This window comes from Hevea brasiliensis, chromosome 16 (genome assembly GCF_030052815.1).
Source record: "Hevea brasiliensis isolate MT/VB/25A 57/8 chromosome 16, ASM3005281v1, whole genome shotgun sequence".
NCBI classification, from domain to species: Eukaryota; Viridiplantae; Streptophyta; class Magnoliopsida; order Malpighiales; family Euphorbiaceae; genus Hevea; species Hevea brasiliensis.
Window position 1 is genome coordinate 44833126 of NC_079508.1, and position 144179 is coordinate 44977304.

General features: G+C 37.0%; 2 protein-coding genes, 1 long non-coding RNA gene, 3 other non-coding genes and 3 pseudogenes across 8 annotated transcripts; 6 read left to right on the forward strand and 3 right to left on the reverse strand.

Moving 5' to 3' along the window:
• Nucleotides 1–2981: 2981 nt before the first annotated feature.
• LOC131175036 (small nucleolar RNA R71) lies at nt 2982–3088 on the reverse strand. Its single transcript, XR_009145195.1, has one exon. It is a non-coding gene; the product is annotated as a small nucleolar RNA R71 (small nucleolar RNA).
• Nucleotides 3089–21877: 18789 nt separating this feature from the next.
• Nucleotides 21878–45093, forward strand: LOC131168988 (probable terpene synthase 8; annotated as a pseudogene).
• Nucleotides 45094–70266: 25173 nt separating this feature from the next.
• On the forward strand, nt 70267–73046 carry LOC131174447 (uncharacterized). Of its 2 annotated transcripts, none has more exons than XR_009144746.1 (2): nt 70267–70489; nt 72822–73046. It is a non-coding gene; the product is annotated as an uncharacterized LOC131174447 (long non-coding RNA). The 2 variants fall into 2 exon arrangements; XR_009144745.1 differs by lacking the exon at nt 72822–73046 and adding an exon at nt 70686–70782.
• A 1415-nt stretch (nt 73047–74461) lies between these two features.
• On the forward strand, nt 74462–77427 carry LOC110640909 (probable terpene synthase 8). Of its 2 annotated transcripts, none has more exons than XM_058137788.1 (7): nt 74462–74642; nt 74872–75145; nt 75240–75591; nt 75669–75887; nt 75987–76125; nt 76372–76617; nt 76744–77427. In XM_058137788.1, exons 1-7 carry the CDS (start codon nt 74538–74540, stop codon nt 77035–77037), a joined length of 1629 nt encoding a protein of 542 aa, XP_057993771.1. In that variant the 5' UTR covers nt 74462–74537; the 3' UTR covers nt 77038–77427. The 2 variants fall into 2 exon arrangements, with proteins under 2 accessions (XP_057993771.1, XP_021648144.2); XM_021792452.2 differs by having other exon boundaries at nt 74463–74642; nt 75219–75591.
• Nucleotides 77428–86384: 8957 nt separating this feature from the next.
• Nucleotides 86385–120502, forward strand: LOC110640910 (probable terpene synthase 6; annotated as a pseudogene).
• LOC131175170 (small nucleolar RNA R71) lies at nt 102817–102924 on the reverse strand. The gene has a single exon (XR_009145332.1). It is a non-coding gene; the product is annotated as a small nucleolar RNA R71 (small nucleolar RNA).
• Nucleotides 120503–130080: 9578 nt separating the features above from the next.
• On the forward strand, nt 130081–132497 carry LOC131174628 (probable terpene synthase 6; annotated as a pseudogene).
• A 2249-nt stretch (nt 132498–134746) lies between these two features.
• Nucleotides 134747–134853, reverse strand: LOC131175055 (small nucleolar RNA R71). Its single transcript, XR_009145215.1, has one exon. It is a non-coding gene; the product is annotated as a small nucleolar RNA R71 (small nucleolar RNA).
• A 5784-nt stretch (nt 134854–140637) lies between these two features.
• On the forward strand, nt 140638–141246 carry LOC131174629 (vegetative cell wall protein gp1-like). The gene has a single exon (XM_058138384.1). The coding sequence runs from the start codon at nt 140638–140640 to the stop codon at nt 141244–141246; it is 609 nt and encodes a 202-aa protein (XP_057994367.1).
• The last annotated feature ends 2933 nt before the right edge of the window (nt 141247–144179 follow it).

Genomic DNA, 144179 nt, shown 5'->3' on the forward strand with positions numbered 1-144179 from the left:
AAACCCAATCTCAAAACCGCTTCGGGGTTAATAAAAGAATGGGATGCACTAAGATCAATCAAAACATGTACATCAAAACATCCAATGCAATGGTTACCTGACACCTGTCATGATAAAGATCTGTGCCGGTGCTGTTGAACCCTTTCCATGAGAGCCTGCCATAGAGGAAGAAGAACCTCATCCCCCAACCTATCCCCTTCTTGATGAGGGACCCACCGAAGTCTGTCTCACTACCGATTGAGCCATACTACTTGACTCAGTCTGCTGCTAAGAAGCCACCCTTTCCATGTTAGGACACTCCCTAGACATGTACCCCTCCTGACCACATCTGTAATATTAGGAAGTTCCAAACCTACATAATGTAGTGTAAATCAATAAATCAAAATAAAATCAATTTATTTATTTTTTAATTCAATTCAATTCATATTGTCATATTCAATTCATATTTTCATTCTTTTAATATTACTTTATATTTTTAGAGATTATTTATGTATGAAGTCTCTTGGGCAATGAGTAGATAGCCTTGCCGCTTGGGTGGGGGCTTATAATGTGGGTTTAAGAGAGTATTTGACTTAATTTATGAAGATTAATTTATAAATACTTAATGCTTATATGCTAATTCAAGTTTACAAGCATTTAAAATTTTAAACAGTTATGTGTTTGGTTGAATTACTTATAAGTGATTGATAAACAGTTGATGTATTTGGTATAGCTTATAAGCATATTTATTATTAAAATAACTAAAAAGTATATTAAATGAGATTAGAAATAAAATTTTAAAAATTAAATAAAAATAATATTGTAATGGCCCGGCCCATTAGTGATATTGTCCGCTCTGGGCCGAAGCCCTCACGGTTTTAAAATGCGTCACTAGGGGTTACGAACCACCAACTTATAAACCCAGCATCTCTCCTGTGTTTTGCCGATGTGGGATTTGCCTAGGGTGTTACAATCCACCCCCCCTATAGGACTCAGTGTCCTCGCTGAGGTTTGCCCCACCATCGTTCAAGGTTGCACGCGGAGCAGCTCTGATACCACAAATATAATGGCCTGGCCCACTAGTGATATTGTCCGCTCTGGGCCGAAGCCCTCACGATTTTAAAACGCGTCACTAGGGGTTACGAACCACCAACTTATAAACCCAGCATCTCTCCCGTGTTTTGCCGATGTGGGATTTGCCTAGGGTGTTTCAAATATACTAAAATACTTGGTCAAATATAAGTATCAAAATGGGAAGTTAGTCCTCGCTAACTTTTTTTTTTTCTTTTAGCTTGTAAGCTTAGCTTGTTAAAAAATATTATAAGTAAACAGATAAATTTATTTTTAGAGCTTGTAAGCTGGTTTCACTAACTTATAAGTTAAGACAAACAAACTGTAAAACGAAAAAATCAATGTTCTAAATTTTAGTTAAATATTATGTTTTTAAATTTAATTGATAAAAAAAATTAACAGCATATTAAAGAAAAATAATAAATTTATGAAACTTTCTTTTTATTAACACCAATCTTATAGAATAGATATGATAAAAAAATAAAAAATAAATTTATTATTTAATTTAGTGTTTTTAGATTTTTCGATAATACTAGTTAAGCATTATTCATGTATTGTGAGCTGAATTGATATGATTTACAGAGCTTCCTCTTTTCGATGCTTGTGACGAGTTCTACCTCTAAAAATTATAAGAAGTTTAAAGGGCTTATATAATGGTGAATGGCCAGTTAACTAATTGGTTAGTTCTAACCTTTTAATAATGATTACCTGATTAGTCCAAGCCTAAGTCTTACCCTTTACAAACTCTTATCTCAACCCACTTATTCGCCTCCACTTGTTCAATAATTCAGTTCAGTGATATGGTATCAAAACAGGTCTAGCCTTATTCAAATCAAATGTCAAGGTTTCTTTATAAGGATGGGCGACCAACTAATTAGCTAGTTCTAACCTTTTAGCAATGGCTGTTACAAGTCCAAGAAAAGCTCATCTCATACTTCATGGATTCTTGTCTTGACCCACTCATTCGCCTCCGCTTGTTCAATTCATTTCAATGATATGGTATCAGAATAGGTATTGTTCAATTCAATTCAAGTGTCAAGGTTCACTTACAAGGGTGAATGGCCAACTAATAGCTAGTTCTAATATTTTAGCAATGCTTAGTCTAAGTCCAAGTGAGCTCATCTCAGTATCTCACACTTCACAAATTCTTATCTCGACCCACTCATTCGCCTCCGCTTGTTTAATCCAGTTCAATGATAACTTGCAATTACTCATACAATAGAAGTGAAAATTACTATCAGATTCTTTTTCACACAATGAGATTATAGATCCATGCATTTGCACCTTTAGTAAACTTTCAAATTCATTCAAATTATCTCAAAGAAACTGATAATACTATATACATTCCATCCTTACCTTCTGGACAACTCATGGTCACTTCATAAATTTGTTTCTTGTCAATTATGTGCTGCATTAAATCCACAATCCTAGGGATACATAGGAAAAACAATAAGTTTGCTTGAATTGGTTGTTGGGAATGAAGGGCCATTTTGTTTCAGTGGAAGTCATGTTAATTATTGGAATTAATAGTTTGTTGCTAGCTTATTGTTGCCGTTGATTATATTTCCTTAAATGATGTGCCTTCTTAATTGTGTTACCACAAGTCTAGTAATATTACAAAGGCCTAGTGTTGAGTATATCAAATGTACTATGTGCCACGATTCTCCCTCTAGGAAGTATGAGTGAAGCAATTCCTACCAAAATTGAATGTAATATTAATTTATTAAGTGTTTTAAACTTGAACAAGCATGGAGAATTGCCTGATGATGCAAAGGCCAAGTAGTTACATTCTTTGTCAAAGATTATTTCCTTTTTCTTTGAAGGACTGAGCTAGAGAGTAGTTACATTCTTTTCCACCGGGTTCTATCACAACATGGGATGAACTTTCTCAAGCATTTTTAGCTCAATATTTTCCACCAAGCAAGATAGCTAAGCTAAGAAATGAGCTGGCTTCTTTTAAACCTAGAGATGATGAGAGCTTATATGAAGCATGGGAGAGGTACAAGGATTTGCAAAGAAGATGTCCACATCATGGGATTCCTAAGTGGATGCTTGTTCAACACTTTTACAATGGAGTTTCACCAGGTATTAGAAGTACAATTGATGCATCTTCTGGAGGTGATCTTATGGAGAAATCTGAAGATGAAGCTTTTTCTGCTCTTGATAAAATTGCTTATAACAATTACCAGTGGAGTTGTGAGAGGAATGATATCAAGAAACTAGCTGGTATGTTTGAGCTTGATGCCATGAATATGATTAATGCTAAGTTTGATGCTTTGACAAGGAAAATGGATAAGCTAACCATGAAAGTAGATTCTTCAGTTGGAGGTTCTAGTAATTCAGTAGAAGTTGGAGCTGTAAATGTCAATTGTGCAGCTGATTTTTCAGCACTTAGTCAAGATTTTTCAAGTGAGCAAGTGGATTATGTGGGGAACTACAATCAAAGACCAAGCGGTAACCCATTTTCTGCAACTTATGATCCAGCATGGAGAAACCACCCAAATTTCTCTTGGGGAGGTAGACAAGGACAATACCAAAATTTTTAGCAACCTTCTGGGTATCAACAACATTAGAATTTTCAGCACAATAGAGGTCCTCTTCCTAGAATTCCTAAACCTCAAAATGCACCTGCTCCACCACAACCACAATAACCTCTACCACAGCAAGCACAACCAGACAAGATAGCTAGATTGGAAGCTATGATTAAGACTCTACTTGTGAGCCATCAAAGTCAACAAGATATGATTTCTCAATTAGCATCTAAAGTAGATCAAATAGCAACACACAATAAGATGTTAGAGAATCAAATAGCTCAATAAGCTAGCTCTTCAAACAACAAAGCATTTAGGAAGCTCCCTAGCCAACTAGAAAATTCAAGGGAGCATTGCAAGGCTATTAAATTAAGAAGTAGAAAAATATTGGAGAGTGGAGATAAAAAGATTGAAGAGAAAATTGAAGAAGAGAAAAACAGAGAAGGAGATGAAAAAATTGAAGTTGAAGTTAGAATTGAAGCTATGAAAGAGAGTTCAGTGGAAGAAAAAGGAAGTAAAGAGAGAGAAAGAGTAAAGAGGAAGAACCTAAATATGTAGCACCTAAAGCCTACATGCCATCTTTACCATTCCCACAAAGGTTCCAGAAATTAAAGTTGGATAAACAATTTGGGAAGTTTTTAGAGGTATTAAAGTCTTTGCATGTGACTATTCCTTTCACTGATGCCTTAGCACAAATGCCTTCATATGCTAAATTTTTGAAGGATATTTTTTCTAGCAAGAAGAAGTTGGAAGAATTTGAGACCGTAGCTCTCACAGAAGAAAGCAGTGCTATTTTGTAAAATACGCTTCCACCCAAACTGAAAGATCCTAGTAGTTTTTCCATACCATGTCACATTGGGGATATCAATATAGATAAGGCTTTATGTGATCTTCGAGTTAGTGTTAGTCTAATGCCATTGTCTATCTATGAGAAAATGAAGATTGGAGAAATAAAGCCTACCACCATTTCACTACAGTTAGCAGATAGGTCTATTAAATTTCCAATTGGGGTGATTGAGAATGTTCCTCTAAAAGTTGGAAAATTTTTCATACCGGTAGATTTTGTAGTATTGGAGATGGAGGAGGATGTACACATTCCTATTATTCTTGGTAGACCTTTCCTTGCTACTGCTGCGGCTATGATTGATGTAAAAAATGGAAGGCTTACTTTAGAAGTTGGGGAAGAAAAAGTTGAATTTAATTTGTTTCAAGCAATGAAAAAGAAAGATGATTCAAATTCATGCTTGAGAATTGATGTGATAGATGAAGTGGTCAAAGAAGTGCTTAAAAAGCAACATCCTAAAGATCCCTTAGAAGCTTGTTTGGTTTACAACATCAAAAAGGGGGATGAGATTGAAGAAGCTGCAGAATATGGTAAAATCTTGGAAGGAAATCCACCTTTGTCTATGGCTAGTATTGAGAAGATTGGAGATTTGAAGCAAGATACAACTTCATAATCAATGCTTGAAAAAGTGAAGCACCGAAGGTAGAGTTGAAGCCTCTTCCAACAAATCTCAGGTATGCTTTTCTTGGTCAAAATTCTACATATCCTGTGATTGTTAGTGCTAAACTGAATGATTGTGAAGTTGAAAAATTATTAAGAGTTCTTCGAAATCATAGAAGGATAATTGGTTATTGTAACACCCTAGGCAAATCCCACATCGACAAAACACGGGAGAGATGCTGGGTTTATAAGTTGGTGGTTCGTAACCCTTAGTGACAAATAGTGAGAGCTTCGGCCCAGAGCGGACAATATCACTAGTTGGCCATCCTTCTGTGTGCATGCATAGAATTTTATTGGAAAATAATCATAAAGCCTCCAGAGAGTCACAGAGGAGATTGAATCCAAATGTGAAAGAGGTTATGAAAAAGGAAATCTTGAAATTGCTTGATGCAGGTATCATTTACCCTGTTTCTGATAGCAATTGGGTAAGTCCAGTTCATGTCGTACCCAAAAAGGGAGGCATCACAGTAGTGAAAAATGAAAATGATGAACTAATACCTACTAGGACTGTAACTGGATGGAGAATGTGTATAGACTATGGAAAGTTGAATAATGCAATTAGAAAGGACCATTTTCCATTACCATTTATAGATCATATGCTTAAGAGATTAGCTCATCATTCTTATTTTTACTATTTGGATGACTATTCAGGGTTCTTTCAGATCCCTATTCACCCAAATGATCAGGATAAAACTACATTCACATGTCCCTATGGTACCTTTGCATATCGAAGGATGCCATTTGGATTATGTAATGCCCCAGCTACATTTCAAAGATGTATGATGTCCATATTTTCTGACATGATTGAGGATATTATGGAAGTGTTCATGGATGATTTTTCTGTGTATGGTAAATCTTTTGATAAATGCTTATATAACTTGTCTAAAGTTTTGCAGAGATGTGAAGAGTTTAATTTAGTTTTGAATTGGGAAAAGTACCATTTTATAGTACAAGAAGGAATTGTTTTGGGACATCTTGTGTCAAACAAGGGTATTGAGGTGGACAAAATAAAGGTAGAAATTATTAAGAAAATGCCACCCTCGACATCTGTGAAAGGAGTGAGGAGTTTACTGGGGCATGCTGGATTTTACAATAGATTCATCAAGGATTTTTCTACCCCTTCTTTTCTTTCTACCCCTTCACATAATAATCATATCATAAAATCAAATGGGAGCTTAGCTCCCTCATCCAATCCAATCATACATGCCTCTAATAAATTTATAGATCCAAAACGATATTATATTACGGACCCAAATCAAATAAAATACTTCTAATACATGCGAAGTTCTAGGATTTAATAAAATTATACAAAACACAATAGATATTAATAGATGACCTGTTATCGCAAGATATTTTGCGGTCGCCTGGACGAACACTCACCGAAGTGGGAAAGAGTGAGGAGTCACCACTTTAATTTTGATGGAAATTAAAGAAAACCATTTGTGAAAATAAATTAAAATGAAACCACTTTGAAAACAAAGATTCTAGGTTCGGGGTTCGTATATGGGCGGGGAAGGTGTTAGGCACCCCGCCTCGTCCCTCTATGAGGGCAAACAGATTTGACATTATGCCCTTTATAAATTAAAATCGGTAGTTAGGGGGGTTAGAATGAAGATGTTAATCCCTTTGATAAAAGAGAATATTTAATTTTTCACTGGTTCGGGTTACCTAGATACATAAATAAATGAGATGACCCTTAGTGAGTTGGTATTGCATATCAGTTTTTGTTTAGGGGGTTACTTTGCGTATTGTACTATTTTTGTAACGGCCCAGCCCACTAGTGATATTGTCCGCTCTGGGCCGAAGCCCTCACGGTTTTAAAACGCGTCAATAAGGGTTACGAACCACCAACTTATAAACCCAGCATCTCTCCCATGTTTTGCCGATGTGGGATTTGCCTAGGGTGTTACAATCCACCCCCCTTATGGGACTCAGCGTCCTTGCTGAGGTTTGCCCCACCATCGCTCAAGGTTGCATGCGGAGCGGCTCTGATACCACAAATGTAACGGCCCGGCCCACTAGTGATATTGTCTGCTCTGAGCTGAAGCCCTCACGGTTTTAAAACGCGTCACTAGGTGTTACGAACCACCAACTTATAAACCCAGCATCTCTCCCGTGTTTTGTCGATGTGGGATTTGCCTAGGGTGTTACAATTCACCCCCCTTATGGGACTCAGAATCCTCGCTGAGGTTTGCCCCACCATCGTTCAAGGTTGCACACGGAGCAGCTCTGATACCACAAATGTAATGGCCCGGCCCACTAGTGATATTGTCCGCTCTGGGCCGAAGCCCTCACGGTTTTAAAACACGTCAATAGGGGTTACGAACCACTAACTTATAAACCCAGCATCTCTCCCGTGTTTTGCCGATGTGGGATTTGCCTACGGTGTTACAATTTTAGTTTGGATTTGAGAAAATTCGGGTAAAGGCTTTTCCCGATCTCTGGGATAATTTATTTAAAGTTTGAATGAAGGATCTTGGATAAGAACTCTCCTCCGATCTCCACATATTTATTAAAATTTTGGTTGAGAATCGGATAAGAACTCTCCTCTGATCTCTTTTTAATATTCCTTAAAATTTTGATTGAGAATCGGATAAGAACTCTCCTCCGATCTCTTTTGATATTTATTAAAATTTTGGTTGAGAATCGGATAAGAACTCTCCTCCGATCTTTTTTAATATTTATTAAAAATTTTGATTGAAGATAGGATAAGAACTCTCCTCTGATTTCTTTAAATAATTATTAAAAATTTTGATTGAAGATCGGATAAGAACTCTCCTCCGATCTCTTTAAATGTTTATTAAAAATTTTGATTGAGAATCGGATAAGAACTCTCGTCCGATCTCTTTAAATGTTTATTAAAAATTTTGATTGAAAATCGGATAAGAACTCTCCTCCGATCTCTTTTAATATTTATTAAAAATTTTGATTGAAGATTGGATAAGAACTCTCCTCCGATTTCTTTAAATAATTATTAAAAATTTTGATTGAAGATCGGATAAGAACTCTCCTCCGATCTCTTTAAATGTTTATTAAAAATTTTGATTGAGAATCGGATAAGAACTCTCCTCCGATCTCTTTTAATATTTATTAAAAATTTTGATTGAAGATCGGATAAGAACTCTACTCCGATCTCTTTAAATAATTTGTTAGAATTTTTGATTGAGAATTAGATAAGAACTCTCCTCCGATCTCTTGAGATTTAATTGCGATCGTATATCGTAAAGACCTTAGACTAAAGGTTCTGGCATTCGCAGATGCTGAGAACCCGAATAAGGCTTCTCTTATCCCGTTGGTACCTTATAACTAGGTAGGGGATGCGGACTGAATTTTTACTGATCTCCTATGTGATCGCCTTACCAATACCTTTTGATAGGCAACATTCGATCTCTTCCGCTTACTAGTCTGGGATCCGATCTTATCTCGGTTCCCCACTATACCAGGCTATCTCCAGAACGTGTTTAGTGGTTCGACTTCATAATTTTTCTCCGATTTATTATCCAAACTTTAATTATTTTAAGGAAACTCTCATGTTAAGATAGAGCTACCAACGTTTTATCAAACTACCTACACGCTATCCATAACCAGAACGCCTATATTAGGAGATAATAAAGACTAAGAACAAATAAATAACATGAACTGATGTATCAAAAGATAAACTCAAGAGAATAAACACCTACGTAGGGGCCTTTTAACATAAGATAAACTTGACGAAAATTACGAGCATGAAAATAAAGAAAATAAAACAAGCACTGGATAGGGCAATAGTTCGGACACTCACCTGTAGGCAGTTTAACCTATTGAACTAACTATGGAGTCACGAATGTTGTAGAGTTGCGTGCTAATAGTCTGGGGACTAATGCTTGCTTTGAAATGAAGAATACAAAGTTAGAGTGTAGTCGAGCCGGAATGACAATAACCAGGTTTGAATGAGATTGAGCTTGGAAAATAAAAGTGGATATAAAAGTGATGATAACGAAACTGAAACTAAGAGGGGGGGGGGGGGGGGGTATCGCAAAGTAATGAACAAACTGAAAATAAAGAGTTCCAGTGTCCAATACTCCTTCAGAGAAAATACTTTAGAAAACTGGCTTCTGAAGTTCTTTTCTATGTTAAAAGATTAAAAATAACAGAGTAGCAAAACTGAATCCATTTTCAGAGCCTTTCCACTATAATCACCACCCTTTTTTCTTTCGTCCCCTTCAACAGTTTTCATGCAGGTATTTATAGGGACCAGGTGCTCCTAATGAAGGGTCAGGATTTTTCTTTGAGGGAGATGGAAGGTTTGGATTTTAAAGGACATGATCTGATGCTTGGGAATTAAAGAGAATCAAAATGAATGGCTGAGATCCTTTTCAGAATATTTATCCTTTCTCTTTTCTAATCTGACGGCTCAAAATTTTCTTGGCAAGAGCGATCCGAGGGTTGGGAATAAAAAGCGCCGGTCTTGTCGTCTTCTTCTTTGATCTAAGGGCTCCAGACTTGTCCTTACAAGTAAGATCAACGGTGGAGATCGAGATGTACAGGACTGCCATGACACGTTCTGGCACCTATCAGTAATATGGGCGATTCTACAAAGGAGGCGTGCGGTGGAGATTTGATCTTGTCTGCAATGCTTTAACTACCTCGGCTCTAATTATGATGACAGTTATTGGAAGTTGTCTTATTCTCTCCTTACTTTTCAATCTCCCATTCCTTCCGACCTTCCTAATACGATCTTTTTCCGATCTCTCATGTCGGGCCCTCTCTCCCAATCTCTCCCATTCCTGAGTTTTCTCCTTTATCCAGGCCGGTTCAGTCAAAGCATTTATTCCTTCGGTTTCCTAAGCGTCCGCTTCGTTTTCTGCTAGCAATAAATGCTCAGACCTTCTCTATATATACCTTTAATGGGAAATCCTTCCGCATTTCATTTTCTCCTCTTTCTTTCTCACTTTTCCTGTTCTAGCCGTTCCGGCCACAATCCGGCCATGGTAGCTGTTTTTGATCTTTTTCCGACTGTTCCCTTTGTTTATCGACTGAAATTTATGACCCCGGTGATCAGAAAATCACGATGGCCACCTCTGATGACAGAGAGAGAATCGGACTAATTTACTGATCCAGATCGAGAATGTCGATCGTGTTGATCTCGAGTCGGCCGACCGATCTAATCGGCGAACCGATTTCGGGCGAGAAAACTGCTAATTTCCCTCTTATCATTGGTGACTGCCCTTCAAAGTTTACTTGGCTCCTCACCACATCGGGTGTCCCGACCGCGGCTCGATTTCGAGGGATAACATTGACGACGACCTCTCTTATCTTCATGAGAGTCATCTTCATGAGAGTCATAGTCACCCCATCTAAGCTGTACATCTATCCGATGTTGATGGCTGGTTTCCTAATCAAACACATCTTTTGATTCAGCCATGAGACTAGGCTTTGACATAGGTCTTTACTAAGTAGGATGTATCGCTGATCTCTAGAGATCGCCCAAATGATGTAATCTGACCTTTAATGTAATTCGATCTCCAGAGATCACCCAAATGATGTGATATGACCTTTAATGTAATCCGATCTCTTGAGATCACCCAAATGATGTAATCCAACCTTTTGGAAATGAATTCTTATTTTGACAATTATCATTTTATTATTATTGCATTGGTTATTTTCCGATCTCTGATGTGTTTATCCGATCCGATTCCTAACTGAATAGCCCTTAGCCGATCTGTAATTTCTAAACATCTACTTTAATATATCGGTCTTTAACCAGCCGATCTTTCCTTATTTAATTATGGAGTTTTCGGAATATTTGTGAGACGTGTCAGAAAAAGCTGGCGAATCTCGTTAACCGATGAGCCGCTTGGGGCACTGTGAGCATTAAATGCTCAGACTGGTATAAATAGGGGATGAGTCAGCCAGTTGCTCTCTTATGTCATTTTCAGCATATCGCGAGCGATTCCAAAATTCTCTCGTGTCTTCAAGTTCTTCCGACACCGATCACACTACGGTAAGGGTTTTGATCTTTCTTTTAGTTAAATTTTTTCTTTTTTTTGAAAATGAGCTGCGCCGAAGGTCAGAGAGCGGCGAGCCCCCCTTCCGTTCACATCTCGTGGTCGTCAAATGAAGTTGAGCTGGTCGGGCCAAGTGAGCGATCTGATCCTCCCATGACCTCCGTTTCAGCTCGTGGTCAAGCGGGACCCTCAAGATGGACGCATCCCTCAGGGAGAGAAAACCTTCTCGTGGATGAACTGCTATCAATCCTTTAAGAAATCGATCTGCAAACGTTTAGCCAAGAATATAACCTTCAGCCCGATTCATACGAACTTATCAGGTGTCATGGCGACCTCCGAGCCAATCACTTCTTTGAAGAAAATGATATGATTATGGTATACGAAGAGCAATTAAAAGCCGGGTTGCGGTTTCCCCTTGATGACTTCTTCAAGGAAGTTCTGAAATTCCACCAAGTATGTATAGCCCAAGTACATCCGAACTCATGGCGGATCCTGGTAGCATTCAGAGGCCCATGCTGAGCTAAGGGACTCAGTCCTACAGCGAAGGTGTTCGCTGAGCTACATAGGCTAACTCGTAGAAAGGACGATGAGTACTGGTTCTTTCAAGCGAAACCGCATTGTGGGCTCTTTGCCGATCTGCCCTCCTCACTGAAAAATTGGAAGAATCGCTTCTTTATCCTGAGGAGCAAAATTTCGAATGGTTTTGAGGGTTTCCCACGTAGCTGGCTGCATTTGGGCCTCTCACTTCCGAAGCGCATCACCCTGAATAGGGAAGAGGGCATAATGGTGATGGAGCTGAAAGATCAGGCGGCCACTCAAAAGTTTTCCTGTTTAGATGCGGTGACAATCAAATTGCATCATTGGACAATGCAGTTGATTGCCGGCGAAGAATGCAGGCTTCAGCTCTCTAACCTCGGCCTCGATACTTTCTATATCTCTGATCTTTGGGCCTTAGCAAACTCACAGACTTTTTCTTTGTGCAGGCATGGCGAGCGGCGAGGCTTCCAAAGAGAGTCGAAAGCGGAAGAGAGAGGTCTCCAGAAAAGTGCGGGAGATGAAGCGCGCCGAGGCCTCTCAGACACCAAGGCACGATCCAGAGCAGATGCAGGGAAGCTGTCTCGACCCTCGGGACCACCGATCTCTGAAGTAGAAGTGATCCGGTCTCCTCCTCAACAAGAAGAACCGCCACCTCTAACGGTTGCTCCAAGTGCGGAAGGGGGTCCTTCCCAACCTCCTATAAGGACCCTTTCCCGCAGCGCTCAAGTCCTAATTCACTCCCTGGAGAAGAACAGAACTGTTCGAGATAATCCGGGTTTGGCTAAGGTTTTGGGGGCCTCCATCTGCCTTCAGGAGGATCGGAATAGGCTGACCCTGAACAGTCTTGACGATATCCTAACCCAGACTATGAGCTTGAGCGTGGAGAGTTTGGTGAACCAACATATTGTCTGGGAAAAGGCTTATCATTTAAAGCAGGAGATCCAAAAGGTGGGTCAGGAAGCGGCTTCCGCCTGAGCTCAACTTTCATTCGCCCGAGAATATATAGCTGAAATTGAGGGGCGGATGAAATTCTATGAGGATAAATTGGCCGAGCAGGCTCATGTTCTTGAAGAAGCTCGGGCGCTCCGAGCTGCTGATGTCTTTCGCCTCACTGCAGAACTTAGAGCAAAAGAAGAAGAGGCAGTGATGAGGGAGGCCGGTGCTTATGTGAAAGCCCACAAGGACCTTTTGGCCGAGCTCAAGAAGTGTTATCCTGAGGAGGACTTTTCCTGGATGGTGGACCTGGCTCCCCAAGACGAAGAGAATAGCGAGGAGGAGGCTGAGGGTGATAGAGAGGGTGAACAAAATGTAGAACAGGCTGGGGGTGATCCTCCAGCTGAATGACTTGTATTTTTTATTTTGAAATGAAATGAAGTTCTTTCTTTTGTTTAATGACTTGATGAGATCGGAAAGAATCTAAATTGTACAAGCGCCTGACTGTCTGAACCAATTAGAACATCAAACTTAAAAGTGATTATTAATCCAAGTATAAGAGGTTGGAAAAACATTGTAAGCATGAGATCGGCTGAGGACAAACACCGAACGAGACTTAAGATTATTAAAATTAGAAACCTGATTTGAACACTTAAGATCGGAAGCATCATTAAACCGGATTAAAACCTTAACTTTATTAAACGATTATCCTTAAAATTTTAAAAGGGAGATCGAAAATAAAACTGGATGGCACGAAGACCTAACGTTGGTTTGATTTCGTTTGACGAGAGATCGAAAATGTAATTAACTGGCCAAGAGACTTAATAATTGGTTCAAGAGATCGGTAGGGATTTGAGAGATACGGAAACTTGGTATTGGTTCGGTTTCTTTGGAGAGAGATCAGAAATGTGATCGTCTGGCAAGGAGACTTGGTGTCGGTTTGGATCCCTATGAAGAGAGATCGGAAACGAATGGAGACTTGGTGATGGGGATCGATTTCAAAGTTTATTGATTTCGGGAATCGACCAAAATATGGTGTTGACACTTATGAAGGAGAGAGACAGGTTAGAACTCAACAAAAAATCTCCTGTATCCTGAAAAAATAAGGTGAACAAGAGTGAACATTCGACTCAGGGAGTAAAATACTGATTTTAAGTACAATTTCTATAGCTATCTAAGGCTAATGCATCCTGAAGAGTGGAATGCAACACCTTCATAATTTTCATACAAATCACATCATAAACAACAAAAAGGTAATTTGGCGCACTCACACACCCATATAATATTCAAATAGTGCATATATGAGAGCTGATCCCCTATACAGCTTTCTTAATTCAACCTCTGCCAGCGAGTACATCTCAAGCCGAACTTTCGCTTAATAGACCAAATGCGGGGGCCAGTGAGATCATCTCGCGCCATGCCTACCCCAACTTATCCATAAAAGGATCGAGTCCTAGCGAGTCAAGCTTCAGCTTCATCTACCCGTTCTGTCCATATCCAATACGCCACACCACACACACACTAACACACGCACACTGCTCTAAATTATCATAAAACAACATCCATAGCATTTCATCAATTAAGAATGCAATATAAAATGTGCCTAGTATTTAACTATATAGATATATATTTGTAAGTGATGCATGGGCATGCCTGAACATATAATAATATTGAAATTATAATTAAAATTAATATTTTACTCACAGACGTAAATCGAGGTCATTGTGATGGCTGGGTATAGGAGGAAGGTTGTCCTAGCTCACCTGACAATTACATTAATATAAATGACTCAATGCAAGTTTAAAAGAACCAAAGACACCCTAAGTTGTACTGAAAATCTGGCAGAGTTCACCCTATACCTATGACCTCCCCAACCTACAAAATGGCTCAAAATACACTTCTATATCCACAAGTCACACAACCATATCTCGATCATATCACATGGCCCCTCATGGGGCCACCTAAACAGTCAACATCACAATTTTGGAAAATTATCATTTAGTCCTTACAACTAACCCTTTTTGAAAAAACTATCCAAATGAGCTCTAAAAATTCTAAAATTTTGCGCCGTGGTCCTTAGCAATATTAATACACTAATACAAAAGGAATTATAATTTTCTAACTACCCACGAATATTTTATGGATTTTTAATCTAAACTCAAAATAAAATAATGAAGGAAACTTAGGGTTCGGTCTTACTTACACCAATTCTAATACTAGAAACGTATCCAAGACGTCAGAAAATGATATGATAGCCTATAATTTTGACCTGGTTCTAAAGTAGCTTCGGTCGCTTGTCTGTTCAGTTGAAAAATGTAAACCTGATCGACAGTCACATTTCCACGAATTTAATGTACCTACGTGAAGCCCATAATATGGGGGTTAGTACATAATTTTTATGGAATTTATTAAGCTCATTTAATGCCCGAAAAAATACTGCGAAGTTCCATGAGACCCACTAGAAAACGGTGTCGAAAAAATTTCAAATTAGTGTCGTCGCGAAGCCCTTGACAAGTGGAGAATGCTAGTGGTCTCAGATTTTTGATAGAATTTATGGTTTGAAAGAGATCTAGCCCAGAAGTTAAAATGAGCTAAAACTTCTGAAGCTTGATTCGCACAAACTAGGAAATGATACCCATGAAGGGAGGAATATTTTGATACCAAGAACGCTAAAAACGATGATCGGAGGAAGAAGTTGTGGCTAGAAAACGAAAAGGAAGAAAAAAGAAAATGAAAAGGAGAGAGAGAGAGAGAGAGAGAGTGGGGGGGGGTGGCACGCAGACAGCTTTAAAGCTGTCTCTTTTTGTTTTCTTTTATTATTATTATTATTATTATTATTATTATTATTATTATTATTATTATTATTATTATTATTATTATTATTAAACTTTCAAAATATTTAACATTAAAATACCATAACCCACAATATAATATAATCTAACTATCTTTATCCATATATTTTTTATATTTTCATTTTTATTTTTTATTTTTTTATTTTCTTTTTTAATTATCTTCTTTTATTTCAAATTCAATTCAAATAAATCCCATAATATTAATAACATAATATTTTCTTTTTATTTTATTTATAATTTAAAATTTCAAGTTGTTACATCAAAGGTGAAGAGCTCATTCTTAGAGTTGGAGAGGATGATTAGTTTTCAACATTGGCAACGCTAAGAAGAAGCAACATCAAGATATAGACTCTTACCTGAGAATTCATATAGTTGACGAGTTAGTGAAAGATCACTTTAAAAAGAGTTCCGAAGGATCCCCTTGAAAATTGTCTTATCCATGAAGGAACTATTAATGATGAAAAACTAAAAGTGGCAACCTCTGCGCAACAATTGAAGAGTAATCCACATTTTCCAATGGCACTAGTTTTTCAAATAAAGCAAGTGTAGAAAAGCGTAGTTAAGCAACAATTTCTCAAAGAAAAAGATGCACCAAAGATTGTCAAGAAAGAAATGGTTGAACTTTTAGATAAATCGATAGGAATCTTCTAATGCAATGGAAAGAAAATGAAGTATAGATTCATTGAAGCACCTATTGGGAATAGAGACAATAAATTCTAATTTTAGCCACCATGAAACATGATAAGGGTCAAGCTAATGACCTTAACTTAGCGCTCTTGGGAGGCACCCCAAGTTCTTTTGTTTTGTTTTGGTTAATTTTACTTTATTTGTTTTGTTTTGTTTTGTTTTCAATCACCCTTAGATTCAATTTTTGACAATTATCTAATTTTACTTTGTACAAATGCTTATAAGATGGCAAATGCAAAAATGCAGATTGAGGAAGTATTCTATTCTTTTAATATTTGCTTATTAGGTTGCATAATTGATTTGACTCTAAATTTAATTTGTGCTTATTATGCAACACATTTTGTCAAATTAGCAAAAAGGAGAGCTGTTGTCAAGAACTTACATTCTACATCAGGATAACATTTAAAGGAGTTCATCTCTTGTTTTTTTATTATGATAAGTGGTTGAGGTGATACAGCAAATTCATTTCCTTAATATTGATTTTTCATGTGAGAGGGTGTGTTCGGATTGAAGAATTGAATGCTTGTTTAATTATGCAATTGAGAATTGAGTTGGTGTGTGAATTTTGATTTTGATGTGTTGGGCTTGAATTTAGCTTTTGGAGATGGATATTTCCTATTGCAAATTCTTATATGGAGATTTTTTTTTTTTTAGGTTTTGGAGTGTATATTTTCAATGAGAATATGCTGAAATTTTTTTTAGATGGTTCTTAATGTGTTAATGATATTTGCTTAATAAAAAAAAATGAAAATATGTAGAATTATACATATTTACTGTTCACAGAGTTATTTTGCAGAAATTGATATTGTTCATATGCATATTTGTTCAGAAATTATTGTTCACAACAGAATTTGGTGTTTTTACTTTCCACAAATAATGTATTTGTTCATGTTTAGTCTTAATTTTGGTGTTAATGAAGTTCATGCAACTGATATTTTTCATTTTAATTGAGTTTTAGGCACTGACAGCTTTTTTGGAATGCACTTTTTTTTTTAAGTTTGTGGCACGTTTTATGCCTTTTTGTTCATTCTACTAAAAACTGCACAGCTTGGTGCATAGCTTATGTAGTTTTATTACTGCAGAGCTAGTTTTGTAGAATTTACTGTTCACAGTGAACATTTCTGAAGAAATTCTGCAGAATTTGCTCTTTACAGCAACTCCTCACTGCCTATGCAACCTAACCTGTACAGCACCACTTTTTCTATGATATTCATTCTCTTTAATAGTATTGTTGAGGGATCTTTTTTTATTTCGATTACCTCAAAATTATCCATTCTCCATTCAAGGTAAAACCTTACAATTTTCTATTCTATTTATACAATGCATTTTTCAATTCTTGCAATTACAAGTAAGCCTTACTGCTCATTCTCTAGAATTATTTATTTTACCACTTACTTTTATTTCATAAATTTATTACACTTTTATGCACCAACTTCTTATATTCCATCCCACCTTGGTATTTATTTTGACATTGGGGATAATGTCTGCTTTGAGTTTGAGGGTGTATATAAGATTTTTTTCTTATTTTAGCTTAAAAAGTCTTTTTTAGGAATTTTAGTTTAAGTGCATTTCATTTCATACCATACATATATCATATATTCACAATGTAAATATTTTACATATACATACATACCATACATCATATAGTAAAGATATAGAAATTTACATATAGATTTCTTTTATTTAGTTAATGCATTGCTCATTTTTAGGAATCATGCATTCATGAAATAAAATTTTTGCCGGGTCCCTTGAGTAATGAGAGCTACTTAGTAGAGTGATTTAGCCTAACTCTAGTTGGGTTTGAGGATTGAAAGTTCCTAAGAGGTGCAAAGTTTTGAAATGTTTACCTTTGCCTATATCTTCTTAGTCAAAGAGCCACCCAACTAGTTATTTAGAGATTGAAGTGTTTAGAGAGAGCTATAGGATAAAAGGTAGTCAAGTGATGTCTCACCAATCTTAGAATAAGCTTTCTAAACCTTTCAAGGCAAAATACCAGCTTGTACTTGAAAGAGAAATGATTAGGTATCCTTTGATTAAAACCTTCTTATTTTAAACTTTTGACCCTCCTTTCATTTAAAATTAACCTTTGCAAACCCCTTTAAGCTTACATTACACCTAAATTTTCTTGAAAACCCTTATTGTTACCTAGCCAATGAACCAAACACTGCCACCCTTTTCATGAGAATAATTATGCATAATATTTGGTACACTATCCAAAAAAAAAAAAAAAAGAATAAGAGAAAAAAATTAAAAGGGAGAAAAGATGCCTATCTTATGTAAAAGTGCTTGTATATATGTGCATTTCATTATTATTATTCAAATTGAAGGAAATCCACCCAAAGTAATTAAAGAAAATGAGTTAGGGGTGGTATTTTTTGAGACAATCATTAAGAGAAAAAACAAGATACAAACTTAAAATATCAAAATAGTCCCTTTATTTTGTGCACTTTGTAAAATATGCTAACACTTGAAAATTCTCATTGTGTATTTTGTCCTCTTTAAAAAAAAAAAAGGTTAACAAAAAGGGAAAAAAAAAAGATGTGTACCTTATGTTTTCAATATTAAAAATATTCTCATGCTCTAAATCCTTTTTACCACTTTTCTTGTTAGCTTCATTTTGAACCCTATAGCCCTATTACATCCCTAAAAAGACCTTTGATCTCTTGATTGTACTTGCTACACTAGTGGATATAGGGATAGGAAGTTTGCTTATGGGATTGGGAATTTATTCATTCATTCTTCAAATTCCATCACTCTATTTAGAGGCACTTTAGCTATTGATTGTTCTAGAGTTCTTTTTGAGAATAACCTTCTCTTTTGATCAGTTGTTTTGGGATTTTTGGATGATTAATTGACTTGAGGCTAAGCGGTGAAAGCCTTAGTAAGCATTAGATACTTTGCATCTTGAAGGATTGGTTTATGGATTATTGGTATGGCTAGAGGTGAGTTAGATTACTCTAATAGGTGATTTTCATAACTCCATGGACAAGGCACCCAAAAATTGCATTATATTTTAAGGTTTACTTGAGGACAAGCAAATATTTGAGTTTGGAGGCATTTGATATATGCATTTTATATAGTCATTTAGATTTAATTTCATAGTCACTTTATTTGTTTGATAGTCATTTTTAGTTAATTTTATTATTTATTTAGTTAATTTTTCATAATTATCAATTTTTAGATTAATTTGTAATTTTATTTTTGTTTTATATATAAAATGGTGTTCTTGGGGAACTAAAAGGTAATTATGCAAGTAAGAAGTAAATTCTAAGTCCAAAAGTACCAAAAATAAAGCTTGAAAATTTAAGGTTTTAAAGTTTACCAAAATCTGCATAGCCTGTGCAGTTTGTGTACAGAAATTAGAAAGAATTTTGAGAATTGCCGAAACTTGCACAGAGTGCTACATAGCTTGTGCACCTTCAAAGGAGAAAGCCTGAACTTACTGAGACCTGCACAGGATGTCACACAGCCTATTCAACTTGCTTGTGCACCTTCACGGTAGACAATTTGAACTTGCCGAAACTTGCACAACCTATTGCACAGCCTATGCAACTTGCCTATGCACCTTCACAAAAAATTACAAGAACATGCTGAAACTTGCACAACCATGTAGCATCATGGAAAATGTGACACCCCTTACCCGTCTACAGTGTAGCTTGATGCAGATATATGAATGGGTAGATCCTGGATCCACCAATGCTTGTACAGAGATGTTATAGAGGGAAAACATACCCCTGATCACATCTGGGACATCTTGCTCCTCCTGAGCTCTCATGGCATAAGCCCTGGTAGATACTCTGGCCTCTGGCCTCTGGCCTCTTGGCTGTCTTAGATGTAGGTCTCTATAATGGATCAGCTGCCTCAAATTTACCAGACTTTTTACCCCTTTGAGGTGCAGGGGCAGGTCTATCTGCTTATGCTGGAGCAGCTGTAGCAGTTCTACATGGACAGTTTCTTAGCTGATGCAAACAGTTGAGGGAACTGTTGCCTCATCATCTCCTCACTTTAGTCTATATATTTTTCCAGACGTTCTAGCTGTCTGGACCGACACCGATCACCGGAACAGTGGAATGTACGAAATTGCTACAGTGAGGGTGTTACCAAAAATCTCTGGAGCTTGCCGAAATGCGCACAAGATGTTACACAGACAATGCACAATCTGTGCACTTCCTCATTAATTGGCTGAAGAAGCAAATATTCTTACATATGTAATGACTTTATTCCAGCCAATTTTTAGCCTATCTAGGGTTTTTGTTAAGGGGAATTTAAGTATCCTTACATCATTTTTTGCAAAAAGAAGAAGAAGAAGAAGAATAAGAAGAAATTTTTTGAGAAAGAATGAGACAAAAAGAGGAAGAACCCCATTTTTCTCGCACCAGTTGAGATTTTGGCTCTTCTTCACAGTTTTTTCATGCCAAACATCAAGTTTTTCAGTTTTAGTTTATTTTTTAAGTTTTATTCCTTCTTCTACACAAAATCTCTCGTACTAAACATAAATTGTGATTAGTTTTCTTTGATTTTGGAGTTAGGGATGCAATATTTGAGTTATTTTTTATGACTGAACTGGGTCAGTCCCAATTTAATAAAATTTATTGGGTTTAACCCATTTCTTATGTGCTTATTTACATGCTTAGTAGGGCTCTATTAAGTTATGTTCTTAATCTTTGGTCGAAGGACTGAAAGGAGAAGACTAAGTGATACATAATCAAGAAATTAGAATTAATTAGCTTAGATCTAGAAATAGACTAAGGATTAAGAGGGCTTAATAGATTGATTAAAGAAGCTTATGGGTCTTGGTTAATTTTAAACTTCATAAAAGTATGATTTAATTAACCAAGGCACTCTTTGACTCACTCGAAAGAGATTTTAAAGGATTTTAGAATTGGTCCCATTTAAATCCAAAAATTTCATAGATTAGGCTAGCTAAGAAAATCCCAAATTGACTTGAATATGAACTCTTAACTCCGAAATCGTCTTTTTACAATTGTTGCATTGAATTTTACTTTTTAGTGTTTAGTTTAATCTCATTTTATTAATTTTTATCATTAATATTCTCAATTTCTTTATTTAGCCAATTATTAAATTAGTCGTTGTTTGAATTGAGTTTTACATTTTTATACCCTAAACTTCAAATTCCCAAATTTCTTTTTTTTTTTTATTAAAATACAATTTTAACATTGTTCATTTTACATCAAAAATTCAACTGAAAAAACAACTCTTCGTGGGAACGATATCTTTTTTTACACTATTTGAATGATTCATGCACTTGCAGTAGTCAACATCACTGAAATTCCCCCCCAAACTCCCTAGCACTTCTAGACATCGTGTCAAATTCTTTTAGCCTAGAGACTTGGCCATCATAAAATACTAGAACTAACAAATAGACCTTTCCAAAGAGAAAATGCATAAGTTTTTCCATAGTATTCTGAAAGGAATGGATCTTAGATTCTGACTATTTTCAAGAGTTAAATAATTCACTTAGTTTGCTAATAGTGTAAAATCTCAAGGTACCATTTTGTCACAAAATGAACTATGGATCTTGAACTGAAAACAAGTGAAACCACATGATATTTTTTGTAATTTCCACTTTAAGCTTTTAACGTAATTATTTAATTCCCACAATTTCAATACATTTTCTCCTTGTGATTGTATTTTCATATTTACATATATAATCATTTATATATATATATATAAAATGTTTAAAAAATTAAAAGAAAAAAAAAACTAAAAACTGACAATAAAAATGTTTAAAAAATTAAAAGAAAAAAAAAAACTAAAAACTGACAATGACAGCTATGGGCGGACAAATGACTAAAAAATGTTGGCATTCTCTCTATAAATAGCGTTGCTTTTCTCCGTTTAGGGTAGGCACAAGCAAGTGATCAATTGTTTTAATTAGCAAGCAGGTGCTTTGCAGGAAAATGGCCACTCAAGCAAAAATTGAGCAAGACCATTTTCGTCCATCGGCAAACTTTCCCTCCAGCGTTTGGTGCTGCTCTTTTGCTTCCTTATCCTTCCAAGATTCGGCATATCTCTATCATATTTATAATTAATAGATAATATTTTTCTTCTTAATCATGATGTTAAATTGTCATTCAACTAATGTCCGTGCAGGAGTTTGAATCGCTTACTAAAGAGGTGGAAATATTTAAAGAAAAGGTGAAAGATATATAATGCAATCTACAGGAGGATTAATCGAAAACATTGAATTTATTGATATATTATGCTGCCTTGGAGTGTCATATTATTATGAGAATGAAATTGAAGAACAATGAAACCATATTTTCATTGCTCTTCCCACTTTCCTCCATGAAAATGACTATGACCTTCAAGTTGCGGGACTTCTATTTCGGATCTTAGGACAACATGGTCATAAAGTGACTTGTGGTGAGTGTCTGTATATAAATATTGTCAATATTAAGAAGATTAATATGTGATGTGGGTGATCATCCTGAATCAGATGTTTTTAACAAATTCAAAGACAATGATGGAGGGTTCAAGAAAGCCATCACCAATGATGTGAAAAGCCTCCTTGGCTTATACGAAGCTAGCTTTCTATGTGTGCATGGAGAAGATATTTTAGATGAAGCCCTTGCTTTTACAAAGCAATACCTGGAAACTCTAGCCGAAAGGTGCAAGCCCCCATCTTGCTGAACATATAAAGAATTCTCTGGTGTGGCCAATCCATCAAAGCATGGAAAGACTAAAGATTCACCAATATATATCCTTTTACGAAAAAGAGGAGTCTCGCAATGAAACCCTGCTGAAGTTTGCAAAGTTGGACTACAATCGAATTCAATTATTATATAGACAAGAGCTAGCCATTCTCTCAAGGTAAATTTTGTTTCACATGCACACACAGTGTATAGATTAATAAATTTAACATAAATTGAATTATGTTATATTGTCAGGTGGTCGAGAGACTTTAATGTTACGCACAAGCATCCTCATACAAGAGATAGAATTGTGGAGGCCTATGTATGGGCACTTGGAAGCATTTGCGAGCCTAAGTTTGGTGCTTCTCGGTTGATGATTGCTAAGTATCTGCAAGTGGAGACAGTGCTAGATGACACATACGACGCATATGGAACACTGGATGAGCTCTATTGTTTTACAGCTGCATTTGAAAGGTTATAGGAACTTGACATGGAATACATAACAAAATTTCAATCACCACTGTCGACACCATATTTTGGCCGATCCCCAGAATTAATAAACATTGAAACCGATCCCTAGCACTAAATTTTCCTTTGCCAGCCAACTACATTTTCGACCTCTCTTTGCCATATTACCGATCTCTCTTCACAGAGAATTGAATCAATGCTAAGCCCTCGTATCATCTAAAGTCTTGCCAAGTCGCTCACCGATCTCTCAAGCCAATTGTCAAATATCCTGACCAGTTAATTATATTCCCGATCTCTCTTGTCAGACGAGATTGAATTAACACTAGAGCCCTGCTGCCAGTATTCATGGTCGACCTCCCTTTTAAAAGTTTAGGAATAATAGAGTTAAGGTTTTGGTCCGGTTTAATGAGGATTTCGATCTTAAGTGTTCAAGTCAAATTTCCAATTTTAATCAAGTCCAGATTAATGTTGATTCCCTATCGATCTCATGCTCATTATGTTTTCCGATCTCTCGCACTTAGGTTAATAATCTTTTTCAGTTATTTCAATATACTCAGACAATCAAGTGTTTAGAAATTTTCCGATCACAACCATTCATTGAACAAAAGAGTCATTTCATTTCATTTCATTTCAGAAATTGTACAAGTTATTCGGCTGGGGGATCACCCCCAGCCTGATCTACATTTCACTCACCCTCTCCCTCCTCCTCACTATCCTCACCCTCGCCCCCGGGAGCCAGGTCAACCATCCAAGAGAAGTCCTCCTCAGGTAACGCTCGAGTTCGGCTAAGAGGTCCCGTGAGCATTCACATAAGCACACCGCTATTCCTGTCACCATTTCTTCGTCTTTTCGCCTTAAGCTCCTCGATAAGTTGCGACACGAGAAGCTTCGTTGGCGGCGTGCGGACTTCTCTAAGGGCTCGATCCTCTCGGCGAACATGAGACTGTTCGGCCAGCTTGTCTTCATAGAACTTCGCCCGCCCCTCAACTTGAGATATGTAATCCTGAGTGGATAGGAGTTGGGATCGAAGAGAAGCCACTTCCTGATTCTTCTTCTCGATCTCCTTACCCAGGCGATGAGCCTTTTCCCAAACTATGTGCTGGTTCACCAGACACTCCACATTCAGGCTCATGGATCGAGTCAGGATATCGTCAAGGTTGTCCAGAGACAGTCTGTCCCGATCCTCCCGAAGGCAGATGGAAGACCCCAAAACTTTGGCAAAATTGGGGTTCTCCCGAACGGTCCGGTTGTTCTCTAGGGAGGCAATCAGTACTTGGGCGCCACGAGAAGAGGGCCTTGTAGGAGGTCGAGAACGACCCCTTTCTGTGCTTGGAACAACTGAAGGAGGTGGAGGCGGCTCTTCCTGTTGAGGAGGAGATCGGACAGCTTCAGTGATCGGCGGCCCCGAAGGTCGGGACGGGCCTCCTTGCGTCTCCCCTGGTTCATGGCCGGGAGTTTGAAGTAGGGCCGAACGCTTCATCTCCTTTATTTTCCGGGAAATCTCTCTCTCCTTCTTCCACTTCCTGGAACCTTCACCGCCCGCCATACCTACACAAAAAAGAGGTCAGTGAGATCGATAAGGTCCAAAGATCTGAGAAATAAAAAATACCGATGCCAAGATAAGAGAGCTGAAGCTCGCGCTTTTCACCCGTGATCAACTCCATCGTCCAATGATGCAGCTCGGCAGTCACCGCATCTAAACAGGAGTACTTTTCAGTGGCAGCTTGATTCTTCAGCTCCAGCACTATTAGGCTTTCCTCTTTGTTCAGGGTAATACGCTTCAGAATCAAGGGCCCCTGGTGCCACCAGCTACGGGGGAAGTCCTCGAAGCAGGACGGATTTTTGCTCCTCAGAATGAAGAAGCGGTTCTTCCAATTCTTAAGGGAGGAGGGCAGATTGAAAGAAGACGACACCCTTGGATCAAGAGAGAAGACGACAAGACCAGCGTCTTTCACTCTTAGCCCTCAGATCGCTCCGGACAAGAGGATTTGAGACCGTCAGATTGAAAGAAGAAAAGGACGAATATTCTGAAGAATAATCTCAGCCGTTCATTTTGTTTCTCTTTAATTCTCAAGCATCCGATCATGTCCTTCAAAATCCAGACCCTCCATCTCCCTCAAAATAAATCCTGACCCTTCATGGGGAGCACCCGATTCCTATAAATACCTACCTGAAAACTGTTCAAAGGGAGGGGAAAAAAATATAGGCAAGAGGTAGTGACTATAGTGGAATAACTATGAAACTTAATTCAGTTTGTTACTCTACTATTTTGAGTTTTCGTAGAAAAAACTTTTGAAACTAGTTTTCTGAAGTGTTTTCTTGCAAAAGGGATTCTGCAATACTGAAACTTTTCATTTTCAGTTCATTCATTATCCTGTGGCACTCCCACTTTCTGTTTCTGTTATCCTCTATTTCCATTCATATTATCTAAGCTCTACTCCACTCAAGCTTGGTTATTTTGACCTGTTTACATTTTAACAAAGAATACTTCATTTCGAGGCAAACCACAGTCCTCCGGCTGCCAACCTGCAATCTTGCCACTTTCTGCGATTCTGTAGTTAGTTCAATAGACTCGACTCCCTACAGGTCAGTGTTAATATTGCCATTTTATTAAGTCTAGCTCTCGTTTCACGTATTTCCTTTGTTCTCTTTCTTATGCCTGTTGTTTTCTTTAAGTTTATGTCATGCTAAAAAAAAACAAAGAAAAGATATGTTCTAGTTTACTCCCGTGCTGGTTAACCCACACTTCCGTTAATCTTTATTATTTCTGAACGTAAGTCATCTAGTCCCGAGTTACGTAGAAACAGCTAGACAAAATGTAGGTAACTATGTTTAAAATGTCTTTGAAAAAAGAAGGTTTAAATAACACGTCAGGGAAATAGCAAAATTGAATCACTAGGCTGACGTAGAAGGCGATCCGGCATAATGCCATAAGGCGCAATGAAAATCAAAACTCAGGTAAGAAAAAGGGTACAGATAGGATACTGATAAAGTAACCTTAGGGGAGATCAGCAAAATCCCGCATGACGCCCCTTATTTAGTCACAAAACGCCAACGAGTTAAAAGAAGTCTTATTTCGACCTTTGGCACCTTTAAATACCGGAACTCTTAAACTTAGGCTTTTAAGATATACAGCTGCGATCAAATTTCGAACAGATCGGAGGAGAGTTCTTATCCAGTCTCAACTCAAAATTTTAATAAACATTAAATAGAAATTGGAGGAAAATTCTTATCCGGTTCTCAATCTAAAATTTAAAATAAATACTCCAATTTAATGAGTATCGGAGGAGAGTTCTTATCCGGTTCTCAAACTAAAAAGGAGGTCGGAGGAGAGTTCTTATCCGATCTCTGAGCTAAAATTTTAATGAATACTTAAAAGAGATCGGAGGAAAGTTCTTATCCGATCCTCAATCCTAAATTTTAAATACCCCAAAAGAGACCGGAGGAGGATTCTTATCCGATCTCCCCTCAGAATTTAAGAGAAATCGGAGGAGAGTTCTTATCCGATTCTCACACCTAATTTTAACCTACATGCAAAACAAACCCAAAACCAAAAATGATATGCGACGTCAATTCACTAAGGTTGTCTCATTTACTTATGTATCTGGGTGATCCGAATTTAGTGAAAAATTAAAATCTCCTTTTGACAAAAGGATTAACATGTCCATTTAAGCCCTCCTAACTAATATAAAGTTAAATCTACTTACCCTTATTAAGGGACGAGGTGGGGTGCCTAACACCTTCCCCACCCGTCTACGGACCCTGAACCTAGAATCTCTGTTTTGAAGTGGTTTTATTTCAATTTATCTTCACAAATGGTTTTCTTTAGTTTCCCTCAAAATTAAAGTGGCGACTCCTTACTCTTTCCCACTTCGGTGAGGGTTCGTTCAGGCGACCGCAAAATCCCTTGCGACAGCTTGGCGACTCCGCTGGGGAAATTGACTTAACCCCGGTCTAGAGGTCCAAAAGTAGATTTAATTTTTTCCGATCAAATTATAGTGGGCTCATTCGGCAATATTTTATACGTTAATTATTGTTATTCCGCTAACTGTTTTACTTGTTTTGCTTGTTTTATTCCCTACAGCGCTTATTGTTTGAAAAAAAAAGGAAAAAAAAAAGAAAAATCCCCCTATATTGGGAAGAGGTAAATGCGTCCCTTCACACACTGAATACTCACACGATGTCCTCACATACTTTGGCCCTATACCCGGGCTTTCTTACCCTTTTAGGAAAATAGGAGGGGGTCATGTAGCGGTACCCGTGGGTTTTACCCCGTTAGTATCCGTGAAGGCTTCTGCTCAAATTGAAACTCGTTCTATTCACTGTGATACCCGTGGAATTTTCCCGATAATATCATGGGGGTAGAATGGGGCTCTACTGTTTACAGTAGGGGCAATTTGGGAACCTGTGGCTTTTAGAAAATTAGACCTTGAGCTAAACTATCACAATAGCTGAAAACCGTAGTAAACTACCTTATAAGATAGAACTATCCAAATAGGTAGCGCTCATCCGATATCAGGAGTCTCCCTATTATAGGACAAAAAGGGGCATACTTACTCTTACCCTGTTCTGCTTTAATTTCCTTTTGTTCATTTTTGTGAGGGTAATCTTGAATTCTACTAAAACACCTACACATTTTCCTACTTTGATAAATGTGTACGTGTCATCCTGTCAACAGTATGATTCAAAATTACCCTAATTTATCTTGCTAACGAGTTTTCCCGCAGGCATTACCAAACCAAGAGTCTGTAAAAGGATAGGCATCATTTTTATCATGGCATCCTCGAGTCAGTCGGCAGAAAAGGTTCAGAATGCTAAACTTTGGTCCAAATCAGCTCATAGTCCAGTACCCTCGCAAAATGATGTTTCCAAGGCACACGCTAGCTTACTACCTTCATTAGATCTGAATAAAATAGAGGTCAGAATGAACGGTCTCGAGGGTCTGTCTAATGGATGGAGGTCGCTTCCCGATCAGGTCAAGGCACGATTTGAAAAGAAATACGGGAGAATTGCAACCTTAATGCGAGTCAAGGTCCAAATCCTGGCATTAAAGGCCATGCTGTCGGTTTGGAATCCAAAGTACGGGGTATTCTCTTTCAATGATATTGATACGGTTCCCACCATGGAAGAATATCAGGCATTATTAGGAATTCCTTACTCAACACAGAATCGGATCTACCTACACCTTGAGCATAGGCAGACCTGGAAACGATTAACACATTTGTTGGGTATTCCTTCGGAGGAAGCAAAGTCAAAAGAAACTGTCAAAGGGAACACGCATGGATGGTATTGGACCTACCTCAAGAAGTGGTTAGATCAATTCCTCCAAGAGAAACAGTGGGATCAAGCTTCAGTAGCACTCGCATTGGGAATCTACGGCTTGATTTTGTTCCCGGGACCATTAGGAATCATAACCTGCAGCACGGTGGAAGTATTCTAGGCGGTAGAAAGGCAGGAGGTCAATCTGATACCAGCAATTCTTGCGGAGACCTTATTAACCCTTACCTACTGCAGACAACAGGGTAAAGGGTCCATCAAGTGTTGTTCTCAATTGTTATACCTCTGGATTATCAGCCACATGTGTCCTGTGGAGACCAAAGGATTGACCTGGTACCTTGACCAGCCTCCCATCGAGAAGATGACCGGTTAATGTCGGTCCAGAAGAATGAACAGCAGTAGCGGGAACGGATTTTGAGTTTCAATAGCCATGACTACTGTTGGAGGAAGCTGTGGACGTCAGGCCAACCCATTTTGATCGGTACGGGAGGTAATCAATCGGTATCCTTAATCGGAGTAACCGGGTACACAAGTTACACTCCGGCGTTGGTAATGAGGCAGTTTGGCTCGACACAGACCAGAATCGACAGTAAAGAATACCACCAAGGTCATTTCTACCACGAGCTCAAAGAAGAGGAAGGGTTGAAAATGGCTCGTAGATCCTGGGAAAACATCTCTCTGATGGAAAGGTCGCCTAAAGGTCCAAGTGCCACACGCGATTATCTTGAATGGAGGGCTAACAGGGACCGAGAACACTCAACTGTAGAATTCGAAGACAGTGACCTGCGCCGAGATGTCCTATTAGAAGAAGCGGATAACCGTCTGGATGACTCATTACAAAAGGCAAATACCGAAACTCACAACTGCAAGAGCAAATAAAGCAGTTGGAGGACCAATAGCAGAAACTTAAAAGAAAAGTGAGAAGACTCAAGGAAGAGGCAAGGGCCGAAAGGATGGGGTTTGAAGAGCAAGAGATACAGTGGGAAAAGGAAAAAAACTCTCTCCACGCTGTAATGAAAGAGGTAGAAGCACAGAATAGTGAGCTTCAGGAAAAGATGAAATACCAAGAGGTACTCGTTGAAGAGTATAAACAGGAAAACAAAAAGAAGAAGCTCGAATTAAAAGAACAGGCGCTACTCATCAACGATATCTTGAAAGAGTGTGCCAAGGAAAGGAAGAAGAAAGAAAAACAAGCTACTCTCTATCAAGGACTGAAAGAGAATGTGGACCAGCTGGAAAGAACAATAGCACAGGGAAAGCAAGAACTCTTACTTGAATCCGAGTATGCTCTAAAAGCATTCAACCCTGCCAAACAAGAAGAAAGGTTATATGAGTATCTCAGAAAATGTCATCTCATTATAAAGAACCTCCGTGAGCCTAGGCCAATGTAAAGAATACGGTGTACAAATTATTCAGTTAATGAAATGATTTTTGGATCATTGTTTAGCAAATTTGTGAATGAATAATATGACTCCCGTAGGAACTCCCTCGCTAGGGTTATATGAAAAATTGAATGCGCTATATGGACAGGTATCATAAATACGCATTCAATCCGATCATTCACAGTCAGACTATTGAACGATGCCATGATAAAAGTGATGCAGTTATCCTTCAACAGATTTCATTTCTGGCTCTCAAATGCCATCGTATCCTTCGTCCACATCAGGACCCTATTTAATTTTGATCAAAATTCACTAAAAATTTCTTTTTTTGCCTCCCTACAGAAAAACAACATTGCTTCGAACAAGGCAAGTCTGACCAAGCACGCGATTCAACCCCAGCGAGTGTACTTAACAAGATCTCGAACAAGAAAACTAATGGAAGACCAGGAACAAGTACAGAACCTACAGGGGCAAGTGTCTAAACTAAAAGACCAGGTTTCAGAACTTATGAAACTGATGAGGGAGATGTCCCAAAATAAGCCAGCTTCAGACCTTAACCTACCATTACCTCCCCCACCTCCTACAACCGTTGATTCTCACTACGCTTCAACCTCTTTCACTTTCCAGCCATCAATCCAGGATCCGATGGTCACTGTCAATCCGGTTCCACTAAATAATGAACCTCCTTTCTCTTATTACCCTACCATCCCGAATGTCGAACCATCCCTTTCGGTCCCGAACCCTCCAATTCATTCTACCCCTCATTTCCCAGTCGGGGGAGTACCTCACACAATAGGAGGAGAAAGTAAGATGAGAGAAAATGAGAAGCTGTCCGCTCTGGAAGAGAGATTGAGAGCTATAGAGGGCTTGAATATGTATGGCTTAGTTGACGTGGCATCACTAAGATTAGTACCGGATGTGGTGGTGCCGCCCAAATTCAAGGTCCCCGATTTTGACAAGTATACTGGGAATTCGGACCCTCGAATTCATTTGGCCACCTATATTGCCAAGATGTCCTCTATGACGATGATGACAGATCGTTAATCCACTTCTTTCACGAGCCTCTGGAGCAGCCACGAGGTGGTGCGTTCGATTAGACAGAGGCATCAAGCTCTGGAAGGATTTAGCCTAGGCCTTTTTAAAGCAGTACAAATTTAACTGCGATGTGGCCCCACAAGGAGGATCTTCAAAATCAGTGCGAGAAAGACCGGAAAGCTTCAAGGAGTATGCCCAGAGATGGAGAGAAAAGGCGGCAGAAGTACATCCCCCGGTGACCGATAATGAGCTATGCTCTCTATTTATCGAGACTTTGAAGGCTCCCTACTTCAACTTGATGATTGGGAACACTTCCAACAGCTTTTCTGACATCATATAGGCCGGCGAAAGAATTGAGGCCAATCTGAGAATGGGACGGTTGCAGGAGTTGGCTGAGAACCCTGCGAAAAAGACTACCAGCTTTGGCAAGAAGAAGGATGGTGATGTGCATTCCGTCACCCGTCAAAATAATTATTCCCCATTCCCTCAAAACAATTATCGGCCATATCCTCCCCCTCATGGCCAAACAGTCGCCAACATCCCACCTCCTTTCCCTAATTATCCACACCCACGCCCACAATACCCTTCACCTACAAATTACCAACCAAGACCACCTCCTCCTCCTGCTCAACCAAGACCACCACAAAACAACCCAAGACCCCCAAGAAACCCTGATCCACCTCTTCCCCTCCCACTCAGTGAAATATACCGATACCTCGTCGGTATAAACCAAATCGTACCAGTTCCCCTAGACCCGATCCAGCCGCCATACCCTAGGTGGTATGATGCCACTGCCCGTTGTGAGTACCATGGAGGGGCACAAGGGCATTCAACTGATAACTGTGGTGCACTCAGGGGGAGAGTGCACGCTTTAATTCGAAACGGGTGGCTGAAAATCGAGGAAAATGGTTCCCTCCCCAATGTTACCTCAAACCCACTGCCTAACCATAATGCTGGAAGTGGTGTAAATATGATAGAGTCTGATAGACAAGGATCAACACCGGAAGTAGACAAGCTGGTTCCTTACTTTAAAAAATTTTTGCTGTGGCAATGAGGGAAGGCTACCTTTGCCCTCAGGTAACGGGAGTAGAAGAATGTACGGGGTGTCCTTATCATGGAGGGGCAACCGATCATGAGCTGCGGGATTGTGAGGGATTCAAACAAGAGGTCCTGAACTTGTTGTCTCTCAAGGTTCTGAGATGCCAGACAAGGTCGAAGATGGAGGAGGGAGTGAACACCACTAGATACAGCCAGAATGCTTCTACCTCCAAACCCAGAATCACCTTTTCACCCCCAGTAGCCTCGCCGCCAGTAACGGTTATCTGAGCCCCATCTCAGCTCCCTATTACCAACACCCATGCCATACCTTGGAACTACAATTTCCAAGTCTTCACCCAAGGAGCGTTAAGCAGTACACCGGCTCCTAGCCTTGCTTCACCCCCGGCACCTCCTAAGCTATGTTTCACTCCTCATGAACACTTTCAGATGACTTATGCCGGACCTACCACCAGTGCTACTCCCCAGAATAATCCTCAACCTGTCACTACCACAAAATCCTCCTCGCATGAGCAAGAAGTCGAGTTCATAACTCGAAGTGGGAGGTGTTACGTGAACGAAGAAAAAGAAAAAAGAAAAGGGAAAGTAAAGATGGGAGAGTCATCAAAGAATGCAGAAGATGGGGTTGAGAAGGCAGGGGAAGTAGAGCCTGCTGAGCATAAAGAAGAGGAAGAACTGCTGCTCCAAATAATGAAACAGAGTGAGTATGATGTAGTGGAGCAGTTGAGGAAGACACCTGCCCGAATTTCACTGTTATCACTGATCCTGAGCTCGGAAGTCCACCGACAAGCCTTGCCGAGAATCCTGGATCAAGCCTTTGTAAACCCCGATATCACACCGGGGCAGTTTGAGAAGATAGTATAACAAATCCAGGCATCCAACTTTGTAGCCTTTTCTGAAGAGGAGGTAGACCCTGCAGGCTTAGGGCACAATAAAGCTCTGCATATAACTGTGAAATGTAAGGGTTGTATAGTGGCCAAGGTCCTCATCGATAACGGATCAGCCCTCAATGTACTGCCTAGCGCTACCTTAGCCAGGCTGCCGGTCGACCAATCGTATATACGTCAGAGTGCTATGGTGGTAAGAGCCTTTGACGGTACCAGGAGAGAGGTGCTGGGAGACATTGACTTGCCAATCCAAGTCGGTGCATGTACTTTCAACGTCACGTTTCAGGTGATGAACATTGAGCCGGCCTACACTATGTTGTTGGGGAGGCCGTGGATCCATTCTGCGAATGCTGTTCCTTCAACTTTGCACCAGAAAATAAAATACATTAAGGACGGCAAAATCGTTACTGTAAGGGGTGAAGAAGCCATATTGGTCACCAAGCCGCAATCACTTCCTTATGTGGAAGCGGCCGAGGAGTCGTTGGAGAGTTCTTTCCAGGCCCTTGAGTTACAAGATACCGGGAAGGAGGGGGCTATGGCTATGGTGGCCAAAGTAATGTCAAGAAATGGGTATCAAGAGGGGAAAGGCTTGGGCACTGCCTTGCAAGGGATCGTGGAACCGATACCAGCTATCCAGAAGAAAGGCCGTTGCGGATTGGGTTATGAGGAAGATGCTCTCACGGATGGGTGATTCTGGATGAGAAACAGACTTCGAGATCAAAGATTCAACCAGAAAATCGGGAGAATAAAAGTAGTCCCGAGAATTACGGATGTATTCATTAAACCGGTCATTGACAATCCGGCAGATGTGGAAGAATCACCTGATGACCTGTCCATCGATGTCATTCACCTGGGTTCCTTCTACGAAGCTCTGGTCTCGCCAGTGACTGAGGGGCAAGAACTGGACAACTGGACGGCGGAGGACATCCCTGTACTCAATTTCGAGTAAAGTACCTTTGGTTATCTACACTTGATCATTTTGTCCATGATGACAAGTGTAATACTGTAAATGGACCTTTTTCTTATGGCATAAATTAATAGCGCATTTTAAATCCATTTCTTTCCTTTTGAATTTCATCCTTATAATATGTTCCATTTTCATTCATTCAGGACCATTCATCAATTAACACCTAATAATCCAATAGACTCAGAAATTCCTCTGGTTAATTTTGAAATCCCCATAACTGCCATTACTTCAAGTGATTCTGAGGAAGACCTTACAGAAGAAAGCAATGAAAAAGATGAACCCTCCCTAGTGCCTTGTGAAGACGAAACACACACCATAAATTTAGGCACAGAAGAAGTAAAAAGGGAACTTAAGGTAGTGGAGAGTGAAGAATTGGGAGATATGATCAGTCTGCTTAAAGAATTCCTCGACGTATTTTCCTGGAGCTATGATGATATGGTGGGTTTGGACCCTCAGATAGTGACACACAAAATTCCCCTAATTCCGGGGACAGTCCCGGTAAAGCAGAAGTTAAGGAGAATGAATCCCGACACACTGCTTAAAGTTCGGGATGAAGTCAAGAAACAGTATGACGCTGGGTTCCTGGAAGTGGTCAAATATCCTCAATGGGTAGCTAACGTCGTCCCGGTAATGAAGAAGGACGGGAGAGTTAGGGTGTGCGTTGACTACAGGGATCTTAATAAAGCAAGCTTGAAAGACGATTTTCCTCTCCCCCACATTGATGTGTTAGTTGACAATGCTGCGGGATTAGGCAGGTGTTCATGTATTGATGGGGCATCAGGGTACAATCAGATCCCGATGGACGAGGAAGACAAGGATAAGACTGCTTTCATCACTCAATGGGGAGTGTTTTGCTATCGGGTCATGCCTTTCGGGTTGAAGAATGCTGGTGCTACCTACCAGCGCGCAATGGTCACATTATTCCATGATATGATGCATAAAGAGGTGGAAGTGTATGTGGATGATATGATCATCAAATCCGGGGGAGAAGAAAGTCATGTGCAGGTACTGAGGAAAGTATTTGAGAGACTCAGGAAATATCAGTTGAAACTGAACCCTGCCAAATGCATATTCGGAGCTAGGTCAGGAAAATTGTTGGGGTTCATAATGAGCGAAAAGGGAATAGAGGTAGATCCAGACAAGGTTCGAGCTATTCAAGAGATGCCATCCCCAAGAAAAGAAAGGGAGGTGCGCAGTTTTCTGGGAAAATTGAACTACATATCAAGATTTATTTCCAATCTCACCGCAAAAGCCGAGCCTATTTTTAGACTGCTCCGAAAGAACAACCCCACTCAATGGGATTCAGTTTGTCAAGAGGCTTTTGAGAAAATCAAGCAATACTTGTCAAACCCACCAGTATTGGTTCCACCAGTGGCAGGGAGGCCTCTTATCCTGTATATGGCGGTCCAACAGAGCTCGATGGGATGTGTTTTGGGACAACATGATGATACGGGCCGAAAAGAAAGGGCTATCTATTACCTGAGCAAAAAGTTCAATGATTGTGAGTCAAGATACTCTTTCTTAGAAAAGACTTACTGCGCATTAGCCTGGACAGCGAATCGCCTCAAGCACTACATGTTGAATCACAAGACATGGCTCATCTCCAGGATAGATCCTATCAAATATGTATTCGAAAGCCCATTCGTGCCAGGAAGGATAGCCAAGTGGCAGGTTATACTCTCCCAATACGACATAGTCTACATGACCCGGAAGGCAGTAAAAGGTAGCGTGATCGCTGACCTCCTAGCAGAAAATCCTATCCAAGATTATGAAGCTCTGGATTTTGAGTTCCCTGATGAGCATATTAATGAAGTGGACTGCGAAGAAGAGGGGCCAGCCGATGTATGGGAAATGTATTTCAACGGAGCTGTCAATTTGTCTGGTAATGGAATTGGAGCTGTGTTGATATCCCCGGATGGAAAACACTTTCCGATAGCTGTCAAGTTGAGATTTGATCGCACCAACAACGTCATGAATCTGAAGCTTGTGTGATGGGGCTACAGGCTGCCATCGAAATGAAAATCAGGAAGTTGGAAATATATGGAGACTCAGCCCTGATTATTTATCAAGTCAAGGGAGAATGGAAAACCAAGGATCCCAAGCTAATCCCATATCAGAAGTACTTACTGGAGCTGATTAAGAAATTTGAAGAGATCTCTTTCACTCACCTTAGTAGGGACAAGAATCAATTTGCTGATGCCTTAGCCACCCTAGCTGTCGTGGCTCAAATCGAAGAGGGTCAGATGATTCAGACATTGAAGATTAAAGTAAGAAATTAGCCAGCTTATTGCTTCATGATTGAGGAAGAACCTGACGGTAAACCTTGGTATCATGACATCCTGATCTACTGCAGAACCAGAGAATTCCCCCCAGGGGCAAACCGAAACGAAAAGAGGATGCTTCGGAGATTAGCATTGGGATACTTCCCCAGTGGTGAAACCCTATACAAGAGAGGGTGCAATGGTGAACTGTTGAGATGTGTGGATGCAAAAGAGGCGAAGAAAATCCTTTTTGAAACTCATGAGGGAAATTGTGCAACCCATGCCAATGGGCACATGATGGCTAAGCAAATCATGCAACGGGGATATTTTTGGATCACAATGGAAAAAGATTGCATCGAGTATTTTCGAAAATGCCATAAGTGTCAAATCTATGCCGATCCGATAAATGTGCCACCTCACAAGTTGTTCAACCTCGTCTCACCATGGCCTTTCGCAATGTGGGGCATCGATGTGATTGGTCCCATCAATCCTAAGGCATCCAATGGGCACAGATTCATCCTTGTGGCCATCGACTATTTCTCCAAGTGGGTCGAGGCAACATCTTATGCGCACATCACACAGAACACGTTTATCAAATTCCTCAGAAGCAATATCATCTGCCGGCATGGTCTCCCGAATGAAATTGTCACTGACAACGCCAAGAATCTCAATGGTCCAAAGATTCAAAAATTGTGTGATCAATACAAAATTCGACATCTCAATTCCTCCCCATACCGTCCCCAGATGAATGGAGCAGTGGAAGCTGCGAACAAAAACCTCAAGAGGATAATCCGAAAAATGACAGTCACATATAGGGATTGGCATGATATGCTCCCTTACGCTCTTCACGCATACCGGACTTCTGTAAGAACCTCAATCGGGGCAACTCCGTACTCACTGGTTTACGGGATGGAAGCAGTATTACCGGTAGAAGTTGAAATTCCTTCCCTAAGGATTCTGAAGGAATCAGGGATTGATGAGTCAGAATGGATCCAGTCAAAGTTGGATCAGTTAAACTTGCTGGATGAGAAAAGATTAACAGCAGCATGTCATGGGCAGTTATACCAGATGAGGATGGCTAGAGCATTTGATAAAAGCGTTCGCCCACGCGAATTCCAACCCAGGGACCTAGTTCTGAAGAAAGTGCTGCCAAAACAAAATGATCCCCGGGGCAAATGGTCACCAACCTACGAGGAACCCTATGTGGTTAAGAAGGCATTTTCTGGAGGAGCCTTGATCTTGACCCACATGGACGGTGAAGAGTTTCCAAGGCCTGTGAACGCTGACACCGTCAAGAGATACTATGCCTAAAAAAAAAAAGAAGAGAAAAAGTAGGAGTGAAAACCCGAAAGGGCGCTCCTAGCAAAATGTGGGAAAGAGGGTGAAAACCCGAGAGAGCGCCTTCTGCAAAATGAGTGAAGGATGAAAACTCGGAAGGGCATCCTAAAAAAAAAAAAAAAAAAAAAAAAAAAAAAAAAAATATAGGGGTGAAAACCTTAAAGGGCATCCCAATAACCAAAAGGGAGAAATAAGGAAAGAAGCATAAGATCGAGAAAGGAAATAAACCGTCACGACATGAGGCTCCAGAAAACTTGAAATAATGGCAGTTAAGGGATTCCAAGGCCAGCCACAAGGAATATGTGAGATCTATCCTTGTACCTTTCTTCTTTGAAACTCTATCTTTGTTTTTATTAAAACGTAATAAAGTCCTACTTCATTCCCTATGCTTCTATCCTTCCCTTATATTTATTCTTTAACATTATTCTTCTGCAATCTCGTTATTTAATGCGCTATTAATCAGTTAAAATTTTTGCCATAAGATTAGGATCTAACAATTGATAACCTCACGTACTTTACTATGAGATTTGCAGGGAATGACCAGGAAAAGGGTATATAAAAGGAAATAGGGATGAAAACCCGGAAGGGCATCCTGAAAAAGTGAGTTAAAAAAAAACTAGAGGTGAAAACCCGAAAGGGCATTTCTAGTCATATGGACGAAGGGGAATTGAAAACCCGTAAGGGCATTTTTCGGGAAAAAGTCAAAAACGGAAGAAGAGCATTTGAAAAGTGGGGTCATAGGTCAAGTCTTGCAACTCGTCCTCCGTTAATCTTCGGCCTTCGGGATTCTGTTAAGTACACTTCATTGGGGAAGAACTTCTCGTGTCCGGATTAGGCTTGCTTTGTAAGTGCAATTTACATTTCCTGTTATCAACCTCTGGTTCCTTGATCTAAGTTGATTTAAAATTTCCTGCAATTTAAATTTCCTGTTATCAACCTCTGGTTCCTTGATCTAAGTTGATTTTAATTTCCTGCAATTTAAATTTCTAGTTATCAACCTCTGGTTCCTTGATCTAAGTTGATTTAAAATTTCCTGCAATTTAAATTTCCTGTTATCAACCTCTGGTTCCTTGATCTAAGTTGATTGTAAATTTCCTGCAATTTACGTTTCCTGTTACCAACCTCTGGTTCCTTGATCTAAGTTGATTTTAATTTCCTGCAATTTAAATTTCCTGTTATCAACCTCTGGTTCCTTGATCTAAGTTGATTTTAATTTCCTGCAATTTAAATTTCCTGTCATCAACCTCTGGTTCCTTGATCTAAGTTGATTTTAATTTCCAGTTATCAACCTCTGGTTCCTTGATCTAAGTTGATTTAAAATTTCCTGCAATTTAAATTTCCTGTTATCAAACCCTGGTTCCTTGATCTAAGTTGATTTTAAATTTCCTGCAATTTACGTTTCCTGTTATCAACCTCTGGTTCCTTGATCTAAGTTGATTTTAAATTTCCTGTTATCAACCTCTGGTTCCTTGATCTAAGTTGATTTTAATTTCCTGCAATTTACTTTTCAGTTATCAACCTCTGGTCCCTTGATCCAAGTTGATTTTAATTTAACTTCTGATGCTGATCCCTAGGTCACTGACTTAGGTATGCTTTAGTTTCAGACACCTAATCGTCCAAAATACGGGTCTAAATCTTTACATAATTCATACACGGGAAATTTTTCCCTTAATAGAAATTATGTAAAGAGGGGCAGCTGTCGACACCATATTTTGGCCGATCCCCAGAATCAATAAACATTGAAACCGATCCCTAGCACTAAATTTTCCTTTGCCAGCCAACTACATTTCCGACCTCTCTTTGCCATATTACCGATCTCTCTTCACAGAGAATTGAATCAATGCTAAGCCCTCGTATCATCTAAAGTCTTGCCAAGTCGCTCACCGATCTCTCAAGCCAATTGTCAAATATCCTGACCAGTTAATTATATTCCCGATCTCTCTTGTCAAACGAGATTGAATTAACACTAGAGCCCTGCTGCCAGTATTCGTGGTCGACCTCCCTTTTAAAAGTTTAGGAATAATAGAGTTAAGGTTTTGGTCCGGTTTAATGAGGATTTCGATCTTAAGTGTTCAAGTCAAATTTCCAATTTTAATCAAGTCCCGATTAATGTTGATTCCCTATCGATCTCATGCTCATTATGTTTTCCGATCTCTCGCACTTAGGTTAATAATCTTTTTCAGTTATTTCAATATACTCAGACAATCAAGTGTTTAGAAATTTTCCGATCACAACCATTCATTGAACAAAAGAGTCATTTCATTTCATTTCATTTCAGAATTTGTACAAGTTATTCGGCTGGGGGATCACCCCCAGCCTGATCTACATTTCGCTCACCCTCTCCCTCCTCCTCACTATCCTCACCCTCGCCCCCGGGAGCCAGGTCAGCCATCCAAGAGAAGTCCTCCTCTGGGTAACGCTTCTGGAGTTCGGCTAAGAGGTCCTGGTGAGCATTCACATAAGCACCTGCTATTCCTGTCACCATTTCTTCGTCTTTCGCCTTAAGCTCCTCGATAAGTTGAGCAACTTGAGAAGCTTCGTTGGCCCGAAGCGCCTGGACTTCTTTAAGGGCCTGATCCCTCTCAGCCAGAACATGAGACTGTTCGGCCAGCTTGTCTTCATAGAACTTCGCCCGCCCCTCAACTTGAGATATGTAATCCTGAGTGGATAGGAGTTGGGATCGAAGAGAAGCCACTTCCTGATTCTTCTTCTCGATCTCCTTACCCAGGCGATGAGCCTTTTCCCGAACTATGTGCTGGTTCACCAGACACTCCACATTCAGGCTCATGGATCGAGTCAGGATATCGTCAAGGTTGTCCGAAGACAGTCTGTCCCGATCCTCCCGAAGGCAGATGGAAGACCCCAAAACTTTGGCAAAATCGGGGTTCTCCCGAACGGTCCGGTTGTTCTCTAGGGAGGCAATCAGTACTTGGGCGCCACGAGAAGAGGGCCTCGTAGGAGGTCGAGAACGACCCCCTTCTGTGCTTGGAACAACTGAAGGAGGTGGAGGTGGCTCTTCCTGTTGAGGAGGAGATCGGACAGCTTCAGTGATCGGCGGCCCCGAAGGTCGGGACGGGCCTCCTTGCGTCTCCCCTGGTTTATGGCCTGGAGTTTGAAGTAGGGCCGAACGCTTCATCTCCTTTATTTTCCGGGAAATCTCTCTCCTTCTTAAGCTTCATCGAACATTCACCGCCCGCCATACCTACACAAAAAGAGGTCGTGAGATCGATAAGGTCCAAAGATCTGAGAAATAGAAAATACCGATGCCACGATCAGAGAGCTGAAGCCCGCGCTTTTAGCACGTGATAAACTCCATCGTCCAATGATGCAGCTCGGCAGTCACCGCATCTAAACAGGAGTACTTTTGAGTGGCAGCTTGATTCTTCAGCTCCAGCACTATTAGGCTTTCCTCTTTGTTCAGGGTAATGCGCTTCGGAATCAAGGGCCCCTGGTGCTACCAGCTACGGGGGAAGTCCTCGAAGCAGGACGGATTTTTGCTCCTCAGAATGAAGAAGTGGTTCTTCCAATTCTTAAGGGAGGAGGCGGTCGGTGAAGAGCCGCAATGAGGCTTCGCTGAAAGAACCAATGCTCGTCGTCTTTTCGCGAGTTAGCACTGTCTTGATTCGCGAACACCTTAGCCTTAGGTCTGATTCCCTTAGCTCGGCACAGACCTCGGAAGGCTACCAAGATCCGCCACGAGTTAGGGTGAATTTGGGCGATGCACACTCGGTGGAATTTTAAGACCTCCTTGAAGAAATTGTCCAGAAGGAACCGCAGACCGGCCTTTAACTCTTCCTCATATACCATAACCAAGTCATTCTCTTCAAAGAAGTAATCAGCTCGGTGATAGCTGTGACACCGGATAAGTTCATACGAATCAGGACGAATATTGTACTCCTGGCCAAACGATTGCAGATCGGATTCTTGCAAGATCGATGGCAGCTCATCCATGGGAAGATTCTCCCTCCCTGAAGAAGGTGCATGCCTTGATGGTGCGATCCACCCCCGAGCTGGAGCGGAGACCCTAAGAGGTTCTAGTTGCGCGCTTGGCCCGACCACCTCTTCTTCGTCAGACGACCACGAGAACTGAATGGAAGGAGGGCTCGCCGCTCTCTGACCCTCGGCACCGCTCATTTTCAAAGGAAATAAAGAACTTAAACTAAAAAGAAGATCAAAGCCCTTACCGGAGTCTGATCGGTGTCGGAAGAACTTGAATAAACGAGAGAACTTTGAGGTTGTGAGCGAGAGATTGAAAATGACATACAGGAGCAAATGGCTAACCCCCCACCCCTATTTATACTCGTCCGAGCATTTAATGCTCACGAGGTTCCAGGCAGCGCATCGGTTAGCGGGACTCGCCAGCTGTTCTGACACGTCTCACGAATATTCCCAAGATTCCATAAAGAGATCGGTTAATTATAGAGCGGTAGATCCAGGTGTTTCGAATTACACATCGGATAAGTGTCATTCAGGTAAAGAATCAGATCGAATAATCATATTAGAGCTCGGAAAATAATTAATAAGATAATAATTGATAAAATAAAATCTTTATTTCCAAAAGATCGGATTACATCATTTGAGCAATCTCTAGGGATCGGAATTATAGAGATCGGAACATGGGGGATCAGCATGAGAGATCGAAAAGGAGGAGGGATCGGAAGACAAAAAGAATAAGACAAATCCCAAATAATCGTCATCAGAATCAGAGCCGAGGTAGTTAAAGCGTGGCAGACGAGATCTCCACCGAACGCCTAAGAATCGCCCGCAATACTGACAGGTGCCAGGGTATGTCATGACAGTCCTGTACATCCCAATCTCCACCGTTGATCTCACTTGTAAGGATGAACCCGAAACCCTTGGATCAAGAGAGAAGACGACAAGACCAGCGTCTTTCGCTCTTAGCCCTCAGATCGCTCCGGACAAGAGGATTTGAGACCGTCAGATTGAAAGAAGAAAAGGACGAATATTCTGAAGAATAATCTCAGCCGTTCATTTTGTTTCTCTTTAATTCTCAAGCATCCGATCATGTCCTTCAAAATCCAGACCCTCCATCTCCCTCAAAATAAATCCTGACCCTTCATGGGGAGCACCCGATTCCTATGAATATCTACCTGAAAACTGTTCAAAGGGAGGGGAAAAAAATATAGGCAAGAGGCAGTGACTATAGTGGAATAACTCTGAAACTTAATTCAGTTTGTTACTCTGCTATTTTGAGTTTTCGTAGAAAAAACTTTTGAAACTAGTTTTCTGAAGTGTTTTCTTGCAAAAGGGATTTTGGAATACTGAAACTTTTCATTTTCAGTTCATTCATTATCCTGTGGCACTCCCACTTTCTGTCTCTGTTATCCTCTATTTCCATTCGTATTATCTAAGCTCTACTCCACTCAAGCTTGGTTATTTTGACCTGTTTACATTTTAACAAAGAATACTTCATTTCGAGGCAAACCACAGTCCTCCGGCTGCCAACCTGCAATCTTGCCACTTTCTGTGATTCTGTAGTTAGTTCAATAGACTCGACTCCCTACAGGTCAGTGTTAATATCGCCATTTTATTAAGTCTAGCTCTCGTTTCACGTATTTCCTTTGTTCTCTTTCTTATGCCTGTTGTTTTCTTTAAGTTTATGTCACGCTAAAAAAAAACAAAGAAAAGATATGTTCTAGTTTACTCCCGTGCTGGTTAACCCACACTTTCGTTAATCTTTATTATTTCTGAACGTAAGTCATCTAGTCTCGAGTTACGTAGAAACAGCTAGACAAAATGTAGGTAACTGTGTTTAAAATGTCTTTGAAAAAAGAAGGTTTAAATAACACGTCAGGGAAATAGCAAAATTGAATCACTAGGTTGACGTAGAAGGCGATCCGGCATAATGCCATAAGGCGCAATGAAAATCAAAACTCAGGTAAGAAAAAGGGTACAGATAGGATACTGATAAAGTGACCTTAGGGGAGATCAGCAAAATCCCGCATGACGCCCCTTATTTAGTCACAAAACGCCAACGAGTTAAAAGAAGTCTTATTTCGACCTTTGGCACCTTTAAATACCGGAACTCTTAAACTTAGGCTTTTAAGATATACAGCTGCGATCAAATTTCGAAGAGATCGGAGGAGAGTTCTTATCCGGTCTCAACTCAAAATTTTAATAAACATTAAATAGAAATTGGAGGAAAATTCTTATCCGGTTCTCAATCTAAAATTTAAAATAAATACTCCAATTTAATGAGTATCGGAGGAGAGTTCTTATCCGGTTCTCAAACTAAAAAGGAGGTCGGAGGAGAGTTCTTATCCGATCCCTGAGCTAAAATTTTAATGAATACTTAAAAGAGATCGGAGGAAAGTTCTTATCCGATCCTCAATCCTAAATTTTAAATACCCCAAAAGAGACCGGAGGAGGATTCTTATCCGATCTCCCCTCAGAATTTAAGAGAAATCGGAGGAGAGTTCTTATCCGATTCTCACACCTAATTTTAACCTACATGCAAAACAAACCCAAAACCAAAAATGATATGCGACGTCAATTCACTAAGGTTGTCTCATTTACTTATGTATCTGGGTGATCCGAATTTAGTGAAAAATTAAAATCTCCTTTTGACAAAAGGATTAACATGTGCATTTAAGCCCTCCTAACTAATTCAAAGTTAAATCTACTTACCCTTATTAAGGGACGAGGTGGGGTGCCTAACACCTTCCCCACCCGTCTACGGACCCCGAACCTAGAATCTCTGTTTTGAAGTGGTTTTATTTCAATTTATCTTCACAAATGGTTTTTTTTAGTTTCCCTCAAAATTAAAGTGGCGACTCCTTACTCTTTGCCACTTCGGTGAGGGTTCGTTCAGGCGACTGCAAAATCCCTTGCGACAACCACATATACAAAAGTGAATATAGCCCAACCATTTTTTTTCCTGCAAATTTTCAGGTGCAATGTTGATGGTATTGACGATTAACTACCCGGGTATATGAAAAATCTTTACAAGAATTTTTTGAAACTTTTTGAAGAGACGGAGAATGATGGCAATGAAGGAAGCTCTTCCAAAACCTCTTATGCCAAGGAGATGGTAGGATTTGCTGGATAATACTTTCCATTTAATTAATTAGTTTGATAGTTTTTGATGGATAGTACGCTTATAGACATTGGATGACCCTTGATTTTGAGCAATTAGTTTAATATTTCATGGAAAAGAGTTTGCGTAATTGCCCGCATAGTTTAAAGAAAATTTTCTCAAGTTGAATGGCTTTATTATTTTTTTTTCCCATTTAACATATGTAACTGATTTCTTTCTTTTTTCCCCTCTGTTATTAGTTTAAAGAATTGACAAGAGGCTACATAATTGAGGCACAATGGGCAAAAAATGCGTATGTGCCAGCATTCGATGATTATGTACAGAATGGATTAATCATAAGCACTTGTGATGTCCTTGCTTCAGCATTCCTCCTTGGAATGAAGGATGTAGGGATCAAGGAAATGGTATGGATACGAGGTAACCCAAAAATTGTTAACTCTGCCAAGTTACTTGGAACTTTGAAGAATGACATAGCAGGCCACGAGATATCATTAATTTCACACACACGTATATATATATATATATATATATATATATATGAAAATTCTAGCATGCATAGAAGCACTAAAAAATATATTCTCCTGATCTGATTTCTTTGTTTTTTAAACTGAAATAATATATCATGCACAATAAAGGAGGAGCAAAAGCGGGGATACTCTCCTGCAAGTGTGGAGTGCTACATGAAAGAATTTGGTGTGTTAAAAGAGGAGGCTGTTAGAGATATTGATAAAATATTTGTAAATGCATGGAAGGACACAAATAAGGAACTACTTCTTAAGCCAAGAAGTGTCTCAAACAGGGAAATTATTCAATAGTCTCGGTGTACCAAGTCATAGGTATGACTTGGTGCACCAGATCAAACATATAACAACATATCAATTATAAAAAGTGAGTCAGAAATTTATCATAAAAATAAAATAATTTAAGTCGTATACATTACCATGGTCATCATTGTCATCAACATGAGCTTCACCCAATTTTAACCTTGCTAATTGATGATCAAGTTTGACTTCAAGGTTCATTAAACCTTCTTGGCACATTTGTTTAGTACTATCATTTCCTTGACACTTATATATCAAATTGCTAGCTATACGCATCATTGAATGGCGCCATACTAGCTCCACCTCTTCTTTATTCCCTAGAAAATGAATATTTTTCTCATACAATATCATTCCTCTCCTAGCTTCTTTTGTCCACCTCTTTAAAATATACTGATTTGGAATGCTAGTCACATTTCTCACACTAAAAACTCGTAAAGCATGAGAGCATAAAATCCCTTTTGACTCAAACTTTTTACAAGTGCATGAAATTTGATGATTAAGTATATTAAAATGAACCATGTGCATTTGTTCATTAGCCTCTTCTTTCACTTCATAAGTGCAAAATAATCCATCATTAGTTACTTCTCTCCGCAAGGTTGCAAGGCTATAAAGAAACTCTTTTTCAAATAACATGTACATTTTGCATGTATAAATTTTGACTGCATGCTCTAAAATATGACTATACTTCACTGCAGTAACAGGTTTACCATGCTTGCAACGAAAATCTTCATCTAACTCCTTTGAACACAAACCTACAACTATGTTCTCGTATGCAAGTGAAAATGAGTAAGGCTTGTTGTTATATTTGCTATACCAGTCAAAAGATTGTTAGTACTTTCACTTTTTTGAGATTATTTTATCCCAGTAGTGAAACTACCTTTAGTGAACATGGTATTCCACTTTTCATGAACTGTATACATAAGATTGAACCAATTATTGTCTGAAATATTATATCTTCTTATCATTTCATCTCAAGCCTCTTGAAATTCTATTACAGATTCACAACCAGTACAACATTTCTTCCATAATTTCTGAAATTCAGGATTGGAATTGAGACTTCCAAAATGGGATGGAGCATTTTTGCTAATGTGCCATAAACATAAACGATGATGTGTAGTTGGAAACAATACCTTAATCGCATTTAACATTGCAGAATCTTGATTTGTAAATATAGTAATCGGAGGTCGATTTCCCATTGACTCTAAAAATGATTGAAATAACCACTTGAAGGAATCAATCTTCTCATCTAGTAAAAAAGCACAACCAAACAACACATTTTGCCAATGATGGTTAACACCTACAAAAGGAGCACAAATGAGATTATATTTGTTAGTCCTATATGTAGTGTCAAAACTCACAACATCTCCAAAACAATCATAATCAATTCTTGCTAGCCCATCTCTCCAAAAAAAAAGTAGTCATGCAATTTTTTTGATCAACTTGCATTGCATAAAAAAAACATGGGATCTTCAGTCGTTTTTTTCGCTTGAAATAGTTCATCAAACTTTGAGCATCCCCTGCATCAATTTTCATCAATTTCTGCTTATTTACATGATTATAACAATCTCTTTTTGTGAATCCAATATTTTCAAACCCTCCATGCTCTTCACTTAAAAAAGAAAATGCATCCTTTGTACGTATACCTGCATTTACCATTGTATTAATAACAGCAGCTTTAGCATTTGAAATATTTCGTCCTGACCTTAACAAATGTCTTTCTCTTACTGATGCTAACTCATGATTGTGTGTTGGGATAAAACGAGTAACCTTCCACACATCTTTTTCAACTGTAATGTAATGGTCAGGCTCCAACCACTAGAGAAATTGTCTGCTTTGACCGTAGGCCTCACGGTTTTGTCTCATAGGTGGAGTGGAGAACTTTCCAGGAGGTCAACCATCCTAGGATTTCTCTCAAGCGAGCACGCTTAATCCTGGAGTTCTTTCAACTCTCCATTCCATTCCACCAAAAGGCACTTCTAATGATTAGTTACCTCATTTTATATATCTTCTCTTTCCACTCCCATTCCGATGTGGGACGTGTTTTCCATCTTTCAGGAGCTTCTTCGCCACGTCCAATGGAATCACTGGGGCACTGCCTTAGGGCCTGTGTAACAGAAGTAGTTAAAATCTTATGAACTTGAATCAATATTATTTACTTTTTTACACAGTATTTATCTACCTGATTAGATTTTACTGACAAGACATGGCCACAGGTCACTAATTGTCTACATTGCTGGATCCTGACCATTACATGTAAAACAAATAAAAGCTTCACTGTAACACCCTAGGCAAATCCCACATCGGCAAAACACGGGAGAGATGCTGGGTTTATAAGTTGGTGATTCGTAACTCCTAATGACGCATTTTAAAACCGTGAGGGCTTCAGCCTAGAGCGGACAATATCACTAGTGGGCCGGGCCATTACATTTGTGGTATCAGAGCCGCTCCGCGTGCAACCTTGAACGATGGTGGGGCAAACCTCAGCAAGGACGCTGAGTCCCATAAGGGGGGTGGATTGTAACACCCTAGGCAAATCCCACATCGGCAAAACACAGGAGAGATGCTGGGTTTATAAGTTGGTGGTTCGTAACCCCTAGTGATGCGTTTTAAAACCGTGAGGGCTTCGGCCCAGAGCGGACAATATCACTAGTGGGCCGGGCCGTTACATTAGTGGTATCAGAGCAGAGGTTTAGGCGGTCCTAGACCTAGATAGATAGAAAGAAATAGTTGCATCACATGCATGGGCCTTTAAATAGAGTCGAGGTGACACTAATGCAGATCTGTTCTTTGTCTGTTTTATAAGATCGATGGCATTTGATCCTTCAGAGTACAGACCTCCAAGACCGATATAGGAGGAAGTAGAGAGTCACGCACCTACACCTGCGTTTAATCAGGGGCGCAGTAGCAGTAGAGCAGAACCATCGTTGGGTACTTTAGTAAGGACACAATAGGCCTTCCTAGAGCAAATGATTCAATTGCTCCGTCAGGTCATTGGAGCTATGCCACCACCTCCCAAGCTAGTATATAGGACCCCAGTAGAGAGAGTTAGAAATGATGAGCAGTTTAGGAGAGACAGGCAGTGCAAAAGAGGCTCGACTGCCAATCCAAATAGAATGCATAGAGAGCAAGAGACCCAGGGGGTCTCAGGGTTAGATTCAGAGTAGAGAACAGAGGCAGAGGTTTCGATTTCCCCGAGGAGAGGAGGTCAGATGAGTGTATCAATTGACAATTCTATGGGTCCTATAGCACGGAGATCAATCCCGATGCCAGTTTGTACACATTGTGGGAAGAACCACAGAGGAAAGTGTAGATTACTAACGGGTGATGTTTCAGATGTGGGTCCATAGAGCATTTTTTTTTTAGAGATTGCCCATGGAGGAGTGCTCCCACAGCTCCACCACAGACTTAGAAGTCTGCCCCGATAGTACAAAGGGGTAGAAGACCGATGAGACTAGAGGTAGCTGGTACATCATAAAGAGCTTCTAAGACTATAGAACACCCCGAGGCTGAAGTAGCATCCTGCGTGTACGCTATGGCTCGAGAGGAGCCAAATCCGGTAGATGTTATCAGAGGTACATTTCCTAATTATAATACCTTTAAGTATGTATTGATAGACCCTAACTATGTTCACTCCTATACATGCATTGTACCTCCTGTTGAAAGAGGATATCGATAGATGGGTCAGAAGATGACATACATGTCACCAACCCTTTAGGTCACCAGGTGATTGTAGATTATCAACAGAAAAGGATCGTGTTAAAGATAATAGATGGAAATGAGAAGGAGGCTGCATATGAGATGAAAGAAGATGAGTACAGAACTGGTTGAAAAAAAAAAAAGAGTTAGTTTATTGGAATATACCGTAGTAACTATGCAATGCTCTTGATGTTTGTCTTTGTAAGTCATTCATGATCTGACTTGGGACTATTGTGTAGAGCTACGTATTTTCAATAGTAAATCGAGATAAGGATAAGATTGTAGAATAAGGATTAATAAGACAGACTAAAAAAAAAGTAAAGTATTATAATACAAAAAGGTGAAAAGACAAGGAGATAGCGGTCCCTCAATTAATTACACTGTGTAAATTTCGAGGACGAAATTTTATTTAAAGGGGAAGAATTGTAACGCCCTCACCGTAAGTAGTCCGTACATTTTACTGTTCCGACGACTAATGTCTGTTCGGACAGTCAGGATGTCTGGAACTACACTTAAAATATAGTGAGGAGGCATAAATTAATGAAATAAATATTAAAAAAAATATAGGAAAAATTTTGAGAAAAATAAATTAAAGTTTAGAGAATTTATAAATTGGTATAAAATAATAAAAATAACCCGATGAGCATCATGAAAGGCATTTTGGTCATTTTACCCTAGAGGTGAATTTTGACTTAAATGTCAAATTAAAATTAGGAAATAAAATAATTAACATAAATTAAATTTATGAATTTGAATTTGGAAAATGAGAAGAGAAAGAAGAAGAAAAGAAAAGAAAAGGAAAGAAAAGAAAAGAAAGGAAATAGACATATGGCATTTAAAAAAAAATAAAGTACAATAATTATAGAATATATATATATATATAAGACACAAGAGACAAAAATTCACCAACCACAAGTCTTCTTCATTTCCTCTTCTCTCTCTCCTTGCCGTCTCCATGTTCTCCCCCCCCCCCCCCCCCCCACCATTTTTGCTCAAGCTTTGAGCTTGAGTTTCTCTTCATTTATCCACCAAAACCCATAGTCCCCTTCATTAAAAATTTAGCCCACATCATAAGGAAGCTCTAGGTACCCATAGGAAGAAGGAAAGTTGAAGTTTTGGGAAAATTTCCAAGTTGGGTCACAAGAGGTTAGTGCTTTTCTCCCTTCCTTCTTCTTTAATACTTGAAAGTGACTTGAGATAAGTGGAAATTTCAAGAAATTAACAAGAAACTCATGAACCCATGATGTCCCCAAATTTTGGCAGCCATGAAATGTGTTGGGCTTTATTGTGTTCAAATAATGTAAATGAGTTTAGAGATGATGATTGATATGATTATATGTTTGAGAAGTGAAAAGGGATTGAATTGATTGAGTTTGAAACTTGGAAATTAGGGTTTGTGTACATGACTTGGAGATTTTGTGTAAATACTTGAAATTTGACCTAATTGGGATGAGATTGTTGCTTATACAAGTGTATTGCATGCAAATTGAAGTAAGGAAGTTGGAGGAGATTGAGTTTTGGAAGTGTCAATTTTCTGCAGGTTTGGACTCAATGAGTCCAGTGGGTTTATTGACCCATAACTAAAAATGTGTGCCTCCAATTGGTATGAGGCCAATTGGAGGTGAAATTAGACTCAACATAGCCCATTTTCCATGAAGAAACCATGCTCAAATTCTGTCCAAAACTTGACCTAAATACTGCCCAAATTCGGATTTCCCTGCACCCAACCCAGAAAATGACCAAATGAACAATACGTGTTCATTTGGTCATAACTCTCTCTATACTGGTCCAAATGACCTAAAATTTTACCCATGGAAAGTTTAGACATAGGGCTACACTTTTCATGCAGACCAATTAACCCAGTTTTGCCTTTAACAAATTCAAATTGTTAGCACAAGTTGGGTTACTGAAACTGCCAACCCAGAAAATGACCAAATGAACAGTACGTGTTCATTTGGTCATAACTCTCTCTATACTAGTCCAAATGACCTAAAATTTTACTCATAGAAAGTTTAGACATAGGGCTACACTTTTCATGAAGACCACTTAACCCAGTTTTGCCTTTAACCAATTCAAATTGTTAGCACAAGTTGAGTCACTAAAACTGCCAACCCGGAAATTGTCCAAAATACTGTTCCTTTGGTATGCTTGACCAGTTTTGGCAAAAATGCCATAACTTGGTCTCCAAAGCTGCAAATAGAGTGAAACTAGTGCCAAAAGTTTTATAAGACATAGCACAACAATTTTTATGTTTTGACCAAGCTCTAGAAACCATTGCATCCTAGGGAAAATATTAGCCAAAGTTAGGAATTGAAATCTAGAAAATGTTAAGTTGAACCCAGAATGCCATTTGATACCTGTGTGTTCATTTGGCCATAACTCCCACTAGGAAATTCCATTTGAGATGTCCAATCTGATCTGGAAACATGACACTTAGGGCTACAACATTGATTTAGACACCTTTGCCAAATTCTAAGTGTAAAGACCCTAAAAAGAGGGTCAAACATACTGCCTTGAAGTTGGTTATTGCCTTTATAAAACTAAGAGTCTAGGTTAATACACTGACTATAACTCACTATACCAAGCTTGAAAAATTATGAAATTGTACCTGGGAGTCCCTAAGACATAGAGGAACATATCTTGTGAAGGAACCTAAGCCTAAAAATAACAATAAAATGATCAAATGACTGGTTAAAGTTTATTGACCAGAAATTGTAAATTCTGGACAGCTTAGAGGCAAACGGACCAATTATGGTATTTTGACCATAACTTGAGTTCTATAACCCCAAATTCAGTGATTCAAAAACTGAAATTCAAGTTTAAACATAGAGGAGCAATTATTATGAAGGAAGTGTGACTAAATAGACATCCTAACCTAGTCAAATTCCTAGATAAATATGACACATCAACATGAACCTAAAGAAAGGTTCATGGGAAAAGTGCTATATATGATGATTAAAATACTCATAAAGAAAATTAAATATTAAAAATGATATGAATATGTAAATTGGGACTAATGTCCTATTAATATGAAATTAATGGTACTAATGAACAGTACTAGAAAATAGTAACAGTGAATAGTGCTAAATTAATTAAAAATGTTTAATTGCCCATAGTATACCTAGACTTATTTATTTAGTTGAATAAATTGTATACCAATTAGGGACTACAGATAGCAGTACTGCCTACCGAGAAAATCATGAACTGACAATATATGTCTGGTATGATTATTCTATAAGCTATATGCCTACTTACTGGCCATCGTGCCTACTTTATTTCTGGCTTTACAAGCCTGACAGCGGGTCTCGTGCCCGACACCGGCCTCGTGGCTCGATGTATGTGGTAGACATATGGTCGTTTCTAACCCGTATACTCCCATGTATCCAGCTTTTATAATTTGTTATAGGTTTCTTGGGCATTGATAATAATTAATTAATACTGAATATACAATAAGTAAATAGGAAAGATCCCAATAGTTTTAATTGTTTCCAAAGTGTAATAAAAAAAAATATAAAAGACCCAAAATTTATGATTTGTAAATATTAATTCAATTGTTTAATTATTGTTATTATAAATTATGCACCACTAAGCGTTATGCTTAGCGCGTTGGTTTTCCATCGCGTAGGTACTGAAGATCAGCAGTCGCCACAGTAGTATTTGGACAGAGTTTCGACCAGATCTGCCACCAATCAGAATCACCTCACCGGTCTTTTGTATTTTGGTAGGGCCCATGTGTAGACTAGTATTTTGGTTCATTATGTCTAGTCATGATGTAATTACTAGTTTATGATGTATTTTATTTTGGACTTGAAATGAAAACTTATAATTTATTATCTATGAATTTCAATATGAATGCAATAGATGACACTTCATTTTGAGATCTCATAAATAGTTGCGAATGATATGATAAAAGAGAATATGATATGGAAATATGTGAGATGACTATGAATATGTTAACAGGTGATAGTGAAACCCACCAGATGCTAATAAAACAGAGGAGGATCTATTCGGGTCTCCACAAAAATAAGATATAAAAAAAAAAAATTTCTACACATAAATTACCTGACTTAAATGACATAAAAATTTACAATAGACATGACAAGACAAGATAGGGTGCTCCGGCACCGAATGTGGCGCTTCTTGCTCGGCTATACAATAGACGGGTGAGGGGCGTTACATTTAGTGGTATCAAATGTAACGGCCCGGCCCACTAGTGATATTGTCCGCTCTGAGCCGAAGCTCTCACGGTTTTAAAACGCGTCAATAGGGGTTACAAACCATCAACTTATATACCCAACATCTCTCTCGTGTTTTGTCGATGTGGGATTTGCCTAGGGTGTTACAATCCACCCCCCTTATGGGACTCAGCGTCCTCGCTGAGATTTGCCCTACCATCGTTCAAGGTTGCACGTGGAGCGGCTCTGATACCACAAATGTAATGGCCTGGCCCACTAGTGATATTGTCCGCTCTGGGCTGAAGCCCTCACGGTTTTAAAACGCGTCACTAGGAGTTACGAATCACCAACTTATAAACCCAGCATCTCTTCCGTGTTTTGCCGATGTGGGATTTGCCTAGGGTGTTACAATCCACCCCCCTTATGGGACTCAGCGTCCTCGCTGAGGTTTGCCCCACCATCGCTCAAGGTTGCATGCGGAGCGGCTCTGATACCATAAATGTAATGGCTCGGTCCACTAGTGATATTGTCCGCTCTGGGCTGAAACCCTCATGGTTTTAAAACGCGTCAATAGGGGTTAGGAACCTCCATCTTATGAACCCAGCATTTCTCCCGTGTTTTCTCGATGTGGGATTTGCCTAGGGTGTTACAATCCACCCCCCTTATGGGACTCAGCGTCCTCGCTGAGGTTTGCCCCACCATCGTTCAAGGTTGCACGCGGAGCAGCTCTGATACCACAAATGTAACGGCCCGGCCCCCTAGTGATATTGTCCGCTCTGGGCCGAAGCCCTCACGGTTTTAAAACGCGTCACTAGGGATTACGAACCACCAACTTATAAACCCAGCATCTCTCCCGTGTTTTGCCGATGTTGAAACACCCTAGGCAAATCCCACATCGACAAAACACGGGAGAGATGCTGGGTTTATAAGTTGGTGGTTCGTAACCCCTATTGACGCGTTTTAAAACCGTGAGGGCTTCGGCCCAGAGCGGACAATATCACTAGTGGGACGCCATTACATTTGTGGTATCGAAGTCGCTCGCGCAACCTTGAACGATGGTGGCAAACTCGCCGAGGACGCTGAGTCTCGTTAGGTGGGTGGATTGTAACACCCTAGGCAAATCCCAAATCGACAAAACATGGGAGAGATGCTGGGTTTATAGGTTGGTGGTTCGTAACCCCTATTGACGCGTTTTAAAACCGTGAGGGCTTCGGCCCATAGCGGACAATATCACTAGTGGGCCGGGCCATTACAGATGTGGGATTTGCCTAGGGTGTTACAATCCACCCCCCTTATGGGACTCAGCGTCCTCGCTGAGGTTTGCCCCACCATCGTTTAAGTTTGCACGCGGAGCGGCTCTGATACCATAAATGTAACGGCCCGGCCCACTAGTGATATTGTTCGCTCTAGGCCGAAGCCCGCACAGTTTTAAAACTCGTCAATAGGGGTTACAAACCATCAACTTATATACCCAGCATCTCTCCCGTGTTTTGTTGATGTGGGATTTGCCTAGGGTGTTACATTCACAACCAGTTCGAGTATCCAACCTATTCACCATTTTATTTTCTGAAGAAATATCATCTAACTTAAAACCTTGTTTCGAGCAAACATATTCACGTTGTTTCACATTCTTTGATCCAGCACTATATCTAACTTTTCCTTTACGAACGCTGAAACCGATTCCCAATGCATAATTGTTGTATAAAGCAAATGCTTCCTCTTCATTAGAAACCACTCTTCCAAGTAAATTATCATCATTGCTCACTTGTCGTTTTATAAAAAGATCTTCATCAATTTTAACAATATCATTCTTATCCTTTTCTACTTCACAATCACTTTCAATAATTATACCTGTATTCATATAATAATTAGCTCATAATAAATATATTAATACAAATTCTATAATAAATAAATCGTAACTAGGCCTATACTAATATGATGATGATTATCCATGACTAGGCCTATATATTAGTTCTACATAGGACAAAACAGAAAAGAAAAAAAAGACTTAAAAGGTAACAGCAGCCAAGTGAAAACATCCTCTACTGACAACATAATTTAAATGTTAAAAGGGATTAATAATGAGTTAGTCAAGTTATTATAAATATATTTTGAAATATCAGAACTTTAGATGGATTAGAACAAAACTAAATTATTAATGATTATATTCAAATTTTGAATCTTGTTAAAACAAACAATTAAAAAATAATACTAAAAAATAATTTATCAAAGCACATGCTTATTGATTTTCCTTTTCCATGCGCACAAAACTAACAAAAGCCCACAAACACTTAACTGCCAATTTTGATATCTCTTAGATGCTAAGAATTAAATATCAACATGTTTTCACATTACTAATTCGATATATACTATTATTACCATAATCCAAATATACTAATTATTTATAACAGATTGGCATGAGGATTAATAAAAAATTAATTCTCGCCAAACCATGTTGAATATATTTTCAGTTTATTATTAAAATTTTTTCAGATATTACCGTCATAATTCCACTTTCTCCTAATGCAAAATTTCTAATTCATTAATTAAACATAGCTTGGACTTCAAAATTATATTTTGAGATGTTATTTTCTTTGACTATGTATTCATATTAAGAGTACCATCATAGTACAGAGCTCTTCTTTTTTGTTTCAATTCTTAAAATGTAAGTATATGAATAATCAATAAAAGTGAGATCATTTATGTAATTAATACGGACGGCTAATATATAATCAAAATTTATATACAAGTTTATATGGAGGCATGCCTTTTTGTTTGTCCATAGTATGATTTGAGAAAGCTTCCACTAATAAGAAAAAACCTGCACTTAAGAATTTGATTTTGCAGTGGTTAGATTTTTAGTTCCCTATGTTTTTTTGTTTTTTTGTTATGCATATTTAGGTTACGTGCTGTTATTAAAAAGTTTTAAAAACATGTGTCGTGCTGAATGAGAGAATGTAAAAGCTAACTATCAGCTTTTGTTTATTTTTCTAAATAAGAAAGTGAATTTTAAGTTACCGATAGAGTTTTAATATCAACGGAGTGAATAAAAATATTAAATATATTAATTTTATTTATTAAATTTTTTATTAAATAATATAAATAATGTATCATATTATTATTATTGATTGAGTGTATCATATCATTCAGTGACATACTAAATCTGTTGAATAATTTTCCACTCAAATGTTTATTCTCAATTATTTTCTCAACTTTGGACGCATGTCAGAATTTCTTTACAAATTCCTTCATTTCTACACCAACCCATCAAGTGTGAAAGATTATGTCACAAAATTATTGGTTGATCCATTTTCAATGTAAGAATGGATTGAGGAACTGCATTTGTTGTGTTGTGGAGGAAACATCAAAATAAACTGAGCGAGCTGTCCCTTAGTCTGGGCGTAGTGGGTTGGTCTATTGCCCATGGTTTAGTTTGGCTTATTTTGCTAAATTTTTCCTTATTTTATTAGTTTTAATAAGATTATATATAAATTATATATATATATATATAAAAACTGAGTGAGCTGTGTTTTAAATATCCTCAAAATTGATTTTGAAGTTTGGCTATTACGATATGTGATCCAAAATTAAAAAATTTAAATATAATTACCAATTACCGAAAGTAATTGGCCTTTTATGTTCAATTGATATATTTTATGTGGGACAATTAATTAGGATAATGTAATTAATTAGAATTGAATAGTATTTTTATGTCATTTTGATTTGGTATTATTATTTTTTTATTGATAATTTGATGTTATAAATATATAATTGTTTTTATTTTGTTAAAAGGAATGTAATCAAGTTGCAATTTTAAATGTAGGAACAAATAATCGAGTAAATCAGAATCGAAATCAAAATTAAAACTAGAACCAAATTAGAATCGAAAACACTTAAAAAATAATTTTTATATCAAGTTTGATTTAACTTCGGATTTTATATATCGGATGCTACTATCTAAATACATTTATATGAACTATTTATTTTAAAACACATGTTGCAAGTGCATTTATAATTTATTATTAACATAAAAATATTTAAGTTCACTATAATGTAAAATATATTGAACATAATCAATATTTAATATTGATCAACAGTAATTAATTTACGCCAAAATAGATTAATAAAATGTAAATTAAAAATTTATTTATATATAATATGAAATATTTTATTTTATATTTTTCTCACATATAATATATATTATTCTTTATGATTTATTAACATATAATATTTAGTTAATGTGTTTTTTACTATCAAATAAATAAAAATAAAGAATGAATAAATACCAATAAAGATTAAATACAATTAAATATTTCATTTTATTTCTCATCAAAGGAATGGCATTTTCTTTTGAATATCCTAACTATTTTGAGCATGATAATGGGGAATTTTATTTATAAATAATAAATATTCTAGAAAAATTATAAATTAATTAGATTTTAATTTTTCATATAGACTCTATATATGTATAGGAACTTTATAATTATCAATAAAAAAAATTAATATGTAATTATGTGTTTTATTACTTTATCGTCTTCTCTTATAGATAATAAATTTTGTTATTTTTACCGATTTATAATTTTTCACTTATATTTTTAAATAAAATTTTAATTTATAAAGTATATATATATGTTTCGTAATTTTTAATTCATGATGATTTTATAATAATAATAATAATAATAATAATAATAACTTCTGTTAATAGTAATTCATATGAATGTTTAAATTCTATTTGTTTTTCTTATTAAAAATTAAGAAGTCTTTAATTTTTAGCTTCTTTTAAATCTAATTATGTGAAATAAATCTAATTATGAGAGAGATTTATCTGAATTTGAAGTTTAACTAATCTAATATTGTGTCCTTGTATGTTATTAGTTTAATATATATATATATATATCATATTAGATTTAATATTTATATCTAAATTAAAATAATAGTTTGAAGCATATAATTTTATAATGTTAAAATTATTCCGTCTTTCTTATATATAAATAATATCAATTAAAGTAAAGTTTAATTTCTTATATGAAAGCTAACAGTTCTCCGATTTTATTATTTCTATTTAATTTCTTTTTTACATTTTTCATCATTTCAGTATTGTTGTCCGGTATTTCAATTAAAATGCAATTAACATAAATAATTATAGTAGCATTTTAATGGTTTACTCATGTTTATTTCTTAATAACATGTTAAATTAAGTTTAAAAAAAATGTTAAACTAAGTAATAACATGTTTAAATGTGTGAAAATAAATTTTATTTTTTACAAAAAAAAGTTTTACTTAGTTTAAAAGTATAAGTATTGAAATATTCAATTTGAAAAAATAGACTTAGATTTTTAAATAGAAACTTTTAAATACTTTTACATTACTTTCTAAGTAAGAAAAGAATTATAGTTAAAGCAAAACTTCTATTTTTTTTCCCCTCTTATTATTTCAACAACTAATAATGTACATTTTTCAGTTAATTATATTTTTATGGATAGATTAATATTAGAGTTGCATTAAAATTTATAATGTTGTAAATAATGTAAATGATTAAGGGTATTTTTGGCAGTTTCAATATCCCTCCCTCCCACTTATATATATAAATACATTGCCTGTACATTAATTTTAGTTTTAATTATTTTTTAAAAAATTTATAATTGTGAGTATTATATTTTTATTAAAATATAATTGTCTTTAATTTATTTGATTGTATTTTATAATTATATTTTTTTAAAAATAATAATAATACTTATATTGGATTACAAATTCAATTTACTTAATCTTAGTTTTTGCAGGTTTGATTCAACTTCATCAAAATAAAATGGCATATTTTTCTCTTTTAAATTTTATTTTAATATTTAATTTTACGTTTAAATTAATTTTAAACTCAATTAAATTTTTAATTTTTAAATTTTCAACAATTAGTCTGAATTTAATTAAATTTTTGAAATTTAATTTTCTAACTATTAACATCTAATATATATATATATATATATATATATATATATAAAATTAAAGAACTATATATTTTTTAAAAAATTAATCATTTATTTTATAAGTAGTACATATAAGATATAATTAATATAAATAAAAATTATACTTATCACATATATCAAAAGTTTTTGAATTTTGATATTTTTTTAATATATACAAATACGTATATTATGTTGATGTAATATCAAATAAATATTATATAAAAAAAAATCTGACACAAATAATTAAAAAAAAAATATGAGTGCTTTATAATTTTTAACACTTGAATGTATACATAAGCTTCTGAAAGCTCTCTTCATATTCATTACTCTATTCAAACTTTTTATTCTTATGAGTTAACTTAGTTATTGGAGCAGCTATATTGGAGAAATTAGATACAAATATCCTATAATAGTCAGCAAAACCTAGGAGACTCTTGATCTCTGTCACTGTGGTGGCTTTAGACTCTTGATCTCTGTCACTGTGGCTGGCTTTGGCCAATCCGCTACTGCTTCTACTTTCTTAGAATCCACTTCGATTCTATTCTCTAACACCATATGTCCTAAGAAAGATATATTCTTCAGCCAGAACTCACACTTGGAGAACTTGGCATACAACTGATGCTCCCTCAGTGTGTGAAGAACTATTCTTAGGTACTGTGCATGCTCTTCTACACTTCTGGAATATACTAAAATATTATCAATAAAGACGATTACAAACTGATCCAAATACTATCTGAATACACTGTTCATGAGATCCATGAATGTAGCTGGGGCATTTGTTAACCCAAACAACATCACAAGAAACTCCATGCCAGTATCTGTTCAGAAAGGCAGTCTTTGGAATATTTGACTCCTTAATCCCCAACTAGTGATATTCAAACCTCAAATCTATCTTTGAAAAGCAACTGGTTCCAGCTATTTGATCAAAAAAGTCACCAATATGGGGCAGAGGGTACTTGTTCTTCCTAGTTATCTTGTTCGACTGTCTATAATCAATGCACAGCCTCAAGGATCTATCCTTCTTCTTTATAAATAGTACTAGAGCACCCCTCTTTATAAACAGTACTAGAGCACCCCAAGGAGAAGTACTCGATCAGATGAATCCCTTATCCACCAATTCTTGTAGCTATTCTTTTAATTCTTTTAACTCTGCAGGAGCCATCCTATAAGAAGGAATAGACATGGGTCTAGTACTAGGCACTAGATCAATTTCAAAATCTATCTTCCTTTTATATGGTAGACTGGTTAGTTCCTCAGGAAACACATTTGAAAACTCTCTTATCATAAAAACTGATTCTGGTCCACTTTTGTTCTCCATAACCTCTTTAACACGGGCTAGAAACCCTCTACATCCTTTTTGGAGCATCTTACTGGCTTGTGTTGTGGAGATCATCCCCTTCACTACTGATGTCTAATCTCCCTAGAAAACTATCTCTGACCCATCTGGTCCTTTGAACTTTACTACTTTATTTCTACAGTCTAAGGTGGCATAATTGGCTGAGAGCCAATCCATCCCTAAAATGACATTAAAATCCATCAATTATAGGACCACCAGGTTGGCTGAAAAACATTTATCCTCTACTATCACTGGATAGGCATACAGATCATCTTTGTCACCAAAGGATCCCACTTAGGCCCACTAATAAGCAATGGACATTGTAGACACAAAACAACTAAACCCAATCTCAAAACCGCTTTGGGGTTAATAAAAGAATGGGATGCACTAGGATCAATCAAAACATGTACATCGAAACATCCAATGCAATGGTTACTTGACACCTGTCATGATAAAGATCCGTGCCGGTGCTGTTGAGCACCTTCCTTGAGAGCCTGCCATAGAGGAAGAAGAAACTCATCCCCTAACCTATCCCCTTCTTGATGAGGTACCCATCGAAGTCTGTCTCGCTACAAATTGAGCCATACTACTTGACTCAGTCTGCTGCTATAAAGCCACCCTTTCCATGTTAGGACACTCCCTAGACATGTACCCCTCTTGACCACATCTGTACTATTAGGAAGTTCTAAACCTACAAACTCCTCGATGAGGCTTCCCACATTTGACACAATCAGAGATATCCGAACCAGAACTAGAGCCGCCTCCCATCCCAAGGCCTAACTTGATTCTGTTTCAGAACTTATTCTTCTTTTGCTTCTTGCTTTTCCCCCTTTATCTTTCTTAGTTTCGAATGAAGAAACAGTCTAGGTTAAATGATCAAAACTCCCTACATTAGTAGCCTTAGGAATCGTAGATTGCTCGACTTTTGTACTTTTTAACTTCAGACTCTTTTCAATGACAGCCCCAGCCTCCATCTTCCTTGTAGCATCCACTATGAAATGGAGGCTATGGGTTTCTGTAGCAAAAATCAATGAAGAGTATCTGGAGTGCAACCTTAGTGTACCTCTTTACTTTCTTCTTATTTGTATCATGCCCATGACCCACATACTACAAAAGCTCAACAAACATGTTCGTGTACTCATCCACACTCATATCAGTAGTTTATCTCAACTGTTCAAACTCCACCACCTTCAGTTCTTTATAGCTTTCTGAAAAAGCCTAATTTATTCTTTATAGCTTTCTGAAAAAGCCTAATTTATAAACTCTATCACAAACTAAGGCCAGGTCATATTGTCAACTTTTGTCTTCAACATAGGACTTGCATCATTCCTTTACTTTCTTACATTTTAAGGTAAAGTCGGCCATCTAAATGGCCCTACTATTATAATCATCCAACTCATTAGCTATCATTTTGGCTACCCTAATGTACTTGAAAGGATCATCTCCTTCCTTGCACTTAGGAGCATCCAACTTTAAGTAGTCCGTCATCTTTGCTTTATTTCAACTACTTGCTACGATCGCTTGTGTAGGAATTGTTAGAGCTGCAGGGGTGGTGGTGGTACTTGCTTTCTTGTAACTCTCTCCATGGGATTTTGAGTTCCCATGGTATATAAGAACTTTGAGGTATTGCTGTAGAGAATACATAGGATATAGGTTATACAGTGGGAAGTAAGGTGCATAGGGCATAAAAGGAGGATATTAGGGGTAACCCATAAACCTAGGGTTTCCAAAACTCCCCTATTGCAGGTATTGATAGCCAAACCCATGCTCCGATCCTATCTATGGAGGAGATACAAACTCTGACTTATCTCTTCCTTCCTCAAAGTTGTTTTCTCCCATCCTTCCCAAACCTGAAGGCTCAGAATTCACATTGTCACTACAAGGGATTTTAAACAAACCAAATTCATATTTAATTGTCACAAATCTACATGCAAATTGGAAACACATCAATTTCTCAAAACACTTCAAAATGCATTCACACCAGCTCACCCCTTTGCTATAATAAATTCAATAGCCCACATCCGCCTTTCCATAATTATAAATTCATTTCACATTCAGAATTCTCAAAACAATCTAAATAATTCTCAAATGTAAAAGAAAAGCATAATTAGCTTAGGCAAAGTCTATTAAATCCATTTACAAATTCTAAAGCAAAAAGAAATTGAGTTGTGCACAAACCTTATTTCAATTCCCTTTTCTTGTCTCAATTCTTCCCTTCCTTGGAAGTCTCCTTACCCACTAAAAATTTACAAATTCAAAGCTTTAATATCATTCTAAGTTCCAATCATAGCTAATCAAACAAATTTCTAATGAATTCTAAAGTTATAGTTGATTCTGGGTTCTAAAGAGTTTTGGGACCTAACTTTAGAACCCAATTTCAACCTAGTTTCAGTTATAATTTGAAAAGGTAATCTTCATGAAAGTTGTTCTCCTATGTCTTAGCTTTAATTTAATTTTTGAATCACTCAATTTAGATTTCTGGATCCCTAGTTATGGTCAAAATACTAGACACATAGCTAATCAAACAAATTTCTAATGAATTCTAAAGTTATAGTTGATTCTGGGTTCTAGAGAGTTTTGGGACCTCACTTTAGAACCCAATTTCAACTTAGTTTCAGTCATAATTTGATAAGGTAATCTTCATGAAAGTTGTTCCCCTATGTTTTAGCTTTAATTTACTTTTTGAATCACTCAATTTTGGATTTCTGGATCTCTAGTTATGGTCAAAATACTAGACACTATTCTAGGTGCCTTATCCTATAGTTTCAAGTTTTCCAGATTTTCTCCTTAAACTTGTATTCAATATCCGAGCACCTTATGCTCAGAATTTGACCTTAGTCCCTAAAACAAGGTTTTAGGTCTTTGTCTTAAGTTTTTAAATCATTTTTAATCACTTGAATTGGAGTTTTGTAGAGGAAGTTATACCCTGATTACTACCTAGAGGTCATAGGGCAAAATTACTGAGTTGCAGGATTTTCAGACTTTGAATTCCTAACTTGCTCTAACATTTTCCCTACTTTGCCCTAAGAACTGAGTCTAAGTCCAAACATAACATTTGTAGTTCTATGTCTTATGAGTATTTTGGCTTTGGAATCACTAAATTTACTATTGTGTAGCTTGAGTTATGGCAATTTTCCCAAAACTGGTCGGATGTCTAAATTTCCCAGAATTCAGATCCAGTCCAGAATTAGGGCAGATGTTTGGACTCACTTTGTTCAAGCAATTTAGGTAAGTTATGGTCATAATTTGGCTTCATGGTCTTCATAGGAATTGTTCCCCTATGTCTCAAGATTACACAGGTTCAAGAATTACTCAATTTGGAGTTTCCTAGAGTGAGTTATGCTTAATTGATTAGGTACTATTTATTTAGTCATTTTTCTCAGGTCCATAATTGCAATTCCAAATTCAAGCCCTAATTGAGGTATCCTAGGGTTATTTTCTGGGCAAGTGTCCAGCATGAAAGTTTTGGAAGGGTTTCATTTCCCATTGGTTTCACACCAATTGGAGATATGTAACTCAACTTATGAGCGTCTAAACACACTGGACTCAAGCTGTTCAGATTCAAAGCCTAATGTTCAAATTCATTTTCATTAATTCCTTCACCAAACTAACTTCATTTCTTAAAAATTGCACATCAAATGGTCATCATATAACATCAAAAACATTAATTGAACTTCATACCACAAAACCCTAATTTCTCAAAACCCTAATTACTCCACTTTCAATTCCAAGCAATTTCATGCATATAAATCATATATACAACTTCACCTAAGCTTGAATTTATGTTTAATTGAATCAAAAACTCCAAAACCCTAACTCCCCTAACCTTGGCCAAAATTCATACTCCCCTTTTCATGCATGATTTTCATTATTTCTCATGTAATTTCTACCCAATTTAACTTAAATTCAAAGAATATACTATTAGCTAAGCTTGAATGTCACTTACCTCAAATGGTGATTTTCAATCTTTAAAATTTCTTCAAGATCACTTGATTTCCAATCTTCCAATCCATGGCTAATTTCAAGTTTTCTACTAATTTGGTATGGGATTTATGAAAGAAAATGGTGGATTCAAAGCTTGGGATAAGCAAAAATAGAGGTGGAAGAGAGAGGGAGGGAGATCGGCTTATGGAGAAGAAGAAGAAGATGAGTTTTGTTTGATTTTTAATGTAATTTGTTTTATTTATAATTATCTCAAATTAAATATTTAAATTATAATTTTAATTATCATTATTTTCATACAATTTTATTAATTCCTTATATGTACCAATTACATTTTCCTACACCAATTACTTATTTAATTCCTATTTCAATGTATTCTTCTCACTCATTTCAATGGATATTTAGGTTAAAAGTCAACTCTTGAAGTGAATTAACTAAAATGCCCCCTCATCGAGTTATAGTTTATCTTTTTCAGTAATACTCGATGAGTCCTTGGTTTTGATTCACTTATTTGTGCTTATTCCCTTTTTATTTCTTTGATTTTCAAATTCCTAATAATTTCTAAATTAATCCTTAATTAAGGACTCTATAGGGTTCCACACAAATTTATGATAGCAACTAAACTCACAGTCACTTCCCGTGTCAGTCACCAATCACGGGGAACCTAGGCTCATTTAACCTATTTGTACTCCATTTCTTTTATTTTTCTCCAACCTCATTTAATCGTTATTAGTTTAATTTATAACTTCTCTCTGTGATTTAAGTATGGTTCCAGACATTCTAACTATCCAAATAGACATTAATCACTGAAATAGTAGAATGTTCGGAACTACCTAATGTGAGGGAGTTACACACATGCTGTTGGGAAAAGCCATAAGAACTCCTTCTTGCATCTATGGACATTCTAGGTGCCTGTGCCCCTATTGACTTCAAAGGACATTCTAGGACCTCTTGAAGATTCTCCCTTCCACCTCTGCTTGACAACAGGGTTGGCGAGTAGTGCTCTCATACCCTCATTCTCGGGTGGAGCGCTGGTCCACCTAGTGGACCGTCTTAAACCTCACATTTTTTAAAACAAATAAAAAGTGTTGAGCACATAAAAATTTCATGTGCATTCACATGAACACACAACACATAATCAAACATAACATGCACATATATTCATCACGTAACATGTAGTGACTCAACCCTATTAGACATGTATTTCCCTAACTGTGCTGGTCAACAAACTTCCTTTCACCTTTCTTTTATACTCTTACTAGCTTCTTGGTCCACTCATCTAACCTAGAGCTTTGATATCCACTTTGTAATGACCTAGGCTAGGGCCCATTACTGACACTAGGGATCAAGTCAGCTTAATACTGCCAGAACCTGTAGGAAGCCTAAAACTTATAAAACTTACATACATTCCTACAACTTACGATTTAAACATACATCCAACCATTACACCTTAGTCTTTTCATTTATACATAAACATAATAATGGTTCATAATTTCAACCTTAACAAATATAAGATCTAAAGTGTAATGGTTCTACATGCATACCCTCAAAAAGGGGTTTGCACAACCTATACATCATTATACTTAAACAAATATTACATATTCTCTTTAATCACTAGCACAGTACTATCCATTCATAAATTATATGTCCATCTATCCATACATCACACATAAAGGGAAAGGTTAAAGCTACCATTGATGCTCTCCCTCTAAGGAATTCTTCTAGTCCTGTAACCCTGCACCTAGGAGTTAGGGGAATAGGGTAAGCTTACACAAGCTCAGTGAGTAAACTAACCATCATTACCATTATTATTCATTCATACATGTGTAATGCATCATTCACGTAGATTTTCACATCATAAACATTTCACGTAAGATGGAAATTATCACCAATAACTCCCTAAACTTTCCTTTAAAACATGACTTGTGCCATGTATCCAAGGGCAACTATTAGATCTCCCTTGAAAAGCAATGTCAGATCTCCCCTTAGGATTTATTTATGGATCCATAACATACGTAACATTACACAACATAACATGGGGGGAATAATGGGTCATTCAATATCCATTAATGCACTGATAACAATTTATGAACATTTTCATGTTCTAGATATATACACCCTAAATAAATATGACATGATGCATGAGGATGCTCATTAATTACCTGTTAATAGTTTTCATTTTATTAAGGTTAGAGTTACTCACCTCTTATAGCTTATCAACCTCCTTACTCTAATGGGAGCTATCCTCGGATCCTTACTCTTCTGAGTCCCCTAAGCCCGATCCTATAAAGTTGGACCCTAGAGTGTTATAAAAGGCTCTAAAACTCTATACGTAATACAAACATCCTATTCTAGGCCCTTAGGAACCATGAAATAATGTTTTGAAACCTTGGAATCAAAGAAGAAAATAAGTGGACAGAACCAGGTTCAACTGTCAAACCTTGGAATGTTAGGTGCCCATTTTGGGTAGTAGCCACTGCAGCTGTCGAAGTCTGGGACTTCAACTGTTGGCCCTAAAAAATTTCTAGATTTTTTGAGAAAATGCAAGCTTCGACCGTTAAACCTCTGGCTTTCGGCTATCGAACCTAAGAATTTCTAAAATTTCCAAGTTGAAAACCTACAAATCCCTTCTCCTATCAACACCTAAACTCATTCTAAAGTTCTAAAACACAACCCATCACATATTGTAACACCCTAGGCAAATCCCACATCGACAAAACACGGGAGAGATACTGGATTTATAAGTTGGTGGTTCGTAACCCCTAGTGATGCGTTTTAAAACTGTGAGGGCTTCGGCTCAGAGCAGACAATATCACTAGTAGGCCGGGCCATTACATTTGTGGTATCAGAGCCGCTCTGCGTGCAACCTTGAACGATGGTGGGGCAAACCTCAGCAAGGACACTGAGTCCCATAAGGGGGGTGGATTGTAACACCCTAGGCAAATCCCACATCGACAAAACACGGGAGAGATGCTGGGTTCATAAGTTGACAGTTCGTAACCCCCTATTGACGCGTTTTAAAACCGTGAGGGCTTCGGTCCAGAGCGGACAATATCACTAGTGGGCTGGGCCGTTACACATATACACATCTCTAGGGCCTAGAACAACTAGAAAACATGCTAAACACCCACATACATTCATCAAAACTTAAATCTTAAGTTTTGACCAAACCCAACATAGCATAAACTTCCAAAACTAAACTTGAAATAATTTTTCATGAAATTAAAGCTTTAGAAACCTAATTCCTCATCAACTCTCTTAAATATATCTATTAGATCAAGAAAAAAAGAAGGTTACCTCCAAAACTTAAATCTACTCTTCCACGCTTCTAAATGAAAGAATCCACCTCTAGATCTTCAAAAACTCAAAGGTATCTCTTTAAAGAGCCCCTTGTATGCCCCAAAGTTGAAAGAGAAAGGAAATAAGAAAATCCTAAGCGTTTTAAGCAGGAAATGAATTGAGTTCCCTTTTATACCCTCTCTATTAGGGAACTTTCGGCTGTTGGAGTTAGTTCTACCCAAATGGGCATTTAAACCATAAAAAGGACTTTGCTACTAAAAGTCTATCTTTCAGCTGCCGAAAGTCTATCCTTCGACTGCCGAAACTCCTTCTACCTAAAACAACCACTTTAAAACTTTTAAAGAATAAAAACCTTAAAACATTTTTTTTTTTCATTCTTAAATACATTTTGAACATTTTAAACACATATAGATGAACATATTTTCACTTCTAACTACCACTATTTTATCAGTAAAGTCTCATTTTTTACTAGAATATTCCATCAAGAACAGATATTTTAACATCCGAGAATACCTAGAAAAGGTGGTGATATTGTTGTAACATGGAATCACGGGTTTTCCATGTGCATTCTTCCATGTTATGGCAGTTCTATAACACTTTGGCCATTGGTATCTCCTTGTTTTCAGCTTCCTTATTTGAGTGTCTACAATCTAGATAGGTTGTTCAATATAAGAAAGATCTTCTGAAATTTTGATGTCTAGTTCATCTATAACCTTGTTCAGATTTGACACGAACTTCCTCAACATAGAAACATGGAACATCGGATGCATCCTCTTCATTTCTGATGGCAAAGCTAACTTATAAGACACATTTCTAACCCTTTGTAGCACTTCATACGGTCTAATGTATATTGGAGCTAGCTTGCCTCTTTTTCCAAACCAGATGACGCCCTTTATTGGAGATACCTTTAAAAGCACTATGTCCCCCTCCTAAAAAACCACTTCTCTGCTATGGAGATTTGCATAACTTTTTTATCTACTGGCTGTTGTCTTCAACCTTGCCTTAATTAAGGGCATAGCTTGATTGGTAACTTTTACCAACTCTGTTCCTGCTAAGGCTCTTTCACCAATTTCTTCCCAACACACAGGAGGCATACATTTCCTCTCATACGAAGCTTTATATGGTGCCATTTTGACACTAGAGTGATAGCTATTGTTGTATGCGAACTCAACTAGGGCAAAATACTTTTTCCATGATCCACCAAAAGTTAAGTACACACATTCTTAGCATATCCTCCAAAGTCTGTATGGTCCTTTCTGACTGTCCATCTGTTGAGGGTGAAAGGCCATGCTAAAGTCTAACCTGATGCCTAGCTCATTTTGAAGACAATGCCAAAACCTTGATGTGAACTACGGTCCTCTGTCAGAGACTATTGTCACTGGAGCTCCATGTAACCTTATTTTCTTGGCCACGTACACCTGAGCCAACTTATCCACAAACGTGTTAGCTCTAACAGGAATGAAGTGAGCAGTCTTGGTTAACCTATCCACTATAACCCATATCGAGTCATGTCTGTTAGAGGCAACTGGTAATGTAACACCCCTATGTTCGGTAGTGCGTTCTACTGTTCCAGTGACCAGTGTTGTCCGGACAGCTAGGATGCCTAGAACTACACTTTAATATGAGTAAGGTGTAATGGCCCGGCCCACTAGTGATATTGTCCGCTCTGGACTGAAGCCCTCACGGTTTTAAAACGCGTCACTAGGGGTTACGAACCACCAACTTATAAACCCAGCATCTCTCCCGTGTTTTGTCGATGTGGGATTTGCCTAGGGTGTTACAATCCACCCCCCTTATGGGACTCAGCGTCCTCGCTGAGGTTTGCCCCACCATCGTTCAAGGTTGCACGGGCGACTCGATACCACAAATGTAATGGCCCGGCCCACTAGTGATATTGTCCGCTCTGGACTGAAGCCCTCACGGTTTTAAAACGCGTCACTAGGGGTTACGAACCACCAACTTATAAACCCAGCATCTCTCCCGTGTTTTGTCGATGTGGGAATTGCCTAGGGTGTTACATAAGGAGACATAAAATAATGAAATACAAGAAAATAAAATATAAGAAAAATAAAGGAAAAATAATAGTAAAGAAATGCAATCAAGTTAAGCGAGCCGAGAACCCTAGCGATGGGTGACCGCATCGGGAAGTCACGGCGTGGACCGTTGACTAGCCTCGACGCGGGAACCACGGAAAATATTTTTAGGACTTAAATAGACCCCTATTGAAGTATAAATATCATTAGAAATATTAAATAAAAATTAAATAATTAGTACAAAGAAAAGTGGGAAATCGAAAAACGGACAAAACCCGGTGTTACCGAAAAATCGGGAATGCAACCCGAACAGGGGCATTGTGGTCATTTGACATCCCGAATTGTCTTTTGACCTAAATGTCCATTAAAAATAAATAATATTATACTTGGAAAATTTAATGAAAAATTAATTTAGGGTTACCTAATGTAAATAGTAAAAATGGAGGGTAAATTGACTAATTATCACATTTAAACATAAAATATAATTGATTTTGTGTAAGTGGACCACTAAGGATTATAATATGTATTTAGTGGGCAGATTACTCCACTCAATATCTTCATCTTCCTCAATTCACTCACCATTGTCGAAAATCCAAAACCTTTCAATCCTCCCATGGCCACCCAAATGCATGGCCCTTTACACCCATTTTCAAGCTATATTTTCTTTACTTGTCTTCATTAAAAGTGTTCTATACATCATGGGCAGTAGATAGGCAGTAAGAAATGAAAGTTTTTGTGGAGTTTGAAGAATTTCCAAAGTGGTAAGTTTGTATTTTTGATTGTTGCTTTGTTAAAGTTTGTAAGAATGTTATAGGTGTTTGATTTATGGAGAAATTTTTGAGGTTTGATGTTGAAGGGGGAATGTGTACTTTTGGCAGCCATGGAAAAAACTTGAAGGCAGTTTATTTTTGCTTGTTAATGGTGAATTAAATGATTGATTAAATGTATATTATGTAGGAAATTGTTTGGGTGATGTATACTTAGTGTATGTAAATGTGAATTGAAATTTGAAGCTTGGAAATGAATGGAATGTAAAGGTACCATTGTGGCAGTTTGTTAACTCTTGATGAATGCTAGAATTCATGCTTGATTTATGGAATAATGATGTTAATTTGTGATAGGGGTTATGGCAGTTTGAGTGCATGTATGATGGTGTAAAGTTGGACATGTAAATGAGCATGAATTGGTAATTGAATTGTTGTAAATTGAGTTGGACAAATTCTGCACTTGTTGGTGCACATTGAATGTAATTGTAAACTGTCAAAATGACCTATAATATGTTGTAAATTATGTTTAGGTTGTGGTACAACCAGAATTGGTTTGAATGTTGAGTTTGGTAAGTGTTAAAAGTGATCCTTGATGTGTATGCAAGAATTGCAATAAGGTAGTTTGAGTTTTAGGCCTATAACTTTAAATGTGTGGCTCTAATTGGTATGAGACCAATTGGAGGTGAAACTAGGCACAAAATTTGCCAACTTTCACGAATAAAGCTTGCCAAAATTCTGCTTGCAAGGTAGCTTGAAAAATGACCAAATCCGGATTAAGTGCAAATAAGGCCTGAAAATTGACCATTTAGGCAGCAGTTAGTATTTAGGCCATAACTCACTCAAAACAGGTCCAATTGACCTGAAATTTTAACCATGAATAGTTAAGAACCATATCTACAAGTCTTATGAAGACACCAAAGCCCAGAAATGACCATAAGCAAGTCAAACAACTTGCACAAGTTCGGGTCCAAAAACTGGCCGAACCTAAAATGACCTAAAATGACCAATTTTGGTGCAATTTGACCAGCAATAGTAAAATGACCATAACTTGGTCTACATAACTCAGAATAACCTGAACTTTTGCCCCGTGTTCCATAAGACATAGATCTACAAGTTTGTAGTTTTGACCGAAACCTAAAATGTAATGGCCCGGCCCACTAGTGATATTGTCCGCTCTTGGCCAAAGCCCTCACGGTTATAAAACGCGTCACTAAGTGTTACGAACCACCAACTTATAAACCCAGCATCTCTCCTGTGTTTTTTCGATGTGGGATTTGCCTAGGGTGTTACATGAAAACCGAGGGAACTAGGTCATCCGGCTAGGTCAAACTAGTATCCTGGAATCCAGCAAATTACAAGAAAACGCAAAATACATAGAAATGAATTTGGTAAATGTACCAACCCTAAAATACTATTGAATGTGACATATTAATAACATTAAAGCCTAATTTACCTAGAATGCATCGAGGGTCAACATATTAGGTTGACTAAGCAAATATTAGAATTCAGTGAATTACTTATCAAGCATTATCGTTAGAGACAGTTTAAATAAATACTGAAACACTTCAAATTATGTTTCTCAGTTAGCAAAAACTCAGGAAAAGGGAAGGAAACACTGAGTCAAGACCAGGAGACAGTTATTAGAGGTTTGTGCACAACAGCTATTTCTTTGGAATTATTTTCAATTGAAATAAATTATGACTATTTGTATATTATTGTTTTAAATTATGAAACTATGAAAAATTGTTTGAATAATATTTGATGGATACTTATTGATTGAAAAGCACTGTAAATGGTTTGAAACCACAGCTATCATGTATATTGATTGTATTCCTCACTAGCTTGTCTAGTGGGACGAATTGAATTCTCTCTCTGGCTGAAGTGTTGAGGTGTGTGCCTGTTGAAGACGAATCGAATGAGTACTCATATTTTTGCTAGCTAGCTATGTTATTCCTCATTAGTCATCGACTTTTGGGACGAATTGGATACCTCATTAGCCATCGGCTTTTGGGACGAATTGAACTTTGGAACATGATTAAGCTGTGTGTGATTTATTGATATGTATTGTGAGATTGTGAAATGAATTTAAACTCTTATTGACATATACTGTCTTTTGAATTCAACCATGATCTGACTTATTGAAATTTATTGTGATATTGAGAAATGGAGTTTAAATTCTTGTTGACAATTACTGTCTTGAAATTAACTATGGTTTTAAGTATCCACTATTTATATGATTTATGAATTGTGATTTAAAGTTGTATTTGGTTAATGTTGTGCACCACTGAGACATTGTCTCAGCGATAGCTTTTTATTGCTGTCTCAGGTAGACAGACAGACAGAGCAGCAGACTAGGCTGCTAGTACCTCCAGCGAGAGATTTTCGGGTATAACGAGTATACCACATTTTGCATTTTGTACTGTAATATATGTTCACTGTATGTACATATTGTTTTTGGTTTTGAGCAGTTGTAAATTAAAATTGTACATTGAAGTTGTAAAGTAAATTATGAGTTATTTTGACTTGTAAAAATTGTATTATATTTCTTGTATCTCAGTCTTAAAAAAATTACTATGGATTTGAGTTGAGAAATATGTTGTGTTGAGAAACATGTTGGAGTTGAGATTTGGAAATATATATTGAAGTGCTTTTTACAGGTTTTCTGAAGAACTGTTTTATCCAAAAAATAGAGGGCACTCTGCCAAAATTTTTACAGAAATTACTAATAGTCTAAATGTGTTAGCTAATTCACTTCAGTTCAAAAAGGTTTTTAACACCTGTAAATTGTGCTCACCACTGTAAAAAGAAGTAAAAAAAGTTTTAAAATCCCTTGTAGTGTATTTAATGGGTTATCAGTAGACGAAGTTGGTAATTCATTAGGTATACTACGGGATCATGTTATGCCTTACAGAGGGGTAGGGTGTGACAGGTAACCCCACAACAAAATCCATGGCCATATTTTTTCATTTTCACTCTAGAATGGATAATGAGTTTAATGCTTTCAATTTTGCTAATGTGGCATTAAAATAATATTTTCAATTATTTTTAATAATAAAAAAAAGAAAAAATAATTTACACACTGCTCAATATTTCATGCAAGAAAGAGATTTTATTTACTTTGGCTATAGTGATTCCGAAAGTTAGATATGTTGATGTGGAGTTTTGCATAAAGACCATGACTTTCAGAATCACTATCAACAGATTTCTAAACTTGGAATTTGCATATTCACTTTTGGTATCACTATCAAGAATCGCTGATGTAGCATAACTCCCGGGTGAATTACTAGATTAGTATTACTAAGAATTTGGGTAGAAGCAGCAGTTTTATTGTTGGAGCGGCAAGATTGAATCGGTGCTCTTAGCCTGCTAGATTGAACTGATGCTCTTGGCAGGTCGATACTTTTTTTCACTTTAAGCACAGCTTCCATCATAACTACCTTGAGAAGTTCACGGCTGAAATTTCCTCCCAAACTCCATAGCACTTCTAGACACCATGTCAAATTCTTCTAGCCTAGAGACTCAGCCATTATAAAATATTGAAACTGACAAATAGAGCTTTTCAAAGAGAACATGCATAAGTTTTTCTATAATATTTTGAAAGAAAAAGGATCTCAGATTCTAATTATTTTAAAAAGTTAAATAATTCACTTGATTTGCTAATAGTGTAAAACCTCAAGGTACCACTTTGTCACAAAATGAACTATGGATCTTGAAGTAAAAATGAGCGAAACCACATGATATTTTTTTGTAATTTCCACTTTAACCTTTTAACCTAATTGTTTAATTCCCACAATTTCAATATATATATATATATATATATATATATATATATATATATATATATATATATATATATATATAATGTTTAAAACGATTAAAAGAAAAAAAAAAAAACTAAAAACAGACAATGACAGCTATGGGCGGACAAATGACTTAAAAATGCTGGCATTCTCCCTATAAATAGCGTTGCTTTTCTCCGTTTAGGGCAGGTACAAGCAAGTGATCAATTGTTTTAATTAGCAAGCAGGTGCTTTGCAGGAAAATGACCACTCAAGCCAAAAGTGAGCAAGACAATTTTCGTCCATCGGCAAACTTTCCCTCTAGCGTTTGGGGTTGCTCTTTTGCTTCCCTATCCTTCCAATATTCGGTATATCTCTATCATATTTATAATTAATAGATAATATGGAAAATTCTAATTTAGATCTAGTATATTATGTATCCAAGATATAACATATGTAAAATAGATTGAATTCGGGTATCTGTGTTTTGGGTTCATGATAAATTTATTATTGATGTTGATGTTAAAAATTCTTTAAATTGAGTATTTTTCTATTTAATCATGATGTTAAATTGGCATTTAACAACTGTCTGTGCAGGAGTTTGAATCACTTTGTAAAGAGGTGGAAATATTTAAAGAAAAGGTGAAAGATATATTAATGCAATCTACAAGAGGATTAATCGAAAATATTGAATTTATTGATATATTATGCTGCCTTGGAGTGTCATATTATTTTGAGAATGAAATTGAAGAACAATTAAACCATATTTTCATTGCTCTTCCCACTTTCCTCCATGAAAATGACTATGACCTTCACGTTGCGGCGCTTCTATTTCGGATCTTAAGACAACATGGTCATAAAGTGACTTGTGGTAAGTGTCTGTATATAAATATTATCAATATTAAGAAGATTAATATGTGATGTGGGTGATCATCATGAATTAGACGTTTTTAACAAATTCAAAGACAATGATGGACGGTTCAAGAAAACCATCACCAATGATGTGAAAAGCCTCCTTGGCTTATACGAAGCTAGCTTTCTAAGTGTGCATGGAGAAGATATTTTAGATGAAGCCCTTGCTTTTACAAAGCCATACCTGGAAACTCTAGCTGAGCAGGCAAGCCCCCATCTTGCTGAACATATAAAGAATTCTCTGGTGTGGCCAATCCATCAAAGCATGGAAAGACTAAAGATTCACCAATATATATCCTTTTACGAAAAAGAGGAGTCTCGCAATGAAACTCTGCTGAAGTTTGCAGAGTTGGACTACAATCGAATTCAATTATTATATAGACAAGAGCTAGCCATTCTCTCAAGGTAAATTTTGTTTCACATGCACACACAGGGTATAGATTAATAAATTTAACATAAATTGAATTATGTTATATTATCAGGTGGTCGAGAGACTTGAATGTTATGCACAAGTATCCTTATACAAGAGATAGAATTGTGGAGGCCTATGTATGGGCACTTGGATGCATTTGCGAACCTCAGTTTGGTGCTTCTCGGTGGATGATTGCTAAGTATGTGCAAATGGAGACAGTGCTAGATGATACATACGACGCATATGGAACACTGGATGAGCTCTATCGTTTTACAGCGGCATTTGAAAGGTTATAGGAACTTGACATGGAATACATAACAAAATTTCAATCACCATATATACAAAAGTGAATATAGCCCAACCATATTTTTTTCCTGCAAATTTTCAGGTGCAATGTTGATGGTATTGATGATCACCTACCTGGGTACATGAAATATCTTTACAAGGATTTTTTGAAACTTTTTGAAGAGACGGAGAATGATGGCAATGAACGAAGCTCTTTGAAAACCTCTTATGCCAAGGAGATGGTAAGATTTGCTGGATACTATTTTCCATTTAATTAATTAGTTTGATAGTTTTTGATGGCTAGTACGCTTATAGACATTGGTTGACCCTTGATTTTGAGCAATTAGTTTAATGTTTATTGGAAAAGGGTTTGCGTAATTGCCTGCATTGTTTAAAGAAAATTTTCTCAAGTTGAATGGCTTTAATTTTTCTTTTTTCCCATTTAAAATATGTAACTGATTTCTTTCTTTTTCCCCTTCTGTTATTAGTTTAAAGAACTGACAAGAGGCTACATAATTGAGGCACAGTGGGCAAAAAATGGGCATGTGCCAGCATTCGATGATTATGTACAGAATGGATTAATCGTAAGCACTTGTGATGTCCTTGCTTCAGCATTCCTCCTTGGAATGAAGGATGTAGGGATTAAGGAAATGGTATGGATACGAAGTAACCCAAAAATTGTTAACTCTGCCAAGTTACTTGGAACTTTGAAGAATGACATAGCAGGCCACGAGGTATTATTAATTTCATATATATATATATAGGAAAATTCTAGCATGCATCTAAGCACTAAAAAACATATTCTCCTGATCTGATTTTTTTTTTTTTTTAACTGAAATAATATTATATGCATAATAAAGGAGGAGCAAAAGCGGGGAGACTCTCCTTCAAGTGTGGAGTGCTACATGAAGGAATTTGGTGTGTCAAAAGAGAAGGCTGTTAAAGAGATTGATAAAATATTTGTAAATGCATGGAAGGACATAAATGAGGAACTACTTCTTCAGCCAAGACGTGTTTCAAAGATTATTCTCAAGTATTTTCTCAACTTTGGACGCATGTCAGAATTTCTTTACAAGTTCCTTGATTTCTACACCAACCCATCAAGTATGAAAGATTATGTCACAAAATTATTGGTTGATCCATTTTCAATATAAGAATGGATTGAGGAACTATATTTGTTGTGTTGTGGAGAAAACATCAAAATAAACTGAGTGAGCTGTCCCTTAGTCTGGGTATTGTGGGTTAGTCTATCGCCCATAGTTTAGTCTGGCTTATTTTGCTAAGTTTTTTCTTGTTTTATTAGTTTTAATAAGATTATGAATTAAAAAAAAAATAACCGAGTGAGCTGTGTCATGTGTGTTCACTTTCAACTGAGTAAGAGAAATGTCTCTCAATGCAAGCATGTTGTTTATAGTTGATATGCTGATTCTGTTTATTAATAAGAATGTTTGCAACCATTGGCATCCATTGCTCAATGGCCTAGTGTTTATTCTGTAATGCAAAAATCTATTTATTAATAATGTTTCAAATTAACCAGTGGACAATCATTATTCAATAATTTTGAAGCACAATCTTTAAAATTGAGAGCAATTATATCCAAATTTCAAATTTTACAACAATAAAATATAGATTTTAGGGTTCATTTTGTTGTCTACAAGCTATAAATTGTTCTCTTAACTTAAAAAAAAAGTTCAAATTTCTTCAAAATTGATTTTGTAGTTTAACATCGGGATATATGGTCCAAAATTAAAAAATTTAGATATAATTATCAATTAATGAAAGTATTTGGCCTTTATAAGTGCCAAGACAAGAAAAAAAAAATTACTCTACTTAAATAAGAAGAAATGCCAAAAATAAAAATTGCTAGTTAAATCTACTTGTTGGATTGGACGAACATTGGTGCTGAACCTTTCCTGTATCAAATTAAATCAATATTTTTATCCATCGTTGCCCCTATAGAAAGGATAATTTTAAGCCCTGTTTAGTTTACTAAAAATGATCCAAGAATGGGAATGAATGGATTTCATTCCTTTTGTAGATGTTTGAATTTTTTTTTTTCATTTTTATTCTCACAATTTAGATAATTCAATTCTCACAATTAAGAGAATCATCATTTCCATTTTTAATCTAGGAATCAAAAGTGAGAAATGAAATTGATTATCATGTTAAAAGTTAAATGCTCAATTTCATCCATTATTAGATATTTCAATTTTGATATTTTTCATATCATTAATTAAAATAATATCTTGTATTTTTATATAATTAATTAAAATTAAAAAGTGAAATAATAATAATAAATATTATTTTATACTTTCATATAATTAATTAAAAATTAAAATTAAAATGAAAAATAATTATAATAATTAAAAATATAAAGTATTATTTTATATTTTGATATAAATAATTAAAATTAAAAAATTATGGCTATAATTAATTTTAATTATTTAAATTAAAAATGCAAAAAAATATATTTTATATTTTCTTATAATTAAACAAAATTAAAAATTTATAGTTAATTATAATTGAAAATATAAAAAAATATTTTTATTTTTTACAATTAATTAAAATTAGAAAACAAATATATATATATATATATATATATATATATATATATATATATATATATATATATATATATATATATATATAAAGTAATTTTAGGTTAATTTTCATAAGTATGAAATAAGTTCAATTTCAATTCCATGGATTTTGTATGTGAATCAAACATCTTGAAAAGGTAAACCAAGCAAAAGTAAAAATTCACTATTCTATTTTTAATTTCGTTCGATTTTGATTTCAATATTGATTCTTATTCTAATATGCGAACTAAATAGGCTCTAAGTTTAACCAATAATCTAATGACTAAAAGCTAAATAATATCAAGAAATCATGTAAGCAATGATGAAATGCAAGTTGCCTATGCCTTGAAGGTGTGACCGCATATTAATATTGAAGATTAGCCTACCATGGCCGCTTGAAATTATATTTATGTGATTCAAATAGGTGTAATTCTTTGATGTATCAAAACTTGTTTCCTTGAATGATTCAGTTGTTTATTGTTTTAGATGTTTTAAATATATAATTTAAGTGTATAACTTGGGAGGCTTTTTTGCATTTAATTTGAATAATTCTTTCATTTTCATGGAAAATTTACTCTAATATATTCATATTTATTTAATATTCATCAAAACATATTTTTTAAAAAATAGACTTCTATATAATTTGTGGATTGTAACCAGCAGCCGTCTAGTAATAATATTTTAAAAAACATATTCTAGTAATAATAATAATATTAATAATAATGAAGCAATTAGTTGGGGCACCAGCAGCCGTCTTGAAGTGGTGCATGTGCTCAACCACGTAAATTCTTTTATATATTTATTATTTTTTACTATTTTTTATCTTTCATTTTTCAAATTAATATTGTTAGAAGTGTCACTAAATTATCGGGTGAGTAAAAATTAATTATAATTGAAAGTCGAACTGTTTCAATTTAATTTTTTAATTGGTTAGATTCGATATAGTTAGTATTTTTTTACAAAATTCCATATAATCATTCAATTATTTTCATAAAAACACTAAAACAAAAAAAAAAACTGACCAATTTATCCAATTTATGATAATTTTTATTGATTTTATAGACTTTACAGAATGTAATGTAAATCAATAAATCAAAATAGAATCAATTTATTTATTTTTTAATTCAATTCAATTCATATTGTCATATTCAATTCGTATTTTCATTCTTTTAATATTACTTTATATTTTTACAGATTATTTAAATATGAAGTCTCTTGGGCAATGAGTAGATAGCCTTGCTGCTTGGGTGGGGGATTATAATGTGAGTTTAAGAGAGTATTTAACTTAATTTATAAAGATCAATTTATAAATACTTAATACTTATAAGCTAATTTAAATTTACAAACATTTAAAATTTTAAACAGTTATGTGTTTGGTTAAATTACTTATAAGTAATTGATAAACAGTTGATGTATTTGGTATAACTTATAAGCATATTTATTATTAAAACAACTAAAAAGTATATTAAATGATATTAGGAATAAAATTTTAAAAATTAAATAAAAATAATATACTAAAATACTTGGTCAAATATAAGTGTCAAAATGGGAAGTTAGTCCTTCCCAACTTTTTTTTTTTTCTTTTAGCTTGTAAGCTTAGCTTGTTAAAAAATATTATAAGCAAACAGATAAATTTATTTTTAGAGCTTGTAAGTTGGTTTCACTAACTTATAAGTTAAGACAAACAAACTATAAAATGAAAAAATCAATGTTCTAAATTTTAGTTTTATATATATATATATATATATATTATGTTTTTAAATTTAATTGATAAAAAAAAATTAATAGCATATTAAAGAAAAATAATAAATTTATGAAACTTTCTTTTTATTAACACCAATCTTATAGAATAGATATGATAAAAGAAAATTATTATTTAATTTGGTGTTTTTAGATTTTTCGATAATACTAGTTAAGTATTATTCATGTATTGTGAGCTGAATTAATATGATTTACAGAGCTTCCTCTTTTTGATGCTTGTGACAAGAGTTGTACCTCTAAAAATTATAAGAAGTTTAAAGGGCTTATATAAAGGTGAATGGCCAGTTAACTAATTGGTTAATTCTAACCTTTTAATAATGATTAACTGATTGGTCCAAGCCTAAGTCTTACCCTTTACAAACTCTTATCTCAACCCACTTATTCGCCTCCACTTGTTTAATAATTCAGTTCAGTGATATGGTATCAAAACAGGCCTAGCCTAATTCAATTCAAGTGTCAATGTTCCTTTATAAGGATGGGCGACCAACTAATTAGCTAATTCTAACCTTTTAGCAATGGCTATAACAAGTCCAAGTAAGCTCATCTCATACTTCATGGATTCTTGTCTCGACCCACTCATTCGCCTCTGCTTGTTCAATTCAGTTCAATGATATAGTATCAGAATGGGTATTGTCCAATTCAATTCAAGTGTCAAGGTACACTTAGAAGGGTGAATGGCCAACTAATAGCTAGTTCTAACATTTTAGCAATGCTTAGTCCAAGTCTAAGTAAGCTCATCTCAGTATCTCACACTTCACAAATTCTTACCTCGACCCACTCATTTGCCTCCTCTTGTTTAATCCAGTTCAATGATAACTTGCAATTGCTCATAAAATAGAAGTGAAAATTACTATCAGATTCTTTTTCACACAATGAGATTATAGATCCATGCATTTGCACCTTTAGTAAACTTTCAAATTCACTCAAATTATCTCAGAGAAACTCATAATACTATGTTCATTCCATCCTTAGCTTCTGGACAACTCATAGTCACTTCATAAATTTGTTTCTTGTCAATTATGTGCTGCATTAAATCCACAATCCTAGGGATACATAGGAAAAACAATAAGTTTGCTTGAATTGGCTGTTGGGAATGAAGGGCCATTTTGTTTCAGTGGAAGTCATGTTAATTATTGGAATTAGCAGTTTGTTGCTAGCTTATTGTTGCCGTTTATTATATTTCCTTAAATTCTTAATTATGTTACCACAAGTCTAGTACTATTGCAAAGGCCTAGTGTTGAGTATATCAAATGTACTATGTGCCACGGTTCTCCCTCCAGGAAGTATGAGTGAAGCAATTCCTATCAAAATTGAATGTAATATTAATTTATGAAGTGTTTTAAACTTGAATAAACATGGAGAATTGTCTGATGATGCAAAGGCTTGGTACTGTTTTTCATTCAGATCTTAGGCTCCATTCGTTTTAAAGAAAATATTTTTCGTATTTTTTAGTGTTTGAAACACTTAAAAAAATAGGTGAATGAAAAATATTTTTCTGGTAAAAAAAAATTAAATTATTTTTAAGAAAAATAGCATTCTCTTTTTTTTTTTTTTAAAAAGTCATTGTCCTGACTTTAATAATCTTATTAAAATATGAAAATATTTACGCATGTATAATATAAACACATATTATTAGTTAACACTGCAATCAAATAATAAAAAATATTTTCATGAAAAATATATTTTTGACATACAAATTATTTTCTACGAAACAAACAAAGGCTTAATTTGAAGATAATTGTCTTTTAAAGAAAAATCGAATATACAACACTTCCATATCCATACAAAAAGAAAACTTTGCCTTGTTTTGTATATGTGGAATGAATGACCAAACCGTAACTCTCTTTTTGTTCATACTAAGGCCAAAAAAACCCGGAAGGCCTACCATTTATAAGAAAAGAGAAAGACACAAAAGATATACAGGTCATAATTAAGTCCACAAACATAATTAGGAGGCCCATTTTAAGCATCACTTGATGTAACTCGTATCCAACTTGAAAGCAAAATAACCTTGCTTCCCTTTACACCTGTGCTTCATTGAATGGAACACTTCAAAAAAGACCAATGCATTATCTATGATAAGTCTCTGGAATAAAGGCACTTTGTGTTTCATAGACTAAATGTGCAGAGCTTTCCTCAACCGATTAGCCAAAACTTTCGATATCAACTTATAGAGTACATTACACTGACTAATAGGCCTTGCTTTTACTTTAGGAATTAAGGTCAGGAAAGTATGATTAATAAAAGGAGGCATAACACCCGTATTCAAAAAACCCAACACAAAATTAAGCACATCCTGACCCACCACATTCCAATATTTTGAAAAGAAAAGTACATGCATACCATCAGGACCCAGCACCTTCAGCGGATGCATTTGCTTCAAAGCTCCCATAACTTTCTTTAGGACCTTACCAAGACTTTTCTGCCTATCTTTTCTCAATTTACCATTCTCCTCCAATCTATGTGCAACTTCCAACCTCTTTAATTCACCTTGCAAATGTTGAATTCGCTTGCCCACATGCCTAAAAGAAATAGAGTTCTATTACCGAAGAGCTGCTGCACAATTTTTAATCTTTTTGGGAGCTGACTGAACACCATCTACCCCATTTCCACCCCAACCTTCCTTTATAACTACCTTGAAATTACCATTTCTAGTCCACATTGCCTCAAATCTGAAAGGCTTAGTCTCCTGAATATTATTACCTTCTGATCTACCATTATCCCACATAAAAATAGGTCCCTGGAAACCCCAATCATTCACAGAACAAGAATCAACCATAGCTTAAAAATCATCAGGCATTTTTTGACGCCTTTGAGATCCAGCCTTCTCATAATGAAACATGATTTCATCGAAATCCCTAAACATTAACCAGGGAACACCGTTGTGCAAAGCAAGCTGGCGAATTGAGCCCAAGTCAATTTTTTGCTTCTAACCTTGGGCCACCCATAAATACCAGTAAACCTCCATTGCTCCTGCTGGCCTTTATCAATTAAAAACTCAATATGATGACTAGAAAAGCCCACAATAGATACATGTACATCCTTTTTCCACATCAGAGTCAAACCACTCGATCTACTAGAAGCATCCACAATAAGAAAATTATAACTAAAAAATAAACGTTTTATTCCAGCAAACTCAAAATTACATAAATGAGTTTCCATAAGAAAAACAATGTCCAGGTAATTATTTTTAACTGCTTGTTATAATGCATGAATAGTCCAAGGGTTACCCAGCCCCCAGAGGCTCCAACTTAAGAGCCTCATAGCGCTGGGCTGCACAAAAGACACTGCCTTACAAATTGGGTTAGGAAAGTGAACATCTGCTACAACTAACTTCTTCACAGAAAATTCAACCTCCTAGTCAATAACCATCACATCCTTCCTCTTCTGAGCTCTAACTGACCCCTCATATATGATGAGTGCACAGGAATAAGCCTTTCTTCTTTTTGTGAAAGTTGCCACCATTTCTTTTTTGGCTTACTAGTCCCTACCACTGTTCCTATGCAATCTCCATCCTGCCCACCCTTCGGCACATGAGCCACTTTCTTAGGGTGTCGTCGACGATGTTGCACCGGCATCGACAAACCCATGGAAAAGTGCTTACCATCCTAGACAACTTGAGGTGCAGCCTCAACACAAGCCGTAACTTCAACATTAGACACAATACCAATAGGCACCTCCATCGTTGTCAAACCAATAGCCATCTTTTTATTAAAAGACCCATCAAGACCATCCATAACAACTTGCCAATCAGAATTAGAGGTATCTTCCCAAAAATCTAACTCTTACTCATCATCCTAAAGATCAAGCTGATGACATACAAACAGAGATTTACCTAACTGTTTCGATTCAGTATGACTACCATTATAGGCCGAATTAACACTCGTGGTAATATAACGCTTCTGCAAAGGAGATGCCCATAAAGAAAGATCATATGAAAAGCCAACATCCCCATTAACAACCTCGATCATCTCGCATTCATCCATCAAGTGATCCAATAAGCCACAACAATAAAAAAAATTTTTGTAATCGTTCATATCGAAAGTAAATCCAACACTTTGTCCCCCCAGCTAAGGCGACCATAACACCTCTACGTAAGGGTTTAGAGATGTCAACTTCAACCCTTACACGAGCAATGCCACCCATGGAAAGCAAATCCTCCTCCTTCACATCAACAACCTTGCCAACCACTCCTACTATCCTTTTGATAGAAACCTGACTTCTATGATTGAAAGGAACATTACAAACACGAACCCCAAAAACACAAAATTGCAAAAAGATCTCTGAAGGCTGAACATTATCTTTAACCTCATTCAGTAACATTAAATGCTTGTTAAAATTCTAGGGACCCTCTCTTAGCACCCTATTTCGATCATTTGTATTGTCAAACTCATAGATGAATCGTCCCTCTAACAGAGCTTGAATCTTAAATCTGTGTTCCAATCTTCATGCTCCATATATAGCTTGGGTTAAGCTGTTAATGCTCATAGGTTTTTTTTTTTTTTAATAGAATATGACCCAAAAGACATATGTCCACATTGTGATTAGCCCCCTCATCTGCACCTAATGGAATCATCTCTGCCTCCTCCTTCGTTAACTGAAACTTCTCCCATAGCAATTCAAGTTCCTTTATCATGAATACTCACAATAACAAACAGAGAAACCAAATCAAAACCCTACAAACGAAGGAAAAACATGAATAAAGCGGCTTCCAAATAGAACCGAAAAAACCCTAGAAAGGGAAAAAAAAGTCCACTCACAAGGGAGAGAGCTTCTATTAAAATTTGGGGAAAAAGTTTACAGATGACTAGGGTTTAACATATTAACCATCTTTAATATCCAATTCATTATTTTTAAATTCGTTTTATGAAATTTTGTGTTAATACTACCGAGAAAATACGTCCAATGCTAATTATCAATGGATTGATTCTGTCAATACATTTTTTTTCTTTTTTGTTTCTACTCTTAAACTTTATCAATGACACAAATCTGTTGATAAAATTGGCCAATTTCCTCGTCATTGCTCCCGCCACTATTTGGCACCACAATTACCAATTACACTATCCACTACTATGTCGTAGGTATAATTCATCAGAAATTACCAACACTAATCTCACCATAAATAATTTTCATAGTTAATTAAGAATTTCCTTGTAGTAATTGACAACTTCACTCTCTTATATACATCAAAATAGAATGACTATATATATTCATAAGATTCTCATTTCACTTTCACAAATGTGGCTCAAAGTGGCACTTTATCAATTATCATCGCATGCCAGCTGACCCATATTAGTATTATTTTTATGAATAAACCTAATAAGTATCATTATAATTTATTAGGTATGTTAAATATGAAAATGATGTCAAACTACTCGATCGGCCTCAACCACATATCCAATAACAAGTCGTATACCATTTGTGTTTCTTACTCACAGTCAAGAGATATTGTATATATAAATACATAATGTATTAAATTTACATTCTAAAATATAATTTAAAATAATTTATATTTTTCTTGTAATTTGCCTTCAAAACAAAATTTCAATAAATAATGAAAAAGCATGTATATATCCATTTAGTTGTTTTCATCGATCTGATTATCCAAAATAATTTGTCATGATTAAAGTTATAATGATTAAAACGTTTTAAATTTAAATTAAAAATAATTTTTAAAATTTTTATAAATATTTTAGTTATCATGATTAAAACAGGTTAAATTTAAATTAAAAATAAATTTTAAAAATTTTTATAAATATTTTCGTTATCATGATTAAAACATGTTAAATTTAAATTAAAAATAAATTTTAAAAATTTCAATAAATATTTTATTTATCATGATTAAAACATGTTAAATTTAAATTAAAAATAAATTTTAAAAATTTTAATAAATATTTTTTTAAATAAGTTTTTTCTATAACAGCAGCTTATAACAATTAAAATAGAAAATTCACAACTCAGCAGCCATGACCTGTCAGGGTATTTCAAACGTGCTAAAAATCTGAGCATTAAAAAAAGAAGTGTATATATATATATATATATATATATATATATGTGAAGATAAATAGAGATGACATACTATAATATTGGGGATCTTCCTCTACAAATAGCTTTAATTTGGTTTAATAGGCTATCTGAGTTGCTACTTTTTGGGTTCCGAAATGGCCAAGCAAGCTCAAAACCAGCAAGACGTTGCTACTTTTTGAGTTGCTACTTTTCTTGTTCTGTTTGTTTAGTTTAGTCTTGGATCTGTTGTACTTTCTTTGTCAGGGAGCTTTTGCTTGCCTAATTTAATTTTACTTGTCAGCTACATTGTTCAAATGGACATTGTTGTTCTAATCATGATTCTAAATTGAATTCTAATTTTTTGCAGGAATTCGAATCATACACGAAAGAGGTGGAAATACTTAAAGAAAAGATAAACGATATACTAACACAACCAACAAAAGAGTTGATCGAAAAAATTGAAGTCATCAACTTATTATGTCGTCTTGATGTATCATATCATTTTCAGAATGAAGTTGAAGAACAACTGAATCATATTTTCATTGAATCATATTTTCATTGATCTTCCTAAACTCCTAGATGATAATGAGTATGACCTCAATACTACTGCGCTTTTATTCCGAGTCTTAAGAGAAAATGGATACAAAATACCTTCTGGTAAGTATGTGTATGCATTAAAAATTATTTATATATAAAGTAAAAGAAGGTGATATCGATAATAAATTAATGATGATGAATCAGATGTATTCAACAAATTCAAGGCCAGTGATGGAGGGTTTAAAAAAACACTGGCCAGTGATGTGAAAGGCCTCCTTAGCTTATACGAAGCTACCTTTCTGAGTATGCATGGAGAAAATATTTTGGATGAAGCTCAGGGTTTTACCAGGCAACACTTGGAAATCTTAGCTGCGAAATCAAGTCCTCGTCTTGCAAAACATATAAGGGATGCTTTCCTGCAACCATTCCATCATACCATAGACAGAATAAATGCTAGGGAATACATATCCTTTTATGAAGGGGAGGAGTCAAGGGATGAAACTCTGCTTAAATTTGTAAAGTTGGATTACAATCGATTGCAATTATTGTACAGAGAAGAGCTAGCCTCTCTCTCAAGGTAAATTTTCTAATGTTCACTCGAAACACATTCAGTTTTATGAAATCAATATATGATGAGTGCCAAACGATTTTTACACTTAGTTAATAAGGATCATCATGTAACACAATTGGACTTTTGCTCCGTGGTAATGGAGTCTTCTCTAATACTGTGTATTTTGGTAATTGAGTGTTCTCGTGTTGTAAGAGATCGGAAAGAATTTTCGCAAAAATTCCTAATAACATTCTTTATATATATATATATATATATATATATATATATATATATATGTATGTATGTATGTATGTATGTATGTATTTATTTATGTATCTCAGGTGGTGGAAAAACTTAGGAGTTGCCGAAAAGCTTCCTTACACAAGACAGAATTGCAGAGGCCTTTCTCTGGGCACTTGGAGCCCATTTCGAGCCTCAGTACGCTTATTCTCGAATGGTGGGGGCTAAGTTTATAGAAATGTTAACAGTAGTAGATGACACATACGATGGATATGGCACATTTGATGAACTTCAACGATTTACTTCTGCAATTGAGAGGTTGGATGCGCAATTATACTTACATTAATTAATCCCATTTTCCATTTATAAGCTAATTTTATTGATGGATAAAAGAAATTAAATAGTTAATTAATTTCGGTCTCTCTAACAGTTTAATTTCTATCCGAAATTTTCAGGTTGAATATTGGTGCCATTGATGAGCTACCAGATAACATGAAAGTTCTTTACCGATTTATCCTGAATTTTTTCAATGAAATTGAAAATGATGGCTACAAAACTTCTTACCTGAAGGAGACGGTAAAACACAAACAGAAATTTTTTTTTCTTTTTAAATATTACAATTATTTACATTATTCGAAGCAAATTCTTTAAGCTTTTTAACACAACTAAATTTTAGTGTTAAAACTCTGTTCGATAATATTAATTGTTTAATAATTGTTAACTATTTTAGTAACAGTCAACTATTTTATTAACAGTTAATTGTTAGATATTAACCGTCAGTTGTTAGCTGTTTGTACAATGATTTAAAGTTTGGTAAAAATAAGTATTGAATTAGCTGTTAAATGTAAAAAAAGTGGTATCATCTAACCTCTAAAAGTTAAAAAGAGCAACTTTTTATGAATCACTCTCTTAATCTCTAAAAATTAATATAAATATTATGCCACTGAATAGTATAAAGAAGAGAGATAATATATTGATTATCATCAAAATGCTAATGACCATTTTGAAAACTGTTACTAAACAGGACTCAAAGATAGATTTATAACACTAAGTGCCTTGCCTCCGCAACTCCTAATGAACTTAAGCTGAAAAGGATATCCTATCCAGTCAAGGCACCGAAATCCTCTTAAGTCCCGTCCACGGGCCCAAACCCACCACGACTCCACTTGCGCAGACTCTGGGTTCGCCAGGCCCACTCTTAGCGCAGAGCTGTTTTTTACGCAGGGGCGAGACTCGAACCCAGGACCACACAGACCGTTACGAGGCTCTGATACCACTTGAGCTAAAAAGGATATCCTGTCCAGTCAAGGCACTGAAACCCTCTTAAGTCCCGTCCACGGGCCCAAACCCACCACGACTCCACTTGCGCAAACTCTGGATTTGCCAGGACCACTCTTAGCGCAGAGCTGTTTTTTACGCAGGGACGAGACTCGAACCCGATACCAAAAAAAGCCGGGAGCCCTTACAATACATATAATGTACTCATGCTATGCCTATTCCCTCTCCATAGGCACTCACTGGCTGTGCCCTTTTGTATATTATACATATGATAACGGGACCGTCGCACCTGATATCCTAACAAAGATATTTCTGATACACAGGATCCTCTTAGAGAGGCAAGTGTAGAGCATACGTATCTATGATTATAAGAGTATGATACAAGTTCAAAGGTTTTCGGAGATAAAGAGAAAAGGTTTAGAAAGCCATAGAAGAGAACTTCAGAGAATATTATTGAAAGGAAAACTGAGTCTGATTACAACTGAAGAGAGCAACTCCTTATATAGACTTGGAGGCTCTTAGCATTACAGGCAACCGGTTAAAAACTGGCTACTGACACTCTTAAAGTAGATAAAGTAAAAGCAAAATAAAGAAGGACACATCATTACATTATTGACTGATAAACTTTAACTTTTCTCATTGAGTGGTGGACAGGTTGAGGGTGTCAAAGCCGGAGTCGTCAGAGTCGAGTCCAAAAAGTCCTTTGGCCACTGTCGGTGTACAGGAGATGGTGGGTCAGCGCTCTGAATGGCATCCCGTGGCTCTGTGTCCATTGGATCCTGGGAATCTTGCCACATGGGATGGGTCCAGTCAATGGGCTCATCAGTGAGAGACCGGATGGGACCAAGTGATGTACAATTCACATGAGGAGGCACCAGACAATAATAGCTGTTGATTTCACAGAGATATTCAGCTAGTTGTCTTCTTAGGGGTCCCATGGCATCTTTTTCAGTGATTGATCCCTCATAAGTTCTCCATTCGTGCTCAGTGTTTTGGGTCCAGAGGAGTCCATCGGGCTTTCTAGAGAAAGGCATGTGCATTATAAACATGGTTCTGATATTGGGCTGAGCGCTGATGGGCCTGTCCTCAATTCCATGGGTGTCTATGATGCGCTTCAGACTGTAGTGCCATGCTGAATGGGCTTGAACCATTCCAGGAATCTAGACAAGAGAGTCCTATTGGTGTTACACATGACATACTGGTATAGGGCCATGAGTGGGAACTCTATCCCTGTGGAATAGAGAGTAACCATGCACCAGAGGAGCCATAGTTCTTCCAGGATGAGTTCTCTGTCAGGGTGGATACTGAAACAGGTGAGGAAAGGGTTATCAGGGATAAAGATAGACAAGGATAGGAGTAACCCTCTCAGAGTGTTTCTGGCACTTAGGTAGTAGAACAGATGATCCCTTGCAAATATAACCAGTTTTGTGATAGGCTGGTTTGGTGAGCATCCGAGAGGAAAACTGTCTGGAGTAGGAACTAGGAAATTATGCATTGGAGAAGGAGTATGTGGAGAGGATGATGATGATGCCATAAGGATCAAAGGGAGTGTAGAGAAAGATTGAATCAAGTGGAGGTTTTTGGGCCTGGATAGAAGATCAGGAACCAAGTTGTGTTTCCCTTTGATATGCTGGACTGTGAATTTATACTTAGCGAACCAGTCCTTTAGCCTCAGTAATTGTGGTTCAGGGAGAGACTTGTTTTTGAAGTCTAGAACCTTTGGGAAGGATGAGCTGTCCATGACCACAGTGAAATGGTGGCCAATGAGATGGTATTCGAATCTCTTTATCCCATTTTTGACAGCTAATATTTCTTTGTAGACAGAATGGTAATGTTTCTGAGGCTCTGGGAATTCTCCACTAGCATGTCCGCAGATATGCTTTTCTCCTTATATCTCTTCAATGAGGACTGCACCCCAGTGGGTGTCACTAGCATCAGTCTGAAGGATCCGATGTCCAATGCTGGAGATCTTCAGAGGTGGCGAATTTAGAGCCACTTCTTTTAGCACCTTGACTGCAAATGTCTGTTCTTCTTTCCAAGGTGGAGCATTCTTTTTAAGCATCTTTGACAGCTGGCAGGTGTGGGTGGCCACATGGGGAATAAATTTCCTGATATAATTAATAATACCAAGGAACTGCTGTATTTGTTTTACCGTTAAGTCCTTATCAGGGAACTTCAGTAATTCTTCTGCAAGGTGAGGTCCCGGTTGGTATTTTCCATCCTTGAACTTCATTCCAAGGAAGTCAATATCAGTTTGGGCCAATGAGCTCTTCTTTTCTGATAGCATAATTCCAAAATAAGCCTGGAGCCCTTACCATACATATAATGTACTCATGCTATGCCTATTCCCTCTCTATAGGAATACTTCTTGTAATTCCCTTTCTTCTTTGGCTTGCATTCACAATTCTTTTCCTTGCATTTGATAGCAAGGTGGGACTTCTGACAGATATTCTTCAAGGCTTTGCTATTGTCAATGATGTCCTTGAACAATTTCTGTTGCTCGCACATCTTATCTAAACAGGCTAAAGTCATCTGATGGATTTCTCCAATGGTGATGGCATTCATTGCTCTTCTTGTAGCAGTGATGCTCCTGTGGAGTTCAGGTTGTAATACTTCTGGGAGAGAAGCAATGTATGTATGCCTGAGGTTGACATCGTTATAACCATTTAGTAAATAGTAGCACTGAGCCATGCGCCGGTAATGCTTTTCAATATCTGTTCTTTTTAAAGAGCAACAATGCATGTCAAACAACTCCTGTCGTAGCTGTTTGCCCTGTATAACATTCAGGTGACAAAACTGGGCTTTATTATATTCTCCAATGGAGGCAAACCAGTCTTGTAATGTGCCAGTAGTTCGAGAGATAAATTCTCCGAGAAGAGTATGAGAATCAGCATCTTTTCGAAGCATCTGAACATCAAGCCAAGTTTTAAATTCTGCAAGACGATCCCTCCATTTTGAGGGGGGAATGTCGTCCAATGTAAACCATGGGCCTGAGCTGGGCCTGGATTGATGTGGGGCGCCTGGGAGATTAAAATTCAGGATTAGATCATCTTCTAGCATTTCCACATGTGGATCTTGGGCTTGAGGAGGCCCAGTGGGAGGGCCTGCAGTGCCACTGATGGAATCTGTAGTTGGTGAAGGGCCTGTTTAAGATGCAGTTGGTTGGGGATCAGCCATGAGCAATGTCGTGATATCCATTCGTCCATCCTCACTGTCATTAGACGAGTTATCAGAAGAGTCATCTTCTGGTTCAGAGGGTATAGACATCATATGCTGAGGAGGAGGATCAGGGTACATTTTGTCCTTTCCCTTATCAAACTTCCTTTTTGGAGGAATAGATTTTTCTGAGGAAAAAGGACTTTTCGGCTCATATCTGGTAGATGTAGGATTGGGTCTGAACAAAGGGGATGGGTGATATGTGGTTGGAGGTGGTTCATATGAGTAGTTAAAAGGGCCGAAAGGAGAGTATGCAGTTTCAAGAGTAGGAAGGAAAGGATTATGGGCCATTGGAGTGGAAAATGGGCTATAAAAAACAGGAGCCTCTGTTGGCTTACGCAGGTCTGCTTCAACTTGGGCTAACTATTTTCTTAACCTTCTGATTTCCTATTCCTTCTGGTTAAACTCTGCGCCAAATCTCCTTTCCTGGATTGAGGATCTTAAATCCTTATCAAGCTGGGCAATTCTACCTTGCAAATCTCTATACATGTTCTGGGCAAATGCAGTGAAAAAATCGACCTTCTGATCTATATGCTCAGTCCTAGTGAGGACTTGATCAATCTTGGAGTCAATTCATTATAATGTTTTATTCTGGACAGCTGCATTCTTTGTCTGCTAATTTAGAACTTCTTCAGCTTGAGTGATCGGGGTTATCTGACCTTCACTATCAACCTTAGTTGAGTGAATGAAAGATAGTGGAGATTTTGGTTTGCTGGTCTATCTGTTGTGCTAATGGGGGAAAATCTGCTTCATAAGAGGCATGTGAAAGCATCATACAGGGTTGCACCAAAGAAAGTGCAGGAGGAGGGGAAAAAACTGGTTTAAGAGGGGGCAGTTTCTTTCCTTCTTTTTTGATGATCTCAAGGGCAAGCTCATAGATGGGAAGAGGCTTCTTCTACTTAGTTTCCTCATGGATACCAATCCATGGGCTATTATCAGGATAGTCTCTTCTGAGAATTTGTTGAGGCTGTCAAGAGGCTTTCCTTGTTCTTTTGGTAAGCTTCCTCCAGTTTTTATCAGACAAGGGATGGTCATATTCATTTTCTTAGTAGTTATCACAACAGTCATAGTCTTCATCGCACATTCCAGATCCTGGGAGATCCTAGGGACAGGGACCATCTATCTTCTGAGGATAGATGTAATGGTTGTCAGGTGTTACTGCTCCAATAGGAAAATCTTCTTGCTCCTTTTCTAATAGCTGGACCATCATGGTCTGGAATACAGGTAAGGATCCTGTAGAATGCCATGGTGGCTGGAAGGAAGTCTGTACTGTACCGTCAGGATTTCTCCTGAAAGAGGATTCCGTGATCTGAATTGGTTGAGAGGTTGAATGGAGCCTTTCATAATTGGTAAACCAATCCTTTGGGATAAGCTGTTCAAGCTCATTTCTAGTTGCCTAGGTATCTGAACAACTGTTGGGGTGGTCTCAGTGTCTGCTAATACGAGCAGAGCATCATTTGATACGGATAGCTGGGATAGATCTACTGCATGATCTTGCAGCCTGTAGATAATCTGATGGTGTAACGTAGCCATCATGGAGGATGTGACTTGTGCCGCACTAGTGAGTTGGATTTGGACTTTTAAAGCGGTGCTGAGATGTGGATTCCTGAGTGAAAGATTGTAGTTCGGGAAGAACGTCAGTACCACACTTCCAGCATGCAAAGTGGTAAGGCATGTTCTTATCACTACATGTTCATACTATAAGAATCTCGTATCCAGGAGTGATACTCTTGCCGTCACTGGAAGCCCTCGTCTTCCATGTAGACTGAGGATAAGTCTAACGGCTCCAAAGTGGAGGTGAAAAAATCCTTCTTGACTCCATCTGGGAATGAGCTGAGGAGGGATTTCTAAGGTCACATACTATTCAGCAGATGAACTCTGAAGAGAGCATTGATCCATTCTAGAGGCCTGGACATATTCTTTTGATAAAGATCTTCTGGAAGAAATGAGAGATCTGATAGATCTGATTAGAGATCCAGATCGTCTATAGATATTATAGGGACTGAGAAGAGGTAAGAGAGATTCTCCAACCTGAGCATCTTTAGGTAGAGTAGATAATTCCACGAGATTATCAATACTGGAAGATAGTGTTCTTCGAAGTGGTGAAGAGAAAGAAAGAGAAGAGGTGAGATTAACAATTTCAGAGGGAGAAGGTGTCTGGAGATGAGTTTCAATAACAAGGTTAGGTGTTTGAAAAGCCATGTTATGGTACGTGGCGTTGTGGCTAGAGATCGCTCTACCTTCTAGGAAGGAATCAAGAAGTTACTAGTTTCCAACTGATATACCAAGATAAGAGAAGATGGCAGAAAACAGTGATACAGAGATTAAGAGAAATATCATAGTTTGAAAATTTCTCCCCTACTCACCAGTGAAGGATGTATAATACAAGTATAACCAGACTCTGATACCAAAATAAGCTGGGAGCCCTTACCATACATATAATGTACTCATGCTATGCCTATTCCCTCTCCATAGGTACTCAATGGCTGTGCCCTTTTGTACATTATACATATGATAACAGGACTGTTGCACCTGATATCATAACAAAGATATTTTTGATACACAGGATCCTCTTAGAGAGGCAAGTGTAGAGCATACGTATCTCTTATTATAAGAGTATGATACAAGTTCAAAGGTTTTTGGAGAGAAAGAGAAAAGGTTTAGAAAGCCATAGAAGAGAACTTCAGAGAATATTAGTAAAAGGAAAACTGAGTCTGATTACAACTGAAGAGAGCAACTCCTTATATAGACTTGGAGGCTCTTAGCATTACAGGCAACCGATTAAAAATTGGCTATCGACACTCTTAAAGTAGATAAAGTAAAAGCAAAATAAAGAAGGACACATTATTACATTATTGGCTGACAAACTTTAACTTTTCACATGGAGTGGTGGATAGGTTGAGGGTGTCAAAGTCAGAGTCGTTAGAGTCGATTCCAAAAAAGTCATTTGGCCACTGTCGGTGTACAGGAGATGGTGGGTCAGCGCTCTGAATGGCATCCCGTGACTCTGTGTCCATTGGATCCTAAGAATCTTGCCACATGGGATGGGTCTAGTTAATGGGCTCATCAGTGAGAGACCGAATGGGACCAAGTGATGTACAATTCACATGGGGAGGCACCAGACAATAATAGCTATTGATTTCACAGAGATATTCAGCTAGTTGTCTTCTTAGGGTTCCCATGGCATCCTTTTCAGTGATTGATCCCTCATAAGTTCTCCATTAGTACTCAGTGTTTTGGGTCCAGAGGAGTCCATCGGGCCTTCTAGAGAAAGGCCTGTGCATTATGAACATGGTCCTGATATTGGGCTGAGCGCTGATGGACTTATCAATTCCATGGGTGTCTATGATGCGCTTCAGACTGTAGCGCCATGCTGAAATGGGCTTGAACGATTCCAAGAATCTAGATAGGAGAGTCCTGTTGGTGTTACACACGACATACTGGTATAGGGCAATGAGTGGGAACTCTATCCCTGTGAAATAGAGAGTAACCATGCACCAGAGGAGCCATAGTTCTTCTAGGATGAGTTCTCTATCAGGGTGGATATTGAAACAGTTGAGGAAAGGGTTATTAGGGATAAAGATAGACGAGGATGGGAGTAACCCTCTCAGAGTGTTTCTGGCACTTAGGTAGTGGAACAGATGATCCCTTGCAAACTTAGCCATTTTTGTGATAGGCTGGTTTGGTGAGCATCCGGGAGGAAAACTATCTGGAGTAGGAACTAGGAAATTGTGCATTGGAGAAGGAGTATGCGGAGAGGATGATGATGATGCCATAAGGATCAAAGAGAGTGTAGAGAAAGATTGAATCAGGTGGAGGTTTTTGGGCCTGGATAGAAGATCAGGAACCAAGTTGTGTTTCCCTTTGATATGCTGGACTATGAATTTATACTTGGCGAACCAGTCCTTTAGCCTCAGTAATTGTGGTTTAGGGAGAGACTTGTTTTTGAAGTCTAGAACCTTTGGGAAGGATGAGCTGTCCATGACCACAGTGAAATGGTGGCCAATGAAATGAAATTCGAATCTCTTTATCCCATTTTTGACAGCTAATATTTCTTTGTAGACTGAATGATAATGTTTCTGAGGCTTTGGGAATTCTCCACTAGCATATCCGCAGATATGCTTTTCTCCTTGTATCTCTTCAATGAGGACTGCACCCCAGTGGGTGTCACTAGCATCAGTCTGAAGGATCCGATGTCCAATGCTGGGGATCTTCAGAGGTGGCGGATTCAGAGCCACTTCTTTTAGCGCCTTGACTGCACATGTCTGTTCTTCTTTCCAAGGTGAAGCATTCTTTTTAAGCATCTTTGACAGCTGGCAGGTGTGGTTGGCCACATGGGGAATAAACTTCCTGATATAATTGATAATACCAAGGAACTGCTGTATTTGTTTTACTGTCAAGTCCTTATCAGGGAACTTCAATAATTCTTCTATAAGGTGAGGTCCCGGTTGGTATTTTCCATCCTTGAACTTCATTCCAAGGAAGTCAATATCAGTTTGGGCCAATGAGCTCTTCTTTTCTGATAGCATAATAAGCCGGGAGCCCTTACCATACATATAATGTACTCATGCTATGCCTATTCCCTTTCTATAGGTACTCACTGGCTGTGCCCTTTTGTACATTATACATATGATAATGGGACCGTCGCACCTGATATCATAACAAAGATATTTCTGATACACAGGATCCTCTTAGAGAGGCAAGTGTAGAGCATACGTATCTCTTATTATAAGAGTATGATACAAGTTCAAAGGTTTTCGGAGAGAAAGAGAAAAGGTTTAGAAAGCCATAGAAGAGAACTTCAGAGAATATTGTTGAAAGGAAAACTGAGTCTGATTACAACTAAAGAGAGCAACTCCTTATATAGACTTGGAGGCTCTTAGCATTACAGGCAATCGGTTAAAAACTGGCTACCGACACACTTAATGTAGATAAAGTAAAAGCAAAATAAAGAGGGACACATCACTATATTATTGACTGACAAACTTTAACTTTTCTCATAGAGTGGTGGACAGGTTAAGGGTGTCAAAGTCGGAGTCGTCAAAGTCGATTCCAAAAAAGTCCATTAGCCACTATCAGTGTGCAGGAGATGGTGGGTCAACGCTCTCAATGGCATCCCATGACTCTGTGTCCATTGGATCCTGGGAATCTTGCCACATGGGATGGGTCCAGTCAATGGGCTCATCAGTGAGAGACCGAATGGGACCAAGTGATGTACAATTCACATGGGGAGGCACCAGACAATAATAGCTGTTGATTTCACAGAGAAATTCAGCTAGTTGTCTTCTTAGGGGTCCCATGGCGTCCTTTTCAGTGATTGATCCCTCATAAGTTCTCCATTCGTACTCAGTGTTTTGGGTCCAGAGGAGTCCATCGGGCCTTCTAGAGAAAGGCCTGTGCATTATGAACATGGTCCTGATATTGGGCTGAGCATTAATGGGCCTGTTCTCAATTCCATGGGTGTCTATGATGCGCTTCAGACTATAGCGCCATGCTGAAATGGGCTTGAACCATTCCAGGAATTTGGACAGGAGAGTCATGTTGGTGTTACACATGACATACTGGTATAGGGCCATGATTGGGGACTCTATCCCTGTGGAATAGAGAGTAACCATGCACCAGAGGAGCCATAGTTCTTCCTGGATGAGTTCTCTGCTAGGGTGGACACTAAAACAGGTGAGGAAAGGGTTATCAAGGATAAAGATAGACGAGGATGGGAGTAACCCTCTCAGAGTGCTTCTGGCACTTAGGTAGTGGAACAGATGATCCCTTGCAAACTTAGCCATTTTTGTGATAGGCTGGTTTAGTGAGCATCCGGGAGGAAAACTGTCTGGAGTAGGAACTAGAAAATTATGCATTGGAGAAGGAGTATGTGGAGAGGATGATGATGATGCTATAAGGATTAAAGAGAGTGTAGAGAAAGATTGACTCAGGTGGAGGTTTTTGGGCCTGGATAGAAGATCAGGAACCAAGTTGTGTTTCCCTTTGATATGCTGGACAGTGAATTTATACTTGGCGAACCAGTCCTTTAGCCTCAGTAATTGTGGTTCAAGGAGAGACTTGTTTTTGAAGTTTAGAACCTTTGGGAAGGATGAGCCGTCCATGACTACAGTGAAATTGTGGCCAATGAGATGGAATTCGAATCTCTTTATCCCATTTTTGATAGCTAATATTTCTTTGTAGACCGAATGATAATGTTTCTGAGGCTTTGGGAATTCTCTACTAGCATGTCCGTAGATATGCTTTTCTCCTTGTATCTCTTCAATGAGGACTGCACCCCAGTGGGTGTCACTAGCATCAGTCTGAAGGATCCGATGTCCAATGCTGGGGATCTTCAGAGGTGGCGGATTCAAAGCCACTTCTTTTAGCTCCTTGACTGCACATGTCTGCTCTTCTTTCCAAGGTGGAGCATTCTTTTTAAGCATCTTTGACAGCTGGCAGGTGTGGGTGGCCACATGGGGAATAAACTTCCTGATATAATTGATAATACCAAGGAACTGCTGTATTCGTTTTATCGTTAAGTCCTTATCAGGGAACTTCAGTAATTCTTCTGCAAGGTGAGGTCCCGGTTGGTATTTTCCATCCTTGAACTTCATTCCAAGGAAGTCAATATCAGTTTGGGCCAGTGAGCTCTTCTTTTCTGATAGCATAATTTCATAAGAATCCACCAATTGTTGTAATGTAGAGAGAAGTGTTCTATGGGCCGTAATATTTTTGGAGAAGAGAAGGATATCGTCTATGTAAATAAGAGCACTGTGAAGTATGGGCTCGAATATCCTTGTCATGGCTTTTTGAAAATTTGATAGGGCCGTCTTAAGGCCGAATGGAAGGACTGTCCATTGGTATTGGGCCATGGGAATGCAGAAAGTGGTTTTGGGCCTATCAGAGGGGTTAATACCCAATTGCCAAAATCCAGCTTTAAGATCAAACTTGGAGAAGACATGGGCCTCGTTGAGTTGAGTGAACAAGGCTTCAGGTTTTGGTAATGGGAACTTGTCATCTTGAAGGAAATGATTGAGGGGCTTGTAATCAATGACAAGTCTTTTCTTTCCTCTTAATCGCTTAGATCTTTCTTCAACATAAAAGGCCTAGCAGGCCCATTGAGAGGAAGTGGGTTCTATGAGGCCTTGTTGGAGAAGCTGTTTGCACTCTTCTTGGGCTAGAGCCAAGTCTGTAGGGTTCATCCCCGGGTGTGATGCCTTTGTCGGGTTAATATCTTCATTGAGTTTGAATGGAAGATTGACAAAGAAATCTGGGTTCTTCCACAGGGGGTGATGATGGTGAAAGTGTGCATGGGAATCAGTACAGGATCTTAAGAGGAGCTCCTTCTGTTCTTGAAATTCAGCTGATGCATCAGCCAAAGAATATAACCTTGGGACAGATGTGAATGGCTGAAAATTCCTCTTATATTTTAATCCTGTGGGGAGAATCTTTAAATGCTTCGCCTGTTGATACAAGTTAAAGCCTATTAGTAGATCCTTGTCAGGAAGATCTGACCCGATGACCCTGGTCCAGAGGATACAGGTAGGGAAGAACTGAATCCCAATGGGATGCTTGGTAATGAGGCTAGTCTTGAAAACATTCCCATCTGCTGCCTTGAAATATTCTTCATGGGGGACTCAGTATTCTGAAAGTAAGATGGTTGGGTTCATCATGCTTTTGTGAGCCCCGGTATCTAGGAAACCAATGACACTAATGGGCCGTTCATATTTGCTGGGAAGAATATGAAGCGGAACTAAAGGAATTGGAATATTGTCTGGGCCGTAAGTTGACTGGGAGGATTGGATATGTTGGGCCAGGTAGGATGGGTAATGGGCTTCAGTATCTGAACTGGATTCTTCTGAAGAGAAAGAGTGGTCTTGGTCTGAGCCAGTATTTACTCCAAGGGCAAAGACTGTATCTTCATCCGGTTCGTCTTGTTCAGAGAACAGGGATTCAAGATCATCATGCTCCAGAGAGATGTGAGAAGCCTGCTGTATGTGTTGTAAAAGCTTAACTGCCTTATTGGGGTTCTTAGGGCAGTTCTTGGCATAGTGACCTCGATTGCCACAGATGTAACACCTATCAGACTTCTTTGTACCCGTTCTTTTCTTTCAAAAGTATCTAATTGGTCTTCTTCCTTTCTTCTGCTTGAAAGGGGGTTTGAACCCAGAGGAATACTTCTTGTAATGCCCTTTCTTCTTTGGCTTGCATTCACAATTCTTTTCCTTGCATTTGATAGCAAGGTGGGACTTCTGACAGATATTCTTCAAGGCTTTACTATTGTCAATGATGTCCTTGAACAATTTCTGTTGCTCGCACATCTTATCTAAACAGGCTAAAGTCATCTGATAGATTTCTCCAATGGTGATGGCATTCATTGCTCTTCTGGTAGCAATGATGCTCATGTGGAGTTCAGGTTGTAATACTTCTAGGAGAGGAGCAATGTATTGATGCATACATTTTGCATAATCATTTAGGTTTAATTTCATAGCTATTTTATTTGATTATTAGTCACTTTTAGCTAATTTCATTAGTTATTTAGTTAGTTTTCCATAATTGTCAATTTTGGATTAATTTGTAATTTTTACTTTGTTTTGTAGAAAAAATGGTGTTTTTGAAGGACTGAAGAGAATTTTGCCATTGAGGAGTGCCTTCTACAGCCAAAGATGTCAAAAACAAGTTTTCAAGCTGAAATATGCATTGACCAAATTGTGCATAACTTGCCGCATAAGCTATGCAGATCTGCATAAGGAGAAAGATCACTGTTCCAGAACCAGCCGAAATGTGCATAAGGAGACAGCATAGCTTATGCACATTCTCGCCTCCCTTATGCACCTTCACGGAATTGTGCATAACCTATGCACCAAGTCATGCAGTTTCGCATAAGTGACTCAGAACCAGCTGAAAACTGCATTATGCAGTCCACTTATGCAGTCCCATAAAGAGTTCATTAATGAGCTGGCAGAAGATTCCCTCAATCAATTCCTCCTAGAACATACTATTTTAGGGCTCCATGTCAGAAAAATGCTATAAATAGTCCCATTTTCTCATTTTAGAAGGGAGAGACAAGGAGCAGAAAAGGAAAGGAGAAGAGAGGCAGAATTTGAGGAGTCACTTTCACCTTCCACACCATTCTCAACCAAGATTTGCAGATTTCTTTCTTCCCTTACATTTTTCTACATTTCTAGTGTTTAATTTCTTACTTCTTAGCTTAGATTAAAGCTTTATTTCCATTTAAACTCATCATATCTTGTAAGCATTATGGATAGTGAGTAGTTTACTTTTGATTCTGGAGTAAGGGTTGTAATATTTGAGATATTTTGTGGATTTTAATTGGGTAATCCATATTTTGTGGTCTTAATGAGTTTTATTCATTTCTTGTATGCTTAATGACATGCTTAGTGTAGGATCCCATTGAGTAATGTTCTTAATCCATGGTTGAAGCACCGAAAGGAGAAGGCATTGTGATAGATAATCAGGAAATTGGACTTAATTAACTTAGACCTAGAAATAGGCTAAGGATTAAGAGGATTCACAGATTAATTAAAGAACTTAATGGGTCTTAATTAACTCTAAGTCCACGAAAGTAGGATTAGTTTGATTAAGGCACTCTTTGTCTCACTCGAAAGGGAATTCAAAGGATTTAAGAATTAATCTCCTTAAAACTCATAAGTTTCATAAGATTGGACAACCAATTTAAAATCCCAAAATAGCTCGAATATAAAATCCCGAACTCCGGAATCACCTTTTTACCATTGTTAATTTCTAATCGAATTTAATCATTTGTCATTTTGAATATTGCCATATTTGAACTTGCTTATTTTAATTTGATGCAATTTTAGTTTAATTAATACATTGTTGAATAGAATGTTAATTTTGCACATTTAGATTGCATACTCCATTACCCATTAATTCATTATTTTAATTTCATAGATACTTCGATTTAGTCAACTTTTATATCGAAAATTCAATCATTAACACAACTCCTCGTGGGATCGATATTTTTCTATACTACTTGTACGACCCGTGCACTTGCGGTAGGGACGCATCAAGTTTTTGGCGCCGTTGCCGGGGAGTTGTTTGTTTAATATTAAATTTTTGATTATTTTAGTTGTTTATAGTTTTTTCTTTGTTATCTTTTCATTTTGTGTTTGTTTGTTCTTTTTTAGGTACTTTTAACCTTTTATGAGAAGAGCTAGAAGCACAAGTGACACATCCTTACTGTTTAATCCTGAAATTGAAAAGTTTTGTAAGGCCAACAAGAAAGAAACCAGAAAAAGGAAAGAAGCATTGAGAGAAACTGAATTAGAAGCAGACATGGCTGATGAGAGGATTATAATTGGTGTTGGTAATGCTGGAAATGATCGAAACAACGAAAATGCAGCCCAAGGTGAAGAAGTTGTTAATGCTAATCTGCCTAGGGGAAGTATGATGGATCATGCTTTTCCACGTTTTGATGACTTGAGAGAGAGCATAGCAAGACCAAGGATTGATGCAAATAGCTACAAGATGGATTTTGGAGTTCTTCAAATGATTCAAAATTCTCAATTTGGAGGACATCCTTCTGAAAATCCACACACACATCTGAAGAAGTTTGCTATGATCTGTGACATGCAAAAACAACCTGGAGTGTTTGATGATGCAGCAAGATTGAAGCTATTCCCATTCTCTTTGAAAGATAGAGCATTGGATTGGCTTGATTCTTTACCTCACAACTCCATTACAAATTGGGAGCAGCTCACTGATGCATTTCTTGCACAATATTTTCCACCTGGAAAAACTCAAGAGTTGAGGAATCAAATGACAGCTTTCAGACCAAGAGAAGATGAAACTCTATATGAGTCATGGATGAGATGGAAGGAATTAGAGAGATTATGCCCACATCATGCCATTCCAAAATGGATGATAAATCAGAATTTCTACACAAATGTCACTCCTGCAATCAGAGGAATTATTGATGCTCAAACAGGATGAGAATTTATTATAAAGCATGAAGATGAAGCTTATGAGCTATTGGAGAAAATTGCAAAGAATACTCATCTTTGGAGTAGTCCAAGAGGACCAGCTCCAACTCAAAAGAGGCAAGCTGCTGGAATGTATGATCTTAATCCATTCAACATGATTAATGCAAAGTTTGATGCACTTACAAATGTCCTTGCTAAGAAGATGGAAGATCTGAGTATGTTGGTTAGTTCAACATCATCAGCTGGAAGTTCACAACAAGTGGCTTATGCAGAGGAAACTACCAGCTGTGGAGTAGAATATGGAGAACAAGCAGCATATGTTGGTAATTATGGAAACAAACAAATGGGGAATTCTTATTCTCAAACTTACAATCCAAATTGGAGGAATCATCCCAACTTTTCATGGGGAAATCAGCAAAATCAAGTTCAAAATCAGAATTTTCAACCACATCAGCAACAAGGAGTTCCATATCAGCAAAATAGGCAACCACTGCCTAATTTTCAGCAGAAAAATATGAACCCTCCACCAAAACAGCAAGAACGAAATTCCACCACTGAAGCTTTATTGCAACAGATACTTGCTAACCAAAATAAACATGATGAGGAGATGAGAGAGGTGAAAGCAAGGCTGGAACAGATGCAAACACACAAGAATCTTTGGAAAACCAGATTGCACAACAAGCATCCTCCTCAAGTGCTAAGTCTTTTGGAAAGCTTCTAAGTCAACCAGAAAATCCAAGAGAGCAGTGTCAAGCTATTACTTTAAGAAGTGGAAAAGTTATAAATGATGAGAAGAGTGAAAACAGTGAGAAGAGAGAAAATGAGAAAAATCGATGAGAGTGAAAAACAAGAGAGTGCAGAAAATTGTAAAGAGAAAATTGAAGAGAAGGAAGAGAAATATATACCTCCTGAACCCTACAAGCCACAGCTTCCCTTTCCACAAAGATTTCACAAAGCCAAGCTTGATAGGCAATTTGGGAAGTTCTTAGAGGTTTTGAAGAAACTTTACATAAATGTGCCTTTTGTTGATGCTCTTTCACAAATGCCCTCTTATGCAAAATTCTTGAAAGAAATTCTCTCAAATAAGAGGAAACTTGAAGATGATGAAACTGTAGCTTTGACAGAAGAATGTAGTGCTATCCTCTAAAGGAAACTTCCTCCAAAGCTCAAGGATCCAGGGAGTTTTTCAATTCCATGCCACATTGGAGAGTCTTGTTCTATAAAAGCTTTATGTGATTTAGGGGCTAGTGTTAGCCTTATGCCCCTTTCCATTTATGAGAAGCTCAACATGGGAGATCTTAAACCAACCCACATTTCTCTTCAGTTAGCTGACAGGTCAATTAAGTATCCTAAAGGGATTTTGGAAAATGTGCCTCTGAAGGTTGGGAAATTCTACATACCTGTTGACTTTGTCATCTTGGACATGGAGGAAGATTTTAATATCCCAATCATCTTGGGAAGGCCTTTCACAGCTACAATGAGAGCATTGATTGATGTTAAGGGAGAAAAATTGACTCTTAGGGTTGGTGAAGAGCAATTGGTTTTCAATATTAATAACACTATGAAAAAGCATCATTCTGAAGCTGATACTTGCTTGAGAGTTGATATCATTGATGAGCTGGTTGAAGAACACTTCAGAAAGAAATATCCAGAAGATCCACTTGAAAATTGTTTGGTTCATGGAGGAGGCATAGACTATGACAACCCTCTTGTAGCTGCATATGCTCAACACTTAGAGGGAAGTCCACCATTCACTTCTGCTCCAGTTTTTCAACTCACACAAAAGGAAAAAGTTGAATTTAAGCAACCATCATTCAAGGAAGAAGATGCACCTAAGGTAGAACTTAAGCAACTTCCTTCTCAGCTCAGGTATGAATTTCTTGGCACTAATAACACTTATCCAGTAATTGTAAATGCAAATTTGAGTACCTTAGAGGCTGATAAGTTGTTACGAGTGTTGAGACAATTTAGGAAAGTCTTAGGATACACCATAGATGACATTAAGGGAATAAGCCCACACTTTTGCATGCATAGAATCATTTTGGAAGAAAATTGTAAGCCATCTATTGAACATCAGAGGAGGTTGAACCCAAATATGAAAGAAGTTGTCAAAAAGGAAATTTTGAAGTTGCTTGATGCAGGGATCATATATCCTATCTCAGACAGTACTTGGGTGAGCCCAGTACATGTTGTTCCAAAAAAGGGTGGAATGACAGTTGTCAAAAATGAAAATAATGAATTAATTCCCACTAGAACGGTGACTAGTTGGCGAATGTGCATAGATTACAGAAAATTAAATGTTGCCACTAGAAAAGATCATTTTCCACTTCCCTTCATTGATCAGATGTTGGAAAGACTAGCTAGGCATTCTTACTTTTGCTATTTAGATGGATATTCAGGTTTTTTTCAAATCCCTATCCATCCAAATGATCAAGAGAAAACCACTTTTACTTGTCCATATGGAACCTTTGCTTATAGAAGGATGCCATTTGGGTTATGTAATGCACCAGCCACTTTTCAAAGGTGCATGATGGCAATCTTCTCAGATTTCATTGAAGACATAATGGAGGTTTTTATGGACGATTTCTCTGTTTATGGATCTTCATTTGATATATGCTTGGCTAACCTTTCTAAAATTTTGCAGCGATGTGCAGATACTGACCTTGTGTTAAACTGGGAAAAGTGTCATTTCATGGTTCAGGAAGGGATAGTGCTTGGACATTTGGTGTCTAACAGAGGAATAGAGGTTGATAAAGCCAAGGTTGAAATGATAGAGAAGATGGCTCCTCCTACCAATGTCAAAGGAATTCGAAGTTTCCTAGGACACGCCGGGTTCTACAGACGCTTTATCAAGGATTTTTCTAAAATAGCTAAACCTTTGTCCAATTTGTTAAGTAATGACACACCATTTGTATTTGACCAAGAGTGTTTGGATGCCTTTTGCAGGTTGAAGCAAGCTCTTATCATGCACCAATCATGCAACCACCTGATTGGAGCCTACCTTTTGAAATTATGTGTGATGCTAGCAACTATGCAATTGGGGCTGTTCTTGGTCAAAGAAAGGACAAAAAGGCTTATGCTATTTATTATGCTAGTAGAACACTGGATGAGGCTCAAACAAATTATGCAACAACTGAAAAGGAATTTTTAGCAATTGTCTTTGCATTGGAAAAGTTCAGACCTTACATTATTGACTCAAATGTGGTTATATTTTCAGATCATGCAGCCATCAGGTATTTGCTCCGTAAAAAGGAGGCCAAACCTAGGCTCATTAGGTAGATTCTGATGCTACAAGAGTTTGATTTGGAGATTAGAGATAAGAAAGGAGCTGAAAATGTAGTTGCTGATAATCTTAGTAGGTTGAAATTGGATGGTGAAGAATTGGATGAAATCCCTATTGATGAGTTTTTCTTGGATGAACAACTTTTCTCTCTTGTTGCTAAACTACCTTGGTATGCAGACTTTGTGAATTATCTATCTTGTGGAGTTTTACCTCTAGGAATGACATGGCAACAAAAGAAAAAGTTTTTGCATGAAGTAAAATTTTATAGATGGGATGATCCTTTACTCTTTAGGAGATGTTGTGATGGTCTGATTAGAAGATGTATTCTTGAAGAGGAGGTACAGAGTATTATGCATCATTGCCATGCTTCTGATTATGGAGGACATTTTGGAATCTCTAAGACAACTAGTAAAATTTTACAAGCTGGTTTCTTTTGGCCAAATCTTTTTAAGGATGTGAGGAAATTTGTGCTGGATTGTGATAAATGTCAAAGGAGTGGAAATTTGTCAAAAAGAGATCAAATGCCCCTAAATAATATTCTTGAAGTGGAATTATTTGATGTTTGGGGAATAGATTTTATGGGGCCATTCCCTCCTTCATATGGTAATAGATACATCTTAGTTGGAGTTGACTATGTGTCAAAGTGGGTGGAAGCTATTGCAACTCCAACTAATGATGCTAGAGTGGTAGTGAAATTTTTGAAGAAATTTGTCTTGAGCAGATTTGGAGCTCCTAGGGCTATAATTAGTGATGGGGGTTCCCATTTTTGTAATAAGCAATTTGAGAGCTTAATGAGGAAGTATGGTGTAGTGCACAAGATAGCTACCCCATACCATCCTCAAACTTCAGGACAAGTTGAAATTTCTAACAGAGAGCTCAAGCATATTTTGGAGAAAACAGTGAACAATTCTCGGAAAGATTGGTCTATCAAACTAGATGATGCTTTATGGGCATATAGGACTGCCTACAAAACCCCTATAGGAACTACTCCCTTTAGGTTGGTGTATGGTAAGTCTTGTCATTTACAATGGAGCTAGAACATAGAGCATATTGGGCCATTCGGACCTTGAATTTTGATCTTAAGCAATTTGGTGAAAAAGGTTGTTACAACTTAATGAGCTTGAGGAATTGAGGATGGATGCTTATGAAAGTGCCCGTATTTACAAAGAAAGAACTAAAGTTTGGCATGATAAGCATCTGAGAAAAAAAGAATTCAAAGAAGGTGATTTAGTTTTGTTGTTCAACTCGAGATTGAAATTGTTCCCTGGAAAACTCAAGTCAAGGTGGACTGGTCCATATAGAATTTCTAAGGTTTTCCCTTATGGAGCAATTGAAATTTGGAGTGAAAAATCTGGGAATTTTAAGGTCAATGGGCATAGATTGAAACATTACATAACTGGAGACCCAATAATAGGAGCAAGCTGTTACAAGCTCTCCAATCCCTCACCTCTTTTCAGTGAAATTCATGAAAAGTCCAGCTAAGGACTATAAAATAGCCCTCTTGGGAGGCATCCCAAGTCCTTTTATTTTGCTTTTGCTAATTTACTTTCATTTTCATTGATTTTGTTTTATCTTAAATCTCCCCAAATGCAATTTTTGACATTATTAAATCTTGTCCCTTGTAGATGTAATTCAATGAAGAAAGGCTGGTGAACTGTTGGGGAAGTAATTCTTAACTTGAAAAATTTTGTCCTTCAAAAGAACTGATAAGTTTTTGCTGCATAATCTGTGCAGGAGCTGCAATCTAGTTCATGCAGAGGAAAAATGAAATCTGCAGCAAAAAGGGTGTCTGCAGCAAATGGCTTGTGTTTTGGTGAGGTTGGGTGTGTAACTTTTTAATACTTGTGCTTATAATGTTAATATGGTGGTAAGTGAGTCATTTTTGCAGTTTTGAGCTTCTTTGGGTTATAGGATACAAGGTAGAAATGCTGCATTTTCTTGGCAAAACTTGGAAAGTTCATTTCTCATTTGTGGTTAGATGCAACTTCATGCAAATTTTATGGAGTTTTATGTGCTAAATGTTGATTTGCAGAATTTGTCTTAAAATGGCATAGTTCTCAAAGGTCTTTTATGTAGGATCCATTTTTACATGCTTATGTGATGCCTTTTTGATATACTTTGTATATATTGATGTGTTTTTGGTGAAACTTCTCATGGTTTATGCTTCATGGAATTATATTTCCTCATTCTAGGATATTTTTCACACTTGCAATCCATGTTCTATTGCATTCTTGATCTTGCTAACTTGTGCATAAGCAACTGCATAGCTTATGCAATCCTGCATAACCACAATTCTTGCCATTTTCCACCTTTATTGCAAGTGCATAAGGAGAGTGCATAGCTTATGCACTTCTGCATAACCTCATTTTGTCAAATTTCATATCTGTCAAAACTTGCATAAGGTGAGTGCATGACTTATGCACATTTGCACAACTTCAAATTCTTCATTTTCTCTCTCTGCCGAAGTCTGCATAAGCAGAGTGCATAACCTATGCACTTCTGCATAACCAAAAACTCTGAATTTCCAATTCTGCTGAGGGGTGCATAAGCAGAGTGCATAACCTATGCACTTCTGCATGACCAGAAACCCAGAAAAATCAAACTTGTCGAGGGGTGCATAAGGAAGGTGCATAAGTTATGCACTTCCGCATAACCAAGAACTCCAAAAATTCAAACTTGCCGAGGAGTGCATAAGCAGAGTGCATAACCTATGCACTTCTGCATGACCAGAAACCCAGAAAAACCAAAGTTGCCGAGACCTGCATAAGTAGAGTGCATAACTTATGCACAACTACATGACCTCATTCTCTGAAACTCAAAACCCACCGAAGAGTGCATAAGCAGAGTGCATGACTTATGTACATCTGCATGACCACCAACCCAAAATTCCAAAAATTGCCGAACAGTGCATGAGCAGAGTGCATAACCTATGCACTTCTGCATGACCTGATTTTCTGAACAACCACTTCTGCCGAGAGATGCATAAGGGGAGTGCATAACTTATGCACTCCCGCATGACTTCGCTCCTCAAAATTTCAAGGGTCACCGAAACTTGCATAAGGAAGCTGCATGACCTATGCACAACTGCATGACCACCAACCCAAGATTTCAATACTGTAAACATGCATAAGGACAGTGCATGACTTATGCACTTGTGCATAAGCCATTTCTCTAAAGTTTAAATCATTCTGAAACATGTATAAAAGAGTGCACAGGTTATGCATAAATCATTTTCCCCTTATGCAGTCTCTTACAAACCCGATTCAAATTCATTTTCGGCAAACAAAAATCCCCACCTCCACTTCCCGCCTCTTCACCCCACGACCGTCCTTCAACCTCCATTCCTTCCGGCATTCTCACCGTCTCTATCCCATCTTCTCCACTAGCACTTTCATCACGTAAACCCTAAATTTCCCCCTACATTTTCATTTCCCCCTTATCTCTTCCATCTTCTCCATCGGCAATGGAGTCCCCTCCCCATTCCCGTCCACCTTCTCCTCTCGAAATCTCTCCATTGTCATCGATACCCCCTAATCCCAATTCTCCTCCACAAGCGACACCCCCACCACCTCCCCCAACCACATACAAACGCAAAATCCGGTCCAAATCTATGCGACCCATGTCCTCTGCTCCTCCTCTGTCCAAACGCAAAGACCCACCCACCCCATTGTCGGAACCACCTCCCAAAAAGCCAAAAGCTCCAGCCTCTACACCCTCTTCCAGCAAAAAGACAATTTCGGCAACCTCATTTGTATCAAAGCTACCCTGGCCTCTCCCTGATACGATTCAAAAAGCAGCTTTTAAGCGCCTTAAGGATAGGAAGGTACAACCCACTAGGTATATATCTGCTGATGCTTTACAATCTCTTGGTTTATTTGACAATGTAGTTGCATATCTTGATGGCATGGGTTGGACTGAATTTGTGCATAAGCAAGAGATAGTTTATCCAATTCTAGTTTTGGAGTTTATTTCTTCATTCTCTGCTACCCTCAACTTGCATGATGTAGACCATAAACCAATTATGAAATTTAGATGCTTGGGGCAAAATAGAGAACTGTCATTGGACCAATTTCATAGCATTTTTGGTTTTGCTATTGATGGGTTATTTAGAGTACCACATACTGGAGTAGAGGTAGCCAACAAGGGCATTTGGAATGCTGCCCAATTTTGGAGAATCATAACAAACCAACCTCAAACTTTCTCTGCTGGAAGATCAAAAACATCCCAAATACTTGACCCTGCACTTAGGTTTATTCATAGGCTGATGGCTAGCACCATATTGGGCAGAGGGACTAGTTCTGGTGCTGTGGGAAAATCTGAACTATTTATGTTATGGTGTGCATTTCACAAAGTTAAGGTATCTCCTGGTTATTTCTTTTGTGAACATGTGCTGCATATTGCCACCAAATCCATAGGTGACATTGTTTTGGGTGGGCTCATCACTGTCATAGCCAAGCATTTTGGTTTTAATCCTGCAGAGCACTCAATACCAGCACTTGAGGACACTTCATATTTTGATACTGCACACTTAACCAAAAGCGTGGTTCAATTTGTCATGTTTTGATCATCCACCTGCAGTGGCCAGGCCTATTGCACAACCAGAAACCCAACCTTTCACATCAGTCCCACAGCACCCTACTACACCTACCCCACCCCCTCAGCCTGCTCATGACATTCCAGCTACCTCTGCTCAGCCCATACCTCCTACAGCTGAACCTTCCTCATCCACAGCACCTCCTGCATTCAACACTAAAGCCTTATTCACCTATCTTGAAAGGCTTAGTGATGATATATTCTTTGTGGATAGGAAGCTTGACACTGGTCTTGATACACTCAAGGATCGTCATGATCAACTATTTGACCTTGTCATGGAAACCGTGGACAAGCAGAAAGAATCAAGGAGATGGTGAAGCAACTCATGATCTTTTGGGCATGCCACCCCACCTCCATCACCTCCTCCAAGCACCATCTTTTCGACAGTAGCTGACCCTCATTATAGCAACATCCTTGGACAAGGGCAAGACAATAGAACTAGATTAGTGTTTGTTTTACTTTTGTTCCAACTTGTAGGACTTTTCCTTTGTAAATATGTTCAAACATTTATAGTTTGTTTTGGATTATGTTTGTTAGTTCTGAATTAGTTTGTTTTAAATTCTGTTTTTCTTGAAGTTTTATTGGATAACTATTACATTAGTCTTCTTTGATTTTTGTTGCACTTATTGCCCTTTTGTACATATTTGCCCATACTCTGTCTATATTTCAATACTTTTACTGCTGGTTATACATTTCCCCTTGCCAATTCCCATGCAGCAGCTTTTGTATACATTGCACAGCTATGAATTTCCTCATGCAGTACTTTTGCATAGCCTGTGCAACTCTTTCTGCTACTTCTGCAGAACTGCACAGGTTGTATTCCCCTTATGCCACTGTCCTGCATAGCCTATGCAACATATATTGCCTCTTATGCAGCACCGCATGGCTTATGCACCTTACCTATGCACATGTTCAGATGACTCTTAACTCTGCACAACTCATGCGACTTCTTATGCATCCTTTATCTTGAATTCTCATACCAGGTAACTCTTTCTTTTTGCTCTTAATTTTTACAATTCCTGGTCAATATTATTTGCTTTGAGTTTTGGTTATCTGCTGCTTGAGACATTGAGGACAATGTCAAATTTTGAGTTTGGGGGTGCACATTTTGATTTTTAGCTTCATTTTTCACATTTTGAGTATAGGAACATCTCATCCCATTTCATTTACATATATTGTAAATATTTTACATACATTTCCACACATACATATACATAACACATTTACACACACATTATACATCACTTAGAAATTGTACACATTGCATACAAATAGACTCCCTCCATTTAGTTAATGAATTACTCATTTTAGAAATGATGCATCATGCATTAAAATCTTTTGCCAAATCCCTTGAGTATTGAAAATGTGCCTATGAGAGTGATTTGACTTACCTTTAGTTGGGTTTGTGGATTGAAAGTTTCCTAAAAGGTGCAAAGTTTTAAAGTGTTATCCCTTGCCTATATCTTCTTAGCCAAAAAGCCACCCAACTAGTCATTTGGAGATGGAAGTGTTTAGAGGGAGTTATTGAATATAAGGTAGTCAAATGATGTCTCACCAATCCTAGAACAAATTTTCTAAACCTTTCAAGGCGAAATACCAGCTTATACTTGAAAAGAGAAATGATTAGGCATTCTTTGATTTAAACCCTCTCATTTTAAACCTTTGGCCTTTTTCCTAATTAAAATTGACCTTTGAAAACCCCTTTTGAGCCTTTTTATCCCTAATTTTTCTTGAAATCCTTATTGCTACCTAGCCAATGAACCAAACACTCCAACCCTTTTCATGAGAATAATATTGAATGTTAGGTACACTTTCTAAAAAAAAAAAAAATATACAATAAAAGGGAGAAGAAATGCTTGTCATCTTGTAAAAAGTGCTAATATATGTGCTTTTCACTATTGCCATTCAAAATGAAAGAAATCCACCCAAAGTATTAAAAGAAATGAGTTTGGGGGTGGCAAATTCTAGGGACAAGCATCAAAAGAAAATGCAAAATACAAGTCTAAAGTATCAAAATGTCCCTCCATTTTATGTGTCTTGTAAAATATACTAGCACTTGACAATCCTCATTGTGTATTTCTTTCTCCTATATTAAAAAAAAAAGAGAAAAAGATTTAATAAAGTGTACCTTATATTGTCAAAATTGAAAATATTCTCATGCTTTGAACCCTTTTTACCCATTTTTCTTCTTAGCCTCATTTTAAACCCCATGGCCTCATTACATCCCTAAAAAGACCTTTGATCTCTTGATAGTACTTGCTACATTAGTGGAGATAGGAGTAGGGAATTTGCCTATGGGATTGGAAAACTATTCATCTATTCATTCAATTCTATCATTCCATGTTGAGATACTTTGGTTATCAATTGTCCTAGAATTCTTTTTGAGCATGACTATCTCTTTTGATTTGTTGGTTTGGGGATTTTGAATGATAATTGACTTGATGGCTAAGCGGTGAAAGCTTGGATAAGCATTAGATTCTTTGCATTTTGAAGGATGGGTATATGGATTCTTTGGTATGGTGAAGGTGTGTTAAGTTACTTTAATAGGTGATTTTCATAGTTCTTTGGATAAGGCACCCCTAAAAATTTTTTGCATTTCATTTTAAAGTTTGCTTGAGGACAAGCAAAAGCTTGAGTTTGGGGGTATTTGATGCATACATTTTGCATAATCATTTAGGTTTAATTTCATAGCTATTTTATTTGATTATTAGTCACTTTTAGCTAATTTCATTAGTTATTTAGTTAGTTTTCCATAATTGTCAATTTTGGATTAATTTGTAATTTTTACTTTGTTTTGTAGGAAAAATGGTGTTTTTGAAGGATCAAGAGAATTTTGCCATTGAGGAGTGCCTTCTACAGCCAAAGATGTCAAAAACAAGTTTTCAAGCTGAAATATGCATTGACCAAATTGTGCATAACTTGCCGCATAAGCTATGCAGATCTGCATAAGGAGAAAGATCACTATTCCAGAACCAGCCGAAATGTGCATAAGGAGACAGCATAGCTTATGCACATTCTCGCCTCCCTTATGCACCTTCACGGAATTGTGCATAACCTATGCACCAAGTCATGCAGTTTCGCATAAGTGACTCAGAACCGGTTAAATCGCATAAGGGATCGCATAACTTATGCGATCCACTTATGCAATCCATAAAGAGTTCATTAATGAGTCAGAAGATTCCCTCAATCAATTCCTCCTAGAACATACTATTTTAGGGCTCCATGTCAGAAAAATGCTATAAATAGTCCCATTTTCTCATTTTAGAAGGGAGAGACAAGGAGCAGAAAAGGAAAGGAGAAGAGAGGCATAATTTGAGGAGTCACTTTCACCTTCCACACCATTCTCAACCCAGATTTGCAGATTTCTTTCTTCCCTTACATTTTTCTACATTTCTAGTGTTTAATTTCTTACTTCTTAGCTTAGATTAAAGCTTTATTTCCATTTAAACTCATCATATCTTGTAAGCATTATGGATAGTGAGTAGTTTACTTTTGATTCTGGAGTAAGGGTTGTAATATTTGAGATATTTTGTGGATTTTAATTGGGTAATCCATATTTTGTGGTCTTAATGAGTTTTATTCATTTCTTGTATGCTTAATGACATGCTTAGTGTAGGATCCCATTGAGTAATGTTCTTAATCCATGGTTGAAGCACCGAAAGGAGAAGGCCTTGTGATAGATAATCAGGAAATTGGACTTAATTAACTTAGACCTAGAAATAGGCTAAGGATTAAGAGGATTCACAGATTAATTAAAGAACTTAATGGGTCTTAATTAACTCTAAGTCCACGAAAGTAGGATTAGTTTGATTAAGGCACTCTTTGTCTCACTCGAAAGGGAATTCAAAGGATTTAAGAATTAATCTCCTTAAAACTCATAAGTTTCATAAGATTGGACAACCAATTTAAAATCCCAAAATAGCTCGAATATAAAATCCCGAACTCCGGAATCACCTTTTTACCATTGTTAATTTCTAATCGAATTTAATCATTTGTCATTTTGAATATTGCCATATTTGAACTTGCTTATTTTAATTTGATGCAATTTTAGTTTAATTAATACATTGTTGAATAGAATGTTAATTTTGCACATTTAGATTGCATACTCCATTACCCATTAATTCATTATTTTAATTTCATAGATACTTCGATTTAGTCAACTTTTATATCGAAAATTCAATCATTAACACAACTCCTCGTGGGATCGATACTTTTCTATACTACTTGTACGACCCGTGCACTTGCGGTAGGGACGCATCATGTATGTATGCCTGAGGTTGACATCATTATACCCATTTAGTAAATAGTAGCGCTGAGCCATGCGCTAGTAATGCTTTTCAATATCTGTTCTTTTTAAAAAGCAACAACGCATGTCAAAAAACTCCTGTCGTAGCTGTTTACTATATAAAGATGCATCGCCAAGGAACTCAGCAAAAATAGCATTGACAGCCTGTATAACATTTAGGTGACAAAACAGGGCTTTATTATATTCTCCAATGGAGGCAAACCAGTCTTGTAATGTGCCAGTAGTTCGAGAGATAAATTCTCTGAGAACAGTATGAGAATCAGCATCTTTTCGAAGCATCTGAACATCAAGCCAACCTTTAAATTCTGCAAGATGATCCCTCCATTTTGAGGGGGGAATGTCGTCCAATGTAAACCATGGGCCTGAGCTGGGCCTGGATTGATGTGGGGCGCGTGGGAGATTAAAATCCAGGATTTGATCATCTTCTGGCATTTCCACATGTGGATCTTGGGCTTGAGGAGGCCCAGTGGGAGGGCCTGCAGTGCCACTGGTGAATCTGTAGTTGGTGAAGGGCCTATTTGAGATGCAGTTGGTTGGGGATCAGCCATGAGCAATGTCGTGATATCCATTCGTCCATCCTCACTGTCATCAGATGAGTTATCAAAAGAGTCATCTTCTAGTTCAGAGGGTATAGACATCATATGCTGAGGAGGAGGATCAGGGTACATTTTGTCCTTTCCCTTATCAATCTTCCTTTTTGGAGGATGAGATTCTTCTGAGGAAGAAGGACTTTTCAGCTCATATCTAGTAGATGTAGGATTGGGTCTGAACAAAGGGGATGGGTGATATGTGGTTGGAGGTGGCTCATATGAGTAGTTAAAAGGGCTGAAAGGAGAGTATGCAGGTTCAGGAGCAGGAAGGAAAGGATTATGGGCCATTGGAGTGGAAAATGGGCTGTAAGAAACAGGAGCCTCTGTTGGCTTACGCAGGTCTGCTTCAACTTGGGCTAACTATTTTCTTAACCTTCTAATTTCCTGTTCCTTCTGGTTAAACTCCACGCCAAATCTCCTTTGCTGGATTGAGGATCTTAAATCCTTGTCAACCTGGGCAATTCTACCTTGCAAATCTCTATATATGTTCTGGGCAAATGCAATGAAAGAATCGACCTTCTGATCTATATGCTGAGTCCTGGTGAAGACTTGATCAATCTTGGAGTCAATTCGTTGTAATGTTTTATTCTGGACAGCTGCATTCTTTGCCTGCCAATTCAGAACTTCTTCAGCTTGAGTGATCGGGGTTATCTGACCTTCACTATCAACCTTAGTTGAGTGAATGAAAGGCCTTATGGAGATTTTGGTTTGCTGGTCTGTCTATTATGCTAATGGGGGAAAATCTGCTTCATAAGAGGCAGGTGAAAACATCATATAGGGTTGCACCAAAGGAAGTGCAGGAGGAGGGGAATAAACTGGTTTAAGAGGGGGCAGTTTCTTTCCTTCTTTTCTGATGATCTCAAGGGCAAGCTCATAGATGGGGAGAGGCTTCTTCTGCATAGTTTCCTCATGGATACCAATCCATGGGCTATTATCAAGATAGTCTCTTTTGAGAATTTGTTGAGGCTCGCAAGAGGCTTTCCTCGTTCTTTTGGGAAGCTTCCTCTAGTTTTTATCAGACAAGGGATGGTCATATTCATTTTCCCAGTAGTTATCACAACAGTCATAGTCTTCATCGCACATTCCAGATCCTGGGAGATCCCAGGGACAGTGACCATCTATCTTCTAAGGATAGATGTAATGGTTGTCAGGTGTTATTACTCCAATGGGAAAATCTTCTTGCTCCTTTTCTAATGGCTGGACCATCATGGTCTGGAATACAGGTAAGGATTCTGTAGAATGCCATTGTGGCTGGAAGGAAGTCTGTACTGTACCGTCAGGATTTCTCCTGAAAGAGGATTCCGTGATCTGGATTGGTTGGGAGGTTGAATGGAGCCTTTCATAATTGGTTAACCAATCCTTTGGGATAAGCTGTTCAAGCTCATTTCTAGGTAGTTGCCTAGGTATCTGAACAATTGTTAGGGTGGTCTCAGTGTCTGCTAATACGAGCAGAGCATCATTTGATACGGATGGCTAGGATAGATCTACTGCATGATCTTGCAGCCTGTAGATAATCTGATGGTGTAACATAGCCATCATGGACGATGTGACTTGTGCCACACCAGTGAGTTAGATTTGGACTTTTAAAGCAATGCTGAGATGTGGATCCCTGAGTGAAAGATTGTAGTTCGAGAAGAACGTCAGTACCACACTTCCAGCATGCAAAGTGGTAAGGCATGTTCCTATCACTGCATGTTCATACTGTAGGAATCTCATATCCAGGAGTGATACTCTTGCTGTCACTGGAGGCCCTCGTCTTCCATGTAGACTGAGGATAAGTCTAACGGCTCCAAAGTGGAGGTAAGAAAATCCTTCTTGTCTCCATCTGGGAATGAGCTGAGGAGGGATTTCTAAGGTCACATACTGTTCAGTAGATGAACTCTGAAGAGAGCATTGATCCATTCTGGAGGCCTGGACATATTCTTTTGATAAAGATCTTTTGGAAGAAATGAGAGATCTGATAGATCTGGTTAGAGATCCAGATCGTTTGTAGATATTATAGGGACGGAGAAGAGGTAAGAGAGATTCTCCAACCTGAGCATTTTCAGGTATAGTAGATATTTTCACGAGATTATCAATTCTGGAAGATAGTGTTCTTCGAAGAGGTGAAGAGAAAGAAAGAGAAGAGGTGAGATTAACAATTTCAGAGGGAGAAGGGGTCTGGAGATGAGTTTCAATAACAGGGTTAGGTGTTTGACAAGCCATGTTTTGGTACGTGGCGTTGTGGCTAGAGATCGCTCTACCTTCTAGGAACGAATCAAGCAGTTACTAGTTTCCAGCCGATATACCAAGATAAGAGAAGATGGCAGAAAACAGTGATACAGAGATTAAGAGAAATATCAAAGTTTGAAAATTTCTCCCCTACTCACCAGTGAAGGATGTATAATACAAGTATAACCAGGCTCTGATACCAAAATAAGCCGAGAGCCCTTACCATACATATAATGTACTCTTGCTATGCCTATTCTCTCTCCATAGGTATTCACTGGTTGTGCCCTTTTGTACATTATACATATGATAACGGGACCGTCGCACCTGATATCATAACAAAGATATTTCTGATACATAGGATCCTCTTAGAAAGGCAAGTATAGAGCATATGTATCTCTGATTATAAGAGTATGATACTACAACCATACATCTCACAAAATACTAGTTTCGGATTGCACTATATGACTTTGGGGTTTGTTCATATTTAGATCCCATTAGAACATAAAAAATAAATAAATAAACACTAAATCGTAATACTCTACTTGCTTTATTCCTTTATGTCAAATTTTGTCTTTATTTTTTTATTAATTAATATTTTTATAAAAAGGTCAGCTAAATTATACATATATATGATTAAATAAATTTTTAGCATTGGGACCATAATCATTTTTTACTAATTTATTTAAAAGGTACATATCCTTTTAAATTAAAAACTTGGTCCCCATTTCTTAATTTTATATAAAGACAATAATTTATTTTGTCTCCTATTTCATTTAATATTATTTAATAGTGCAACAGCAAAAAATAATAATCTCCTATTTTGTTTCCTTAGATCACTAATTGTAGTGATACGTTAAAATAAAAATGATTTTTTAAAAATAAATAAATATATTTATTGGAAAGAAATTAATTTTAAAAATTAAAGACAATAATGTCTATTAACATAATTATGCATGATCGGGTATCTATTTTATCAGTTTAATTTATATATATTTTGGTATTATTAGTTCAACGAAATGGTGAATTCTTACTTCCTTGAGGCACAGTGTTGTAACAATTGGTTTATCCCAGTGTTTGATGAACACATGCGCAACGGATTAGTTACCGGTGGTTATAGAGCACTTCCGGCAATATCCTTCATTGGGATGGAAAATATTGTAGGGATGAAGGAACTCGAGTGGGTAGAAAGCAAGCCAAAAGTTGTCAACGCTTCTGGGTTGATTTCTCGCCTGAAAAATGACTTAGCAAAACGCGAGGTATAATATCACGTTAATTATTATTATTATACAACTAATTTTGATTGGGATTCGAATTTTAAATTTTGCAAACAATTGAGTTAAAACTTATTGATAAATTAGTTATTATTTAATCATGCTAATTGAATGTATCAAGAAATCACTCAACTTAAAAGACAAGCTTGTAAATGAGTGCTCTAAAAAATAGTTTTATATTTTTAATATACACCTATACGTAAATGTTCGATAGATTTGAAGCGTGAACAAACACAGGCTACTTTATCTTTGTATTAAAATTTTTAATTAATAAATAAGGATTGTCAAGATTCGAACTCTATACATTACAAAAAAGAAAAATAGAGTCAGTGAGGGATTAATGGATCTGTTGTAAAATATGTTGCAAATCCATTGCAATAATATAGGTTGGCAACATATCCATCACTCATTCATCGTAATTCCGTTGCTAAAACGCATTAGTAATGAGATTTTCAGTAACGACCATAATTCATCGTTAATTCAAATAATTGACTTTTAGTAATGGATTTTAGTCTGTCACTGAAACCATCATCGCTAAAGTATCAACGATGGATGTTAAGTATCAGTGACGACGAATCCATCACTGATTCGTCGCTAATACAATGCTAATAGTATTTTTGCGACGAACTTTTAATCCACCACTAAATTCATTTTTGATACTTGTTATTTTCTTATAGTGATGTCTTTTGGCTTATGAGACTCTGACACCATATTAAGAAACTACTTAACCTGAAAATGTAAACTTATAGTTGAAGATTCTAAAAATAGTTTTATACATGTAACATGACACAGTTCTAAAAATTTATGGGTTTTTTTTTTTTAATTTAATGATTGGATCCAAGAATATTTTTACTTTATCATAATTTGATTATTGAAATTTATATATTTTTGTAGTTTTGTTACCTGAAACATCTTTCTAACTAATTAAGAGCTAAACTATATATATGTACCGTTATTGTCATAAATATTTGAAGGATAAGAAAAAGAAGAGAGATGGTCCTTCAAGTGTGGATTGTTACATGAATGAACATGGTGTATCACGAGAGGAGGCGATTGAAAAGATTGAAAAAATGTGCGAAATGCATGGAAGGACATGAATGAGGATTGCTTGAAGCCAACCGCAGTCTCAAGGACTCTTATCAAGTATTATCTCAACCTTTCACGCACAATAGAATTGCTTTATAGGCATGTTGATTGCTACACCTACTCTTCAAGTTTGAAAGATGGCATCACATCATTGATCCTCCAATAACTGCAAATGTAAGAATTAGAGGTTCTTTGTAAGGTTTGGCTTGTGGTATTTCGAGATGCTTTATCATATATGCTTGTTTTGATCGTGTTAGATCACGATCTTGTTTTCTGTGTATTTTAGGCTTTCGCATGTGTCAATAAGATGGAGATTATTATCTCTAATCAATTTCATGCTATGGAAGACTTCACTCTTTGCGCTTCCAATTCTAATATTTGAACAATAATCTCTTTTAGCTTTATGTTTCTAAAAGAAATTCCATTGTCCAATCTCATAAAATATACAAATAAAGACCCAAAATAGAAATTCCTAAAAGAAATTTCAATGTAAACGAGAGAGAGCATATTCTGCCGATATATAATAAACAAAATTTTTAAGTAATCGTAAAATTTTAATTAAAAAATAGATAAATAAATTTCACAATTTTAGAGAATACCCCTTTTAAAATTTTAAAACCCAATTGCAACAAAATGAAAGACATGTATAAAATTAACTAGGAATTAAGAAAGAAGAAAGAAAAGAAACTAACGAACCCATAAAATTAATAAAGCAATAGGGGAGGGAAGAAGTCAAGGGATTAGCGACAAACTAAACTCTATCACTAATAGTGAGACTAAATTTTGTCACTAACACTAACAAAAACAAATAAGCAACATAGAGAAAGTAAGTTATTTCCTCAATTACAATGAATTAGTGATGGATTAGAAACAAAAATTTCAGCAATAAACATTTTTCAATTTCTAATATATTGCTAGTTCTAATTAAAAAAATAATAATAAAAATATGAGTTACTCTCATATTCTTATATATTGCCATTATTTATTTGTTAGTATCTTCTATTTTGAGAAATTCATTAGTACATCCCTAACATTTGATTCTTACTGTTATTCTGTTAATAAATGATCATAACTAATTCCTCCCCCTAGCTAGTTCCTCTCCCTCTCTTCTACCCATCTACCTTTTCCCTCTCTTCGCTCTGTCAGTTAACCAATAATAACGAGCATGAGGGTAATCTCGATTTCACCTGAGCAATCCCAATTTAATTTACTTGATTGATGGTCCATTTTGAAATATCTAATGCAATGAAAAATAATCTTAAATTATTTGATATTTTCTCCCTAGATATATCAAAAAAATTAATTAATGAATAAATCAACCACAAGCTTAATTGATCCAAAATTTAAAAAATATTATTGCAACAATATAGCTTAGAAATTGAAATCAAAATGAGCAAGGGAAAGAATAAAAACAACTCTGAGTCCTCCAATAGAAGCTGGTGATTCCTCTCCCCACTTTCAATTCTTCTGGAGTTCTAGTCTTTCAATTTTCTCCCGTCGGCTAGGCTGTGTATTTGTCGTCCCCAAATATGCACGCAAAGCTGTCACCAAAGCGCCTATGATTTCCTCATAAAATTTCTCGTGATTGGCCCAACTCTGTGGCCGCAAGAGACCAACATGGGCCTCAACGGTTCACTTTCACAAAACATGGCCCAAACAATCAAGAGCACACGTAAAGACGCTGCATGGGACGGACTGGGAGGATTACACGCCATCATAAGCTCCAAAACACGGACAATTACATGGCCTGATCTGCATGTCGGCATGTGAGCCTCACAACGCGCAAAGCAATTCGAAACACGACCAAGCGTTACTAAAAACACGCACGTGTTACAAGCGGTGCAACCTCAGCCAAGGCAAATTCATGGCCAAAATTCAATGAAGCAAAAAATGAGTATATAAGAAACATGTAAAGGCAAAAGCAACATCAAATAACAAAAGTAAATTTTATTTATTTAAATTAACAAAGTAAAATTTATTTTTTTTAGTAAATAAAAGTAAGATTTATTAAAATCAATAAAACAACTAATTAACACAAAAATACTATAAAATTTATAAAATTACTCATAACATTAATAAAATATTTTATAACATTTTTTTAATATTTAATGTGATTTTCAATCATTTTGAAAGTTATAATTAAATTTAAAAATTAAAATAGTAATATTAAATATATTTTTTACGTCAAGGATTGAAGATTGATAAAATCGAAAAGAGAAACAAGCACTCGAGAACTTTGGATGGTAAGATTTGTTAAAGTTTGGAAAAAATGATTCTTCTGTAAATATGAAAAATACAACATAAACAATACAAGAAGCACATGATGTACAAAAGGACGAGATACAAAATAATGAGGAGATACAAAAGGATAAAGAGATCCTTGATATCCTAACAAGATTCATATAAATGAGGAGGAATAACACTGAAACTCGCATGCATAGAAGTGGGTAGCCACTTGTACACTTCTTGTGTTGTCTATAGCCAAGAGGCAAAGGCATGGGCGGCAGAATATTGTCTACAGAGTGGTGCATGCAAGAAAAATACATATATAGGTGAACGTGATACCTCATAAATGCCTAGAAAATAATGGCCACAGAGTGATTTATTTCCTTATCTCTCTTGCTTTTAGCACAATATTCTCTTGTCCCAAGTCAAGACATTTATTTCGCTCTTGTATAGCTTATTGTATTAAAGCAATTGATCCCTTGTTTTGGCTAGCAAACTCCCCAAGAACGTATCCTATATATATATATATATATATATATATATATATAGGATACGTTCTTGGGGAGTTTGCTAGCCAAAACAAGGGATCAATTGCTTTAATACAATAAGCTACTTTCGAAAATGGCTGTGCAAGCGAGATACGAGCAAGGCGCTACTCGTCTATTGGTAAACTATCCCCAAACCGTGTGGGGCTGCAGCTTTGCATCACTTTCTCCTCAAGCTTCGGTGAGTAGCTAGTCTCTCAAGATTTGGCACGTAAATGATTTATTCCATTGTGATTTTAAATTGACATGGGTCAAATATGTGCAGGAATTTGAATCATAAACTAAACAGACAGAAAAATTTAAAGAAAAGGTGGAAGATATGTTCATGCAGCCAACCCAAGAGCTAACCAAGAAAATTGAGTTCATCAATTTATTATGCTGACTTGGGGTGTCCTATCATTTTGAGAATGAAATTGAAAGAACAACTTAATCAAACTTTCATCGTTCTTCCTAAGCTTCTTCATGAAGATAATGACTATGACCTCCATACTATGGCAACTCTCTTTCAAGCTTTAAGACAATATGGATACAAAATGTCTTCTGTGAGTTTATGCATGGATAAAAACTAATTACATTGCTCCTTTAAATTAAATACATGTATAGTAGTCAAGTTAAAGAAGGTTGATGATTAATTATTATGGGCATGAATCAGATACGTTCAACAAATTCAAATACAATGATGGAGGGTTCAAAAAACCATCACCAGTGATGTGAAAGGCCCCCTTAGCTTATACGAAGCTGGCTTTTTTAGTGTACATGGAGAATATATTTTAAATGAAGCTCTTGTTTTTGTTGAGAACTGATTCAAACTTCAGTTTTTTCTGTTCCTATTTTCCTGCTATGTTCTACGTTTTCTTTTCTGTTATTTGAGTCATGCGCATGATGTTAAGTGATTCCTTATTTTTCTGAATTAGTTTGTTATTGTTATCTTTTTTTGCCTATTTAATAGGCAGTCTTAGTATCAATAAAGACACAGCAGAGAGAAGTTTCTGGCAGAAAACTTTTGTGCTTATCTGTTAACTTTCAGTGTTTGAATTTTGTAAAAACTCTTCTAAGTTCCCAACAAAAGTGGTATCAGAGCTAGGTTGGGTCTTGCACTGGGCGATTGAGAAAAGTGAGTTACGAGAGAAATACGAGAGATTGAGCGATGGCAACAAACACTATCTCTTCCTCTCAGCCTCTTATACTTGTCTTCAATGGAGAGAGGTACGAATTCTGGAGTATTAAGATGAAGACTTTGTTTAAATCTCAAGACCTTTGGGATTTGGTTGAGAATGGATACACTGATCCAGATGATGAAGCTCAGCTGAAAGAGAACAAGAAGAGGGATTCGAAGGCCCTGTTCTTTATTCAACAAGCAGTACATGAGAACATATTTTCAAGGATTATGGCAGCAACTACAACAAAGGAAGCTTAGAGAATTTGCAAAAGGAGTTTCAAGGGGATGCAAAAGTTATTGCTATAAAATTGCAGTCTCTTCGTCGAGATTTTGAGACATCAATCATGAAGAAAGAGGAGTTAGTGCAAGACTTCCTCTCTAGGGTCTCTGCAATTGTTGGCAAAATGAGATCCTTTGGTGAGACAATTAAGGATCAAACAATTGTTGCAAAGGTTCCAAGGAGTCTGACCCCGAAATTTGATCACATTATCGCTGCCATAGAGGAATCCAAGGATATGTATGTATTTTCATTTGAAGAATTAATGGGATCCTTACAAGCACATGAAGCAAGATTGAACCACACAATGGAACAAAGTGAAGAGAAGGCTTTTCATGTGAAGGGAGAATCTTCAAACAAACAAGAAGACTTAAATCAATATGACGAACAGCCTTAGACCTATGGAAGAGGAGCATTCCGTGATCGTGGCCGTGGCAAAGGAAGAGGCAAAGGTCAATTTGACAGGCAACAAAGGCAATCCAATGAGCAAAGAAATAACAAGAATGGAATTCAATGTTATCACTGCAAGAGATATTGTAACACCCTCCCCGTAGCAACTCCGTACATTCTACTGTTCCGGTGACCGGTGTCGGTCCGGACAGCTAGAACGTCCGGAAAAATATTTAAACTAAAGTCAGGAACCATAATTAACTCAAATATTAATAAGAAACACTTAGAAAAATTTTAGAAGTAAAATACAACCAAGTAAAATGAGCCGGTGCACAAGCGATGGGTAACTGGAGGGAAGTTGCGGTTCTCACAACGAGGAGCCCTAGACCCGGGGGAAAAATTATAAAATAATTTTTGGGACTCCAGAGAAGGGTAATTGAGGTTCCCATGGCATTAGAATGCCAAGAAAATACCTAGAAAAATTTTTCAATCGGTGCAGACGATTTTGACCCGTTAAGCCAAACGGAGGGCATTTTGGTCATTTCGCCTTCCGAGGTGATTTTTGGCCGACTTGTCCAATTGAGTAAATAATTAATATGACATAAAATATGAATTAATGTTGATGAAAAATTTATTAAAAATGAGAAATGAAAATAAGAAAACAAAAGTAAGAAGAAAAGTAAGTAAATGGGAATTATGATGTCATTAAGAAAAACTATGACCAATCAAAATTTAGCCATTATTTGACTAACTAATAAAGAGATAAAAGAAGACCTAAACAATTAAAAAACCAGCTGCTTTCTTCTTCTTCTTCTTCCTTAAAAACGTGATCATCTCTTCTTCCTCCCTCCATGAAAATTTTCTTTCATTACCTCCATTTCCCATGAGTTTCCACCACTAAACCCTAACCCCTTTCATTAAACCTTGACCATATCACTTGGAGAAGCTTTTGGCAGCCAAGGAAAGGAAGAAAAGTGAGGTTTAGGGCTTTGGAAATTCTGCCCAAACAAGGTTAGTGCACTTATACCCATTAAACTCTTTAATTCCATGATTTTGGACTTGAACTTAGTAAGATTTGTAGTTTAAATGAACAAAAAACCTATGGGTATGAACACTTCAATTTCTGCAGCCCTAAGAAGAACCAATAAGGGAGTGTTTTGAATGTTTTTAATGGACTTAGCATGAGTTGGAGATTGTATTTAAGTTATATAATTACCTAGATGTTTAACTAGGGTGCTAAAGGAGGTTTATGGGTAAATTGCCTTGGACACTAGGGTTTTGAGGCATGAAAAAGTGACTTGGCTGACCAACCTATTAAAGAACACTCTAATGGTCAATAAGTGACCATTTTGGATATGTTGACCATAATTAGAACTGAAAAATGGTAGGGTAAAGTGAAAGTGAAATCTGCCCTAGGACAGAAAGATAGGGACTGAAAATTCAGTCCCTTTGCACTGCCATAACTTGGGCTGTGTTAGTCCAATTGATGTTTGGCCAATTGAACATGAAACTAGGCTTATAATGGCACATTTTTGCTGAAGAAACCATGCCCAAAAGACCAAAGCAAGAGGACCAAAACTTGGCCCCAATCCGGAACCCTGAAACTGCCTCTGCAGAATTGACCAAATGAACAGTAACTGTTCATTTGGCCATAACTCACTGTAGATTTGGTCAATTGACCTGAAATTTTTACAGCAACAAGTTAAGACATAGAAAAACAACTTTTATGAAGGAACCTACCCCAAATTATGGCCAGAACCCATCCAAACAAGTGGTTCCAGTCACTGTTCATGCACTGTAGATATGGTAATTTTCTGCAGAATGCATATCCGGACAGCTTGGGTTTTTGGGCCATATCTGAAGCTACAAAACTCCAAATGGAGTGATTCGAAAAAGGAAATTCAACTAGACAAAATAAGAAACAACTTTTATGTTTTACATTTCTTCAAATTCCAACAGTAACAGTGTCCAATGGAACAGTGAAGTTGACTCACCAAAACTGAAAATTCTGCTTGTGTTGGTTTAAACTTAGAAATGGTATTAACACTTAATGCCAACAAGTTTTGAATGCCAAATGTGGTATATTGGGAGTGCCACAGTCAATGTACATATTTTCTACCCAAAAGTCAATATTTTTGTTGACCAATGAGGTGAATAGTGACATCAAAACCAAAAATTGGCAATTTTGCCAAAATGACCTAAGCTTTGAGAAAGTGACCAAAACTAACAAGTTTTAAATGCAAAATGGGGTACATTGGGAGTGTTAAAACCAATGCACCTATGTTCTATGCAAAAGTCAACTTTTTGTTGACCATTGAAGTGAATAGTGACATAAAAACTTGAAATTCAAAAAAATTGAAGAATTCAAAAGTTTCAAATGCCCTAGTAGGCCTAATGTGATTGGTTTGGATAGGTTGGCATGCCAATAGGGTTACGATAGCGATCGCATATGATATATGGCTTCATTGCCATTCTGTGATGTGATAGCCTATGGCTATACTGATTATGATGTTTTACTTGGCTTTATGCCTTATTGCTTATATGGCTTATTAGCCATTCTGTTTGCACACCGGGAGACACATTGTGACCGATGGTGTGACGCCCGAGGTACACAGTACCAGTGCTAGTTTACCCGCTTATCCATCCGGTCAATTTGTATAGGTTACTTGGGCATGGAAAAGTATAACGTAATTGAACCGATTGTTAAAGAAAATACGAAAACTAAATATCGGAATGATTACGATAGAATACAAAGAAATTTAAAATTCATGAAGAAGTTAATATCATAAAACGTAATTAGCCCTCGACTAAACACTAAGTGAGTAATTATTCATTTCTCATGAACGCAATAGCAAGGAAATTATGATTTTTATTTGCATATTATTTCTTTCTATTTTATTATTGGCACCACTAAGCTTTATGCTTAGCGCGTCACTTTGCAACGCTGTAGGTAATCGAAGATACCGATCGAGAGCCAAGATACCACAGATTGAGTAAGTCCATCCTACTCTGCATAGTGTCCGTGTCACCTCACCGCCGTGATTGCATTGGTAGGACGCTAGATGTCATTTTGGTATTTTGTAATTGATTTTATTTTCTCATATGTATTTGAACTTATGTAATATATTTTGATATTCATGTAAATAATGAAAAGTGTGGTTGTAAATGGAAAAGTGAATGTTTATCTATCATATATGCATGGTATCATATGAGATGGATGAATGATTGAGAAATGAATGGTTGACAAATGTTGAGAACTGAAATTGAGAAATATTGATGAGATTTTGATATTGGAGTTTGGAAATGATTGAATGTGAATATTGGAAGTGTTTTTCACAGGTTCCGAAGAACTGTTTTCTCCATTTTTAGCCGGTACTCTACCGGATTTTCCATAAAATTTTCGGAACCTCAAATAAATTACAATTTCAATAAATGAATTATATTTCATAAGTTATATTCAAAAGGAAGAATAAAAATGAATTAAGATAAATTAGAGTGTTCGGCACACTGAGTGGCATAACTTGCTCGGCTACACTGTAGTCGGGTAAGGGGTGTCACAGATATGGTCGTATAAAAACTGATTATTGGTACAAAGATCAATAAGTGAAATATGCAAAGCAGGAGAAAGAAGAGGAGGAATTCAAGCTTTTTAACTTGAAAAAACAAAAGTTTCAAGTAACATTTGGTTTCTGGATAGTGGTTGTTCTAACCATATGATAGTTCTACATTTGTTGTTTAAAGAGCTAGATGAATCTTATAAGATCAAGGTGAGGCTTGGAGATGATAAATAAATGCAAGTGGAAGGAAGAGGCATTGTAGCAATTAGTAGCGGTGGAGATACAAAGCTTCTACACAACGTGTTTTTTGTTCCCAGTCTAACACAGAATTTATTGAGCGTAGGACAATTGGTGGCCAACGGCTTCTCAATATAGTTCGAAAACTCTTCATGCGTGATCAAAGATCAGAAAGCAAACCAGATTGTAGTTGAGGTATGCATGACTCAAAACAAGCTGTTTCCTCTTGAAATCTCTTGTATTGAAAAGCATGCTTTAACTAGTAAAGGAAAAAATGAATCTAAATTATGGCATTTAAGATATGGGCACTTGAACATGAAAGGTTTAAAATTGCTACATCAAAAAGAAATGGTGTCTGGGTTACCTAACATTGAATCAGTAGATTTGTGTGAAGCATGTGTATATGGGAAACAAAGTAAAAAACCATTTGCTATTGGTAGATCATGGAAAGCTTCAAGCAGTCTAGAACTTATGCATGCTGATCTATGTGGCCCTATGAAAACTGAATCCTTTGGAGGAAGTCAGTATTTCTTGTTGTTTACAAATGACTATAGCAGAATGAGTTGGGTGTATTTTCTTCAACTCAAATCTGAAGCTTTTGGAGCATTCAAGAGGTTTATGCGCTAGTAAAGAAGCAAAGTGCCAAGTGTATCAAGGTGTTACGAACTGATAGAGGTGGCAAATTTACCTGCAAAGATTTCAATGATTTTTGTGAAGAGCATGGGATATATAGGGAGCTGACTGCACCATATACACTTAAGCAAAATGGGGTGGAAGAATGAAAGAATCGTATGGTAGTTGAGATGGCAAGAAGCATGTTACTAGCAAAAGGATTACCGAATCAGTTTTGGGGAGAAGCGATGGCTATAGTAGTTTATATATTAAATTTGTCCCCAACAAGGGCAGTACCAAATCAAACACCATATGAAGCCTGGATGAGAAGGAGACCTTGGGTAAGTCATCTAAAAATCTTTGGTTGCATTGCATATGCATTGGTTGACTCCCATAAACACAGTAAGCTTGATGAGAAATCCGTCAAATGCATTTTTATGGGTTACTGTTCTAACACCAAAGTCTATAGACTATACAATCCTATCAATAGTACAGTAATCATTAGCAGGTATGTTATCTTTGATTAAGAAGCAAGATTGGAATGGTATGAAAGTGAAAATGGAGTGCAATTTGAAGTTCCAATAAGCATGGAGGCTCATTTAAATGAAAGACAATTGCAAACACCTCCAAGATCTCCCTCAACTTCAGCTTCCCCAAGCATGTCAGCCTTGACAAGTCCAGGAAGTAGCTCCTCCACGAAAGAAAAGGTCTTTAAGAGAAATCTATACAACAACACAAGTTATGTATGTGGCTGATCCAACTACCTTTGAAGAAGCAGCAGAGAAAGAAGAATGGACAAAAGCAATGAATGAAGAACTTGCAACAATTCAAAACAATGAGACTTGGGAGTTGGTGAATCTTCCCAAAGGCAACAAGGCCATTGGTTTAAAATAGATTTTCATAACAAAGTTTCATGCAGATGGGAGTATACAGAAGCACAAACCACGATTGGTAGCAAAGGGATACTCACAGCAACAAGGTGTGGATTATAAAGATAATTTTCTCCTGTTGCTCGATTTGAGACTATAAGAACCTTACTTTCCTTAGCTGCTCAATTAAATTGGCCTATATATCAGTTTGATGTTAAATCTGCTTTTTTAAATGGAGAATTAGAAGAAGTTTATGTTTCACAACCATAAGGCTTCATTGTTTCTGGAAAAGAAGAACAGGTTTACAAGTTGAGGAAAGCCTTATATGGCCTAAAGCAAGCACCTCGGGCTTGGTATGCAAAAATTGATTCATATTTCTTGCAGAATGGCTTTGAAAGAAGTAAGAATGAACCCACCCTCTATACAAAAATGCAAGATAAAAATTTCCTTTTCGTTTGTCTCGATGTTGATGACATAATATATATGGGTTCATCTCCCTCTCTCATTGATGAATTTCAACTATACATGAAGAAGGAATTTGAAATGTCAGATTTGGGTCTATTGCATTACTTTCTTGGAATTGAAGTGAAACAGGCTGAAGGAGGAGTGTTCATCTCATAAAGAAAATACGCTGCAGATATTCTTAAACGATTCAACATGGAAAATTGTAAAACGGCAGCCACACCCATGAATATGAATGAAAAGTTATAAGTTGATGATGGAACTGGATAAATGAATGAAAAATCTTTAGGAGTTTGGTTGGTGGACTAATCTACTTGACACACACAAGACCAGACATTACATTCTCAGTGGGAGTGATCTCAAGATTCATGCAGTTTCCTTCAAAGCATCATTTTGGAGCAGTAAAAAGAATTCTACGTTATATAGAAGGAACAATTGACTTTGGTATATGGTATGTTTATGAATCAAATCACAAATTACTTAGGTTTACTGACAGTGATTGGGCAGGCTGCATGGACGATAGGAAAAGCACTTCAGGGTACATTTTCAATCTTGGATCAGGAGCAATTTCATGGAGCTAAAAAAAAAAGCAACCACTGCATTATCATCCTCAAAAGCTGAATACGTGGCTGTAACTTCATCAGCATGTCAAGTAATCTGGTTGAGATGACTTTTATCAGATCTTAGTTAGGAACAAAAAGAAGCAACTGAAATTTTTTTTGACAACAAGGTTGCAATTGCAATGTCAAAAGATCTAGTCCATCATGGAAGAACGAAGCATATCGACATTCAGGCTCACTTTATTGTGATCTTATAAAAGATGGAGTAATAGCCTTGAAGTATTGCAATATAAATGAGCAAGCAGCTGATATTCTTACAAAGTCACTTTCCATAAGCAGCCATGAATACTTAAGAGCTCAGATTGGAGTCTGCAAGTTTGAATCAAGGGGGGGGGGGGGGGGGTGTGTTGAGAACTGATTCAAACTTTAGTTTTTTTGGTTCCTATTTTCCTGCTGTGTTCCACGTTTTCTTTTATGTTATTTGAGTCATGCGCATGATGTTAAGTAATTCCTTATTTTTCTGAATTAGTTTGTTATTATTATCTTTTTTGGCCTATTTAATAGGCAGTCTTAGTATCAAATAAAGACACAGCAGAGAGAAGTTTCTAGCAGAAAACTTTTGTGCTTATATGTTATCTTTCAGTGTTTGAATTTTGTAAAAACTCTTATAAGTTCCCAACTGTTTTTACTAGGCAGTATTTAGAAACCTGAGTAGCACAATCAAGCCCTCCCCTTACAAATTATATAAGAAATGCTTTGCTGCAACCATTCCACCATAGCATAGAAAGAGCAGAGGCTAAGAAGTACATAGCCTTCTATGAAGGAGAGGAGTCTCGGGATGAAACTTTGCTCAGGTTTGCAAAGTTGGATTACAATCTACTACAATTATTATACAAACAAGAGCTAGCCTCACTCTCAAGGTATATATTTTAATATTTTATTTCTTAAAGCAATTTTTTTAGCTTTTAACTCATATTGTCTACTTACAAACAGACTTTGGAATCTGTTCATAACCTCACCATAACATATGTTTTAGATGGTGGAAGAACTCGGATGTAGCAGAAAAGCTTGATTACTCAAGGGATAGAATTGTGGAGGCCTATATATGGGCAGTTGGATATCATTTGAGCCTCAGTGTTCTCTTTCTCGGATCCTGGTGGCGAAATTTATAGAAATCATAACAATAATAGATGACACATACGATGGATATGTTTCAATCGATGAACTTCAATGTTTTACTGCTGCATGTTACACTCACTTCATATAGGCATTTTAGGGTAGTTTTGCATCCATTTTGCCCTTATATTTTAGTATATTTTATGTTTTTAGCTTTATTTTAGTTTATTTGTTAACTTTAGATACTTTATATTTGATTTTCGTAATTTTTGTTGTTTTGATAGGATTTTATGGCAAAATTGAAGATCAATGAGTGCAATAGGAAATAATTTGAAGAGATTTGAAGTTCTTTAAGCATGGAGGAAAGTTGAAGAAATCAAGCCTTGAAAGAGCAAACTAGCCGAAATATGCTTGAGACTTTGCTTAAGGTCATGCTTAGGGTAAAGCTACAGATTTCTAAGGAGCAAAGACAAGTCAAGCACCAGCAGTAAGAGTTCATTGTACTCTAAGTCTGCCGAGATTTGCTGAAGGTCTGCTTAACCTAAGCGCATAAAGGTGACCAAGTGAAATTTGCTAAGAAGTCGCTTAGGGTTAAGCGAACCCTAAGCAGATCGCCTAACGTGAAAAATGTCACGACTTGGATAATTTTATGCCTCATTTCCTATTCACTCCTTAGCTGTTATTTACTTTTAGGGCAGTTTTTTAGGACCATATAAATTCATCATTTCCTTATTTTTGCCACAAGAGGAAGGGAGGAAAAAACAAAAAGGAAAGAAAATTTAATAAAAAGAGAGAGAGAAGACGCTATTTTCTTTTGGGGAGGAGCTACTGCACCAGTTTTGGAGCTTCAGAAACCAGAGACTTTGGTTCTTTCACCTGGGTTTTTCTATTTCAGTCCTCTTATCATGTTTTCCTTTACTTTTCCATCAATATTTCTTGTAAATACCATCATGAGTGAGTAATTTCTTTAGATTTCAAAGTTGGGAAATATGTCTTAGATTAATTTGTGGATTTGGATTGGGTATTTCCTTATTTTATATGAATATGAGTTTTGATTCCTTCCTTGTGTGCTTGATTTACTTGCCTAATGTTGGTACCCATTGGGTATTGTGTTAATCTTTGATTGAAGGACCGAAAGGTGAAAGTCATTGATGGGTAATCATGGATTGGAACTTAAAATCACCTAGATTTAGAAATAAACTAGGACTTTAAGAGGAATTAATTATTGGTTACAAAACTTAATGGGTTTTAAAGTAATCAAATACATACGAAAGTAGGTTTGTTTATTTTAGAATACACTTTGATTTGCTTGAAAAAGATATCAAAGGGATTTAGAATCAATTTCCTTCAAACTCTATTTTTCCCTAAAAATTGGAATGCCCAAGACAAATCCCAATTAATTTATGCATAAACCCCCAACTCTGGAATCAATTTTTACCATAATTAGACTTTCGTTTAAATTACCCATTGTTAATTTTAGTTTAATTGCGAACTAGAATTAGAATTTATTTGTTTGCTCTTTACCCATTTCAATTAGATTAATCAATTTACCTTGCTCATTTACATTTAACATTTATTCATTAATCATTAGCCCAAATAATCGCTTCATTCATAGTTTAGTAATCAAACAGCAAATCCTCGTGGGAACGATACTTGATTCATCACTTTATTACTTGAGACGACCCGTATACTTGCGGATAAGTCACACCAAGTTTTTGGCGCCGTTGCCGGGGATTTGATTTTTGTTTGATATTGAACAATTGTTTGTTTGGTTAATTTGGGCATTTTATTTTATTTCTTTTTACCATTTTACTTTGAGAATTTGTTTATTTTTGTTTTTCAGGTGCTTTATTTTATGAGAAGGACAAAAAGTGAAGAAATCAATTTATTCTTTGACCCAGAAATAGAAAAGACAGCAAAAGCTTTAAGAGCAAAATCTAAGAGGAGAAAAGCTGAAATTAAGGCTCAACAACAACAAGAAAGAGCACAAGAGCAAGAGGAATTACAAGAAGAAATTGCCAACAACAACAACAATAACAACCGCTCTGTGAAAGATCATGCCTATCCTAACATTGGAGATTTCATGCCAAGTATCACAAGGCCAAGAGTAGAAGCTAATAATTTTGAATCAAGCTGCACTCACAAATGGTACAACAAGCACAATTTGGAGGAAATCCAAGTGAAAGTCCACATGTGCATCTAGCACACTTTCTTGAGATCAGTGATATGTTGAAGATAAATGGAGTTTCTGATGATGCAATTCGACTCAGATTATTTCCTTTTTCTCTGAAGGACCGAGCTAGAGAGTGGTTACATTCTTTGCCACCGGGTTCCATCACAACATGGGATGAACTTTCTCAAGCATTTTTAGCTCAATATTTTCCACCAAGCAAGACAGCTAAGCTAAGAAACGAGCTGACTTCTTTCAAACCTAGAGATGATGAGAGCTTGTATGAAGCATGGGAGAGGTACAAGGATTTGCAAAGGAGATGTCCACATCATGGGATTCCTAAATGGATGCTTGTTCAACACTTTTACAATGGAGTTTCACCAGCTATTAGAAGTACGATTGACGCATCTTCTGGAGGTGACCTTATGGAGAAATCTGAAGATGAAGCTTTTTCCGCTCTTGATAAAATTGCTTATAACAACTACCAATGGAGTTGTGAGAGGAATGAGATCAAGAAACCAGCTGGTATGTTTGAGCTTGATGCCATGAATATGATTAATGCTAAATTTGATGCTTTAACAAGGAAGATGGACAAGCTAAGTATGAAAGTAGATTCTTCAGCTGGAGGTTCTAGTAATACAGTAGAAGTTGGAGCTGCAAATGTCAATTGTGCAGCAGATTTTTCTGTAATTAATCAAGATTTTTCAAGTGAGCAAGTGGATTATGTGGGGAACTACAATCAAAGACCAGGTGGTAACTCATTTTCTGCAACTTATGATCCAGCATGGAGAAACCACCCCAATTTCTCTTGGGGAGGTAGACAAGGGCAAAATCAGAATTTTCAGCAACCTTCTGGATATCAACAAAATCAGAATTTTCAGCAGAATAGAGGCCCCCCTCCTGGAATTTCTAAACCTCAAAATGCACCTGCTCCACCTCTACCACAACAAGCACAACTAGACAAGACAGCTAGATTGGAATCTATGATTGAAACTCTACTTGTGAGCCATCAAAGTCAACAAGAAATGATTTCTCAATTAGCATCTAAAGTAGATCAAATGGCAACACACAACAAGATGTTAGAGAATCAGATAGCTCAACAAGCTAGCTCTTCAAGTAACAAAGCATTTGGGAAGCTTCCTAGCCAACCAGAAAATTCAAGGGAGCATTGCAAGGCTATTACATTGAGAAGTGGAAAAATATTGAAGGATGGAGATAAAAAGATTGAAGAGAAAGTTGAAGAAAAGAAAAGCAGAGAAGGAGATGAACAAACCAAGTCAAGTTAGAATTGAAGCTGAGAAAGAAAATTCAGTGGAAGAAAAAGGAAGTAAGGAGGGGGAGAGCAAAGAAGAAGAGCCCAAATACGTTGCACCTAAAGCCTACATGCCACCTTTACCATTCTCACAAAGGTTTCAAAAAGCAAAATTGGATAAACAATTTGGGAAGTTTTTGGAGGTATTGAAGTCTTTGCATGTGACTATTCCTTTCACTGATGCCTTAGCACAAATGCCTTCATATGCCAAATTTTTGAAGGAGATTTTATCTAACAAGAAGAAATTGGAGGAATTTGAGACTGTAGCTCTCACGGAAGAAAGCAAAGCTATTTTGCAAAATAAGCTTCCACCCAACTGAAGGATCCTGGAAGTTTCTCCATACCATGTCACATTGGGGATATTAGTATAGATAAGGCTTTGTGTGATCTTGGAGCCAGTGTTAGTCTGATGCCATTGTCTATCTATGAGAAAGTGAAGATTGGAGAAATGAAGCCTACTACCATATCACTACAGTTAGCAGATAGGTCTATTAAATTTCCAATTGGAATAATTGAGAATGTTCCTCTAAAAGTTGGAAAATTTTTCATACCAGTGGATTTTGTGGTATTGGAGATGGAGGAGGATGTACACATTCCTATTATTCTTGGTAGAACTTTCCTTGCTACTGCTGGAGCTGTGATTGATGTAAAAAATGGGAGACTTACATTGGAAGTTGGGGAAGAGAAAGTTGAATTTAATTTGTTTCAAGCAATGAAAAAGAAAGATGATTCAAACTCATGCTTGAGAGTTGATGTGATAGATGAAGAGGTTAGAGAAGTGCTTAAAAAGCAACATCCTAAAGATCCCTTAGAAGCTTGTTTGGTTCATAACATCAAAAAAGGGGATGAGATTGAAGAAGCTGCAGAATATGCTACAATTTTGGAAGGAAATCCACCTTTGCCTATGGCTGATATTGAAAAGATTGGGAACTTGAAGCAAGATACAACTTCATCATCAAAGCTTGAGAAAAGTGAAGCACCTAAGGTAGAGTTGAAACCTCTTCCAACAAATCTCAGGTATGCTTTTCTAGGTCAAAATTCTACATATCCTGTGATTGTTAGTGCTAAATTGACTGATTGTGAGGTTGAAAAATTATTGAGAGTTCTTAGGAAGCATAGAAGGATAATTGGTTATACCATTGATGATATTAAAGGAATACATCCTTCTGTGTGCATGCATAGAATTTTGTTGGAAAATGACCATAAAGCCTCTCGAGAATCACAAAGGAGATTGAATCCAAATATGAAAGAGGTTGTGAAAAAGGAGATCTTGAAATTGCTTGATGCAGGTATTATTTACCCTGCTTCGACAAAGAATTGGGTAAGTCCAGTCCATGTTGTACCTAAGAAAGGGGGCATCATAGTAGTGAAAAATGAAAATGATGAACTAATACCTGGAAGAACTGTAACTGGATGGAGAATGTGTATAGACTATAGGAAATTGAATAAGGCAACTAGAAAGGACCATTTTCCATTACCATTTATAGATCAAATGCTTGAGAGACTAGCTCATCATTCTTATTTTTGCTATTTGGATGGCTATTCAGGGTTCTTTCAGATCCCTATTCACCCAGATGATCAGGATAAAACTACCTTCACATGTCCTTATGGTACCTTTGCATACCGAAGGATGCCATTTGGACTATGTAATGCCCCTGCTACATTTCAACGATGTATGATGTCCATATTTTCTGACATGATTGAGGGTATTATGGAAGTGTTCATGGATGATTTTTCTGTGTATGGTAAATCTTTTGATGAATGCTTATCTAACTTGTCTAAGGTTTTGCAGAGATGTGAAGAGTTCAATTTAGTTTTGAATTGGGAAAAGTGCCATTTTATGGTACAAGAAGGAATTGTTTTGGGACATCTTGTGTCAAACAGGGGTATTGAGGTGGATAAATCAAAGGTAGAAATTATTGAGAAAATGCCACCCCCAACATCTGTGAAGGGAGTGAGGAGTTTCTTGGGGCATGCTGGATTTTATAGGAGATTCATCAAGGATTTCTCTAAGATTTCTAAACCTCTTACCAATTTATTGAGTAAAGAAGTGGAATTTAATTTTGATACTAATTGTATGAATGCTTTTTGCAGGATAAAGGAAGCTTTGATATCTGCTCCTATTATGCAGCCACCCAATTGGTCATTACCTTTTGAGTTAATGTGCGATGCTAGTGATTATGCCATTGAGGCTGTTTTGGGACAAAGGAAAGATAAGAAGGTGTATGCAATATACTATGCAAGTAGGACCTTAGATGATGCTCAAATAAATTACTCTACTACAGAAAAAGAGTTTTTGGCAGTAGTATTTGCAGTAGACAAATTCAGGTCCTATCTTGTGGGGTCTAAGGTAATAGTATACACAGATCATGCAGCTATCAAGTATCTCCTTCAGAAAAAAGAGGCTAAACCTAGATTGATAAGGTGGGTGTTACTCCTTCAAGAGTTTGACTTGGAAATTAAAGATAAGAAAGGAGTAGAAAATGTGGTAGCAGATCATCTATCTAGATTGAGGCAAAAACAAGGAGACAATTTGGGAAAAGAGCCCCCAATAGATGATTATTTTCCTGATGAGCAACTGTTAGTAATCATGAATGCACAAGTCCCTTGGTATGCAGATTTTGTGAACTATCTAGTGTGTGGAATCCTTCCACCTGATCTAACATGGCAAAGAAAAGAAGAAATTTCTTTTTGATGTGAAGGATTATGATTGGGAGGAGCCATTTTTGTTCAAGAGATGTGGAGATGGGCTGATTAGAAGATGTTTAGCTGATGAGGAGATAGGGGATGTTATCAAAGATTGCCATTCTTCACTTTATGAGGGTCATATGAGTGTGACAAAGACTGCAGAAAAAGTTCTTCAAGCAGGGTTCTTTTGGCCACACATGTTTAAGGATGTGAGGAAGTTTGTAAATGCATGTGATAGGTGTCAAAGGATGGGTAATATCTCAAAGAGAGATGAAATGCCCCTCCAAAATATATTGGAAGTGGAATTATTTGATGTGTGGGGCATTGATTTCATGGGACCTTTTCCATCATCCTTGGGACACAAATACATTTTAGTTGGAGTAGATTATGTGAGCAAATGGCTTGAAGCTATACCATCTCCAACTAATGATGTTAGAGTTGTGATTAAATTCCTTAAAAAATTCATTTTTACAAGATTTGGAACTCCACATGCCATTATAAGTAATGGAGGTTCTCATTTTTGCAACCATCAATTTGAAAGATTATTGCAAAAATATGGAGTGAAGCATAAGATTGCAACACCCTACCATCCACAAACTAGTGGTCAAGTGGAGATCTCCAATAGAGAGCTAAAAAGAATTCTTGAAAAAATAGTGAATAGTTCAAGGAAAGATTGGTCACTAAAGTTAGATGATGCTCTTTGGGCCTATAGAACAGCTTTTAAAACTCTTATTGGAACTACCCCATTTAGATTGGTTTATGGGAAAGCTTGTCATTTACCTTTGGAGTTGGAGCATAGAGCATATTGGGCCATAAGAACACTGAACTTTGACTTAAAAACTGCAGGAGAAAAAAGAATGCTGCAACTAAATGAACTTGAGGAACTTAGACTGGATGCTTATGAAAATGCCAAGCTTTACAAAGAAAGAACTAAGAGATGGCATGATAAGCATATTAGGAGGAAAGAATTTCAGGAAGGTGATGTTGTTCTTCTATACAACTCTAGGTTAAGGTTATTTCCAGGAAAATTAAAGTCAAGATGGTCAGGACCCTACACTGTTATAAAGGTATACCCCTATGAAGCTGTTGAGATAGGTAATGAAACCTCAGGGACTTTCAAAGTTAATGGGCAGAGATTAAAGCATTATATTGTTGGAGAACCCACGCAAAGGGTCGTAGAGGTTTCATGGCTTAGTTCTCCAATCAGGGATGCTTAGAATTGGAGTGGAAGGTCAAGCTTAAGACCCTAAACAAGCGCTTCTTGGGAGGCAACCCAAGCGTATCCTTTTATAGTTCATTAATTTTCCATTTCATTTCATTTTCAGTTTTCACCCTCATTAATCTCAAAAGTGACATTTGTTTATCTTTTGTAGGCCATTCATGAAGATTGGGCAAGTTTACACTTGTGGCAAAAACAAAGAATTGAAGGGAAGCAAGTATAAGCAACATTCTGCACTTTATCCAGTGCCTGTGAACAGTAACACCTTTAAACTTGTGCTAAATTGCTGATGTTGCAATATACTTGATAGCACATGTTTGATTTTGTGTTTTGTGTAAATTCTGTGGAATGCAACTTGAATGAGGATCAATTTTGATATTTAGGACTGATGTGAGCTTTATTGAAGTGCAAAAATAATGTTTGTTGAGTTTCACCTTTTAGTGTATATATAATTTTGTAGTCTGATAGGAATTTACATGTTTTTGTTTGAATTGCTGCTAGTTTTTTGCAATCTGCAGATTTTTGTTACTGTTCATGCTACTGTTCATGCTGTTAAAAAAGTCAATTTCTATGTCTTTTCTGCAATTCTTGAATGTTTGGAACTTGTCTCAACTGCTGCTGAAAATATGCTTTTGGTATAAGATCAGAAAGGAGATCATTTCATTAAGTGTGCAAAAGGTAGTCACAATTAGTGCCTTAATTGAAAAAAAATGCTTGCATGAGCTAAATGAAAATATATTGTGTTTGATGAGTGCTAAGAGATGATGAACTTAAATCCCTCAATTTTATGGTGTTTGTGTGTATTTGGTGATTGTTGAGGGTCATGATAGAATTCCATAGCTTGTGGACTGTTTTTGGCAAGCAAAACCACAATTTTTCCCAAAACCTGCTGAAACTTACTGATGACATTGCTTGTCAAGCAGAGTCTTAAGCAAATTCTGCTGAACCTTATGCTTAACCCCAAGCATGGCCCATCTTACAACAAGTCTGCCCCACAATTTAAAATAGCCCAAGATTTCCGCCAATTTTCCAAAAGCCTCCCCCACACTCCCGATAAACCTCGTCGACTCCTTTCCCACGCTACTTTTTCCGGCAATCTTTACAGGAAACCGAAAGGTTTCTTTCCTTTCATTAAAATGGTAAGAACTAAAATGTGGTCTTCCCACAAACCCAAACTCAGCAAATTTCGACCTAAAATGGGTACTCCATCCTCATTGCCCACAAACCCTAACCCCAGCCCCAGTCCGCCGCTCCCTCAGTCACCGCCACCACGAACGCCGCCATTACCTCAATCGCCACCACCTCCGTCACCGCTACCACCCCCAAGCCAGATACCACCTCTCATTCCGCCGACTCCCCTCTCACCGCAAACCGAACCGCAAAATGAAACACCAATTCTCGACACCCATTCCCCAGAACCAGTGCCTGAGCCTGCGCCTACTCAAACGAAAACCAAAGGTAAAACTAAAAGGGCTGTAGGTAGACCCAAGGAAACCCCTATCGGAAAATGAAAATGAGTACCCTCTGTTCCTTTCGACCTAAATTCTCCACCTCACCGCCCTCCGAACTACCAAAGAAAAGGACTGTGTCTTCCTCGCAAACCCCAACACCAAATGGTCCAAACACCGCATTCTCGCCTCCTTACACTCTCCAGCCCCTGCATCATCTGCAGATAATATCGAGGAGGTAATTTCTCCATTACCTTGGGCTTTTAGGGATATGGCTATGAAAAAGGCCTATGAGAAATTAGTTTCTAAAACCATTTTGGCAAACAAGTATATGGATGAGCAAATTTTGAAAGAATTAGGCATTTATGACTCTGTATTTGCCTATTTGAATGTCAAGAATGGACTGATTTTGCTAAAATTAGGGAACCAAAGGTACAAGGATTTAAACCTGAATTTTGAGTTCCTTAAGGCTGAGTTTCAAACCAACAGTGCCTGAACATAAAGATATGATATATTTTCGATGTGCTGGAATTGATAGGGAGTTAGACATGGCTGCTATGAATGCAATTTTTGGTTTTCAAGATTCGGGGTATAAAAACATTGAGTGGCAAAGAAACTGCTTATGACCTGCTCAATTCGAAGGATATTGCACCTTTTGGGGGTTATTATAGACAGAGGACTGCAAAAGCCTCTAGGATAGTTGACCATGTATTGAAATACCTCCATAGGTTCATTTCTTACACTGTTTTAGGAAGGGGACACAGTAACAGTATTGTGGGTGCTAGTGACATGTTTCTCTTGTGGTACATGAAGGAGAGAAAACAAGTAAGCACAACCCATTTCATAGCTACTCATTGGCACCAAATTTTCACAAAGCATACTAAAGGTAGTACAGTTTTTGGGGGGTATATAACTGCTATAGCAAACTCATTTAGCTTTGATGCTAGTCTATATAAATTGCCGCTACTGGGAATCATATATAGACAAAGACAATGTTGTCGTGATATGGATGTTTGTGAGAAAATAGGCCATACCTATACTGCTACAAAGAAAGATCCTCGATACCACCGTACTACAGACCCCACTACCTTTACACCACAGTAACCATAACCAACCACTACCCCACGCTTTCAAAGCAGACATTTTATCCTCTTAAGATCCTTGGAATCCGAATAACAAGTTTCACTGCCCAACCATCTGCTCTCACCTGACAACACATAAATTCTTGCTACCTTGAAGAACTTAGAAATCAAAATTGAAACCATGGGTCAGCAGCAGGTTAACCAAAAGAAGAAGCTAGAAAAGAAACTTAAAAAGAGATTTTTATCTCTTAAAAAGAAACAGAAGCAACATCAACTTCAAATGTTGGAGCTTTACAACAAACCGCCCAATCCTACAACAACTTATATCATTGGGGCCAAGCCATGTTTCAAGAAATGAAAGACCTCATATAAAATTTGGAAATCGCTCAAGCTTCGGATCACAATGAACCTACTGCAGTAACTCAAGGCACTCGATGCAAAGAACAAAGCATTGATAGCAGAGCTTGATCAAGAGTGCAGCTTTAATTTCTGCTTTAAGTTTATTTTGTAACTGCTTATTTTAGTTTTCAACTTTGGTACTAGTTGTAATACTTTGGTAATTAGTTTTTATGATTATACTTGCACTTCTTTCCTTTAGTTTACTTTATTTTATTTTATTTTCTGCTATGGACATAGATACTCTGTGAATGCTTTTTGGTTTAATTTTTGATTTAACTATTAGATTTTATTTCTTTACACTTTTTCATTTTCTTGCACATTATTTTTGCACTTTATCTTTTTCTTCAATCCTAATTTTGTTGACATTGATGAGTTGCACAAATTTTCTTTGAGCCACATCTGTTCCACATCAGTTGGAGGTAACAGCTTCCCTTACACCATTTAAGCTTATGGTATGTTACCAATGCTTATGCTTTCGCTTTACCCTATGCAGCAGGTTAAGCAATATCTTAAGCAGTGTAAATCCATACATTTGGGATACTTTTTCACATTTTTTCTCTCTAAAGCTTCATTGTTAATATCATTTTGAGCTAATTTTGAAATACTTGAGCTTATATTGATTTAATCCCCAATTGTATATATTTCATTAATTGATTAGTTCACACAATTTTGCCCATCTTTGCATTCATTTTAAACATTGAGGACAATGTTTCATTTGAGTTTGGGGGTGAGGGCAAAATTTTTGCAAAATTTTTAAATGAATGAATGAAAATTTTTAAAATTTTCATTCATTCATTTATTGCATTTCATTCATCCATATATAGATAATCCATATACTTATACATATACCACGCACATGTCTATACTTATATACATACATTTGCATATAGTTTTCATATAGATTACACTTAGTTTTAATTTGATTTATGCATTCATTTTAGGATCATGCATATCATAAAAATAAATTTTTACCTTGTCCTTAGAGGATTGAGAATTGCTTTGAAGAGCAATTGAGCTTACTTTTAGAAGGGTTTGATGGATTGAAAGTTCTAGATAGGTGCAAAGTTATTAGACTCTTGTTTTAGTTTATATCTTCTTAGCCAAGGGCCACCCAATCAATTGCATTGACTTTGAGTGCTTAGAGAAAACTCTAGGGTGAGAAGTAGCTAATTGATGTCTCACCAATCCTATAACAATCTTTCTAAACCTTTCAAGGCGAAATCATAGCATACACTTGAAAAAGAAATGATATAGGCATTCTTTGAATTTTAAACCCATATTTTAGCCTTAGCCAACCTCACTTCAAAATTTCCTTTGAAACCAATTTGAGCCTACATTTATCCCTCTTATTTCTTTGGAACCCACATTAATACCTAGCCATAAACCCAAACACTTACCTACCCTCCATGAGAATAATTCTTAAAGAGATAGATTCCAAAAAAAAAAAAAAAAATATATATATATATATATATATATAACAATTAGTTGGGAGAAGTAATTAAAATAAAAAAAAAA

Bases quoted from the DNA above. Each gene is read 5' to 3' on its own strand.
- LOC110640909 (XM_021792452.2), top strand. From the start codon at position 74,538: ATGACCACTCAAGCCAAAAGTGAGCAAGACAATTTTCGTCCATCGGCA. The intron at 75,146-75,218 runs GTAAGTGTCTGT...ATCATGAATTAG, and splicing joins TGGTCATAAAGTGACTTGTG to ACGTTTTTAACAAATTCAAA. The intron at 76,126-76,371 runs GTAAGATTTGCT...TTCTGTTATTAG, and splicing joins CCTCTTATGCCAAGGAGATG to TTTAAAGAACTGACAAGAGG.
- LOC131174629 (XM_058138384.1), top strand. From the start codon at position 140,638: ATGACATTGCTTGTCAAGCAGAGTCTTAAGCAAATTCTGCTGAACCTT.